The sequence below is a fragment of the Coregonus clupeaformis genome, unplaced genomic scaffold, assembly GCF_020615455.1.
Source record: "Coregonus clupeaformis isolate EN_2021a unplaced genomic scaffold, ASM2061545v1 scaf0246, whole genome shotgun sequence".
Taxonomy (NCBI): domain Eukaryota; kingdom Metazoa; phylum Chordata; class Actinopteri; order Salmoniformes; family Salmonidae; genus Coregonus; species Coregonus clupeaformis.
The window spans coordinates 43,414-187,592 of record NW_025533701.1 but is presented as its reverse complement, the minus strand read 5'-3'; the positions used below and the strand labels follow the sequence as shown (position 1 = coordinate 187,592).

The 144,179-nt window shown below is 44.1% G+C and overlaps 1 long non-coding RNA gene and 5 pseudogenes across 1 annotated transcript; 4 read left to right on the top strand and 2 right to left on the bottom strand.

The window, feature by feature from the left end:
* Window positions 1-14,109: 14,109 nt before the first annotated feature.
* LOC121556738 lies at window positions 14,110-22,882 on the bottom strand (annotated as a pseudogene).
* A 5,410-nt stretch (window positions 22,883-28,292) lies between these two features.
* Window positions 28,293-29,087, top strand: LOC123484257. The gene is made up of 3 exons (XR_006658461.1): window positions 28,293-28,333; window positions 28,684-28,746; window positions 29,072-29,087. It is a non-coding gene; the product is annotated as an uncharacterized LOC123484257 (long non-coding RNA).
* A 680-nt stretch (window positions 29,088-29,767) lies between these two features.
* On the top strand, window positions 29,768-47,449 carry LOC123484250 (annotated as a pseudogene).
* A 145-nt stretch (window positions 47,450-47,594) lies between these two features.
* On the bottom strand, window positions 47,595-51,811 carry LOC123484256 (annotated as a pseudogene).
* A 230-nt stretch (window positions 51,812-52,041) lies between these two features.
* LOC123481337 lies at window positions 52,042-104,840 on the top strand (annotated as a pseudogene).
* A 25,493-nt stretch (window positions 104,841-130,333) lies between these two features.
* Window positions 130,334-144,179, top strand: part of LOC123484253 — a 42,252-nt pseudogene continuing 28,406 nt past the window's right edge.

The following is a 144,179-nucleotide window of genomic DNA, read 5'->3' as shown; positions in this document are numbered from 1 at the left end:
CAATGAACTCCCTGAACTGCCCCGAACAAGCCAGTAGTCACCTACCTCTCTTACCTCAGGGTTTCCTCCCATTTCATCCCCAGAGGCCTGTCTTTGGAGCAACAGCAGCAGACTCGGGTAGCAGCCCGTAAAGGACAAGGCGCAATGGATATAACACACTCAGTCACTCCGTATATGGTAGAATGGATATTCTAACCAGTTACAGAGGAGGCACCAGCAACAGCAGCTCGCTAACCGGCTCCCAACAACATGAGAACCCAACACAGAGGCATTTACAGGAGAACCCTAACCAGGAGTTTGAACCATCACGAACTCTTTCCTGCCCCTCTAGAGCAGAGCACTCCGCTGCAGACAGAGAGGAGGCCATTGGGTTCCAGTCCGGCCCTTTCCCCTAGCCCAGGCATGTTGCAGAGGGGATGCAGAGGCGCCAGCAGTAACAGTATGGGATGCAGCAGCAGCAACAGCACGGAGGAACCCCTGTGGAGCTGACTCTACGGGCCCCCAGGGCTCCATGGCCCAGCTCCCCTGCCCGGTGGCAGCGAGCCTGGGGCCCCCAACGCTCCCATCGGGACAATGGAAGACTACACGCAGCGCAGCTTCAGAGAGGAGGAGCAGATCCCGGCTGCCCTAATCCCCAGATGGGCTGGATAGATCTGAACTCCCAGGGGCCGCAGGGCCAGATGCTGGAGCCCGAAACTCATCACGGAGGTTCCAGACGGGGGCAAAGCTTTGACGTAGATTCACTGGAGGGGCCTACACACAACAGCATTGCGGCAGCCCAGTGCTTCTCACCAAGTGCCTCCTGCCCAGCACAACACTGCCCCCAGAGTGGCAGCAGCAGGCCGACTCTAAAGACCTTCTCACATGCACCAACAACAGCGTTTGAAGCCACACCACACAACACATGCCCCGCAGCAGTGTAATCTTCCTCCTCAACAGCAGCAGCAAGGGGGAGAATTGTTTTCGAGCCCCATGCAGCCAGAGCACTTATCACGTGCGACCCAGATCTGAGGAAATACTTTCACCTAGCTTTTTTGCAGCCACCACACCGTCCACAAACATCACCAGCTGGCATCCGCTGTCCCATCCATCTCAGCACCAAGGACAGCAGTCGGTCACCCTGTTCGCAGACCCCAACCAGGGCAAGATGGATGGTCACTTGCGCTGCTGAACAAACTCCAAGCTGGAGAATACATCCAGGCTAGAAAAGGATCTAAAATCCCCTGGTGCGAGGCTACAGAGGTCAGGGTTAGTCAACCCCAGCCTGGGCACCCAGCAGCAGATCCAGTCTATGATGAGAAACAACCCTGGGTTCAAACCACGACCCCTCTCCAGGCCTTATCATGCACAGCGTGAATCCAGCAGGTGGTCATGGCGACACAGCAGCAAATACCATGGAGATGGAGATGGGAGCTGGAGATGAAGCAGCAACAACAACAGCAGCACTAACAACAACAGCAGAGGCAGTACACTTCAAGCCCCGGGCCCAAGCAATACTCCCACCAGCAGCAGCCCGCCGCATACCCACTTCCGACAACCACCCTCAACCACATGGACTTCCCAGTTACCCAGACCCCACAACCACCACCTCACTTACCACACAGTGCTTTAAACCAGCAGTTGTCTGCACTGTAACAGCAGATGTATCCTAAAATGGAGCAGAATCAGCAGGAGTCTTGCGCCCAGTCTCCAGAGGGGGAGGCCTCCACCGCTTTGGGACACAGGGGGAGCCCAGGGGGGACTTCGAGCACGCGGACTCATGGATGCATCATCCAGAGGCAGTCTGAGGAGGGATCTCTGGTCCCCCTCATCCACAGAGCCCTGTAGACTTCAAGCACGGCCTCCGGCCCATCAAGATGGAGAATGGGCATGCGGTTCGAACACCTACCACCCAGGGTGGACACCGCCGCCATTGATGCAGCATCAACAGCAGGGCCGGGAGATGGGTATGGTAATGGGGGGCATCCAGGTCAAGCAGGAGCATACCCACAGCCCCAGATGTCGTGCGGGCGGTGAGCTGGAGCCAGGCAGCTCCCAGCTGGAGCATCCTAGCCACCATGGAGCAGACTCTCAGACAGTATCAGCTTTCACCAGTCTTCGACAGAAGTCCCTCTCATCAGGTCGCCCAACGGTTGCAAGGGTGGAGCAGTCCTGGCGCTATGACGGTGCTCGACCCACGCGGACATGGACGGTGGGAGCTGGTTTGGGATGGAGGACATGGGGATGGGGCGTCCCACTGGCTCCAATGCGATGAAACACCCCACCTAGACTTCACCCCCAAGCAGGAACCCCCTGCTCCAGGGTTTTATAGAATTCCCCCATGAAACTCCTGGATACTCCCATTAAAAACCTATTGGATACTCCTATCGGGCCCAGTATATATCCCTTCCTCCACTGCGTGGTTGAGTCACATTTCATGTCTGTCTTTACACACAGATTATTTGTCCAGTTGATGTCTAAATTTGGGTATAGGGTTTGTCCCTTTCTTTGTTTTGAAACAGAGTCGATCAGTGAGAAGGACGCGTATTACACCCACCTGGGCTCCGCTCCAAATATCAAAAGCCATCGTGACATCATGAACAAGGTGGGTTGTTTTATCCTTCGTAATACAAAGGAAAAGGTTTTTCTACGCACAGTTACTGAATGTATAACTTTTCAATGTTTCAAACAAACATTTTAACGGTTGCTTTCTCTATGAAATAAAACATAAACAATTACTAACTTTTCAAGATTTCAAACAAACATTTTTAACTCAAGCTTTCTCAATCCACAGCCATTTGGTCTCACTGCCCTACAGATCACATGACCTCCATACTTAGAGTGACAGGTTCCTGATTCCACACCACTCACCAGAAATTAAACATGGTGCCATATAAATAATGGCATATAAATCATGGCATGGATCTTACACATGTATATTCCATTAGTATTTAACCTGGGAATACATGCGTCAAGTTTGTATTTGTTCCTTTCATTACATTTGTAATCCTCTGGCAACTCAGTGTGACTGTGGTCCTCACAGCTCAGTTGGTAGAGCATGGTGCCACAACGCCAGGTGTTGGGTTCGATTCCTGGACCCCTGTCGTAAAATGTATGTCACACATGAATGTTTGCTGCACTTTGGATAAAGCGCTGTATGGCCTTATATATCTAATGATTATATACATCTAGTTGCTGAGGGCTTTGAAGCCATTGTTTGGGCATATTGGCACTCCCAAGTAGCAGTCCTTGTAATGAATGGAATTCTTCAATGTCTCAGGATAAAATTACATGTATTTTTGTTGTTGTTGTAGGAGTAACATTAGTAATCTCAAAAAAATTATATTTCAAAAAAAATCATATATTTTATTTGTATGTTTAACTCACACATATTATAATTTAAAGGTATGCATTAAAGGTGTCTGTAATATAATAAATGTGGCAAAAACGAATGTAGATATTAATAGATGCATTTCTCACAAATATTTTTACAACGGTGGGGAGTGCCGATTTATATAGATCATTGCATATTCATATATGTTTACATTTACATTTATGTCATTTAGCAGACGCTCTTATCACATTTAATGTGGAGACGTTTCAATCAGGGCATTCTGTAACGTTGTACCTCTGAACAGACCCCAGATTTACACCCCACACTTAACACCACACGTTGTTCATAGCCTCATTTTATTGCCATACACTCTTATGTACTATATCATTGCATCTGCTGTAACTATATCATTCTTACATTTGAAGGTCTGGGCTAACTGGAAGTGCCATCAGGATTGAAAAGGGTGGTGTACACAGGCAAGGAGGGAAGATACGGGATGCCCCATAGCTAAATGGGTAAGTGTCAATGAAAATACAATATCTCAAATCTGTTTTTTTATTATTGTCACATACAACGGATAGGTGCAGGGAAATGTGTTGTTTTTTGGGTCAGCCATAGTAGTACAGCGCCTCTGGAGCAAATTAGGGTACTAAAATCTAAAGACTATATAAATACGAGAATTACTCTGAAGTGGGCCTGCTGTAATATGTACCTTCCATGCTTTGGTTATCACTGATCAACGAGTATTGGTTTAAGAATGAGTCATGGGTGGTGGTGGCATTTTATTACCTTCTTTCCCCATCATTAAGGGCACAGTGACAGATTTTTCACCTTAACGTATTCAACCAGCAACCTTTCGGTTGCTGGTCCAACGATCCTAACACCCAGGCACACCACCCGCCCAGTTGGGATAACCGGAAATTAGAATAGAGGATTGGTATACAGAGCAAAATTGACAATTGTGAAAATGTACAATATTGTAATTTTAAAGGGAAACGTTACTGTATCCGCTCAGTCTTAGATTATGAATCCACTCTGGGAAAAGAGGCACTTAATATCAATTAGATTTACCTGGATATACAGTGAATAAAATACATTGCAAGCATTGGTGTATGTTCCAGGTGATCGTCCGGCAGGTGGTTGCAACTCCTGGTTCTGGTGCGTGAGCGGGAGCGCCACAAGTGCGGCGTGCATGTGTGGTGATCATCCCTGATCTGGGGAAGGCATCCCCCACCACCATGCCTAGCTCTACATGGGCTCAGCGACACCCTGACAGAACACGAGCCCTCACCCAGCGACGATGTGCCATCAACGAGGAGTAAGGGCCTTTCTGTCCCTTGCCTCCAAAATCGTAATTTCTAATCATCCATAAAATGTGTTTAGACAGCTGAACCAAACGCATTTTCATGACACCACAAAGTGCAATAATCCAAGACATTACTGAGGGGAACTGCAACCATTGTGCCACTCATTTGCTATGTAAATACAATACACTGCAATATAATACACTCTATTAAATACCTCAGGGAATATATATAGATAGTTCAAAATGTACAACAAGTGCAAAATTAAGGTAGGCCTATCTGTGACCAACAGATGCATATCTGTATTCCCAGTGATATGAAATCCATAGTTTAAGGCCTAATTTATTGTTTCATTTTTATTTCCTTATATAACTGTAACTCTTAGAAATTATTTGCATGTTGCGTTTATATTTTTTGTTCAGTGTACAACAAGTTCAAATTAAATATAATACCTGAACTAGGCATAGTGAATTATTTAACAACACTGTTTAACTGACACCAGGCATACACACACAAGCTGGGCATTAGGTCAGATGATACGCCATAATATCAAAGGCCAGCTTCTCCCGGTCATGAGTACCAATGAACAGAACAGCTCATTCACCACTCCCACTCATTGTCTCTGAGAGGCTTTGCCCCACAAACCCTAAATTATCTGGGATGATTACCTGGTGGTGAATTATTGATAGTTGAAGGCTATTCAGCCCAACCCGTATAGAGGAAGCACCATGCCTGCATGTCATAGCGATGCTTGCTGATCTGGTCCTTCAGAATCATCCTACAGTCAGTCAGTTAGACATTCTAATGCTTTATCCCTCTGTGTCTGGCTGGGTCTCCATCTGTTTGTGCTGTCTTGCCAACTCCTATGGTCATTTGTTGGCATACAATACCACAGGAGTTGCCAAACGGCACAAACATATCTGGACCAACTATTTCCATGTCTCTTCAGCTAACCAATTAGGTTGTCCAAAGCACTGTGTACATGGCTACACTGTCAGGTAAACCCCTTTGTTCTCTTCAATGCACACAATGACTGCATTAACTATTCTACTGGCAGCAGCTGCCTCAACCCCACTCAAACAGGATGTGCGTGTCATCCGGCACTCTACAGGAGCGCATGTGTTATGGTGTAAGCGTGCTGTTTCAGCGTGATGTAATGTCATTCACAATGAAACAACTGCCTATAGTGTAATATAACACACCCTGCTAGCCAAAATCAACGTGTTATTTTCCTTTATTATTGTACACCGGCATCAGGCCCTTAGACGGACAGGCTTAACTGCAGGTTTCCGATGTTCTTTCCCCACTGCTAGAGCTGACTCATAAGTAAAAGGTATAAGTACGTTGCTTTGTGTGTTCAAAACCACCGTTTCCCACTGGGAAGGGATACCAAGCTCCTATATAATCTCAATTACCCATGCTTACGTATTTTTAATTTCAATTTACATTTGATTTAGATATTCGTAATAAACCTTTATTGGAATGGTAACCTACCACCTGGTATTTGGAAATGTATAAATTCACAGCAATGTGTTTAGTTAAATATTCTCTGCAAGGATTTAAACCAAAGCTTTGACAATAAATAGTAGCTGTTGATTTAGGGTTTTGACAAATTTACTTCTAGGAGGGAGCACTTGGTAAATCTAGCATGGAGTTTTATGAATAGCATTCAATGAGTTGTTCCTCTAGATACTTGTTGTTAAGGAGGGATGTGTGCGTGCAGGATATGCCAACTAACAATTTCGATTTTACGGGTTACGATTCATAAGGAAATCGCTCCATTGAAAAAATTGATTAGGCCTAATCTATGGATTTCACATGAGCAATGTTTTTAACCATGGGTGCAGGCCTGGAAGAATATAGACCCACCCACTAGGGAGTCGAGCCCAGCCAGACAGACCTTTCTGGGATCTTTTTATTTCAGCTCATGAAACATGGGATCAACACTTTACATGTTGCGTTTATATTTTTGTATAATAGCGTGGCAGGTAGCCTATTGGATTTAGAGCATTGGGCCAATAACTGCAAGGTCGCTAGATTTAATCCCCAAGTCGACAAGGAAAAAATCTGTTGATGTGCCTTGAGCCTTCAATTACCTGACAAATTGTGGCATATCAAAGACGCTGATTAAACAGCATGATCTTTACAGGTGCACCTCGTGCTGGGGACAATAAAGAGCCACTCTAGATGTACGTTTTGTCACACAACACAATACCACAGATGTCTCTGAAGTTTTAGGGCGCGTGCAATTGGCATGCTGACTGCAGAATGTCCACTGCAGCTGTTTGCTGAAAATTGAATGTTGACTTCTCTACCATAAGCTGCCTCTACGTCATTTAGAGAATTTGGCGAAATCGTCCAACCATGCCAGCCCAGGACCTCCACCTCCGGCTTCTTCCTGCATATCATCTGAGGGCCAGCCACCCGAACAGCTAATAAAACTTATTTCTTCAATAAAAGCCCTTTTGTAGAAAAACTCATTCCTGATTGGCTGGGCCTGGCTCCCAAGTGTGTGGGCCTTTGCCCTCCCAGGCCCACCCATGGCTGTACCCCCTGCCCAGTCTATGAAATCCATGGATCAGGGCCTAATGAATTTATTTAAATTACTATTTCTTTTTATAACTGTCACTCGGTAAAATCGTTTAAGAATTGCTGCATGTTGCTTTTATATTTTTGTTCTGTATAAATGATTATTATATAATGATTATTCCCTCTCATCCTTGCTGTTTAGGAGGTATGATGTGCATGCCAGGGGCTGGACCCAGACCTGTGGAGCTTCCTTCTCCTTTGACTGTTTCCTGACATTACTACATGGCTGCAAGTTTGCCAGAACAATCCCACGCCAAATTCAGGCTAACTGGGGATGACCGGAAGAGGTGAAACATACAGTACATACTGTATTCACTAAACATATGTATTTAGTGTTACTTCTAATTATGCGTTGCCTTCCATAAAAAAAAACCTACGCTGAAATAATGTGTTTTGCTTCTCTATCAGGAAAAAGGCTGGAGAACCTTCAGAATCTGGCAACCCTAATAGCCCCCACTACAAAACCCTGGCACCAGATGCCTATATCAAAACCAGTAAGGATTTCTGGGCATACACCTCCATTCAACACTGCAAACATTTACATTAATCAACATTAACAACTAACCTTTAAAAAAACCTAGCCATGATTTCATTTAAAAAAGAGCCTATAAATGAAATGATTTATTAAGCTTGAGACAGTGATAAAAGTTGATTTAGTAACTAATTTTTATGCTCGTAACGATACACCATATGGGCATCCATGTCTTCTCTTTGCACTGAGGTCTGTTCAGTGGGCACACCTGTAGTTTGCAACCCCGCAGACCAAATTCTGTTTCCATTGACAAATTCAGCCATACCTCCTCCATTTTTCAAAACATTTTCTACTAAACACAACCCTGGTATTTCTGTGACATACTGGTACTTACCTAATCCAGATTCCTTCGCCAGATAAACAACTCTTATCTCACTAGTGCTGTACTCGGCCAATACGCCCACCTGTCTGCAGACAGTGACTAACCCCATATTGTTCGTCCACAGGTGAACATGAGCCTATCTGGGAAAGAAGGCACCTTTCTCGTCCCGCCTTATTTCCCCTCCAGAGACCTCCCACAACATGCAGAGGCAGCACTGTAGTAACCAATACCTAATCATGCATTAATGCCAATACATTATTGTATCATGTTGCTGGGAAAAAAAGTTTAAAAAAATAAATACTGCAATAAACAGAAGATGCCTCTCTTCCCAGTGACATTCAAATATTTAAAAAAATTAACACTAGTCAAAATAATTGTCGAAAGCAAACGACACTCAAGCTTGTCCCCCAGGTGTCACGTTCTAACCAGGGAGGACAACCAGCCAGATCGGGAAAATTCCAGAGGAAAGAGCACTCCCGTGCTGCCCCTCTACAGGCCTCGTCAACAGGCGAATTTGGCCGCGAAGAGGGGCAGCAGGGAAGGTCCAAGGCAGGGCGCCATCCAGGTGCTCAACGCCTTCCCGCCCGCCAGTCCGCCATGCTCTCCAGCCAGCCAAGTCCTCATCGGCATGGGATTACTTCCGCAAACAGACGCGTGGGGCACACGCCGTTGAGGGCGGAAAAGCCCTACAGGCCAAGCCGAAATCTAGTAGCACTTATGAGGAACATAGCTCAGAGCACTCCCTGGGACAGGTGGGTGGAGTTACACAGTGTAGTAGGGTCCAACACAAGACGCTGATGTAGGAGGACTGATATATTTTAAATAGAGGACACAGACTATACTGTTGTTCTCCTCCAGGCACTCTCTAGCGTTCCCTCAGCCTCTAATAGATGGGATCTTTATGATCGATCAACTGCCATCCTAGGCATCATCTTGTGTAATGACTAGTGATATCATTACAAGTCAGTCTACAGTATTTATTTTCATTTTATTGCTTCCAGGCCCTGTGTTTTGGACAATCATGTCACATACCTGATATTAACCTTTTATTTAAAGCTTTTTCATCAAACTGTCCCTTTTTCTTTTTATGTCAGATTCCAGCACCCTCCTCAGACAATTGCTTGCATTTTCAGTATAATTCTAATTTCTGGAAAATCTTAAAATAAATAAAGGTACAATTTAGGTTCATGTGACATGATCTCCCAAAACAGTGGCCCCTAGTTATACTGCCTGTTTCACAGATTGTTTCCATCGCTCTCTTCTCCCAGGTCCAAATCCAGGCGCCATGCCCCCCATCCACCACTGGTCAGCCGGTCACCTCTTGGGGCCCACCTCCAGCAACAGAACACACCTTCACTCACTGGCTCCTCCCATCCAGCCAGCCCCTACCCCTTCCCCAACCATCGGCCCCTTTCCAAGCACTTCCAAGCCAGTACTTCTTTCCCCCCAGCCACCACCTCCACAATCCACTCCCCTTTGCACGTACCCACCTCTTACACATGAATGGTCAATCCCTCTTCCCCCCGGTAGCCCCTACCTGGGTTACCAATGTATGCACCCACTACCACCCTTACTACCCTCGCCCAAACACCTGGACATGTACCGGCAGCAGAGCGGCGCTTTACCCCGACATGCAGCAACGGTATGACGCGCACCAACGCTATGGGGTCAGCTACCCTCCACGGTATGGCAGCCCGGTTTACAGATCAATGGTTACAGCAACTGTATAGCAGCATGAGGCCCGCCCACACCCCCCCTATCCCCTTATTGCGCTCATACCTGGATGCCCTCTCTCAGGTCGCCCCTCAACCCACCACCCGCGGGGCTGGACTATGCAACAGCAGTGAGCAAAAGGCAAATCCAGTTTGGTGGGTACCCCAACCCCTACCTCTCCCCGGGCGCCCAAATGTTCCCCCGCGCTCCCCAACCTTCACATTATGCAAGTCAACCGAGATGGGTCTCCAAACCACGTCCATGACACCCGCGCAGCAAGGTTTCCAGGCTCCTACCTGCAACCCCGGTTCCCCCATGATCAGCAGAGGTTGTTTCTCCACCGCACCCTGTGGTCCTACCCGAGCACAGCTTCCTGGATCCAGGAGATCGCCCGTGCCATCCCATAATGCATCCCCACCACCCACTAAACCGCCAACCTCTCGCATCTCTTTTCAACTTGGCGGCCGGCCTGGCGCTATGGAGGCCAATGGCCAGGCGGGAGGGGGGGGGACGCCTCGAGAGGAACGGGGCCGAGGCGTCGGTGGCGCCCAGCACTAAGAGGGCGAAGAGGGGCCACCCACGGGGCTGTATCGGAGCAGCAAGGGGAGCCTCCTTACAAGCGCGCTTCATCCAGACCCTCATGGAGAGGTCCATGTCGCGCACCACCAACACCTCGTCACACTCCCCTTTACCAAGGTCTCAGGCCGTACAGCCACTTCATCTAGACAAGAGACATTCATACTATACTGTAGGGTTCACCCATGAAATAACACTGAGTGAAAACTCCGGTACTATTCTGATGGTGCTATCTCCAAAAAAACCTCAAGCACCACTAGCCTCACAACACCGCATCCTCTCTCTCCCGAATGGCAAGCGCACAGCGTTGGTGGAGAAAGGAAACTTCGATCAATTGGAAGTCGTACCACGTTATACAGTACATCCCAGGTCTGTCACCTCTTGAAAGATCCAACTTTACTAAGTTGATTGATTACCCCCTCTACTAAGGAAATATTTATTATTTGGTTACTTTTACTAGATACACACCCAACATTTTCTAAGATTGCTTTGCAGTCCAATCCATCAACTTCTATATTCACTGAAACAAAGTTTCATTTAGGTACTTTCTCTTTCCTAATTACAACTTCTTTTATTAATATAATCTTACATTTAAAAAAAACACTGAACTTTGTGGATACACCACAATATTCTAAAGTCTTGTCTTTATTATACGGTGTTGTTCAAATGCCTTCATGTTTAAACCAAATCAGTTCTTATAGATGTTTTTTCCAGATGTGTGAAAAAGGATAAACTGAAAATACTGTACAGACAAAATATCATCAGCAAAATGGTTCCTAAAAAATCAGTGTTTCTAAAAATTCTTTTGATATTGAAGGTGAAATATTGATAAGATCTTCCAGATCAGATGATTGGTCAAAAACTCTACATTACAACAAACTATTATTTTCTAGACATGATATTACACACTTGATCTAATTACTGTAGCCTATCTTAACAAATATCATCAAATTGAATTTATACACTTTTTACTTTCTGGGTGCTTCTCTCAGTTTCACAATTGTTATGTCCTTCTATTTTAAATCAGCCATTCTAAAAAAGGTGCATTTTAATAATATTTCAAAGATCTTTTTTTTAAAATGTGATTCTCACTTCTCTCAAGGGTTATTTACTTTGTTTCAGCATCTGTTTCAAGTTCTTGACCACAGGTTCTCAACACCTGAATTATATTATTTGTTGTCATCACTGTTGTGTTTTGTAAACATGCTCCCTTACCTTCCTTTGGTTACACAAACGGGTTAGCTCAATGTCAGTATCATGGTTTCAAGAGGCAGCTGGCTTGCTGTGAGGTCACTTAAATAACCTTTAATGTAGTTGTATGATAAAAGAAAAAAAGATGAGATTTTACATAAATTAATTATTCTCTTTTTTTGTAATTTTACGCTTTACATTTTAGTGTTGTAAAAAAAGTTATATTTCTTTGGGTTTGAACTGATTTTTATTACATATGGTGCTACTCAACTCTATACAACATATAATTAAACCTGAGGCGTTAAAAGAGCCAATGAATGACCTACAGTTAAAATACCTACTTGCCATATACCTCAAGAACTAGTTTGGCAATACTATAAGGGCATGATGCAAGGCATTTTTCTCCTTCCTTTATTTTATCCACTTTTCAAAAAAGTTAACTACAATATCAACTTCAAAGCCCACCACCAAGGCTGAGTTCCATTTCTTACTGCTTTCTTCATATCCTATTACTTAATTCTTTATTCAAAAATCAATTTCTTTTCTTATGTCCATACATTGCTTATGATTCATCTAAGTTTTCCTCTCATTCTCTTTTAATCAATAATTACTTGTATGTATGTATGTATGTATGTATTTTTTATTATTATATATATATATATACACATACCCCCCATACACACCCCACAACACACCCTCCCACACACACACACACACACAACTAAAAAACTAACTTTATCAGCAAAAGTGAAATACATCTCATTTTTTTTTGTACTTATGCACTTTAGCTAGTAGATTAGTATATACTTTTGAAATAAATTTAACATTAATATGCACTGAGTTGACTAAAGGGAAAAGTATGGCATTGACAAAGGAGCGACAAACGTTCACTTTTACTGAAGGTAATAAGTAGTTATGATGCTAGATTAGGATATCACATGTTTGTTGTATAGTTTAAAAGTAAATTATTTATACCACTAAACAAATTATATTCCATTATCTCTCTCCCATTCATCCCATTAGATTTTAATATGATACTACGATCCACGTTATTTCTATACACCCCCCACTAACATTAATCTATTTTTTTCCACTTACTTTCTTTCTTCTGAAAAAAAATTATAAAAACAAATTTTATTTAAATAAAAATTAATTATTTATTTTTAAAATAATCTCCACATTGTACATACCATGTTTGTTTCGGAAATACATTGTTATTTTTAATACAACCTACTATTGTAATATTTAAGGTGTGGTTTCTTAATTTTGTCATTACCCGCGGCCCATGTTTCCCATCAACCCAATCTTCTAGTCTTTTCCAGGTTCACAGGATCCACACTCCTGTCAAACAAAAAGCAATGTTTACAGCTATAAAAAGGTTCCTGTTAAGCTAATCCTTTATTCGTTTTTGTATTGCAGTTTTTGTAAAAAATAAATAATATAAATTAAAAATGTTGAATTTCAGTGTCCAACCCAGCGACATAGCGGTTGTGGGTGTCTGAGGACATGTTGTAGCCATACGTTGAAAAGCTTCAGAGTGTTGGAGTGTGATTCAACATCTTGGTTACTTTTTAAACTACTCACCTTTTAGAATTCACACTCTTATGTTAAGCTAGCAGTTTAATGTACACGTTGATATTTTGCAGTTAACACTAAAAAAAAAAGGTTTAAAAATTTTGTTATTTTCTGCCTGTCTTTATTTTACTCTCCCTTGTTCCCCTTTAAGTTTGGTATGCTAAAAAATTGGAATTAAATGTTATAATGCTGTAAGTATTGTAATGTACTGAATATTTATTAAAGCTTTATTTATGATATCATTCCTGATATTGCTAGATTTGTGTTTTTAATAAATTTATATTTATTTAACACATTTTAATTCACATCAGGTTATTTGAATTTGAGTGATTCTTTTTGTCTGCATGTTTGTTTGGAAGTTATGTCAATCGAGGCCAATCATCTTCCTGATTTTTTTCAAAAGAAGGTGGATCCACCATTAAAATTTTTTTTTACAAAATTTAGTTTTCGAATTAAAATATAATATCAAAGAATGTGTTTCTTATTTCAATAGCATACACCCATTACTGAAATGCATTTTGGCACTTTTAAATAAAATACAACCAGGACTGTCTGTACAAAACGTCAGTCTCAAACATAATGCAATAAAAACAATTAGTACTTCATTTGAATATTGACAAAAGATATCTTTAGCTTTTCACATCCAGGACTTCAGTCCAAATCATGCAAAAAATCCACTTGTCCACTTAACAGATGATCGTATATCATTGTACATTAAAAAGGGAATTTGTAAATTACACACATATAATATAATATCTATTTCTTATCAATTCAATGGCTAAAATGGGTCTCATTGTCAAGCAAGAGTCAGTCACTTGATACATACTTCTGGAGATACAGGAAGTCCTCACCACCAGCAGACCTAACAAAGCACGGGATATGATGTCCTCAAGACTATCAATCCTGAGAATATTCACTTACAACATAACCCAAACACACAAAGCTTAGTTATAGTTACAACACACACCAGAGCTGAATTGATGTTCTCACCGATCTACACATTGCAGGCGTCCTCGCCACTGCATTTGAAAAGGGCTCTCGGAGGCGGAGGCGTTTTTACTGTTGTCAGAGAAGAAATTGGTCGTTATCTATCAATGCAGAAAAACCAACAACATTATAACGCCCAGGCTTATTGCAATTTCATATGGGCTGCTGGAGGGCTATTAGCTGACCGACCACATGAGCAGTGATTGTATGTGCATACTAGGATTAACAACCCCACACAAACTGAGTCTCCCCCCACTGAGCTAACACACACACACACACCCTGGAGTTCTAACACACACACACACACACCCTGGGGGTCTAACACACACCCTGGAGGTCACTTACACACACACACACACACACACCTAGTCCCCAACACACACACACCCTAACAACAACACTGGAGGTCTACACACACCTGACCCCCCACATGAGGTCTAACACACACCCCCCCACACATGTAATACACCCCCTGACTCCCCCCCACCCTGGGTCTACCCCCACAACTACACCCCCCCTGGAGACTAACCACACACACACACACACCTGGAGGTACACACACACACACAAATGGAGCTTCTACCCCCACACACACACACATGAGTCACACACTACACCCACACCCTGGAGGGCTACACACACTACACACACACCACCCTGGAGGTCTAACACACACACACACACACACCAACAACACACACACACACCCTGGAGGTCGCTTCAACACACACACACCCTGGAGAGGCTAACACACCCCACACACACACCTGGAGGGCTACACACCCCCTGGAGGCTAACACACACCACACACCTGGAGGTCTAACACACACACACCAAAACCTGGAGGACTCTCCACACACACACCCTGGAGGGCTAACACACACACACCCTGGAGGAGCTAACACACACACACACACACACACACCCTGGAGGAGCTACACACCCCCACCCTGAGGGCTACACCCCCACACACCTGTGTCTACCCCCCCCCCCCCCACCTAACACAACACACACACACCCTGGAGTTAATACCCACCCTGGAGGAGCTACACACACACACACACACACACCTGAATATACACACACACACACCCTGGACCAACTCGCCACACACACACACTAGGCTAAACTAACACCCCCCCACACACACCCCACACACACACCTGGACTACACACACACACCCTGGAGGCAAACAAACACACACACACACCCCCCCACCTGGAAGCCCAACACACACCCCTGGAGGCTTACCACCCTTCACCCCCTGAGCTACACACACCCCACACACCCACACACACACTGGTATAGCACACACCCTGGAGTGCTATACACACACACACACACACACCCTGGAGGGCTAACCACACACCTGAGGTTAACACACACCCTGGAGTATACACACACTGGAGGGCTAACCCCCCCTGGAGGTCTATAACACACACCCTGGAGGTATAACCACACCCCTGGAGGTAACACACACCCCCTGGAAGTACTAACACACACCCTGGAGGTATAACACGCACACTGGAGGGCTAACCACACACCCTGGAGTAACATAACACACCCTGGAGGTATAACACACCCCCTGGAGTACTAACACACACCCTGGAGGTATAACACACACACACTGGGGGGCTACCACACCCCCTGGAGGCCTAACACACACGCGCTCCTCACCAATCTATCTGGCCACCATTAGTCTGCTTCTGCACCAGTGCCCTCCAGTGCTCGTGGAGTGGACCCCACGACCTCCACAGCAAAGTCCCTAAAGAGGAGGGAATGGAGGCAGACAAAGGACAATAAGAAAGAAGTGAACCCTCGATCCCTGGGGAAGGGAACACACCATCCGAGTCCCTCCTATTAAAGTAACTACCATGGCATTGGACTGGAACACATTCAGGAAAACATGTGCGATATATATGCCCAGCTATTATGCTTTAATATACCAATAGTATGTGGCCTTAATGGAGAAACTCTATGTACCTTGTCTTTGAACTGTCCATTGAACGCAAACTGGTTTTCTGGGCTTGCCGTCCGAACCTTGTATTTTCTAAACCGAATCGACCGGGTGGCCTCAAATGACCGGGTCTGCTCTTGCGGACATCTTCGATACCTGAGGAGAAAAACAAGAGAGCACATTCTGATTTTGGGAACATATACTGGGCTTGTGTGGCTCAGTTGGTAGAGCATGGTGCTTGCAACATCAGGGTTGTGGGTTCGATTCCTACGGACCAGTATAGAAAACATTTATGAAAATGTATGCACTCACTACCGTAAGTCACTCTAGATAAGAGCATCTGCTAAATTACTAAAATGTAAATGTAAAATATTGAGGATCAAACTACACTATGTTAATGGGTACTGTGCTACCGATATTGTGTCCAAGGCTGCGTTTACCAAGCATGCCCAATTCTGAACTTTTTTCACTAATTGGTCTTTTGGCCAATCACTCCAATCTTTTCACACTCAGATCATTTTCGGGTCTGATTGTCAAAAGACCAATTCGTGACGTAAAAAGATCAGAATTTAGGAACCTGTGTAAAACGCAGCCTAATATGTGTATGACGTGTGTTGAAAATGTCTACTGCTACAGTGACATTTTGAAGTACTGTAAGTTTCTAAGACTGACTGTTGAGGCTGGGGGCCTCTGGGTCATCAGCGTTGATGGCTATCCAGCTTCAGTCCGTCTCTCCCTCGTCGATCTGCGGCCAGGACCCCTGGGGCACTTTCACCTGGAGTCTCACCTGACCTGGGGAACACACCTGCAGGACACAGGTAAGCAGACAGACAACTCCTCAGGTAAAAGTACATTATACATGACATGTTATACAGATAAGTTATATGATATATTATCAATCGTTCTATGAGTTACTTTATATACATATTATAATATGTCTAGACATATTGTTTGTAAATTAACCTTCATACATATAAGTAATATTATTCTTGGATATTATTTAGAAGCTAAAGTCTAGACAGTCTCACCATCGTGCCGATTTCGCAGACGTCTATGGGGATGCCACGTTGTCTCCGCACGCACTTGAGTCCTTGTCCATGTGGTTCGGTCTTCCCATGTCTGTTCTCAACAAAGAAGAGACAGCAGTAACAACATTATCCCTGTCAACACTTTGTTTGTATACCGTCATTTCAAACATTGTGGAGATGAACTGTCAAATTTCTGGCCGACCACATGCATTTTTTCAGCCAGTGGGGAGTGCAGCAGACAATAATAAGTTATGGGCAAATCAATGATGTCTGCGTGGCAGTCTGCTTAATGCGCTTGTATATGAAACACTCAGGGCCACACTCTGTGGATTTCACTAACAAGACCCATTTTAATGAATGCGTGAAGTGTTTTCCATGTATCCGCCTGTATTAGTCATTCACTTTGGCCAAATCAATACTACCGGAGGATGAAAGAAGAAATGCATTACTGGCAGCTGAGTTTCGCACCGAGATTATGTTCTAGTGTTTTCCAGCTGAAAGACTAGCGAATAGGGTTAATAATGGGATAGAGGTCCATTTAGAATCTCTCCAGTTGTTGTGTTACATTCAACTCTGTAAGAAAACAGAGGATGGTGAAATCCATAACGAAACAGAAAGATGATCAACTCCGTAACAATATAACTCCATAACGAAACAGAAAGATGATCAACTCGTAACAATACAACTCAGTAACGAAACAGAAAGATGATCAACTCCGTAACAATATAATTCCCGTCAACGAAACAGAAAGATGATCAAACCCCGTAACAATATAATCCCCGTAACGAAACAGAAAGATGATCAACTCCGTAACAATATAATCCCGTAACTTAAACAGAAGGGATGATCAACTCCGTAACAATATAAATGCAACAGCAGGATGATCAACTCCAGTAACATAACAGAGGTGACAGAGGTCTCACCTGTGGGAGCGCCCCGTAGTTCCAGATGTCCAACCTTTATAAGGAAAACACGTTAGCCACATATCGGAGTTTGCCCTTCTTCACATCCTGCTTTGATCGGGTTCAGTGGTTCCTTGGTTGCAATCTAAAAGAAAGATGCATAATTAACTACAGATGACAGTCTAAACTTGGGTCAGCAGTTTACTATCTTAAGAGAGACAGTGACATTAGAAGGGCATCCATTTTCAACTCCTCATCAAATAAATAGTATCCATAAACCCAGTTTGCACTCTCAATCACCTCTATTATTCCTTCAACTCAAACCACTGCTGGGAGACTGAGATGACCTTTAAATCAACTTTTCAGAGTTCTCTCTCCCTCTCCCTCTCCCTCTCCCTCCCTGAAGTGCTTAAATATCATTAACAAGTTGCCTGGTGCAAGGACATCTATTATATATTAAGGGAAGAAGATATTTATAGGACCTTTCCACTTTGACAGATTCTAATTATTCATCTATTGTCTGGCTGTTTCTAGTCAAAGACCAGCGTGCTAACACGTCAAAAAGCTCTCAACGATGTTTGGATCAGTCAAAATAGAGCTTTGAGGGACTACAAACCACTTAGGACAAAGTCGAACCACCTTTCTTTATGTCGGTGGTTGTCTCAAAGCTTTTATATGGACACACCATAGTGTTAGATTAATACTTAACTGACAGGTTCCCAAAACAATACTTGCCTCATTTTGGCATTGGACCATCGAAGGTACCTCCACAACCATGTTATACAGAACCTGTAAAATAAAATATGAACTATATCGAAAGATAATATAATCAAGGTGTTCAGCATTAATTAAAAAGAGAGATTCAATTGTTTTCTCTGTAGTAAAAATGTCGCATGGGAAAATACCTCATTCTCATTCTTCTTCAGTTTTTTAGAATGGCACATCATTTTCCTTGCGTAAGACACATATTGTATTAATACATAAAATACCATTTGGTAGACCTACACAATATCTGACATCATCATGTCACGAGGTTTCAGACACTCATAGTAGACTGTCAGAAAAATACCCAGCAAGTGAGCTCTACAAAATCCCTAGACATTTGCATGTCACCTGACTATTGACCAACCCGCTGAGAAGTATGCATAACCCTTTACATGTTCAATAAACATATTTCCATGTCAGATAAAATCATGCTTTTTCAAAGATTTTCCATCTAAGCCAGGGTGTTCAAACTCATTCCCTGGAGGCAGTGTCTCCGGGTTTTAGTTTCCTTTCAGTTAAGACCTAGCCAACCAGGTGAGGGGAGTTCCTTACCTAATCAGTGACCTTAATTCATCAATCAATGACAAGTGAGGAGCGAAAACCCGCAGAACACTCGGCCCTCCGTGGAATGAGTTTGACACGTGGTCTTAGCACTTCAATGACAATGTATGTGGCTTCTGTTCCAAATGCCTGCCTAAAAGGTTCCATACTCACACCCATTATCATTTCCACATGCAAAAAGGAAATATGGAAACATTGACTCGTTCCTTGCGTCACATAGACCGGTTTCATACAAAGCTACAACAACCAAGTAAGAATAGATCCAGATTGAACAAAATGTTTACCTGATCTCCATTGGCCCGAGAAGTGGAATATCATCGAAAGGGAGAGATGTATTTCCCGTCAGAGGTTTCTAGAACAAAACGAAACACATGCAAAGTAAATTGACTGATGTACTGTATTAGTAATGTATAAATTCTCCAAAATGTTCTGTAACTGTTGGTATACCGCAAGTGCTTGATGCAACATTTATATTGTTACTAGGTGCCAGTGGCGGTCGGGTGCCATTTAAGATGATTTTTTATTTTTTAATGGGCCTTATTTCTATTACAGCATATTGGATGACTGTCATTCATATTCCATTCACCCAGCTCAATGTAACATCAATAGGTTTAGGCTATACATGATTCTCCGATTTTTCCCTGTACCCATCATGAGGTTGCTAAGCATCCGAGATAATTTTGAGTAATCAAGGTGACAGACCGTGACACATTCAATACCGCCTTGAACACTCTTGCCTGCATCTAGCTGATCTAAGAGAAATCTTCAGTTCAACAGTTGCAAACGAGAGTTTCTATTGGACAATTTCAGGTGTTTATCCCAATTTCATTTGTTTACGTTGTAAGAAACGTTTTTCAACAGAATTGGCGTAAATGAATACACCCCTGATCAGATGGCGAACAGTTCACTTTCATAGCACCCACATAAAAATAGCACTGATCACTTTGCTGTTTATATATAATTCCTTCTCGCAACTATCTATGCACTCTCCCACCTTTTCCCTTCGCTTGTGGACTTCATTCAGTGCACAACACATCAGTGGTCTGTGACCAGGCAAATTAAATCTTTCCAAGCCAAACCTTCATATCAAGTGACCGCTCACACACAGCCTACATCCTTGTCATGTCACTCGTCAACATCGCTACTAGAACTAATGTGTTTAGTAAACCTGCTAGCTACAATCATACAGCACAGTGTACAGTCAGAAAGCAGTTACACCGGTGGGCCCGTGGCAATAAATTAATCAAACCAAAAGCCTACCTTGACTTGAAGACTTCTTGTGTTGGCTAGCCATAGCCAGCTAGCTAACATAGCATCCCTCTCTGTTTGAGCTGGGTGTTTGGGAGTAGGCTAAACTAGCTAGCTGCATTCTCTAGGTAAAGTTAACGTTTCTTTTTTTTATAAATACAACCAAATATAAGCTAAGCTCACTCCCTCTCCTCTCTGTTCAAAACTGTTCTACTATTGTCTTTCTTGCTGAGTCAACTTCTCACCACGTGTTATGCACTGCAGTGCTAGCTAGCTGTAGCTTACGCTTTCAGTACTAGATTCATTCTCTGATATTTTGATTGGGTGGACAACATGTCAGTTCATGCTGCAACAGCTCTGATAGGTTGGAAGACGTCCTCTGGAAGTTGTCATAATTACTGTGTAAGTCTATGGAAGGGGTGAGAACCATGAGCCTCCCCTAGGTTTTGTATTGAAGTCAATGTACCAAGAGGACGGAAGCTAGCTGTCCTCCGGCTACACCATGGTGTTAACCTACAGAGTGCTGCAGAGGCTACTGTAGACCTCCATTGCAAAACTGTGTTTTTTTAATCTATTATTTGGTGACATCTGAATATATTTAGTATAGTTTAATCTGGGGAAGGATAACTTTTTTAATGTTTCACTATTTTTTTTGGTCCTCCCCTTCCTCCTCTGAGGAGCCTCCACTGGTAGGTACAGAAAATGGAAGGCCCTAACATAGAAAAATTGAGCATTTGAGTCACAAGCAATAGTGTTCCACTTTAGCGCTTAAAAAGGGTAACTCCACCCCTTTTTCAACCACATTTTCATTATCTCCAGCACAATGCCAGTGTCAACATGTGAAAACTGAGCATTTCGTTGTAGAAAATAATATAAAGTTAAAGTTCTACCCGATGACCTGATCAAAATTACCAACATTTTCAAACACTATGAGATTCTCGCTGACATAAGGGGAGCAAAATATCCTCTATTGGAAAAATCACTTTTTTTACTTTTAAATCCTACCCTGTGATGTCACAGAGAAGCATATTTATTTAGGACCTTATCTTTTTAAGCAGCAGATCATAGAAAACACGCTTTAAGTAACCCTAATTCTGGCACATATCAAAACACAGGTTAACCCCAAACCATTGACCTGGATTTGGGCAATGTTTTCTAACACAAACAAAATGCATAGGTGCCATTAAATCACAATCTATTAGGTTAAATCCCTCGGTGCAAAGGGCATTGATCTGGAAATTTGCCTGACTTGCCCCAATTCTCTCATCATCCAGATATAACAATAATCTAACATTTTAAACAAATAGGTGTGACCAGACTCTCCCTCTCTAAGTGTCATTTCCTTATCATCCCATAGTACAGGGGAGGAAGGAGTTCACACTAAAAAAGACAATGATGCCCTACCCCTCAATGGTTTTAACTGTCAGAGGGATTGACACTGACCTATATGGACCGAGAAGTCCACAAAGCAGATTTAAAAACTGAAGACCCCATCAATGTCTTCTGCAAACAATGAAAACATTCGAATGGGGACCGGTCTTTAAACCTGCCATTGTTAATGTTCACACTGGAGCACAGATTAACAGCCCATATATACCCATAGAAAGATTACAACAATAATAGTATTTCATACTCGACTTAATTATTATGTATCAGTCCTGTCCTTGTAATATGGTAGCCTACCAACCAGATTGTATGAAAGTGAAAACGGATGACTTTGTGGCGACTTGTAACAAGTCTTCACCAATGACAGAAAGAGAAGCGAAAGAACACGTGACAGGGGGTTAAAGGGAACGGCAACATTGTAGCCACCAAAAACACGGTCCTTTCAAAAAAATTCAAGAACTCTGTAAATTGAAAGTCGTTGCAACTAACAATAGTTAAAATGTAGCGTTTTTAATCCAACACAACATGTTAGACCTATTACTATGGACGTTTTTTCAGTCAAAACACGGGTCACACTTGAAATGTGTCGAATGCAACATGCCACGCGGCCATAATTGGAAGTTACCAAACCTGCTGTGAAAGATGTACCCTTTAGCTAATAAGCGAACCATTTCACCTAACTAACGCCCACGTTTTGGTAATCGGTGAAAGAGTGAGCTACCGTGTCTTGCATGGTGGAAGGCTGGTCAACTTACTAAAATATATCCTGTAGTCAGAGGAGTTCGGTCGTCCTCGCTCTTCGGTTTGATAATGCATTGTTTTGATCAGATAGGGAGGTAATTGCTTGTGTGACAAGCTCGCTTTTTAAAGGCAGTATGCGAACCAAGAAATGCCGATGTGTACCGTAGCGAAGAGCGCAGAAGCAAACGCATTATAGCGGCTTATTTTCATTTTAAGGTCCTGCTTCCGGTTGAGTATTTCCCCACGTCTGTGCTGCGTTGCTCTTGAATGTGTTCCTCCACCTTATCTTTACCGCCCCCTATCTGCAGCCAAGGTCATTCCTCAGGGGAAGGAGAACGTGGAAAACGCAAGGAGACCTTTGCCAAAATAAAATGGCTGACATCCATCAATGGGAGAATGTAGACTTGTCTTTTGTCAGTGTTAATGACTGTGTTGATCGACGTGGCTCTGTCTGTTGATGTTTGAATCACATTTGTGTTTGTAGTAGTGAACACAATGCAGCCAAGACAACCCCTGTTCAATAAAACATTGTAAAGTTAAAGACATGGCCACTAACTGGACCCAAATACTCTATCAATCACTTTCTCATCCTCAAATTATATGTGCAGCCATTGACAAACAATTGATGATTGGTGGTATTATCTTATTTCTCTTTGAGTACAAAGATCTCTCTTTAAAAAAAAAATAGGGACTATTTACGACACACTACTTAACCATTTGTGACCCTGAGAGGTGCTGAACTCTGACCTTGAGGGACTTCTTGAGGTCGACGTCAGAGTAGATGGTGATCTCCCTCAGCACGTCGCTCACTAAGTTGTCCCTGCGTACGTGAGCACCAGGAAGGGGTTCCGCGCCAGGAGGGGTTCCAGCGTCAGCAGCATGAAAACATTATGCAGGTTGGCCCCGTTCACCGCCATCTTGGAAAAGGTCACAGACAGGGGATATCGATTAAAAAAAGTATGTCCACCCACCCTCCAGTGTAGGAGAGGTGGGAAATCATTTGTAATTTTATATTACATAAAGTGTTGAAAAAAACATAAAAGTACAGTAAAAATACAATTACAGGCATGGGCTCTATTCATTATGCCGATTCTGTTGCAAAACAATTAGTCTGTTGCAAAACATTTAGTTTTTTCATAATTAGGCTACTAATTACACATTATAAACTGGGTGGTTCGAGCCCTGAATGCTGATTCAGCTGAAAGTCGTGGTACATCAGACCGTATACCACGTGTATGACAAACATTTATTTTTACTGTTCTAATTGCGTTTGTAACCAGTTCACAATAGCAATAAGGCACTCGGGGGGTTTGTGGGATATGGCCAATATACCACGGCTAAGGGACTGTATCCAGGCACTCTGCGTTGCATCGTGTGTAACAACAGCCTTAGGGTGGTATATTGGCCATATACCACACCCCCTCGTGCCTTGTTGCTTAAATAACACATTCATACCATTTCATTTCACAATGGTAATTTCTTAGGGCTATATTTTCGGCTAATGTCAGGTGTTCCTTAAAGCTGTGACACTGACAACTCTAGTCCTTCAAATCCCCAGCGTCCAATCTTCTAGCTGTCTAATCTGCCTACTAGTTTCTGAACCTCCTTCAAGCGACGGGGCCCTCCTTATGGTCACCATAGTAACAGCCCTATCTGGCTTTGTAGCCCCCCTAGCTTTTGTGTTTCTCATCTCTAGCACATCCTGAATGGTGTAATGCTTCTGGAAGCTAGTAATTAAGCTGGCGAAGCCAAGAGACCAAAGTCCTTATCTGCTGTTTTGTGCCCAGCTAGCGCTCTTCGATAAACAAACACCCACACCAGCCATTTCAGCGTTTCTCCCTCCCCTCAGTCTTCTTTTATTGTCATATTTATTGCCTCGCAGGTTGTTCAAACAAAGATGCACACATCAATGCTATAAACACAAGCGGGTGGTAGGCTAAGCTGCACCCGTCCTAGGTTTGAAATCTCAAAGTGTATCCATGTTCATAAATAGGCTATTGACATTTTTTGCAGGTTTTAAAGCTTATTTCCTGCAATTCTACACATTTTGTCATGAGGTGCAGAGAACATTTTGCAGTATTAAAGCTAATTTTCTTGCAATTCTATACTGAGTGACTCAAACATTACAACAAAATCTATGGGATAAAAAAACCTTGCTAAAACATGTTAGCTGACATGGGCTAGTTGATCATTTTACATTTCTGACAAGTTATAAACAGCTCTCTAAGGTATGCAATGACTGACATGACAAGCGGATTCTACTAGTGCATTCTACTATTAACATTTTCAAGAGTAAGTTGGAAGCCGGACTGAGTTCCACATTTTTAAAAATGTTATAAGTCTTTAGGCTCAAAGGGATATTCAATGTCTGCTTTTTTATTTTGACCAATCTACCAGTGTCCCTTCTCTACGAGGCATTGGAAAACCTCCCTGGTCTTTTGGTTGAATCTGTGTTTGAAGTTCACTGCTCGACTGAGGGACCTTACAGATAATTGAGGTAGTCATTCAAAAAATCACACTATTATTGCACACAGAGTGAGTCCATGCAACTTATTATGTGACTTGTTAAGCACATTTTTACTCCTGAACGTATTTAGGCTTGCCATAACAAAGGGGTTGAATACTTATTGACTCAAGACATTTCAGCTTTTAATTTGTAATTAATTTATACAAAATTCTACAAACACAATTCCACTTTGACATTATGGGTTATTGTTTATAGGCCAGTGACAAAAAAGTCTACATTTAATCAATTTTAATTTCAGGCTATAACACAACAAAATGTTGAAAAAGTCAAGGTGTTAATACTTTCTGAAGGCACTGTACTTTAATCACAACAAACACAGATTCATTGATTGACTTTGACCCATATAGAGGTCTTCAGTAACCTGTTGGAGGAGTCACATGAGACATAGATGCGGTAAAGAGGTCATTGGAACGCAGACAGCGGGGGATAGAAGAAGGACGCTGGATTGGCGCACCTTCAACAAATGTGATCTAACAAAGTGGATATTCGTCAAATGACTCATGATTGATGTATTGGAACAAGTCCACAATGTGGTTACTAAAGACTGATTTTGATATATTTGGCTGTTTTCACTGCATAACATTTCAGACTGATCTAATAGACTAGATGTAACATAGTAAATGTAAATCCGGGACACTCAAATTAGTATGATACAGTATGTTACATTTGTCTGGTTACATAAGATAGAAGGTTACATAAGGCAAAAGCTAAAGGAAAGTGGTTGGTCGGGGTGCATAGGTGGCCGTATAATACAAATGTCTAGCAACCCAAAGGTTGCATGTTCGAATCTCATCACGGACAACTTTAGCTAATTAGCAACTACTTACTACTTTTTAGCTACTTTGCAACTACTTAGCATGTTAGCATAACCCTTCCCCTTAACCCTAACCCTTTTAGCTAACCCTTCCCCTAACCTTAACCTTAACTCCTAATCCCTAGAGCTAGCTATTGTTAGGGCTAGCCACCCTAGCTAACGTACGTTTTTGCAAATTCATAACTCCCCGAGTGGCGCAGTGGTCTAAGGTACTGCATCGCAGTGCTAGCTGTGCCACTAGAGATCCTGGTTCGAATCCAGGCTCTGTCGTAGCCGGCCGCGACCGAGCGACCCATGGGGCGACGCACAATTGGCCCAGCGTTGTGTAGGGGAGGGAATGGCCGGCAGGGATGTAGCTCAGTTGGTAGAGCATGGCGTTTGCAATGCCAGGGTTGTGGGTTCGATTCCCACGGGGGGCCAGTATTTAAAATATGCACTCACTAACTGTAAGTCACTCTGGATAAGAGTGTCTACTAAAATGTAAAAAAACATTTTGTAACATATTGTACAAATTACAATTTGTAACATACCATATGAAACGTAACATTTCATGCTAAATGGAGTGTCTCGGATTTACGTACAGAATAATACAAAATACTCTGAGACCACGTTGAACATTTAGAAGTAGTCCCTTTCTCAGGTTTAGAAGAAGTGACTGCTAAATGCTAACTCCTGTTCGTATAAGCTGGTAGCATAGCTAGCATAGAGAAATTGGTGGTGGTAGTCAAAGCCATTTTTAACTGTAATGCAGTTGATTGTGACGATGACATGAACATGTATTGGGGTTGACATCCATACAAGCATTATACTCTGATTTTTACCTCAATATAGTGTGAAATACACATAAACAATAGCCTAAATGTAGGCTAATTTTGCTGGGGGGCAATGAGGAGATGTGGGAATCTTTCCCCCACGGCATCTTTCCCCCACGCGTTTCCATTGCATTTCCATTGTTCTGGTCGAGTTCCATTGACCTCTTTACTGCATCTATTGTGTGTTTTATCTTGAGTTTGTTCGTATATGGACGTGATTCACTTTTCTTGACAATCCCTTTCTCTCATGTGTGAAGTCATTGTAGCCAGTCTCTCTTTGAGCAGCATAGCAGCCCCATGCCAAGCCGGAACCTCAGTCCACACCCATGGTTACCTAACTTCCACAAGCTCCCTCAGGGCATATGAACTTCAGCAGACTGAACAGGCTTGGCACACAAGGGGAAATAATTATTCTGGAATAAATAAAAAAATCAGGATGACGTCATTCAACCTGATGTGTAATGTTTACTATGTTTATTTTAATACTCTGAGTCCATGTTACTTTATTGTATGTCACTTTGTTGATCTTGATAAATAAATCAAAGTCATGATTATTTACTCTTAACATTGTTTTGTAAAAGCTGCATTTATACTTTTTGGGGGATATAGACGTATGAGGCAAATGTAATTCAGAGGTACAAACAGTCTCTACGCTGTCTCTAAATTGTAAAGAAGATGGAGTTGGAGTTGAGTATCAATGGAGTCGATAAGACTTTTTAGAGGGAGAAACACAGTCTAATGGAGGACTAACGGGTGTCCTACATCACACTACACGGTGAGGTGGAAACACAATATGAGCCTTTATTGCCTTGCTTCAGTGGGGAGGGAAATGATGCCTCCATTCATTGTCTTCTCACTATGGAATGCACTTTCTGTCTAGAAATCATTGTAGTAGTTTATTGTTGTATGTGATATACCTGTTGAACCAGATCTGGCTGAAGTATGAAAGAGAATGCATTGTTGGGTTGTTGCATTGTTGCGTTGTGGTATTTTTGAGTTCGCAAGAAAGGCATTTCACTGTACTTGTGCATGTGACATTAAAACTTGAAACTTAAAACTAATGTATGGCAGTTTTATCAGCAGAGTGAGAACCTTGTGTATTATTGTGTTCCTGTGATCATATCATTTTGTAGGTTAAAATAACATTTGTTTTTCAGTTTGGCTCATTCATTTACTAGACATAGTGTATAGAGTAAATTATGTTTAAACTACACTATTATGCCCCTCTCTCTTTCTCTCGGGGCAGTCAGTGCTTCATGACTGTTGCTTTCAATGTTTTCTGTAGCTTGTCTTAACTACATAAGCTGACGTATCGGCTAGCCCAGCCGATTAGGGAATGGTCAACACAGGTCCAATGCTGTACGCAGGTGAGTATACAGACTTTAAAACCCTCCTCCTTCCTCACTGTGCACTTTGACCTGTTGTTTTGTACTCTCCTTTTAATCCCTATTTGCTTCGCTGTAGTTTAGAAGAGCGTTGACCTATAAAGGTAAGCAAGTCACTTTTTTCAACCACCTTTTCACGTTAATATACAGTATGGTTAGGACCAGGTTTCTTTGTGACCTCACCAGGAAAAACTCTGGGCCCTAGTTATAGCTTGTAGCCCTCCTGGACCCACTTTAAGGGCGGTATCTTCAAAATGTCTCTATTATGAAGAATATACTGTATATTGGTGAACATTTTATTGTCTTTATAAGTGGATTCTGTGCATTCTGTTTTATCCTTCATACTTATCTGCCTAAAGTGCAGCATCTGTTGCAATGAATCACTTAATGGACATTTGAATAGATTTCTTTTCACAGCAACCCACTTGTTGAATTCATGCATCTAATTTTACAGTTGGTGGAAAATAACGATCTCATGAACATGGATGAGGGATTCCTTGAGATCTCAGCAATAAAGGTCATCTATTGGTTATATATTTGATGTATTTTTGTTGTATGTGTGTTCTGAATGGTAAACACCTTTAGATATAGACCCCAGGTTCTTCAAATGGAAGAAAAACAATAACCATCATTTACATTACAAATAAAATGTACAAACGCTGTCTCATTGTCTTGCCGCATACTGTAGCCGATGTAATATCTATAGTTTTCCATGCAGTGTTTTGCTTTGCATGTTGTCCCTCGAAACCCTTCTCTTTAGTAAAACCAAAATAATACATTTGTTAGTGGTGATAGTCCCACTATCCTCCACTCCCTCCCTTCTCATCCCTCTATCTCTCTAGATACAGGTGTTCCCGGGAGGTTGCAATGCACAGCAGTGGAGGGTGCAGGGCCATGAAGTACAGCAGTGGAGGGGCATGACCACAGAGCTCTCCTGTGACAGGTATGGCAGGGCAGTAGCCTGGGAGGGGGAGGGGCCACAGAGCTCTCCTGTGACAGGTGCGTCAGGGCAGGAGCCTGTGAGGGGGAGGGGCCACAGAGCTCTCCTGTGACAGGTATGGCATTGCAGGAACCTGGGAGGGAGGGAGGCCACATAGCTCTCCCTGTGACAGGTGCGGCAGGGCAGGAGCCTGTGAGGGGGAGGGCCACAGAGCTCTCCTGTGACAGGTACGTCAGGGCAGGAGCCTGGGAGAGGGAGGGGCCACAGTACCTGTTTGGCGTTGGCAGTAGTGCACTACAGTACACCTGTTGCACTTCTCAGGCTCTCTCTTTCTCCCTCCCTCTCTCCCTCTCTCTTTCTCCCTGGCTGGACAGAGAGCACCGGGGGAGAAGAAGAAGAGGGCCTCTTGGTCGCCATGGATCCCAACAAGGAGGCCAACAACGGCAGTGAGAAAGAGAAGGAGAAGGAAAAAGACAAAGTCATCAAGAGGAGAACCAGGCCTAACTTTCTCGCGGTACATGCCCTTGGAGAGGAGGAAGACGGACACCATCGTGGTGGCCAACGATGACACTGCCGCCGACATTAAAGGGGACATCAATCTGGGGACCTGGTGCGGAGGAGTCAGTCGGACAAGACAGAGTACAGTGCCAAACTTAAAGGTAATTGGATCCCCTGAGGTCATAACTATGGCAACTAGTAACTCTACAGGTTAGCTATATCTCAAAGCTTCCTGTTGGCTTGAACGATAGTAAGTTCTGCTCCTGTTCTTTGTAAAAGAAAAAGTGACACTTTACTTGGATCAGCATGTCTGTTGACTTTCAACAGGGAAGCATTTATAGACGTTCAGCAAATCAACGGTAGTGTGTCATAGATTCCAGAGGAACACGTGTGACTCGAGGGTGAAAGCCAGATAGACGAAGGGCACTGTAGCTATGGATGTTTCTGCCCAGCACCTGTTGTGTTGTTATGTGACAGAGGGAGCACCAAGCTATTCCCGCAGGGATGAGGTCACATATGCAAACCGTGCTCCAACCGAGCCACAGCAGCCTGACAGCCCAGAGGAGGGGCTATAGGTACAGGCCTGGTATTAAACAAGATAAGGAAACCTATTATGAGTGAACTACAATGGGGCTTCTATCACTGATTGAAGCATTTAATTATTAAACCAGTGTGTGGTCTCTGAGACTTTAAAGGGGAAATGTGAACATACAGAAATATGAACACGTGTCATCACCAGTGTTACTACTGTGCTACTATAGCCTAAACTATGTCTAGGTGGCTGTCACGACATGGTCAGCCTTCACATTCACTAAAGTCAAATTCGTATACAATTATCATAACAGTTTTTATTTTAACACAATCTGGGTTCAAAAATTGAACAAAAGTATTGTTACTGGTCATCATAATAAAGGCTATATGGAGACACCTGACCTGCAAACCAATATTTAATTTCAGAATTGGTTAAAAATTAGGTTAAGGTCAGGGTTACGGTCAGGGTTGGTCAGGTTAAGGTCAGGGTACGAGTTATAAGGTAGCGTGTCCTTTTAGCCTCTCCCACTTTCCCCAGACAGTCAGCCTGTCTCATCAGCAGTTCAGGAAAACTCACCTCATCTGTCCTTCCTCCACTGCATTACATTAGATGTTGTCACGCACTTGGAATGTAGACCTTCAGGCGCAGGTTTACATTTATTGGGATGAATCTTGTCCTGGAGGCAGGACTGCAAAATTGACTATATAATGTAAAAATTCATGACATTTAAAAAAACTCTAATTTAAGGTTAGGGTTAAGCATAAGGTTAGCAGTGTGGTTAGGGTTAGATTTAAAATAAGATTTTATGACTTTGTGGCTGTGCCAGCTAGTGACCACCCTGCAGAGCTGCTTCCAGTATGAGTCATCCCAATAAATGCCAACCAGCCAAGTAGTCACTGGCAGCCTTACAGAAAATAAGAGGTTAACTATGTAGAGATTCTTGTGCCACTAGTTCTGTAAGTTTCCTCTACAAGGGAACAATGGACACCCACACTTCTGCTAATGTCAATTAGGGGCATTAGTTTAGACAGTTAAACAATGCCGTCAATCTCCCATCTAACCAATCAAAAGAGCCATTTAAACTCTTTTTGTATTATAATGACATGCTGAATAGGACACACTTGCCCTATCAGCACACCTACTGTTGACCTGAAACACTGAGACACCCTATTCCCTATATAGTACTACTTTTGACCAGGGCCCATGGGGATCTGGTCAAATGTAGTGAATAGGTGTGGATGTGGGACACTCCTTGTCCTGTCAGCACGTCCTCTGTTTACCTGAAACACAGGCACTCATTGCCTATCATCACTTTCTATTTTCTTGACTTGTGCCCAAGGACCAGCGTCACAACTCAGTTGTCAAACAGCTGATTGTTTTCAGTAAACTGATTGCCACCGCCACCGCCCACTTTAAAGGATTTCTCCCTCATGCTAAACGAGCTGCCTTGAGTATAAGTGTACAGGGACATTGCAAATATTGACATAATGATGGCTTCACCATCTAAATGGAGAAGTGTGTGAGTTGTTCCTGTACACTGAGTTCTAGTCTAGCAGTCTGTCTGCTGTGAAACAGGTTGAACAAGCCTGGCCTCAAGGTCCATAGCAACCAGAAGTTATGGTCAGTCACAAAGCGTTACCACCCTGATATGACATTGCACACTGGCTAGTGTCATACAGTAATTCACCTCCTCAGTTTATAGTGAGTTATTGAAATCTGTGAACAGTCATCCACAACCTAAACATTCATAAGACAAACTGGTCAATTGGTATGCATGACTTGTGCCTGTGTCTTTGTGTGTGTGTGTGTGTGCGTGTTGTGTGTGCGTGCGTACCTGTGTGTGTGTGTGTGTGTGTGAATTGCCTCAACAATGGCCTTTTGTGTCTTGTTATTGGATCAGATAGTGTGTCCGTACTACGGGGGACACAGAGCCCCTATCAACCAAGCTACTGTCCTCAGGCCAAGCTCTCACCCATGGGCCATTAGGAGGGAATAGGAGGCACCAGCTACTTACACCACAATACACTACACTACAGTACAGTACACCACAATACACTACAGTACACTACACTACAGAACAGTACACTACAGTACAGTACACTACAGTACAGTACAGTACAGTACACTACAGAACAGTACACTACAGTACACTACACTACAGAACAGTACACTACAGTACAGTACACCACAATACACTACAGTACACTACACTACACTACAGTACAGTACACTACAATACACTACAGTACAGTACAGTACACTACAATACACTACAGTACAGTACACTACAGTACAGTACAGTACAGTACACTACACTACACTATAGTACAGTACACCACAGTACAGTACAGTACATTACAGTACAGTACAGTAAACTACACTACAGTACACCACAGTACACTACAGTACAGTACAGTACATTTACATTTACATTTACATTTTAGTCATTTAGCAGACGCTCTTATCCAGAGCGACGTACAGTTAGTGTACAGTTACTATATTTATATTGGCCCCCTTCCCACAACCCTCTTAGCTTCCCCCGCTCCTCCCCTACCCGCAATGGACAGTACACTACAATACACTACAGTACACTACACTACACTACACTACACTACACTACAGTACAGTACAGTACAGTACACTACAGTGCAGTACAGTACACTACAGTACACTACACTACAGTACACTACACTAGAGTACAGTACAGTAGGACAGTACTGTGATGACTGGAGCCAAACACCACTCAGTGTGGTATCCTATACAACCCCCAGCTAACCCCAAAGCCAGTCGTTTAATAACTGCTTCAGCCGTTAGCGTTGGCCCTCGTCCTTCCTAAGAGGCACCACCTCTATTCCCCTAATGTACTTGAACTCAGTCCTTTCCTCAATGGCATTCTCAATCCTATTGTATTCTGCAGGGTGGTGACCGGGGGTTCTAACGTTCGTTTTTCCTCGTGGCGTCGTGATCCGTCAGGGTCCTTGTTTTCCAAGGCCTTCCGTACGTTAGATCGTTTTCAATGGCCAAGCCTAGTGAAAGGGCTGGCGTATCCGCTTTCATGGGAACTCCTGCGCCTGCAACCAAACCAGTATAATACAGCAGCATAATGGGGGCCAATGGGAGGACTTAGACCATTACATTATGGCTCTATCAAACACTGACCTGTGATATGACTATATGGTGATAGAAGTGCTTCATTTAACAATATGCTGGTCCTCTTTTGTGGAGCTGTTTTTATTTCAATAACTCAGGTTTTACCCAGGCAGGGAGCTTGGCTAGAAGGTCACAGGGTCTTACCCAGGCAGGGAGCTTGGCTAGAAGGTCACAGGTTTTACCCAGGCAGGGAGCTTGGCTAGAAGGTCACAGGTTTTACCCAGGCAGGGAGCTTGGCTAGAAGGTCACAGGTTTTACCCAGGCAGGGAGCTTGGCTAGAAGGTCGCAGGTTTTACCCAGGCAGGGAGCTTGGCTAGAAGGTCACAGGTTTTACCCAGGCAGGGAGCTTGGCTAGAAGGTCGCAGGTTTTACCCAGGCAGGGAGCTTGGCTAGAAGGTCGCAGGTTTTACCCAGGCAGGGAGCTTGGCTAGAAGGTACTCAGCCCTGCTGCTGAATCTGCACTTTATGCCAGTTTTCTCACGCGTAGAGGTTTTCACTTGCAGCATAGTCTCTTGAATAGCCATTATACTGTATGTCAGATGTTATGTTGTAATGCGACACACGTTTCATTCACATTTATTTAAATTTGAACGCTTTATTTTAATGAATTAACATGGTTCACTTTTACGTGATGTCAAGCCATTTTAATTGCTACAACAATATAGTAATTGACCACTATTATTTTAGGGAGAATTGTAAAGTTTTAAATTTTTGACAAGGGGACTGAAATGTGCAGGCCATTGAAACCTGATAGCCAGGAGGGGGTGAAGGTGTCCATTTAGCTTTTGCAGCTTTAGAGGGCTTGACATGTTATTATTTTCTCCTACCCTTCACCATCATGTCCTCATTCCACCTCTCTGTGAAAAATGGTCAAATAACTCTCCAAAGTCAAAGCTTTTGAATGTTACGTTTTTAATACCTCATGTATACAAGTGAATGCCAGGGGCGTGTTGACATGAATGCACTGGTAGGAGTGTGAGACTGAGAGGTGGGGAAGAGGGGGAAGGGGTGGGTTGTGAGGTGATAGGACGGGCGGTGGGTGTGGAATGTGTATGCATTATGCATGTATGAGTGTGGTGTGGTGTGGTGTGGTGTGTGAGTGTTTGTGCGTCAGATTTTTGTTGACTGTCTTGATGTGTGCTGGGGGTGGGGTTGAGGTTGGGTTGTGTAGCGGGATGGCGTGTGTGTGTGTGTGTGTGTGTGTGTGTGTGTGTGTGTGTGTGTGTGTGTGTGTGTGTGTGTGTTGTGTATGTGTATGTATGTGTCAGGTGCATCCCCAGCTGGAGCAGATGGAATGCCTGCACGCATTTAGTTCAGTAACCTGACACAGCACTCTCTTCCTCCTTCCACTCTCTTTCTCTTTCTCTCTCTCTCTCTCTCTCTCTCTCTCTCTCTCTCTCTCCCTCTCTTCTCTCCATCTCTCTTCTCTCTCTTCCCCCCACACCCTCTCTCGCTCTTCCTCTCTCTCTCTCTCGCCCCTCTTTTCTCTTCCCTCTTCACTCTCTCAATCTCTCTCCCGGAGAGGGAAGTGATGTGTTGAGGTCGATTAGGCGGCAGACGCGGAAAGCAAACATCTCCCTTCCCTGAACACACACTTCCCTCCTCGTCACACACACACACACACACACACAGTCTCTCTCCTCACCCGCCATGCAAAGCACCGCCAGCTAGGGACTGACTAGGGGGAGTAGGGCAATAATAAAAAGAGGGAAAAAAGAAAGGATGAGAAAAGAGGAGAGGAACCTGACAGGCATGCTAATGGGGGCTGGTTGGCGCTCAGTCAAAACAATTAGATCAGCGTGAAACACTGGCAGAGGGTTGGGAGGGATGAAGTCAGGTGACGGTGTTGGGAGAGATGTATGTTTTCTCACGCGTGCATGCGTCGCATACCGTACCCATGTATTTAAATACAACTTCATGCAGAGGGCTCTTGTACACGTGTGCTCTCTCTTTACTTTGCCAGTGAATGCATGAATAGATCATTTGATATGGCCCCTTTTTAAACAGATCTCACATTTTAATTGATGTGTAGAAATATGATGTGTAGTTAACACGTTAATTGTGTCAATGATCATGTCATATCTCACCATGTTATTGTGTTATGTCATATTTATATATTATCTGTTCAGACAGAGACTATCCAATAGGCACACATTGGTTGAATAAACGTTGTTTCCCGTTGAACCAACATGGAATAGACATTGAATTGACATCTATGCCCACTGGGTATATTCTACATAGAAGAAAACCTTGCCATCCAACACACATCCTAAAGCGTATCCCTGTCCCCTTCTTAAGAGAAAATGGCTCCCCTGTCCTCCCTGTCGTCGATCCTGGCCTCCCCGGCCCTCGAGCCTGAGGAGGTCCGCCTGAGGAAAATGAGCCGCAGGTCAAAGGTCATCCAGGAGCTGGTGCAAACAGAGAGGGACTTCCTCACCGACCTGGAGCTCTGCATCAGAGAGGTGGTCAAGCCCCCTCAGAGACAGACAGGTAATGAGGAAGTAGACAGAGTACTCAGTGGGTGATATCATCTGCTTACAGAGATACAGAGGGGTGGTTACCTTGTGCTACCTTGCTTGGTAGTGAATGTTGTATTGTTCATTATTCAGGCAGTGTTAGTCTAATAAGTTATTTTCAAAAGATGATGCATGGTGGTTGAACTGCACACATCCCACTTCTGACACCAGTGTAGCGAATATCAGGGTGTGCTCTTCCCAGGCTAGCCACTGCCCCAATAGGGATATCTACACTTGGGGGAGATCATGCCAGGCTAACATAGGCTATATGGTTGTAACAGAACATTGAAGTATACATATGATTGGCTATGTGTCTAAAAGGTATCTCTCTCTGTGTGTCTCCAGGTGGTGGACGTGGATCGTCTGTTTACTAACATGGAGACAGTGTGTGAGGTGTCGGCCGCGCTGCTCCACCGGCTGCAGGAGGCCACAGCTGAGCCCGACCCTGAAGCACTAGTCATAGGTAGGTGACCTCACATTGACCTCTGACCTCTGTTTAACCTCAGTCACCTGAGTCTTGTTCATTAGGGAAACTTATGTAAGAAAATGGATTAAAACAGGGTTGGGACTACCTGGATTTACCTGGTCCAATAAGAAATTTTCATTTTCATTTTCCTTTGCAAAACTTTTAAAAACGTTTTCCACTGCGTGACCTAATGGACATGACCCATATCTTGACCATACTGTCATTATAATATGCCACATGTCTAAATAAGCCACTCAGGTTGACTGATTTAATACTGGTTAATTAAAATGTATCACGTTTTGTTTTCCCACCATAGGGGAAGTGTTCATTCAGGCCAAAGCAGCGCTGGAGGACGTCTATAAAATCTACTGCTATCACCACGACGACGCTAACTCTTTACTCAAGTCCTATGAGAAAGAGGAAGGAATAAAGCAACATTTCATCACCTGTGTGTTATCACTGAAGTGAGTCGCTGCTAGATACTTCCCCCTCATTCATCAACTAAGCATTTCCTCCCAAAGAGGCATTTATACTGCTGGCAATAATAACTTTTATTAAAGCAATGACTTTGTGTCTCGTTGCAGGCAGATATACGACCAAGAGTAAGTATACCAGATTTTTTATCATCGTTCCTGTAACAATATTTTGGAATAATTTACACTATAATATAAAAATGTACATCCTATCCATATTGATTTTCAGTGGTTTAAATGAGTATTAAGTATAACATTGTTATTAAATGTATAATGTAATTGACAGACTAATTATGTGTAACTAGCTGTATCATAATAATATTAATCATAATAATAATATATGCCATTTAGCAGATGCTTTTATCGAAAGCGACTTAGTCATGGGTGCATACATTTAATGAATGGGTGGCCCCCGGGAATCGACAATCCTGACGTTGCAAGCGCCATGCTCTAACATGTTAACTGTACTAGCATGTGTTAATAACTGTGTAATAATGTGTAACCCAAACTAACCTGCTGGGATTATTGATATTTTCTGCGGCAATCTCTGCAGGAAACCGCGGAATTCCGCTGAAAGCTTTTTTTGCCTCTAGTGTAGTAACATTACTATTAACATCATGCTTTGTGGCGGTCTTCAGGGGTAAACCCAACCTGCTGGACATGGGTTCTCTGCTCATCAAACCGGTCCAGCGGGTCATGAAGTACCCTCTGCTGCTGGGGAGCTATGGCAGGCCACGCCCAGCGACCACCCTGACAACAGGCCCCTCCAGGAGGCCCTGACCGCCGCCAAGATCATCAACGTCAACATCAACGAGTTCAAGAGGAGGAAGGACATCGGTACAGCTCTAAATATGCTATAGTCTGAGATGAAGAAATGTGTGACGTACATATCACCTGCACACGTTCTAAATACACTGTCTGAGAAATGTGCAGAACTGACATAAATCTCTACTCCACGTGATATGGTGGTGGTTCAATGTAATTGATACATCAAACATTTTAAAGAACACAGAAAATTGTGGTTAAGATTGGAAGCAATTAAAGTATTATACTGTATGGCAGTTATTACCATGCTATACATCTCATTACTAAATGTCATGACCCCTTTAGTGCTTCAACCATAGAGATCCTATTAAATTATATTGAACATTACCGGAGCGCCAAGATACTCTGTTTATTATTTCTGCATAGTCACTTTAACTCTAACTTGTTCTTGTCCTTAACCTATGACTCTCTGTCATACTGTAGTGATGAAGTACAAGAGGACAGAGGAGGATGGGGGGACACTGATGGGTAAACTGAACAAGTTCAGCATCCACTCTATCAGGAAGAAGTCTGACAGGCTCACAGGACACCTCAAGATCCTCACCGGTGTGGAGCCACAGGTAACTAACTACCTGCTACACCTCTCCCACTCTACACTAAGTCATATAATATGAATGTGAGTAAATACAATGTGTCAATGACATAACCACAACTTGGGAACATTTGTGTAATAATTATTTTTGTCCTGAGGTTATCAATAGAATAACCTGCCTTTATTAAAAAGTCAAACTAGTCTAAGGAGCTGGAAAGGTCAATATTATCTGAACCACTGAGTAAGCCAAGTGAGTGGTTAAATGGTAACTCCTTCCCTCTCCCTCTCCCCCTCTCTCTCTCTCTCTCTCTCTCTCTCTCTCCTCTTCTCTCTCTCTCTCTCTCTCTCTTCTCTCTCCCCTCTCTCTCTCTCTCTCTCCCTCTCTCTCTCTGTCTCTCTCTCTCTCTCTCTCTCTCTCTCTCTCTCTCTCTCTCTCTCTCTCTCTCTCTCTCTCTCTCTCTCTCTCTCTCTCTCTCTCTCTCTCTCTCTCTCTCTCTCCCCCTCTCTCTCTCTCTCTCTCTCTCTCTCTCTGTCTCTCTCTCTGTCACTCTGTCTCTCTCCCTCCCTCTTCTCTAGGTGAGAGATGAGATATTTGACAAGGAGGAGAAGCTGTTCAGGAGTCTGGAGAAAGCAGTGAGACAACTAGTCAAGAACGTTCACTGTTACCTGATACACATACAGGTAATATTGTACCAGCCATTGATTGATTGATGGATGGATGGATGGATGGATGGATGGATGGATGGATGGATGAATTGATTGATGGATGGATGGATGGATGGATGGATGGATGGATGGATGGATGGATGGATGGATGGATGGATGGATGGATGGATGGATGGATGGATGGATGAATTGATGGATGGATGGATGGATGGATGAATTGATGGATGGATGGATAAATTGATGGATTGATGGATTGTTGGATGGATGGATGGATGGATGAATTGATGGATGGATGGATGGATGGATGAATTGATGGATGGATGGATAAATTGATGGATTGATGGATTGTTGGATGGATGGATGGATGGATGGATGGATGGATGGATGGATGGATGAATTGATGGATGGATGGATGAATTGATGGATGAATTGATGGATGGATGGATAAATTGATGGATTGATGGATTGTTGGATGGATGGATGGATGGATGGATGGATTGAAAATGTCCTAATATTCAGAACAAATAAGGTGGTGTAGACAATCTCAATGTTCCAGTGAATAATATTTAAATACGGGAGTAATACCCATGGAAAGCAATAGCGACTGTGTCTTTTACACGTTGTGTAGGAGATGGTAGGTGTCGCGGTCCAGAATGCTGCAGACCTGGAGGACATCATGAAGGATCCAGACAAAATAGACACCAACGGTACTCAGCACCTGAAGAACGGCAATGACCCATACAAGCACTTTGTAAGTTTGACTCTACACTTGGGATACCCCATTCTCACAGTAAATACAAACTATTTCCTGTTGAGGAGCTGTGAATGTTATTTTTGACAACGTAACTATTTTTTCCTTTCTTCCATCTTCCGTCTTCCATCTCTCTCAGGCCGCCGGCTCTTCTCCTCTCTTCTCTCTCCTGCTTGTCAGCCTGTCTATCCTTTTTTCTGTGGACGCTGTTCACTTGTGGGGCCTGCTTGCCCTAGCTGTGCCCTCCTGCGCTTACACGGCTCCCTCTCTCTCTCCACTCCTCCGTCAGAGTGAGTGAGTGATCTGTCAGTCAACCTTTCGGCTTCCACTACTGCCTGGTGACACATTTAATCTCTCCCTCTATCCCTATAAAGCTGCACTCTCTTCACCCTCCTCTGTCTCTCCCCCTCTCTCTCTTCTGCCATCTGCCCTCCTTTCTGTGGGGATAGATCTGTTGCTCATTCCTGAGATAACGAGCCTTTTGAATAGAGTTCTTTGTGTTGCTTGGTGCTCTCAGTGAAGGATGAGGAGCCACTCGAGGCCCCACAGAGACTATAATGAGCGCTAATAGCTAACAGCGCTAACAGCGCTAAAAGCTCAGCACAGCTCACACAGTAACTAGCCTCTGAAACTGCAACGCACCTGCCCTCTGGGTGGAGAAAAAGGGGGCTCTTTTGTATCAACGAGTTTCATTACGATGCCTTTTGTTACTATTCGAAATAGACACATCATTATTTGAAATGGGCAAGGCAAGACGTTTTCAGAGGAGATTATAAAAACTAAAGTGCAGATGGCAGAACTATTTGTGTCAGACCAATTTGTAGGCCATTTTGTGCCTCATTTGATTGATTCCTACAGCCACAACCATATATAATGAGACAAGAGTGTCTATTTTGTAATCTATGCTAAAATAAATGCCCTACAGTATGTCGATTCCCTGTATGTTTGTGTGATCTCACACCAAAAAAGCAGGTTGACGTTTATTGTCATGAATCTTGCCCTGGAGGCAGAACTGAGCCATTTCCGCTAGATGGGCCAGCTGCAAAGTCAAAATTGGCTATATCATAAAAATGTATGAAAAAAAATAAATAGCTTTTTGGTCTTAATTTAAGGTTAGGGTTAGGCATTATGGTTAGCAGTGTGGTTAAGGTTAGGGTTAAGGTTAGGTTTCAAATCAGATTTTATGTCTTTGTGGATGTGTCAGCTAGTGACCATACTGCAGAGCTGTCTCCAGGGCAAGATTAATGTAATGAATTGAAAAACCCTCATTCTCCATCACTGCTTCCCTATATGACCCCTCCAGAAAGAGAGGATGACGCATCTGGTCCTGGCACCCCTCGCCTCCCTCCAAGGCATGTTTGCTGCCCCGCAGAAACTCATCCAGAAACGCTACGACAAACTACTGGACTATTGCAGCCGCCTGGGCGCTCTCCCTCCTCCTCCTCCTCCTCCTCCTCCTCCACGTCTTCAGCCTCTGCCTCTTCCTCCTCTCCATCGCCTGTATCAGAGGACCAGGTGAGGTCAACAAGGCTTCGGTTTGTCGCGATCATGTTACCTAGCAACAATTCCGTTATACGATTTGAATGAACATTCCTAAATGTTATATTGAAGCTTCAAATAGCTCATTTTGAAGGGATTATAGCATTTTAACGACAGTATTAAAACAGAAAATTATTTTGCTATTGAGAGTTTAGTTTAGTGGTCTTTCAGCATTATAGCTGTTCTCATTAAAAACTGAAATATGTTGCTGTCCCAATAAATAAAACATAAATGTTGAATAAATAAGACAATTTCAGAATGCTATAAATGTCTTTGCTAAAAGAAAAATCTGTTACTACAGGGCCAGGTGGCGGCGCGGCGGGACTACGTAGCCCTCAATGCTCAGCTGGTGGAGGAGCTGCAGAGATTCAACATGGCCGCCCATACTATCTTGTCCAACTGTGTCCTCTGCCTGGTGACTCTGCTCAAAGGCCTGATGGACACGGCCTGCCTACCACGCACCCTCCATACAGCAACTACCGGTGAGGAAGGGAGGGGGAAGGGAGGGTGGAAGGGAGATGGAGGGAGGGAGAGAGAGTGGGACAGCAGAGGTGTATCTGGGTGATAGGGGGTTCATGTGGAGATTTGTTTGGTGAAATAGAGGGCTTACTTTATTTGAACAGCAAGATATTTTGTAGTGTGAAAGGGAAAGGGTTTGTGGTGGACATAGTGTGTTGTGAGTTGACGCTAAATACCATACATTGAAGTATGATAAAAGTTTTATTTGAAACTTGTGTTGTCTGTTTGTCAAGGCTCCTTTGTCCAACATCAGTGAAGTCCAAAGCAGCATCATGGATGAGCTCAACAACCTGACTGTCGTCAAGGACAACGCACAGACTCTAATAGAACGCAAAGTCAGCTTCGAGAAACGAAGAAAATTTTAGCTGTAAGTTTGGGAAGAAAAAAATACACGGTTGAAAGCTGGAAGGACTTGCCTCAATGTATCCCCCATTGTTACTACAGTATGTGATAAGCTAAGGTAATTAAACGCTAGCCTGGTCCCAGATCTGTTTATGCTATATAGCCAAACTCTTATTGTCGTTGTCATGCCAATGACCATAAGAGTTGGTAAGACAGCACAAACACATCTGGGAGCATCCTCACTGAGCCAGCTATCTGTAGGAATGCCAGTAGACCCCAGCATTACCCCACAGCCCCACCACCTATTCCAGGATGGGCTCCCGTAGGTTTTTAATTGAACCAATTAAAAGTCAATTAAAGAACAATGTTGGGGATATTATCGGAGCCAACAGACTCTGCCGAGCTCTCTGGGTTGTGATTAAATGGAGCGCTTGGCAACCCCAGCGCTACTCCAGGTATTACTCCCCAAAGACAAGACACTGTGTGTGTGTGTGTGTCTGATCAGCGCAAGACTCCTTTGGATCGGTTTCGAACCACCTTCCCTTCTTGAGACCCATCCCCATCCCCACCAACCCAAGGGGGCTCGTTAGCGATCATTCCCCCACTCCCCCTTTGGGACACTGATGACTCGGATCATATCACCCTAACTCCCTTCTCCCCCACTCCCCCTCCACAGGTCCCAGAGATCCAGCGTCAGACAGAGGGCAACAGGGCCAGGCTGCTGGAGGAGTATCCAGCTGACAGGCTGTACCAGCTGAAGAGGAACTGTAACGGGTGTCAGGAGCAGGATGTCAGCCTGCTGGAGGGGGAGCTGGTGGGCCTGCTGAAGGACACAGACCCCCTGGGGAGCCGGGGCCGCTGGCTGGTTGACACTGGCAGTAAGTTCATTGTCATAGGTTGGATTATGTGACGTGGCACTGTTGGATCTTCCTGTCTCATGTTGCAATAGGGGCTTAGTTATTGGATGTGTACCATTTTTTGTTAGGGCCGGACGATACCAGTATCGCGATACTCGTTAGTGTTGTGGCAAGGAAACAAAACACAAAGCGGATTTAACTTCTTAAGGAAAACCCACCCTAATGTTGGAAACAAACATCATAATGTTGTCATCAACGGTCACATTTATTTATTTTACATACAGCAGGTTTTAAAGAACCAAAGAGCTTGATCTGCTTCCTGTTTTCATTTTTGCCATGAAACTAATATAGTGATACTGGTATCATCACAGCCCTAATGTTTTCTCTGTATGAGAACATTTTATTTGCACATTTCTATAAACTAGCGGTGATAGACCTCCCAAATAGAGGATGTTTCATCCACTACTTCAACCGTTAAGGTCTATGTCATGTAGACATAATGCTCTGTTTATGTCCGTTGTACAGGTGTGTCTTGTGCAAAATGGCTACTGTAGTACACCATCCTACAGGTCTGATCTACATGACCTAACTCTAGACAAACATCCCCCCTCACTACTGTGGAACTAAACTCCTAGCTCTTCTGTCCTGTGGTGTGTTTTGTAGATACCGTAGATACACATCTCACTTCCTGGTTACTAACCTACCACAGCTGACAAGTCAGCCAGCCTGGTGGGGAAATTCCCAGAGGCCTCTGACTGTGATGTCACAGTGATACCTAGAACAAACTAACCTCACCGACACGCTCTGTGTCTCTCTCTCTCTCTAGAGAGTTGCTGCCTCACAACAAGGCCAACTCAAAAGAGTTTGTTACCATGTATTTTCCGCGCCGCGCGTCGTCTAGCGCTGAGTGCCTGCCAGTTGTTTGCGGCGAGCCGCCTTTCGCTGTAAGCAGAGTTACTTAGAGTACAAAGCCTCTCCCTGGGGGCATTGAGAAACACAGGCTGAGGAGGAGAAAGAAGATGCCTGCCGCGCTTCTCTGTACTGCAGAATAACAAGGCTCAAATCAGCCAAGTTTTTGCGAGGAGTTGTAGAAAGGTTTGCGTGTGTGTGCATGTTGAAACTACTTCACATATTTATTTCATCCACTGGGACTACTAGTCTTCATAAGAAGCTGTTTATTATATGGTCGATATTAATGCCGCCAACGCAGTAAACAAAATTACCATTTCCCATTGCAACAATACTCCTGGTTTAAAGAAACCTTACTTTTATAGGCAGTTTATAGACCGTGCAATCAGACAATTCATTCTTTCATCCCCTTATTCGTTGACAGTGACACCGATCTCCCTGTGACTTACCCACAGTACAGCCAGTCTCACAAAGAACCCTATTCACATCCAACCCAACCACCTGTGCATTTGTTGAGCCTCCCTGCACCTAGCTCTCTCACAGACTTATTTTTCGTCTCTTATCTTTAACTCTGCATTGTTGGAAAAGGACCCGTAGTAAGCATTTCACTGTTGGTCTACACCCGTTGTCTACGAAGCATGTGACAAATACAATTTGATTTGATTTGAATAGTAGCCTATATTATTTTATTTCAAATACTTTATCTGAATCAATGGAATAGTCCCTAAAGTGAAAACAACGCCCATCTGGCAGTCCAGGCAGGCTGAAGCCCACACTAATCACAGCACCTGGAAGCACCTACTATTTGAACCCAGATATGTCTGACAGACACAAACATCCCTCTGTTCTCCTTCTCTCCCAGGTACCCAGGGCTACGTCTACTCATCCTTCCTGAAGCAGTACAACCCCAACAGGGATCAGGGTCGACCAGGTCAGGGTACAGGGACCACAGAGCCCCAGCAGTCCATCGTGGTGCTGGACGAGGACTTCGACAACCTCAGCCTGTTTGTGTCGGGCAGCGGGAGGAACAACAGCATACGGCCGAAGCAGCATACGGAGCATGGGCAGCATACCTAACTTCAGCCTCTACAACACCTCCAGTACCTCGCTTGACAGCTGCTCCACCCCATCCAGCCTACAGGGGGACACAGAGCCAGACGTCCGCCAGGATGTGGACACAGAGACAGACGACCAGCAGGTGGGGTAATGCTGGGTTAAAGAAGGGTCGATTTGAACCCTTATGGTCCCTGCTCTCTATAAAGGCTCTGGTCAAAAGGAGTGCACTATGCTAGCACAGGGTTCTTCAATTCCGGTCCTGGAGGGCCAAAACACCTCTGTTTTTCATCCTCTCCTTCTAATCAGGGGCTAATTCAGACCTGGGACAAGTGTTTCGGCCCTCCAGGACCGGGAATTGAAGAACCCTGATGTAGCATAATCTTCTAATTCTGAATGCTGATTGGTTAAAACAGCATTCTAGCAGGTGTCTATTTCACAAGTTATCACCGGCAAAATCTATGACGTTAAAATGCCTATTTACTCTGTTCCATCTGACTGCGCAATCCACTGTCTCATCAGCCCAGCCAGGCAATTTATAAACTTCTATAATATGTGTCTACGTGACAGGTGCATTATGAAATGGAAGGACTGATCCTTGTTCAGTTGTCAGGGCTCACAGTAAGCAGAGGGCTTAGGTGTGCTTTTCAGTAGGCTTTACATTATGTCAACTATCTCAATAGAATGAATGGCAAACTCCATTCGCTGAACAACACCTCAAAATGGACTATTTGATATACAGGCTACATTGTAATTTACAAACAATAAATATCACATTGAAAGCAAAGCACAGGAAATACATAGATGACAAGCTAATCTAATAATCTACAAAAAGGAATTGACTAAGCAAGCAATGTATCTTTACTAGCTTATAGAAATGCCTGTAAAGGCCTCCTCAGAGCCATGGTATGACATATGGCGTGGTTATTGCATGGAGAGCAGTAAAAAGTGAAGTGTGCTGGTTTATAGTGCAGATGATTCGAAAACCCACTCTGTTAGGCCTGGTGGAAGCCTTGGGGCGGTGTGTGTGTGTGTGTGTGTTTGTGTGTGTCTGTCTCTGATAGGTTTAGGGTCACACTTCCATCTCCCATAGAGATTATATGGAGTGAATAACATCTATACGACACCAGCGCTGTAACTCAACATTAGCCCCTTTAGCAGCCGTATGGGTCAGGATCTGTTCTTACTATGTATTGGTTTGCTGCGACCTGGGAGGACGCTTTTTGACCTCCATCAGAATATGAGGCGGTTAATAGAGATTGTAAATGGATATTGGTGATGGTGGGTTTGGGACTACAGTGAGTTGTGATGGGATCGGTTTCTTCTTTTGTATGGATTAACAGTGCCACCGATTGGTGAATTATGGAAATACCACACTGAATTCAGTCGAGACTGTACAGCACATTTTTCCACTGGAATACGCTTTGCAATCGCAATTAACCAATACCTTGATACGTTGTGGATTTTAAAGTTTCAACAGATTGCATTGCAAATTAATTTGAGTAAATAACTGTATGTCGGGGCACTTTGAAAAACTTTTGCCACACTTTTAGTTTGGGGTCTGATTCTGAGGAACATGAACCCAACATTTTCTCCACTACACTACACCACACTACTTACTGTATCACCGGAGGCTGGTGGCACCTTAATTGAGGAGAACAGGCTCATTCTAATGACTGGAGCGGAATTAGTGGAATGGTAACAAATACATCAAAGACATGGTTTCCAGGTGTTTGATGCCATTCCATTTGCTCCGTATACTGTATGTATGGTACAATAACTGCTCTATCTTGAATGTTCTGTCTGTTTCTCCAGTTTTATGCGGTGTACGCATTCAAGGCGCGCTGTGACCAGGAGCTGACCTTGCAGGAGTACCAGCACGTGAGGATCCTCAAGTTCAGCGACCTGGGAGGCAACAAGGACTGGTGGTTGGCCGAGGCCAATGGACAGAAGGGCTACGTCCCAGCCAACTACCTCAGCAAAATGTCATACGCATAAAGGAATAGATTGGGATTAAGAAGGCCCAATCCCAAATGGACTCCTAGCCCCTACAGGAAGGTTTCCCAGACACAGATTAAAGCCTAGTCTTGGACTAAAACACAATTTTAATGGAGACTCCCAAGGACTAGGCCAAATCTCTGTTCAGGAAACCGGCCCTATGCCCTTGTGGAGATTTGAGAGGATTTTATAGGTGTACCGTAGCAACATGGTGAAAATTCCGCCTAGCATATCAGGGTAAGGTAGATTTATTACCATCTCCTCTCAAATCTCCACAGGCGTAGGGTCGATTTGGGATAGGGCTTAAATGTAACTGTCTGTGTCTATAAAAAATTTTTATATTGACCAGAAAATGTAATTATCAAAAGATCATGGTTGTTAAGATTATTGCATATTTGCAATTGAGAAAGCCACATTATGCACTAATAATGAAGCTATCATTGTGCTGAGCACTTAGTATTGCCACCTGCAGTGTTGATGAATTTATATTGTGAATGTGTGTTGTCCCAATGAAAATAATGATTTATTCTAATATCTAATATATGTCAAGCAAATATATTTTGAGATCATGCATTTTAGAGTTATACAGTTCCTCCATGTAATGTGTATATTTTATATGACTTATCAGTGATGAATAAAGAGTCTTTATCAGTGGTGCACGATCCTGTTCATCTGATGACCGCTGGCTGATGATCTCATGTCGCTTTTCAGACTTTCGTGATTTCAGGAGTCTCCTCACAAAAACAAGACAATTCTACTATGTCATAAAAATAATACATTTAATTAAGTTTTGGCCCCCCCAAAAAAAAATAATAATGTTAATTTAAATTTCTGTGATGTGGCGGAGTTTGGACAGAACGTAGAGGCATATTGTAGCCACTAACAACATCTCCAGCAGCATTTCATACATCATAATGAAATTCAAGTATTCAATTGGATTCGGTTATATCCACGTTACAGTTAATACAATGCTCTGGCACGCCCTCCCATTCATAACTTACACCTCAAACATCTTACTTACACACACTTCTCTTTCCTTCTTCCTCCTTCCCTCACTACTCCTCTCATTCCATTCATTTCTTCAGCTTCTTCTGCGCCGCTTTTTTCTTCACCATCTGCAGGCGTTTCATGGCGTTGAGCTGAGACTCCTGGGACGTGGGCGCCTTGCCACCCGCTGGCGCTTCAGCCGCCGCCGCCTTCGACCCGTTACCGTTCCCATTCCCTCCTCCGTTGCCCCCAGACCCTCCGCCGTTCCCTCCCAGGCTGGGCTGAGACCCACTGGGGAGGACCCAGGACTTGTCCCCCTCCCCTGGTTCTCCCCACTGGAGGACCGGTTCAGGGTCTGCTTCCCCAGGGCCAGAGGTGGAGGAGGCTTCACCGAACCGTTTCCACCATCAGCGTTATTTCCATTCCCTCCTCCGGTCGCCATCTTGGAGCCGCCCAGTCCTCCGCCCCGACTTAGAGGCTGGTCAGCCCGGAGAGTCCGGCAGGTTTCTGGCCAGCGGGGGTAGATGTGGAGGAGGTCTTGCTACTTCCGATTGGCCCTGAGGAGCCAGGTTTGGTGCTGGCGCCGGGGCCAGCGGAGGTCTTGGCCCCGAATGCAGCCCACCCTGTGAGGTCGCTGCCCGACTGCAAGGAGGAGCCGGTACTAGAGGGGTTGGCAGATACTGCTGCAGAAGCCTAGGAGGAGAGAAAGAAACAAGCGTTAGAGATGCAATACTCAAGCACTTCCAAATGATTCTGATCCTTTCCCCCTAGGATAATGTCCAGGTATTACACACATGGTCTGTTTGCATGACAAAATATATACATTTTGTCTTTCGATTCAACCTAAATGTCCTCCATCTTTGAAAAGGCTATTGCACTGTATGCCATGTAATGTTGTATATTGTCTGGGAATTACATGATCAGGTTGCATTAGACAAGGTATATCTTATTGAAATATGTAATTTAACCTAAATATGACTTGTATTTCAAATATGCAGCTCTGAATTCTTAATGCTTACCTTCACCTCAGTTCGTTTGAAGGCCTGAAAGGTGCTGGATGTGTCGGGTTTGACCTTGAGTTCCGGTTTCTTCACCAGAGGGTCCTTCACCACGGGGGCTGCTGACACCACGGCTGGGGCCGGCTTCTGTGAAGGCTTCTGGGTCTTCTGGGCCTGGCAGGAACAACAACAACAGCATAAGAACCCATTCAATTGGGGTCATTTTGGGAGTTCAGAACGTTCAGATAGAAATGTATTGTGTAGAAAAATATATGATTGTCCGTCAGTAAGGAATCGTGTCAGCTCTGTTCATTACATTTCTATCTGCAACGTTCAGAAGGTTTCAACTCACTGAATACACCCCTTGTTATAAGTATTGGTCACATGGTTTACGTCCCAAATGGCACCATATTCCCTATGTAGTGCACTACTTCTGGCCAGGGCACATAGGGATCTGGACAAAAGTAGTGCACTATGTAGGGAACAGGGTGCCATTTCAGACTCAGCCAGGATGACTTGGTCATTATCCATCTCTTACCATGCGTTTCATCTGCCGGGTGCAGCGGGCGCAGTACCAAACCAGGCGCGGTCGTTGGCGTCTTTGTCCGTCACCTGGGGCTTGTGGCAGTCCTGGTGGTAGAGGTTATGGCACTCCTGGCACTCCACCAGCTGGTTGCCCGACGTCACCGTCATCTGCCTGAGGTCATCAAAATGAGACTAATTGATTGATTTTATTTGTCAGTAAAAAAATATACATATACTGTACATTACACACAGTACATACAGTCATTCATCACTGAAAGAGTTACAGGTAGTGTTCATTAGGCACCAAACGAAGAAAAAAAGGACAAACAGGAAGAGACTAACTGGACTTTTTTGTTTTCAATTGCGAAATGATTGAATGTTTTGCGTGCCTAATGAACACAACCCAGGTGACATTCAAAAAGGTCCACACGTACCTGCAAACCACACAGGCCAGCCCCATCTCCATGGCGAAGTCGTCAGCGTTGGTCTCCGCGTCGAAGTTGGAGAAGTCAGGCAGGGGAATGTCTTTGAAGGGCTGGACTGTGACGGGGACGGCGGTTCTCATGCTGCTTGGGCTCCAGGCGAGGGCTTCTTAGACGGTTCAGGTCCTTCACCTGGCTCTACCCTCACCTGGAAGACAACGGGAAGGTGCTGTAAGGGTTAATAAAGGTGTTATGAAGGTTTATAAAGTTGTTGTGTAGGTGGTATGACAGTTTAAAGTTCTATGTCAACCTCAACAAATAATAGGGATTTCATATTAAAATGTTGACGTATGATCTCTAAGTGACGGTTTTACATTCCATGTCATCTCGAAAAAACTGAAGATATGTCACACTGAACAAATGTCTCCAATTATGTATCCAATGTATAACATTATGTATGTACAATGGATAATTGTGTATGCATGTTTGGTTCTAGATTGTCTCAACAAAAGGAATGGAATTACTGGAATATGGATATGGAACGTCTCAAAATCCAATGTAATAACATTATGAATGACAAACGATTACACATCGTTTTTGTTGTTGTGTTTTCCATGATTTGCAGTATTGGTTTGGTTCTGGAACAAACTAGCCTAGATCATGAATGAATCCCTTTCCTCTACTCAGCCACAGCATCCATTCCATTTCCTACCTTTTCTGAAGGCCTCTTCTCCACCTCCTTCTTGCTCTTCTCTGAGCTGCTGGACTTGCTGCTGCTGCTGGATGAGGAGGAGGAGGAGCTGGAGGAGGACTTGTAGTCCTGTTTATTTATGCTCATCTTGGACACTGTCACCTTCGTCCCCTCCACCTCCTGTAGATGGACACAACATGGAAACACAAGGCTTCAGAGCTACTTCTCCAGGAAACAAATGTTGGGAGTGACTGAAAGAACTAGAGAGAAGCGGCAGCCTATAGTAGAAGAAGGGATGGCTGAAAGGACAATGAGTGACACGGGTAAAGCACAGGTGCCTAGATAAGGTTTCATATGTTACACCTCAATTATGTACGTCTATGGATTTCCTTTGGATTACTGACAAAAGCCCATTTGATGACATCATTAGAATATAATAGCACCAGCCTGTAAAATGATGACAACATCATGTTCTGAAGAGAGGTGAATGAATGCCATATAATATTATAATGATATATGCCATTTAGCAGACCCTTTTATCCTAAGCCACTTAGTCATGTGTTTTGTACGTATGGGTGGTCCCGGGAATCGACTCTACTATCCTGCTGTTGCAAGCACCATGCTCTACCAACTAAGCTACAGTAGTCCATACCTTCAGTGATGAGCGGTAGCGAATCACTCCCTTTGCCAGATAGAGACTCGTCCAGCAGAGCTCTGAGTTTATCCACAGAGTCTTTGCTTTTTGAGTGCAGGTATCCCAGTCCCTTTAGGAAGACAGGGTCCAACTCCAGACTCACTGATGCAGCCATGATCACACTGAGCTGTAGATATAAAGAATATGTGGATATGTAGAATATGGCTTACACTTTGACTATAGGCCCTCCCTGTTTTTAGCCTCATCCAGTTGATAAATACTAGCTAATTGGTCATCTGACAGCTAGTAAGTAACGTTAGTGATATTGGTGGCTGGCAAAGCTAGAAAATACAGAAAACATAACTAACTAGTTACTATTGACACAAAGGTCAACTGCTTCTACACTAACTTGCATGAACGTAATGTTAGGTAAGAAATACTGACTTGTAAGTGACTGTCAGCTTCTGAAGCTGTCCAGTTGGCTATCTAGCTTTATCAAGTAACTAACGTTAGCCTTGGTTGGGAAACCTGCTAGCTAGCTAAAGTAGCTAGCTAGCTAGTAAGCTAGCAAAGGTTAGTTGAGATTCATCATGTTTGATTACCTTACCTTACTCTCAAATATCTTTAACGTGTATTTCACACACTCATGTGGTTATTATGACACGTAAATATTTACAGTAACTTGACAAGTGGCATTTGAGCTACTGTAGCTGAAACAGCTTTATTTCCTTCTAGCGGCATTCTTGTCCACCCACTAAATACTCCGAAGAAACAAGCAAGCTAATTTGTTCCACGGACCTCGACAATTACCCGTAGCATATTTGGATTATCAAAACTATTCAAAATACGCCACTATAACTATATAGTGTATACATTATTTTATAATACAATGTTTACATTTAATTGTGGTATGTATTTACCACTGATCGGTCGGTCTGTATTGAGTGTTACCGTGGAAACTTACTTGAGGAAGTGACGTTCTTACCATACAACGTGGTTTTCAAATTTGCACAGTGAGCTTCACATGAACTGTAAGTAGCTAATTTCAATGTATCATTGTTTGCTTGGTAGTCAGACACTAAACAGAAACGAGGCATGGGCTAACTGTCTATATAGAGCACTAGCTAAATGCATACCTAATTAGACAGCTACTAGCTAGCTAACAGTCAGTAGCTAAGTCAACGTTCGAAATGCAAGCATGAGGCTGTCTTAGCTAGCTACTTTAGTCTAGCAGACTATACTCTACTTCACGATATAGCTATACATCTTGAGATGTACATATCGTGAAGTTGAGTTTAGTCAACTAACTTTGGTCAGAGTTTGTTGCCAGTTGCCACAATACCACTTGTCGTGTTTACAGGTTTGATCGACACCTATATTCAACCTATTCAGTACCTCCTGTAACAATGACGCAGACAGACCCACATCAGGAGCAGCAACCAGAGTGCCTCTACCTGGAGTTATCCTCCCAAAACGAGCAGCCCTCTGTTCCCCTACACACTTCCATCTCGCTCTTCCTCCTGTCCTACTGCCAGTGCACATCATTCAAAGTCTTCCTCGTCTCTGCCAAGCCTGGCACTCACAGCTCACAATCCTGGAAGTCACGGTTTGTCATTGTCTACAACGCAAAGCATATTGACAGTCATGACAGGCCAAGGTGTTGGGGAAAACTTTACTGAGTATGTTTCAGTCAACAACAGTACACACTATAGTGAAGGTGAATACATGTCAACATAAATATGTGTAACAACAATTTTGCTTTGACAGGTACCAGAGTCTTTAGCTGTCTCGATGGTCCATGTCGAGGACTTGCCTGTGTTGGTGAGGGGCTGCCGTCTCCCCGCGGTACTGGATGAGACTGGGAGGTACTGCAGGGCCGGGCTGGCTGTGGTGCTCAGGCATATTATAGATAGGACCTGTGAGGCAGACCCCAGTAGGAAGGATGCAGCATCACTTCTAGGGTTCAAGAAGACCTGTCTGAAGGCCTGCGCTGAGGTAAGGGGCAACACTAAATTATTATCATATGCATGCAGTGCCATTTAGCAAAACTATGAATGATTCTGTTTTAGTGTATGTATGACAGGGTGTTTATTTTTTATTTTTGGTATAGTTATATTCTCATACTTCCATAGGAGCTTTCCCATTGGAAAACCAAGTGAATCTTATATTCTCCCAAAGTGATTTTTTTATGAGCTAGTGAATAAGATGGGATAAACTTGTCCGCTGTTTGTCTTGGACACACAGTACTGCTGTATAAAAATAAAACTCTACACCATTGACAAAAATATTAGTCATAATGAATGCCTGTTCCTCCTCTCTCCTTATAGGTGAGCCAGTGGACCAGGCTGTGTGAGCTCAGTATCCCTCGGCCGTGGAGGCCCACCTCCGGCAGCCCACCAACCCATCCCTGCACCTCCCCTCTGCCCTCCTCAACCTTGAAAAGACACTAGGCGAGCCCGTCAAGGTGCACAACGATGACAAGATCCGCCGGCAGAAGCTCCAGCAGCAGAAGAAAAAGAACCAGAAGAAAACCTCTCAGGACCTCCAGGAGGACCAAGGGACAGACGTCACCCAGCCCCAGGATTCGCAGTCCGCCGACGGGCTAGAACTCCGAGCAGCCCTGGCCAAGCTGTCCGTGCATAGTGGTGCAGTTCCGTCCACGACCACTAGGAGAGCTCTGACATCAGGAAAGTGAAGACCACAGAGCTGCCTCCGCTGGAGCATGTGTTTGCTGAGGGGCTGTACTTCACTCTGACTGATGTGGTGTTGCTGCCGTGTATCCATCAATACCTGGTAAGGAAGGCCCTAGGAGATTATATGTTAGTTATACACTACCAGTCAAAAGTTTGGACACACCTACTCATTCAAGGATTTTTCTTTATTTTTACAATTTTTTACATTGTAGAATAATAGTGAAGACATCACAACTATGAAATAACATATATGGAATCATGTAGTAACCAAATAAGTGTTAAACAAGTCAAAATATATTTTATATTTGAGATTTTTCAAAAAGCCACCCGTTGCCTTGATGAGAGCTTTGCACACTCTTGGCATTCTCTCAACCAGCTTCATGAGGTAGTCACCTGGAATGCATTTCAATTAACAGGTGTGCCTTCTTAAAAAGTGAATTTGTGGAATTTCTTTCCTTCTTAATGCGTTTGAGACAATCAGTTGTGTTGTGACAAGGTAGGGGGGTGGGGGTATACAGAAGATAGCCCTATTTGGTAAAAGACCAAGTCCATATTATGGCAAGAACAGTTCAAATAAGCAAAGAGAAATGACAGTCCATCATTACTTTAAGACATGAAGGTCAGTCAATACGGAACATTTCAATAAAGTCGCAAAAACCATCAAGCACTATGATGAAACTGGTTCTCATGATGACCACCACAGGAATGGAAGACCCAGAGTTACCTCTGCTGCTGAGGATAAGTTAATTAGTTACCAGCCTCAGAAATTGCAGCCCAAATAAATGCTTCACGGAGTTCAAGTCACAGACACATCTCAACATCAACTGTTCATAGGGGACTATGTGAATCAGGCCGTCATGGTCGAATTGCTGCAAAGAAACCACTAGTAAAGGACACCAATAAGAAGAGACCTGCTTGGGCCAAGAAACACGAGCAATGGACATTAGACCGGTGGAAATTTGTCCTTTGGTCTGGAGTCCAACTTGAGATTTTTGGTTCAAACCGCTGTGTCTTTGTGAAACACGGTGTGGGTGAACGGATTATCTCCGCATGTGTAGTTCCCACCGTAAAGCATGGAGGAGGAGATGTTATGGTGTGGGGGTGCTTTGCTGGTGACACAGTCAGTGATGTATTTAGAATTCAAGGCACACTTAACCAGCATGGCTACTACAGCATTCTGCAGCGATACGCCATCCCATCTGATTTGGGCTTAGTGGGACTATCATTTGTTTTTCAACAAAACAATGACCCAACACAACTCCAGGCTGTGTAAGGGCTATTTGACCAAGAAGGAGAGTGATGGAGTGCTGAATCAGATGACCTGGCCTCCACAATCCCCCGACCTTAACCCAATTGAGATGGTTTGGGATGAGTTGGACTGCAGAGTGAAGGAAAAGCAGCCAACAAGTGCTCAGCATATGTGGGAACTCCTTCAAGACTGTTGGAAAAGCATTCCAGGTGAACCTGGTTGAGAGAATGCCAAGAGTGGGCAAAGCTGTCATAGGGTGGCTATTTGAAGAATCTCAAATATATAATATATTTTGATTTGTTTAACACTTTTTGGTTACTACATGATTCCATATGTGTTATTTCATATTTTGATGTCTTCACTATTATTCTACAATGTAGAAAATAGTACAAATAAAGAAAAACCCTTGAATGAGTAGGTGTGTCCGAACCTTTGACTGGTACTGTATATTTGAAGGAAGTTATAGTCCAGAACTCTTAGCCTGAGTCCTAGATCAGTTTGTGCTGTCTTTCCAACTTCATTGCTGTCACTGGCAAGACAGCACAAACAGATCTGGGACTCGGGCTACAGAATTCTTGCTTTAGGCTACAGAATTCTTGCATTATGCACTTGATTTATATTCCATGGACCGAGCCTCCTTTCTGCTGGTCGCTAAATAAATTATGTAAACTACCAGCACTTCTCTTGCAATTGTGTTTCTGCAATCTTTCTGCAACTTCCATTTCCCAGGCCTGTCTAGTCTCCATGCTAGTTTTAGACAAGTGGTAGCTCTGAGTGTGTGGCACATTTTATTTTAACAGTAGCATATTACCCTATTGTCCCGTCATCACCTGCTGCCTCATTTGGGTATTTACACACGTTGCCATGGCAACCACATTATGAAGGCCTTTGAAATGATGCATGACGCCCTGCTACATTGAATGTCTCGTCAGGTGGTACCTGTACACCCAGAGAGGCTTTATACAGTGGAAACCAGGCAGAACAGTGCCTTCCTAAGACTGTCTCTTGGCACTGTGTGTGTGTTTGGCACAGTCTCCATTTTCAAAGGTGGTCCACCTGGCTATGGGTGATAACACCACAATGACAAATGGGTCCATTTTAAATGTAGTTGGTTGAAATGCATTTCAATGAACCTGCTTTGGGATCATGTGTGGTTCGACGTGCTGATTTTGAAATAATGTAATTGTCACTGAGACAGATCGGAAATTAGGCTGTGATAAATTAGGCTGCGAGAGTGGTGTTGAAAGGATGAGATTTGCTGCCGATCACTTATTGTAGTTTATCATCAAGTTAGTTTGTAAAAGAAAGTTATTTTCATTTGGAAAGTAGATGCAGCTTCATATCTGCACCAGTGATTTATAACCCATCTGCCCTCGCTGAATTCTCCTGGGAACTATTTACTTATCGATTTCTCATATTTAGTTTAGTGTTGTTTTGGTGGTTTGGGGGTTTATGAGGTATTAGTTATCGATCTATTATGCCTCGGAGCCAAGCGGTCGACAGGGTCTCTCTCCTCTTCTCTTCCCTCTCTCCTCCTGTTCTCATAGCTGTAGCCTGGGATTGGAATGAAGTGAAGTTCTCACAATGAGGCTCTTAGGGGTCAGCTGAGCTCCAGTGGTTTCCAGTTTCACACTCAGCCTAGCATGTCTCCTCTCCTCTGCCACACCGCCACCGCTGTCTATCCACAGATCCACAGGACAGAGAGCCAGAGAAAAGACCCATGGCTTTATCTACTGTCACCTCTTTCTCTTTCTACGCTCTGTCTGTTTCTCTCTCTCTCTCTCTCTCTCTCGGAAACACATACACACACGTTATGTTCTTCTATCCTCGTGGGAACCTAAAATTAATTTCCATTCAAAATCCTATTTTCCCTAAACCTAACCCTTACCATAACACTAACCCCTAACCACTAGCCCCTTACCCTAATTCTAACCCTAACCTTAATTGTAACCCTAAACCCTAAGCTTAAAATAGCCCTTGTCCTCATGGGCACGTGGGAAATGTCCCCAAGAGGAACTTTTAGGGATTTTAGGTCCCCCACAAGGATAAAATAACTAACCCCCCCCCACACACACCTCTATACAGCTGTCCATCTCTCTCTCTCGCTCTCTCTCCCCTCCCCCCAACCTGGCCTTTCTCAGTGCCTGTCTTTCTATCTCCCTCCCTCTCCCTCCATCTCCAGAGAGGTGATGAGTGGAGGGATCAGCCTGGTGGAACCTGGGCTCTTGGTTCAGTGGAGATGACACTTCTGATGAATCACTTAACTGACTCAGGCCCCTGTCTTCCCTTCCTCCTCCTCCTCCTATACCACAGAGCTCCCTCCAGAGCCACAACGCCAGCGCGCTGTCCCAGCTGCCTCTCCTGCTGCGCTGGTACCTCCAGGTCCAGGAAGTCCCCGGGGTCCCCAGGGCAGCCCAGGCCTGTGGGATGGCCCTCTCCACCCCCAAGGCCCCCACCACCGGCCCCCCAACCACAGCTGAGGCACAACAGCCCAGCCAAGCGAATCAGGAAAGCCTGGGGACGATCAAGGAGGTGCACTTCGTTGGAGGTCCCAGGCCCACAATGACTAAACTCAAAGTAATTGAATATTTTTTAATCAGTCTCCCCCTCCCTCTGTCTGTCTCTCTCTCTCTACCTCTCAACTCTTCCCTCATTCATTCCCACTGTCTCTTTTGGGAAGATTAGATGAGGAGGCACATTGAACGTTTCAGTAAAGCTGTCACATGCTCTCTAGCAGCAGCGCCTTTCTCTCTCTTGAATGCCTCTAGGCACTTCACATGCGCACACACAACTGTCCCTTTATAGCACTCACTCTTCCTACTGTGTCCCTGAGCTGCAACGATAAAGGATTTATGCATTCCAATTGGTTGTGAAATTAGCCTGCTTCCTATAATTTAACGCTTTCTCACAGATAATTGCGTCCTTGCTGTTGCGTTCTTACTTTAACGCTTTGAACACACCAACTGTGTCATTGCGCAAAATAGTATGCAGCATCGTCTAGTTATGTGCGCAACAAAAGGTCAACATTCACCTTCTGCTACCATTTCTGTCAACCCGTTTACGCATATGTTCGATAAATCCAACGTATGCACCACACAGAAAGGCAAACGCAACGTTCCATTGGAAATGAATGTACTTCTGGTGTACCAAAATGCAAAGCCCTGTCGGTGTATTCGAAGCGTAAAGGCTGGTTTGCAGTTGGTTTATCGCTGTGACATCATTAACATTCTATTTTCGTCCCAACATCAAACTTGTCATTATGAAAAACTATAAATACAAAACGACAGCCTCTGCATGACATCAGCAGCTATATTTGAACACCAATAAACCCATCCGTTTAAAAATAATTCAGTAAATGTCAACATAGCAAGTCAGGCAACTCAAAGCTACTTTCTAAACAATAGTTTGGTTCGTTGTTGGCTAAATTGCTAGCTGGCTAGCCAGTTCAAATAACGACCAGAGTATAGCTGACGACGTCTGAACTTTAGCTACTTTTTTATTCATTGTTACAGGAAAACCCACCACAACAACGACCTCTGTAGCTCAATTGGTAGAGCATGGCGCTTGTAACGCCAGGGTAGTGGGTTCGATCTCCGGGACCACCCATACGTAAAAATGTATGCACACATGACTGTAAGTCGCTTTAGATAAAAGCGTCTGCTAAATGGCATATTATTATATTATTATTTACAAGGTAAAATAGTTTACGGTTGTGAGTGTGACGAAATAAAAGTAGGTCATTCTGTCGGATAATTTTAGAAGTCCTGCACCGTCTAGTCACAGATGGATTTGGATTTGTTGATGTAGCAGCTCAGTAACCACGACAACGGACGTTGTGACAGTCGCGAGATACATGAATTACAGAATTTATTTGCTGGTTTTCTTTTTTTTAATCTATACGTTCTAAATATTCATAGGTCTTTTTGAATTTTAAATCATGCTTATAAAAATTATAGACTTTAAATGTAATACTTTCCCTAGCATTCCTCGTGAATTGAATTGATTATAATATGGAGAACAGTTTAGGATAAGCAATTATTTTATCCTTTTTCAAACAGTATATATTATAGTGTTGAGAGAACCACAGGTAATCAAATTGAAGTCGAATATTTCACCCCATAAGCCACTTTCATATTTGCCACCACTTTATAGAGTGCACATCTTTCACTTTTCCCCCAGAGTTTGATTTGAATAAAAACAATACAGTAGTACACACCCGCTAGCATAATTACTCCACACTCTCAATATAGCCTACAGCCTTTCAGGATGTAATTGCTAGCGCTGTTAGCACGGTTAGCGCTGGACTCCAAATGACTGCCTGGAACACGTTATTGAGTAGTGGTTTCAACGGGACATAAACAGACACAGCTGTCAAGGCAGGAAACTGATTCCTCAGCTGGCTCAAACCTTCCTAACCCTGAACACCCTCACTGTTCTCTGGCACGGCTGGTCCCAAGTATAAATCAGAGATTTCCTGCTGGCCACACAGATATGATATCCAACAACGGCAGGAAGTGCATCAGCCAATCGTAAATGTTGATAACAAGTTGCCCTCTTAGAATGTGATATTCAACCCTGGTCGACTATGGAGTAGACACAGGTGCACACAGTTGGAACACTCACTGACATACGAGCACAGAGATATGAGCACCGACATACGAACACACACACACACACACACACACATATAAATACTGCCGTCCCTCGCCTGCCCAGACGGATTGCGATGCTGGTTGGCTTTGTGTGTGTACATGTGTTTGTGTGGTCGTCACCGGCAGGACTGGAGTGCAGCTGTTGTACGGTCTGGGTCTTGGTGGAGCCAAGGGGCCTGTGTGTGTGTATAGAGGCCAGCCCAGGGCACAGGGAGAGGCCTTGGTGGAGCCAAGGTGCCTGTGTGTGTGTGTATAGAGGCCAGCCCAGGGCACAGGGAGAGGCCTTGGTGGAGCCAAGGTGCCTGTGTGTGTGTGTATAGAGGCCAGCCCAGGGCACAGAGAGAGGCCTGGGTGGAGCCAAGGTGCCTGTGTGTGTATAGAGGCCAGTCCAGGGCACAGAGAGAGGCCTGGGTGGAGCCAAGGGGCCTGTGTGTGTATAGAGGCCAGCCCAGGGCACAGAGAGAGGCCTGGGTGGAGCCAAGGGGGCCTGTGTGTGTATAGAGGCCAGCCCAGGGCACAGAGAGAGGCCTGGGGTGGAGCCAAGGGGCCTGTGTGTGTATAGAGGCCAGCCCAGGGTACAGAGAGAGACCTGGGTGGAGCCAAGGGGCCTGTGTGTGTATAGAGGCCAGCCCAGGCACAGAGAGAGACCTACAAGAGAGGGAGAATGAGACAGAGGGCTAGGCTCCAACAGTGTGACATGCTATCCCTCACTGCAGCTTACCAAAGCCAGCACTACATCTCATCTGTCCACCACACCAACAATCTAAATCCAATTTTATTTTCCACATTACAGTGAAATGCTTACTTACAAGCCCCTTGAAAACATAATAGCACAGTTGGTTAGGGGGCTGTAAAACGGCAGCCTTCTCCTCCAGCGCCATTATCCAGGTATGTCTATAAGTTCCCTCCTACTGTGAAGCTGAATATATAATTTTATACAGAGCTGGCTCACCTTATCTTCCTATTTCTCTCACTCACTCACACACACACACACACACACACACACACACACACACACCCCCCCCTGTAGTGAGGGAGAAGATTGACACACACAGTGATGTCTGTCAGTCATAAAGCCTGTTTCCCCCAGCTCTCTGTGTGCCTGCCAGTCTTCCAAAGGCCTCTTGCCAGGTGCACTGAGAAATACGAGTGACAGGTTCCAAATGTATCTCTTCAGTATGTACCTACTGTCTCCTACGCTAGAGTGCACAAGCTTGGAACTGGTTCAAGAGGCCATTTTCTTTTTGTTACCCAACAACAACGACACAGAACGGCAGCCTTTTCAAGGTCACGTTTATAGTTTAAAATGTTCCCTCTGATTGACTGCCAAGGAAGGTTAGGTCAAAGCTTTTGATTCCAATGAAGAATGTCCTTGGTGATCTAATATGCAGTTTTAGAAAAACAACTGCCCTTTTATGCCTGGAGAAAGAGAGCAGTGTTTTGTACTAATGAAAGATAAAAGGTAATTCTTAATAATGCTACTTCTTCTAATATCTTGCAAGCTTTTGATGAGGAATGTTCTTGGTGAAGTAAGCTTTTATAACACTTTTATCCAGTATCCAAAAGGACAGTGTGCAAAGATGCAATGTTTGTCCCTATCCACTGCTCATTACCTGTAATATGTAGCTCTTCAATGGTCTTACAGGAGACTCCTACTTCCCTCTGAGAACACCTGCATCCCCCTATGAGCCAGGTAACCAGGCCAACCAACCAGACTGTGTGTGTTCTCTACAGGAGAGAACGAGAGAGAACAAAGGATTGAAAAGAAGAAGCAGTCTTGTCCTCAGGTGGTTCTTCAGAGTGGAAACAGCGGTCAGGGTGGAGGAGCGGTCCCTACTCTCTGTAAACCGCTTCATTACTGCTTGTTGAGACCGGAAAGACCTTGGAGGCTCTGAGAGAGAAGTTTCTATGGTAACCTTGATGGTGTGTGTGTGTGTGTCCGCGTGTGTGTGTTCCCGCAGGAGAGTGGTATCGAGGCCGTCTTCTCCCCTCATCCTCGCCCCTCCTGGACCCTCCCTGGGACAGTTTACCGGGAGGCCGTCAACCCCACTGAAGGTACTACCTCCATCCCTCTCTCCTCTCCTCCCTCCATCCTCTCCATCCCTCTCCTTTCTTCCCTCTCTCCTTTCATGTCTCCCTTCGTTCATCCATCTCTCCTTCCCTCCCTTCATCCAATCACCCTTACTGAGCCAGAAAGCCATATCAAACACCATTGATATGTGCGGGAGCATCCCGGTACGCGCTGCATAAATGTTTGCATAAAATATCACTACTACTTTGGCTTGGTGAGTTTCATCGACGAGTTGCCCCCGTTCAAACCAAAACACACACAATCAGTTGATCTGTCTGTGACCGGCCGAGCCTTTCGAGACGTAATGCGTTCTCCAAGGAGCGCACCCTAATGAATTCTAAAGCGGTACCTTGCTGTGATGTATTCTCCCAGTGTGGTTGGGGCTAAGTGAGAAACAGGCCTGTCACCGGGACACACTCCTCGGACCGTAGAGCCGTCGTCGGGAACACAGTTGCCGTGGCAGCCGTGTCTGACGGACGGGCGGTGGAAGCAGTGTTGATTGCAGTCCCAGGTGTCGCGAGTCGAGCAGAGAAATGAGTCTCTCTCCTTGGAGGGGGCGAGCGAGCACTTTCCTTATTAGTGTGTTATTATACCATGAGAAGGCCTAATAAATGAGACGTGTGTGTGTGTGTGTGTGTGTGTGTGTGTGTGCGTCTTTATGAGGATGATAGATGCTAGTGTTATTCCAGCGCAGCGTGAAGGAGTTCCATTTAGGGCTGACCCCAATTAGTCGACTGGTCGATTGTTTGATCATTAGGCTGATAGTCGACCAACATTGTTTTATTTGAGCTGTGACAAATATATATATTTGTGCCCATCTCAGTGAACTAATCCATTGCGGAGGCCTAGACTAAAAGCCAATTTATGCTTGATTCGAAAATGTGGTAGGGGCTCCATAAGGAGGGTGTGACGCAATTGCGGCGCCTCAAGAGGCATGCAGAGGCCAAATCGAGCTCTGTACCGCATCTCCATGCACCTCCCATTTAGTGTATATCAATTCCCCATTACATATATCACCAGTTGTACGTTTACCGTTAATTCCTATAATTTCTCATCTACAATGTTTGTTACTTTGGTTACGGTCTTTATTTTAATGCATTCAATATTATTATTCCAGTCTTCCTGTTCTCATTGTCGGAGTGGACACATTGTTTGCCGAGTGCACAACCTATGCTACACTTGTGAGAAACAAGTTTTGGTTTATTTAATTACATTGATGAGTTCTGTCAATTTAGTAATTGTCTTTTGTTTGGAGCACTCCTGTCAATGTTGAGTAGGGACGCACACGCATCGAAGTAGGACTATAGGCTACCTGGCCTGCGCGCAAATGTATGCATGTAAATGTGCCCATTTGGGGATCTGATAGTATTTCTGATTGGCTTAACGCACCACCACTAATGACCTGTGGAGCTTTATTTTTTACATCCATTGAGAATTACAATAGTTCCTCAATGTATTTGAAAAATCTTTCCAGCTCTCTCCCTTTCGATAACCACTCAACGTGAAAGGGAAAAATGTCATGCTCTGATCCAGTGGAACGTCGTAAAATAGGTTTCTTATCAGTGCGTGACTTGGACTGAAATAGGTTCCGGTACTCATTTTGGGTGCTGGTACTGTTTTATATTTAGGTGCAGGAGCTCCACAATACTTTTGAGCTAATATTCTATAAGAGGAACAGGAGCTCAAGCAGTAGAAACATTTGAGGTGCCGATACTCAGCTCTGGTGAGCTCCTGCCCAAGTCAAGCGCTGCTTCTTATCCCCTTGCGCAAATAGCCTACAGCTGTGTCTGTCCCGCGCTCGCTGGCGCAGGAAACTCTGAGGGCCCAGAATATTTTTATACAATGTTGCAAGTTCGCTAGTGCAAGCTTTGGGCCGGACCCAGTTAATAGTTGATACAATGTTTCAAGTTCGTTACAGACAGGCCACATGTAGCCAATGTGGTTTATAGGATATTTATTTTTAATCAGGATATTTTCCACCTGCAGGCTGCAATGTTTTTATTTGTTGGCTTTATGCAGGCTATTTTTACATAATTGGCAATGGCAATAGAAGTAACTTTTTTAGGTTTGTATCATTTTTCATTTAGATTTGGATAGAATTTTGGTTAACCACATGACAATGATTTTGAGATATTAAGACGTTATTATAAATGAAATGAAACTGTTTCACGAAAAGGTGCATATGAAAACCATGACTGGCACACAGATCGGTAGAAATGGTTAGATAAATTGGCATTCCACATGAGAAAGGTTGCGACTCCTCTGTAGCCTATTACCGGCAACTTCAGGAGAGTACTGGCAGAATCTGCGAAAGCCAGCAGGAGCGGGAGGAGAATAGTTGGATCAGGTAAAGTTTTTTTTCTTCTGGTCATCTAGATCACTGGCGCCCTCTTGAGGCATCAAACCGTAATCTTAAGCATCAGACAAGCTCAATGCACATAGTAGATTTTATTAAAACACATAAGGTGTGTCCAGTGGCGATTTTAGCATGTAAATCTTTTTTTTTTAGATGCAATGCCACAACACTAAACAATACATTAATTGCACTATAACGGTGTCCACAAACTGTTAGGGCCTACATAAAGCTGTCCCAACAGCAGAGCTTTCTTTCAGCACCATGTAGTGAATCTTACCACTGCTACACCTGACTATCACGGAGTTCTGTCGGGCAGCGAAAAACATAGCTGAAATGGCTGACTTGCTTAAACAGATGTAGTAGAGCATGGTGCTTGCAACGCCAGGGTTGTGGGTTCGTTTCCCACGGGGTCCGGTATGAAACTAACCGTCTCGCTCTGGATAAGAGCGAGCTAAATGACTAAAATGTAAATGCAAAAATGATTCTACTGACAATTGAGATGTAAAAACTGGCATAATGGGACGACGGCGGATAAGAGGCAATCCAATTTGGATTAAGACATTAATGAGCGAGCTAGGACGGACGTAGTCAATATAACAATTTGTTCAGCACTTTTTAAATGTACATCGTAGGAATTCAGAACAGGGCCGGTTCTTACAGTATTCTCCTGTGCACCAAGTCAGAACTGTAGGATAATTAAAGGGGGCATATAAGCAGACAATAAAATATCTTACAATATTCAATGATTACATTTCTCTAAAACAGGCTATAGGCTACATGTGCACCACCAAGTCAGCTGGTAGAGCACGCCGCTTTGTAACGCCGAGGTAGTGGGTTCGATCCCCGGACCACCCATACACAAAAAAATAATGTATGCACGTATGACTGTAAGTCGCTTTGGATAAAAGCGTCTTCAAATGGCATATTATAATATATATTATATAAATTATGAGGGGGGAAAGTTACCAAATGATTAGGGTGAGGCACATGACTAACAGCTTACTTACACTTAGTATTACATTCTTAGTTACAGTATACATATCTCCCTGGCATATTAAGCCATTTTTGGACTCACCTTGTTGTGCTATGCTCACTTGAACAGGAAGGTGGCGCGGTCCTTTTGTGGGCTGTAGAAAGAAGTCCGAAATCCCGACTTGGAATTCATAGTTGGATGACCGTTCAAAATTATTTTCCATATTTTCCCAGTCGGAGCTAGTTTTATCCGAGTTCCCAGTTGTCTTGAACTCACTGAAGTCTGAGATTTCCCAGTACCGAGTTTCCAGTTGTTTTGAACGCAGCAGGAGTCATGTTGGATTGACAGCATGGCCAATGTATTCAAACTTTTCGGCCCTGGCGTTACCCCCTTTCGTGATATCCAATTGGTAGTCACGATCTTGTCTCATCGGTGCAACTCCACCAATGGACCTCGTGAATCGCACTGCTTCTGACACACTGCCGCTTAACCCAGAAGCCAGCCGCTCCAATGTGTCGGAGGAAACACTGTAGAAATGACGACCAAAGACCGCTTGCAGTTGCCCGGCCCGCACAAGGAGTCGCTAGAGCACAATGAGACAAGGACATCCCAGCCAGCCAAACCCTCCCAACCCGGACGAAAGCAAAAAAGAGACCATGTTTATGCAGCTTTATTAACTTTTTTTTTTTACATTGTTTTCAAACTGATATGTGACACGTATTAATGCCAAAATAACATGCAAAACAGGCAACAACAACTTATTTAGCTAAACAGGTCAGTTCTGCCCTGAATGACGCGCGTCGCTACTGGATATGTCTATATAAGGAGAAATACACATTAAAACATTTCTAGCAATCGATTGGTTGAAAGAACAAACGATTTTCGGTTCGACTAAGATTATTTTTAGTCTCTGTCAGCCCTAGTTCCATTACTTGTGTGTGTGCACATTCATGTGTGTGACGCTTAAGGCTCATCAACGTGCATTAAAGCAGCTGGAGTACATCGAGGTTGCATTATAGAGGAATGTATGTACAGATAGCGAGATCACACACACACACACCAGTGGGTTCAGTTCAGTGAGTTCAACAGTGGGTAATAGAGTGAGGAAATGCATCCCACCTTACACTGAACTCATTCAGTGTCCTTTACAAGGAAGGGAGGCACAGAAGCAACTTCAAACTATTGAGATGCCCCCAAACTGTTTCTGTGATAAAATGGGAGGATTGTTCTCTCAGCTTGTTCCTGTGCTTTCTGTCTAACATAATTTTTGGATTTCAAACAAGGATTTATGTGGGAGTGAATGTACATGTCGTTTTGGTCACTGTTGTCTGTTATAAGAATTGTCCTTCCTTTTTTCATTCAGTTCATTGTGTCTGTGTGGTTCCGGCCAGTGGGTGGATACGGGAGGTATTCCAACACTCGTCCTCCGGTATCTCTCCAATGAATTCAGCTGACAAAACATGTTCTCATTCAGAAGTAGTTTAACACAGAAACTTGAAATCAACTGGCTCTGGATGATTTCCCATGAGTTATGTCCTCCAACCTTGCATGTGCAGACATTGGCAATATTCCACTTGTCCCTTTCCTTTCTAGTCATTTATTCTTATCACACCGACATACTGTCTCTTTATATACACTCCAGTCCAGACATTTGCTAAACTGACACTCAAGCACTCTCCTCCTCTCTCTCTCTCTCTCTCTCTCTCTCTTCTCTCTTATATTTATATATATATAGTGCATGATGCTCCTATACACTGCTAAACAGAGCTAAGTAGTGTGGGCAGTGTGACTGTTCTGAGTGGGTGAATCATAGAGAAACTTGATGTTGTTGGTACTCTAGTTGATGAACAGAGTCTCTAAAGAGATCAGTGTACTGCTGCTGCTGGCTTAGTGTAGGTAGGTAGAATTGCCCTCTGTCTTCCTGAGTCAGGGTAATTAGTTAGAGTGGAGACAAGAGACAGACAATTTCTCATGGACCTGTAGTGACTGGGCCTTTAACATCTTTCAGCACCTCACCTCCACACACACACACACACACACACACACACACTTCCCCTTCCACACACCCACGCTGTACAAGGAGAAACCAGGAAAATGAGCAGGGAGGTGCCATCACTGCAGCCATGCATGGAGGAACAGAGGAGGTGCCATCACTGCAGCAGGAGGAACAGAGGAGGCGCAGGGGAGAGAGGGGGAGAGATACAGTGGGGGAAAAAAATTGTGCAAGTTCTCCCACTTAAAAAGATGAGAGAGGCCTGTAATTTTCATCATAGGTACACGTCAACTATGACAGACAAATTGAGAGAAAAAAATCCAGAAAATCACATTGTAGGATTTTTTTATGAATTTATTTGCAAATTATGGTGGAAAATAAGTATTTGGTCACCTACAAACAAGCAAGATTTCTGGCTCTCACAGACCTGTAATAACTTCTTTAAGAGGGCTGCTCTGTCCTCCACTCGTTACCTGTATTAATGGCACCTGTTTGAACTTGTTATCAGTATAAAAAGACACCTGTCCACAACCTCAAACAGTCACACTCCAAACTCCACTATGTCCAAGACCAAAGAGCTGTCAAAGGACACCAGAAACAAAATTGTAGACCTGCACCAGGCTGGGAAGACTGAATCTGCAATAGGTAAGCAGCTTGGTTTGAAGAAATCAACTGTGGGAGCAATTATTAGGAAATGGAAGACATACAAGACCACTGTAATCTCCCCTCGATCTGGGGCTCCATGAAGATCTCACCCGTGGGGTCAAAATTCACAAGAACGGTGAGCAAAAATCCCACCACACGGGGGGACCTAGTGAATGACCTGCAGAGAGCTGGGACCAAAGTAACTAAGCCTACCATCAGTAACACACTACGCCGCCAGGGACTCAAATCCTGCAGTGCCAGACGTGTGCCCCCTGCTTAAGCCAGTACATGTCCAGGCCCGTCTGAAGTTTGCTAGAGTGCATTTGGATGATCCAGAAGAGAATTGGGAGAATGTCATATGGTCAGATGAAACCAAATAGAACTTTTTGGTAAAAACTCAACTCGTCGTGTTTGAGGACAAAGAATGCTGAGTTGCATCCAAAGAATACCATACCTACTGTGAAGCATGGGGGGTGGAAACATCGTGCTTTGGGAGGCTGTTTTTCCCTGCAAAGGGACCAGGACGACTGATCCGTGTAAAGGAAAGAATGAATGGGGGCCATGTATCGTGAGATTTTGAGTGAAAACCTCCTTCCATCAGCAAGGGCATTGAAGATGAAACGGGGTCTTTCAGCATGACAATGATCCCAAACACACCGCCGGGCAACGAAGGGTGGCCTCGTAAGAAGCATTTCAAGGTCCTGGAGTGGCTTAGCCAGTCTCCAGATCTCAACCCCATAGAAAATCTTTGGAGGGAGTTGAAAGTCGTGTTGCCCAGCGACAGCCCCAAAACATCACCTCTAGAGGAGATCTGCATGGAGCAAAAATACCAGCAACAGTGTGTGAAAACCTTGTGAAGACTTACAGAAAACGTTTGACCTGTGTCATAGCTAACAAAGGGTATATAACAAAGTATTGAGAAACTTTTGTTATTGACCACATACTTATTTTCCACCATAATTTTCTAATAAATTCATTAAAATCCTACAATGTGATTTTTCTGGATTTTTTTTCCCTCATTTGTCTGTCATAGTTGACGTGTACCTATGATGAAAATTACAGGCCTCTCATCTTTAAGTGGGAGAACTTGCAACAATTGGTGGCTGACTAAATACTTTTTTTCCTCCACTGTAGATGGAGGAACAGAGGAGGAGGCAGGGGACATATAGATGGAGGGGAGAGAGGAAGGGAGGCAGGGGAGAGAGGGGGGAGAGATAGATGGAGAGAGGAGGAGGCAAGGGAGAGGGGGAGAATAGATGGAGGAGAGGAGGAGGAGGCAGGGGGAGAGGGGGAGATGGATGGAGGGAGAGAGGAAGTGAGGCGAGGGGGGAGAGATAGATGGAGGGAGAGAGGGAAGGGAGGCAGGGGAGAGGGGGAGAGATAGATGGAGGGAGAGAGGAGGGAGGTAGGGGGGAGAGGGGGAGAGGCAGGGGTTTGAGATGGATGGAGGGAGAGGAATGGAGGCTGGAGGGAGAGAGGAGGGGAGACAGGGGGAGAGAGATGGAGGAAGAGAGGCAGGGGGGAGAGGGGGAGAAGATGGAGGCAGGGGGAGAGAGATGGAGGGAAGGGGGAGATATGGAGGAAGAGAGGCAGGGGGAGAGGGGGGAGAGATAGATGGAGGGAGAGAGGAAGGAGGCAGGGGAGATAGATGGAAAGAGAGAGGAGGGAGGCAGGGGGAGAGAGATGGAGGAAGGAGGCAGGGGGGAGAGATAGATGGAGGGAGAGAGGAGGAGGCAGGGGAGAGATGGATGGAGAGAGGAAGGGAGGCAGGGAGAGAGGGAGAGGAGGAGGCAGGGGAGAGGGGGAGAGATAGAGAAGGGAGGCATGGGGGAGAGATGGAGGGAGAGAGGAAGGGAGGCGGGGAGAGATAGATGGAGGGGAGAGAGGAGGGGAGAGATGGAGGGAGGCATGGGAGAGGGGGAGAGGAGGAGAGAGGGGGGAGAGATGGATGGAGGGGGAGAGGAGGAGGCAGGGGAGAGGGGGAGAGATGCAGGGAGAGGAGTGGGGGGAGAGATTGATGGAGGGAGAGGGGAAGGGAGGCAGGGGGGAGAGGGGGAGAGATAGATGGAGGGAGAGAGGAAGGGAGGCAGGGGGAAAGAGGGGGAGGGAGAGAGGAGGAGGCAGGGGAGAGAGATGGGGGGAGAGATGGATGGAGGGAGAGAGGAAGGGAGGCAGGGGGGAGAGATGACGGGAGGTGGGGGGAGAGATAGATGGAGGGAGAGAGGAGGAGGCAGGGGAGAGGGAGGGAGAGAGTGGATGGAGGAAGGGAGGCAGGGGAGAGAGGGGGGAGAGGAGGAGGCAGGGAGAGAGATGGATAGAGGAAGAGGCGGGGGAGAGGAGGAGGCGAGGGGGAGATGAGGAGGCAGGGGAGAGAGATGGATGGAGGGAGAGAGAGAGGAAGGGAGGCAGGGGAGAGAGGAGGAGAGGGGGAGAGATGGATGGAGGGAGAGAGGAAGGGAGGCAGGTGGGAGAGGGGGAGCGAATGGAGGGAGAGAGGAAGGGAGGCAGGGGGGAGAGAGGAGGAGGCAGGGGAGAGGGGGGAGAGATGGATGGAGGGAGAGAGGAAGGGAGGGAGGCAGGGAAGAGAGAGAGGAGGCAGGGAGAGGGTGGATGGAGGGAGAGAGGCAGGGGGAGAGGGGGAGAGGAGGAGGCAGGGGAGAGGGGGAGAGATGGATGGAGGGAGAGGGGGGAGGCAGGGGTAGAGGGGGAGGGAGGCAGAGAGATGGATGGAGAGAGGAAGGGAGGCAGGGGGGAGAGATGGAGGGAGAGAGGAAGGGAGGCAGGGGGAGAGATGGAGGAGAGAGGAAGGAGGCAGGGGAGATAGATGGAGGGAGAGCGGAAGGGAGGCAGAGGGGAGATAGATAGATGGAGGGAGAGAGGGAGGCAGGGGGAAGAGATAGATGGAGGGAGAGAGGAAGGAGGCAGGGGGGAGAGATAGATGGAGGGAGAGATAGGGAGGCATGGGAGAGATAGATAGATGAAGGGAGGCAGGGGGGAGAGGGGGAGATAGATGAGGGAGAGGAAGGGCAGGGGGGAGAGATAGATGGAGGGAGGGAGGCAGGGGGAGAGATGGATAGATGAAGGCAGGAGGGGGGAGGGGAAGAGATAGATGGAGGGAGAGAGGAAGGTAGGCAGGGGGGAGAGATAGATGGAGGGAGGAGGCAGGGGGAGAGATGGATAGAGGGAGAGAGGAAGGAGACACATAGCTGTCATACCTATAACATTATTCTCATTAGGTGCTCTAGTCTTGTTTTGGTACAAGGAGATTAACGAACAGAGTTTCCATTACTGGGATCATTGTTGCCAAGGTGTTGTCGGGTGGGGGTGTTGGCTTAGTGAAGGTGTAAGCGGAGGTGAAGTACCGATGTTAAATGTGGTGGCGGTTCCCTGACAACAGCATGAACGTGTTTGCTATTTGAAATTGACATGGTGACCTCGGGTGACTTGTTTAAATGACATTTTTTGTATAATTGTAAAAAAGAGACGTGTATGGTATAGAACATTTTATGCATTTTATAGAATATTATAGAGATCATTTATGTGTCTCCCTGATATTTTAATTAGAATTGTGCACCAATATTGTATTTTAAAAGCCTGTTATATTAAAATGCCTTAATATAGACCCATGGAAAATCCAATCAATCTGGATTTGTTTATATGAATGAAGACTTTCTAAAGAGCTAAAATTCAGCATTTTGACATGTCCCTCTGTGACCTCTCTGTGCCTTCTAGGAAGATTTGAACCCACTTAACCCCATAACATCTCCATGTTTTTACCATCATTGTAAAGGGTAGTTATTTTGAGTTGCTTTGACAGTCATTTCTGAAGAGTGTTATTGTCCCCCCACAGCTGCATCAGTTGTTGGGGATCACATGTTTACTGTTGCCTTGTTTGTTTCATGTGATATAAAAAATTTGAAACAAAAACTGTCCCCCATTTTAAGGTAAATTTGTTACGTGAACTGAACTCCTTTTTAAATACAACTATTCCCCGTTACTTTATTTGGCACCTAATGGGCACATAATATAGGAATTTAATATAATTTAACCTCTTGACATGGGAAAACATGTTTTTATAATGAATTTTAACATGTGCTCTTTATGACAGAATGTTAAAATGAGGTGTGACACTACCCAAAGGGACTTATGTGGAACGCCCCCTCATCGTAGCACTCGAGCTGATCGGACTGTTTTTTAGCACATAGGTTATATATAAACAGGCCTAAGTCTCCCCAACAGCTGTACCTGAGATGGGACAGTATTTGAAACATTTTGGTGGAATATTGAGTCGTCCCAGCAAAATCGCCTTCCACCTCACATAGAAAAAACATCCTTTGTTTTGCATTTGGCTCCTATCCCCTGTAGCTCAGTTGGTAGAGGCGGTGGCGCTGCAACGCCAGGGCTGTGGGTTGTTTCCCACGGGGGCAGTATAAAATGTTTACACTCACTAACTGTAAGTCGCTTGGATAAGAGCCGCCGCAAATGACTAAAATGTAAATTTGAGCGACAGAACAGTAGACTTGACCTAGCCACGCTTTTCTCATCCAGTCCAATACATGCTGAGAGAATATGTGGAAGACCCGATGAGTAATTTCACATCTGGGATGCACACCGATACGCTTGTGGATATAACTACAAGCTAGTCATACAGTATGGCTATTAGGACCTCTAAGTTATGCGTGTTTGCTGTAAGAGACATCAAAGCGATAGACCGGACAGAACTGAACCTTGATTGCTGCTGCAGTTGGATGTTGTTATGGATATTCCAAGGCAATATCAATATCATATTTATTCTGTTTTGATCATAAAACTTATATAATATAAACAGGTAGGATGGTTAGTGCTGTCTAGGTAGTCACATAGGGAATTCTCTGAATGGAAGACTGTCTGACAGTTGATATAGAATGGTTAACACGCCTTCTTTAAAGTCCATATTTAGAATGGGGCTGAGAGATGCTGTCAATTTGAAGGAGATGTTAGTCAGCAACCACCAAAACACTATTTGTAGATGATGTCCTTCTGTTAAGGTAAGATAACATACAATGTTATCGCTTGTTTTTTACACAGACATTAAAACTTGTCCAAGAGCTCTCTTGGTGTTCAAAGTCTGAGCCAATCTTTTGCTATGGGTAGACACACACACACACACACACACACACACACACTTCTGCCCATTATGCCGGGCTCAGCCAGGCTGAGAGAGTAGAGAAGTCTGTCCGACACTGTCAGAGAGCTGTCCGCCTGAGGGCCCTGGGGTGAAGCCCGTTTCTGGGAGACGTGTTGTTGGGAATGTGTGGAATGACTCCCCTGTCAGAAGGTGTGTGGGCTTGCACGCATGTAACCGTGGGTGTGGATTGTTCATTCTACCGTGTATGGTGAGTTTGTGTGGTGTGTCATTGGTGCGTGTGTGGTGGCACTAATTAATATTTCTGTCTGTCTTTGGGTGTGTGGCGGATGGGATGTGGGGAGTTCTTTATGGATGGGAGTGGCAAGTGGTACGGAGAGAAGGGGAGGGTAGAGGAGGAACGCCGGCAGAAAATGTGTCGAAAGGTGCTCATCCCCAGAGCGCCTCTGCCAAAACCAGGGTCAGGGGTAAATGGGAAAAGGTCCATTTTCTTACCCATATTCAATTAATTAAACTAATTTTTAACCCTTTAACTTGGCATATTTAAAGATCCCAATACAATACAACTAGGCCCCAGCAGCAACAGGCTTCAAGGCTTATTCCGCCCAATTAGGGGGATAATTGGCACTTTATTTCTGTGATTGGAGTTCGAACACAACCGGTTCCCTTTGAGGGGGATTTCCAACTCGAATTTCACTGTTTGCTGAAACCGCTTGAGGTTTGACATGCCGCATTTGAATGCAGCACTACGGGTTGTGTGCTTTTGGAATCATCGTCCCGCGAATGTGTCATATATCATAGACTATTCATCCTCTTTCCGACCCCAGTTTTGCTTTTGCTCAATAATCACCGCTTTTCGCAGCATGGAGGGGAAAACCGCCTGGAGTCTCCCCTAAGCTTTCGGAGGCTTTAGAGCTACTGCTTTCTGCCACTAGCCTAGACTGGGATGATTAATTAATTACTTGCTGAGAATATGAACTATGGGGTAGATAACAAAGCCACTTCCAGAAAGGGCCAGCTGGAAATATTGCACCCTAGAGTGGTTTTTGCCTAATGTCTTTAAAGGGATTATAGGAACGGAATCTGTAAGAGAGCGAAATGTTGAAAGAAAACTATTTCACAAAATAGTCAGCAACCTAAAAGTGGTTACAGGTTATAGTGTATCATTCCTTTTGGTGGATTTATATAAATGTCACCTGTAAGCTAAAGCATCATAAGCCTTATATGCTATAAGCAATGTTAATTGTAGATCACTTGAAAGAAACTACAGTTTGTCTCTCATAGACTGCGGTACACTCTGCTCATTACAGAAGGTCCCAGAAGGGTCCCTCTTCTCTTACCAAGACCTCTCTCCTCTCTCTCCCCACGCCAACACCTCTCTCTTCACGCCATGAACTCTCTCTCCTCACGCAGCCAACACCTTTTTCTCCTCTCTCTCCTCACCGGCCAAGACCTCTCTCTCTCTCTCTCCTCACGCCAAGACCTCTCTCTACGCCATGAACTCTCCTCCTTATGCCAACACCTCTCTCTCTCTCTCTCTCCTCACGCCAAGCACCTCTTTCTAATCGCCAAGACCCCTCTCTCCTCACGCCAAGACCTCTCTCTCACGCCATGAACTCCCTCTCCTCGCGCCACTACTCCTCTTCTTTTCTCTCCTCACGCCAAGACTATCCTCTCTCCCCACGCCAACACCTCTCTCTCCTCTCTCTCCTCACGCCAAGACCTCTCTCTCTTCTCTCTCCTCACACCAAGACCTCTCTCTCCCCACACACGCCATGAACTCTCTCTCCTCATGCCAACACCTCTCTCTTCCCTCTCTCTCCTCACGCCAAGACCTCTCTCTCCCCTCTCCCCTCCGCCAAGACCTCTCTCTCTCTCTCTCTTCTCCCCACGCCAACACCTTTCTCTCCTCTCTCTCCTCACGCCAAGACCCTCTCTCTCTCTCTCCTCACGCCAACCAAGACCTCTCTCTCCACGCCATGAACCCTCTCTCTCACGCCTACCACCTCTTTCTCTTCTCTCTCTCACGCCAAGACCTCTACCATCTCTCTCCTCACGCCAAGACCCCTCTCTCCTGGTGCCAAGGCCTCGCCCCTCACACCATGACCTCTCTCTCCCACGCCAAGACCTCTCCTATCCTCACACCCATGACCTCTCTCTCCCTCACACCATGACCTCTCTCTCCTTCTACACCATGACCTTTCTCTCCTCACACCATGACCTCTCTCTCCCCCACGCCAAGACCTCTCTCTCCTCACGCCAAGACCTTCTCCTCATGCCAAGGCCTCCCTCATTCCCCCTACACCACACCTTGACTCTTTCTCTCCTCATGTCAAGCACCCCTCTCCCTCACGCTACCAAGACCTCTCTCTCCTCTCTTCAGACCTGCCACTTGTTCTGACCATGACAAAAGCCCTCTTTTAATGTGTGGACCACCACAGCGACTCACTTTTGAATGCCAGAGGCCATATGCTATAAAAGCAATGCAATGTAGATCCATTCTTTTAAAAGAAAATCTATGTCCCTCTCAGATTTTAAAAGGATCGTTTATAATTGTGTGTGTCAGAATGTGTGAATAAATGTGGTCATTCTGCTCATATACAGAAGGTCACACAGAAGGGTCCTCTCTCTCCTCATACCAAGACCTCTCTCTCCCTCATACCAAGACCCCTCTCCCTCCTCTCTCTCCCTGATACCAAGACCTCTCTCTCCTCATACACAAGAACTCTCTCTCCTCTTTCTCCCTCATACCACAGACCACTCTTCTCCTCATACAAGACCCTCTCCTCCTCATACCAAGACCTTTCTCTCTCTTTCTCCCTCATACCAAGACCTCTCTCTCCCCATACCAAGACCTCTCTCTTTTTCTCTCCTCATACCAAGACCACTCTGAAAACCTCCTCCCATGCACCAAGACCTTCTCTCTCCTACCAAGACCTCTCTCCTCTCTCTCCTCATACCAAGACCTCTCTTTCTCCTCACACCAAGACCTCTCTCTCCTCTCTCCTCATACTCAAGACCTCTCTCTCCCTCTCCCCTCCTACCAAGACCTCTCTCTCCTCATACCAAGACCTCTCTCCTCTCTCTCTCCCCACTACCAGGACCTTTCTCTCTCTTACACCAAGACCCCTCTCCCCTTTTTTTAAGACCTGTCACTTGTTCTCACCATGACAATCAACCTCCTATTTGAACGGGTGTGCCAGTGGTACCACCACAGTGACTCAACTTCCTTTTGAAATGCAGTAGGCGAGACCATGGTGGCCCAGCCCATAACTATATCTCTTTTGTGGTCGCCTCCGGCTCGCCTTCACCAGCAACTCCTAGCTCACGTAACCATTGATTTGCCTGATTGAGAATTCTGCCAAGGTGTGTCTGGACATCCGCTGCGACTTCTTTGGAGTGAGTGTCCCAGAGGCATTAACCCAACAGAGAGCACTTTTTATCTCTTTCTTTCCTTCCGTCTGTCTGTTATGGTTTCAAAGCAGACAATTCTTTTCTCCACCCAACAGAGGATTCTAATGAACATAAGGGAGGCTTTGAGTCTGTTTGTATGAAGTTTGGAGCCCATTGGACAAATGTCCAAGATGACATCAATAGCATTTTGTACAGTAGTAGTATGTGAAACAGTGACAATCACTAAAAAGTTCTCTTATTTAAAGGGAAAAATACACCAATATCTATCTTTTTGGTATTTATTTCAAATGAATTATGCATTTTGCATCATCATGATGATGTGGGCTGGTGACACTTTGCTTCTTGAAACTCCAGTGTCTTGAAAACTTGACTGCTGGACATGCAAAAACATTTCGGGACTGTATCAACAGTGGACTAAATGAAAAGAAATACAGGTGAGATTGTGCCTGTCTGTGATAAAAAACATTAAAAGTTTTGAGTGAAAAGTAAATCATTTCATTTGCTCACACATACTTTCAAGGATCCACTTTCCGCCCGCTACATGTGTAAGCGGGCACTCGAGGCCCACTGAGTCTGGAGGAGCCCAGCGAGATTATCCCATTATCCTCTAGACCACGATAGAAAAAAAACAATTTGGAGCGAAAACTCGCTGAGCTCCCTGCAAAACCTATTGGCAAAGCAGCTACGCCCTGAAAAACAACATAATTTCGCATTCAAAATGCATTATTAAGACTTTACAAAAATACTTTTTCCCTGCTGTCCCTAGTTCTCTGATTATATGTTATGGAATACAATTGACACTTGTCTGAACTCATTCTTGCACCCTACAGCCACCAGACAATAAAAGCATCAAGATGTGGTTTGCAATCCATGCACATAGCTTTTTAGGGATGGATAGTGTGAGATATGGCTAATTACGCCCTTTTTTGCTACCCAGAACTTCAAAGATACAATTTATATGTCTGCGAAAGTATGAAGCTTTAAGCTGGTCATTGCTACCTAGGTAAGCTAGCAAAATGACTAGAATACTGGAATAGGGCTAGCTTCAACTTCTCTCAAACTGCACGCAGACGATAAAATGTTGATCTATCTCACCTGTGAGATGTGTTGGAAATAAATGCAACAAGTCAGCGGACATTATTAACCAAGGCCCATGCCAGGTGGTTGTCATGATTCCACTCAGTGGAATCCGCAATGCAAGCTTGAGTTGGCCGGAGACGTCTGTGTAGAGGCCTATTGCCAAACAAAAGAGTACTATTTCAGCTCGCTTTCGCCTGTTTTAGGTAAAAGCAGATTCACTCAAGAAATGCTAGTTGTTGAAGACTTTATTCCTAGGTAACTGTAGCAAGAGGTTACCTTAATTTTGTTAGCTTAGCAGTATTTATGTCACGAAAGACCAGCGGGAGGTGTTTGTGAGAGTTCAGCAGGTTCACAGTATGGCAGACTGCAGCAAGAAAGCAGGTGTGTGTGTGTGTGTGTGTGTGTGTGTTGTGTGTGTGTGTGTGTGGGAGAGCGAGAGAGAAGAGAGCGAGGGGGGCGTGTTTTCTGTCCCTTGTAATCTCTCTCTCTCCTTCTCTCCTCTCTCTTTACCCCTTTCTCACTTCCTTTTCTCCACCTCTCTGCTCTCTCTCTCTCTCTCTCTACCTTTCTCCTCTCTCTCTCTCTCTCTCTCTCTCTACCCCCTCTCTCACTTTCTTACTCTGTCTCTCTCTCATTCCCTTCTCTCTAGCAGCCCACATACGTTGCTCTGACACACTGCACCAACCACGGTATGCCCTTTTCCGCCTTTTCTCGACATGCTGTGCTTGCTCTCACCTTCTAACTGGTGTTAGCAGTGTCGAAGCCAGTTCTCTCACTCCCTTCCTCTCTCCCATCTGTCACCCCTCCACAAACTGGTGTCGCTTCTAGCATTCCTCACACAATTAAGCCAGGTAAACTAATAGTAAGAGCAGGAATCGCGATAGATGGGCAAGAAGAACAATGCAGCAGGTGATGATGTGCTGGATGTGTTGGGTTCAAACGTGGTGTTACTAAATGCTCTATGGGTGATAGCTTTGTGGTTAGATGTGTTTTAATGGTTGAGGGGTTGTACCATACTAGGCAGTAAAGAGGTTAGAACAATGGGCTGTGTGTGAATATTCATGTTGAGAGGTAAGTGTGTGTGTTATATTCAGACCTTCAGTTCCCCTTGATGAGTTTGCCTCCCAACTTCCTTCAAGCCCCACACTGCTGTCCCGACGAGAGCACCGATAGGGGTGTAAAAGTTGTCACAAGGTGTGTGTGTGTGTGTGAACGGATACCTGTTGGATTGGTCTAGGAGTGTGAAAACAGGCCCACGCCTGCATGCAGCTCAGTGGATCTGGAAAACAAACAGATGTCAGTTCTCCATGGAGCCCGATTTTGATCTCAATAACAGCAATATGCGTGAAATGAGGGCATTCATGTTTGGATAGAACATTCTCTAACTAAGGAACTTCATTTTTTTAGAATTGGCTTGTTTTTCTGTTCCACTGGGAATTCATGTTGGCGGCCACTTTATTTCCAACAGGGACCAATGGAGAAAGATGGCAACTCATTTATGGATGGAAGAGGTGCAAGGTTCCGAGTAATGAGCATCTTAATGTTCTCCTTTTAGTGCTGGCGCACATTGCACTAGAATACTGATTCATCCAAATCCCCTTTATAGTTATCTAAGGGCACCGGGTGTAGCATTTGTGACTGATCCGCCATTATCCCCTGCCTAAAAACAAATTATATCCAAACGCGGTAGACATTTGGAAAACTATGTTCCGAATAAGGAAATCGGCCGATATCCAGATGCAAAGTGGCTCATTCCCGATAATAAAATGTGGGTAAGCTGCAGATGGTGCTACAGCGACTAATGATTTCAGGGAGAGAGAGAGGGAGAGAGAAACTATAGAAGAGACCTGTCCCCCCCTAGACTTCAGGGACAGAGGGGAGAGATGGAGAGAGCCAGGCAGGATGAAGAGAATAGAGAACGGGGCAACTTTTTTCTTCCTAAACCCCTTTGACCGGGCAACCATGTTTCTCCTGATGGGTGGTTAATGACCACGGAGGCGGTGGTGCAGACTCCCTTTATCTCTCCCCAGGCAGAGGGCCTCTGGGATTCGCAGCAGCCTGCCGCGGCCTTTCCTGCCTGAGAGCCAGCCAGCAGAGGGAGGGGAGGCCAGGCTCTGGAGCCCAGCAGCCTTTCTGATCCTGGGGTTAGCGCTTAGCTCAATGGGGCCAGGCACAGCCCATCGGCTCCTTCGGGAATTTCCCAAGGTTACTGGCCAGAAAGACAATGACATGGTCTCTATGAAGAATGCAGCGTTGCCAAGAAGCCACTTTACCTCGCTGACTGACAGCCAGGGCGGTGAAGAACAGAGCCAAAGAGGGATAAAGGATGAATGTACCCTAAAACAAACCTACACAGGCGCTCTGTAGTGAAGCTGACGTCTCTTCCCAGGCTTGGGTGGGCACGATGGGATGAAGGGTTTTGTTTATCTATCGAAAGTGTATTTGAGCAGGGACAATGTACTAACAAAAACAGGCCTGAGTGAACTTGGAGGAAATCGTGCATATACTAGGTTTAGCTAGCAGCTACTCGCCTGCAGTTTTGGAAAGGCTACCATTGGCTGTTAGTGAGAGTGTTGTTTGGGAACAGATGGGATGGAACCCATTATTTCTTTATTATTTTGACGTGCCCTTATCTCAGGAGCATATCTTCTTCTGACAACCCGCGACTTAAATCCAGAGTATCTTGTTATCCCTTTAATCTTTCTCATGTAAGAAGTGATATCAATCCATTTTTTAAAAGTGCAATCAAGTTTTTCCATATTTTAATTTGTATATGACAGATTTAGACTCTTCTTTCTGATCAGCAAGACATTTGTGATACCCAAAATATTGTTTTGCCACCCTACAAAGTCTGGGACACAGAGGATTTGTTTTCCCACATTTGTGTCATGTGTAGATTGTAAAATGTTTATTTTGCTGAACAGTGCCATGTTGCTAAAGCTGAATTAAACCTGCATGGTTTTTGATAACAGCTGTTGAGAGATGCGTAGAGTGAGAAGTTATTTCTCTGGTCTTTTAATTTATTTACCTTTTTTGTTTTCTTGTCACCACTTTCTCATCCTACTCACTGAGGGAAGGTTTCACTGACTAAAGCATATGTGCATAAAAGCAAACATTTTCAGATGACAACTTGTCAACGTGTTAGCTTATTGCCGAGCAGGAATGATTGTATTTTCTCTGATTGGCCCTATCCATGTTTATGAGCTAAATGTGTGGGTCCTGAATCCAGCACAACAGTCAACAGGTTTACACTAACTCTCATAAAGTAACTTACGTTGGTTATTTTATTGCTTGGCGTTGAGCTGTTTCCACGTGCCTCAGAAGCTCTGGCGCACTTTGGTCTGTGGTTGGCTTCCTATAGTGGGCTTCCAATTCTACAGCATGGTCATGCACTGAATCACCGCAACACCATTATGGTGTCCCAGACTAGGGGTTTCTGGGAATTTATGTCTGTGATTCTGGTTGAAACATCTCACTTTCCCAGAGGAAAGTGAGATTGATTGCTGTGCTAAGGTCCGAGGGTTTGTGACTGTCCATAGTCAGATTTCCACATCTACAATAGTACTGGACTGAATCACCACTGACCACCTATGTGTGTCCCCTATAGTGAATAGTGCTTTAAGAATGTCTGTGATTCTGTTAAAACATCACACTTTCCCAGAGGAGTGCTGTGAGAAATGTATTCCTCACCGCTTATAGATTGCCACAACACACCCTCTGAGATTGACCAAGTTAGTGGTTCTTTTTCTTCTTCTTGGCTCATAGATTCTCCTAATGACGACCATATGGTTGTAAGTGAGCGTCTGCGCTCCCTGTAGATAGCGCTTTTACTGTGCCAACACAACTTATTTATTTATTTAACCTTTATTTCCACGTAGTCATGCATGGAGACTCAAGGTCTCTTTCTCAGATGAGTCCTGGATACACATCAAAAACATATCAACAATACACAATCAATATACAATCAATATTCACTGCTAAGCAAGCCATTTCAAATCTCCTAAATTGGTGAGGAGTAGAGAGGGAAGAGTTTTGTGGGGAATGCCAAGGTAATAATGGGTAGCTGCTAAACTAGATATTGTGTAAGGCGTCCATTAAAAAGAAACATGGGGGCGCCTGCCAGGGACTTGTCATTGCGTAACGGGTTATGTTAAGAAGGTGTCTTTAAAAAACAGTGCAACTCTCTTTATCAAGTCCTAATCTGTCTCTCTCTCAGCTACGGTTATTGTTTCGAGAATGGCTATTGGAGGCAGCAAGCTCCAAGCAGCTTCTGCTGCACATCGCCATCCAAGCTAAACAAACAAGGAAAACATGCTTGGCTGAAGCTGCTTCCGAAATGTAGGGGGGAATCTCGACATTACAATGAATGGAGATAATTGGTGTGTAATTTAAGTTCGGGACACGTGATTTAGGCCTACAATTTGTTGACTTATACTGGTGTGGGTACAGGGTGTTATGGAAAATGTTTTGTCATACAGCGTGTAGGCTAAAGCAGAAATCAAGCATGCAGTGACTATTCTGTCAGCGATGAAGCTGTGCTCAAGCTTGTTTTCCACACAATTCAGAGAACTCAGACTGTTACGCTTTTCTGAAGTCACACAAGCTTCCTCCAGCAGGCTTTTGTATTAGGTTGCACTGTAAATTGGAAATAACTGACATTGCGATATTTTGTTCCCAAGTGATATATATTGCGTATATGAAAAATACAGGATGTATGTATGATCTTTGGGGAAAATGCAGTTTGCAAACAGCGACTTTTTCAGGTGGTGGAAGTCCTCGAACTCATAAAGTGCGGTCAGACTTATGTAGGGCTCAGAAACCGGGCTGGGACCACAAGTCCGTTGTTGCTGTTATAATATTCCTACTTGTGACAGGCTCTGTTTCAACTTGTGCCTTGCACTTCTCGCACAACTTGGGATGGCACCCTGAGAAAAATAGCTGCGTGATGCAATACCGCTGTAACAGGATCATTATTTTTAAAAACCCTCTTTGGTAACCGCGTTAATGGCACCATGTCTTTGGCGGCGTGAAATGTTATTGAATCTGTGATTTCTTTCTGCCGCTTGGAACCGGCTCCGTATGGTGTAATACTGTGTAAAAGGCATCCGAAAAGATTTTTTGCTTTGGAGGGTATTGAGATGCTTTTGTACTTGTCATACGAAGATTTGTGGTGCCGCCTTTAAATGATCGAACAAATTGGTCGTGGTTGCCTCGTGGGTTGTGGTAACAATTGCAAGGCACTCTCGACAAAGTACCTGTTTTTGGTCAACATCATCTGTCTGTAGCTGAAATATTTCCATATAATTGACGTATGCATTTCTTTTTGCAACCAAATTCTCACTTTCGGCTTTTGCCTGTTCTCGCTCATCATTTCGCCACGCGCAAAGCAGAGCCTGCACGTCAACCACGGGCAGCAACCAACTCCGTGTTTAAAATAACAATAATAAACTGTGTATCCAATAAACTCCACACATCTGAGTAAATTATGTTATATCAGACAGATATAATGCTAGTTTAACATTTAAAAAATATATATATTGTAGACTGATATATGTTTACTTTCACTAAATTGCACGTTGCTAATATGTGACTATTGCGATGCATACATCGTAATGTCGTATGCGTTTAAAACGATATATTGCGCAGCCCTACTTTTGTGGCTTTGTGAGGTTTTTTTCTCCGCTTCTTTTCAAGGGAGGCTCTTGCTTGTTTCCAGCTCTCGAATGTTAATAGATGTAAAGTAATTCTATTCTGTAACTTCAAGATTTTGAGTACATGGGCATGCTACACCGTATAGTAGATACACACCTGTTGCACAAATACATTGGTCGAGTTACTATAAGCTAGGAATGGCTTGGCTATTTCACCTTTGACTTGTTTGAATGGATTATTCCCCCTTTCTCAGGGTTTTCTCAAAGCAATTAACATGACAAATTCGCAATGGTCTTCTCACAAACACTCTGAAAATCCACCCTGATATTTCGTCTGGACCGAGGCCAAAATTGGCCAATGCACTTCTAGGAGTGGCAAGTCTGAGGTGCGTGTTAATGGTTGGCATTACTGCATGCTGCTCCTGTTCGTTTTTATAAGTAGCTGTTATTTCCATCACTGTGTTTGATCAATGAGGTTTTTTGCAAGGCGATGGAAACTCCAACTTAATGGCTATGTAACATGTGTGCTACACAGGCAGGGAAATCAATGCGATTCTTCAGCCTCTATATTGGACGAAACGGGTCTCACTTTACCCCCCGTGTAGGTATTGGGCGAAATCCAGATTTTCATATCGTAATACAATCCTTCTCTCATCCTGGGATTTACGTGACTACCAGCATAACACACAAGGGGGCGCTAAAATCGCAAGAAAAGTCCATTAGGCCTCTCTTACACAGAATGCTAACAACATTTGCACAAACTAATAGTGAAATCACAAAGATGCTGTTAGCCAAATGCTAACGAGCTTAAAAACAAGCAAAAACAAACACAACTAATTGCAAAGACAGGCAAATCTAAGCATAGCTAGTAGCTACCAAATGTTGTTTTGAGTTGAGTGAGGACATTTACAATGCGTAAAGTGAACGAGAAATTGTGCAAATGAACAAAGTTGTGATCAAGGTGTGTACATGGAGAAGAATGGAGGAGGAGAAAAACTTCGCTAGTAGGAAGCACAGAGAAGAAATGGGAGACTGCACAGGATAACTCCTCCAGAGCTCTTTGACTTCTGGCAGAAAGCCGTTATAAGATATCTGATGGCAAACATTTAGTAGTGAATTGCATACACGCATAAACCACCCCTTATGCGGCGCACAACAGAGACTCGGGGTGATAGATATAACGCAGTGGACTCACCACCTCCTGCTTTCTCCGGTCTACACACAACAAACACAGTGACTGGCCCAACTGTTCTGTGGAACTACGTTAAGCTTCATAATGTAAAAATAATGTGATGGGTGAAATGAAGAACACAATCTGCTTTATCTCAGTAATGTATTGCACAAGCTACTAGCAGGCGATAACACTTAAAGTAGCTACGAAATATTGAAATCTATTGAAAAAACTTTAAATAACTAGTTTTTATTTTGGGAAACATCCTGTGGTTTTTCCAAACACCCGCTATATATACTGGTATACCGCCCAAACCTACCCCTGTGAGCTTTTCCGCTTTTTTTGCCTCAGTTCATGTTGGCGTAGTAACTCTTTGTTTGATTACCTGGACCTAAGTGGCTGTGTAGGTGTGAAAAATATGTTCTAGGGTATAAATGAGCGTAAACGCTTTTTTAAACTACTCTCTCTCTAAAGCCTGAAATATCACTTTTTAGGCCTAGTTGATAGAACAACTCTTTACAGCATTAAAGTGTAATTTTACTCAGTGGATATAATGTGTGGCTTCCTGTCCAACACTGGACTTGACCATGAGGCTAGTGTTGAAAATTTATGTATAAAGGAATATAGCCTACATTGACGATTTGATAGTGCTTATGATATGAATAGGCTACCTAGGAAGGTGAATAATATAGCCTATATGCATTGCTGGCCTCCTTGGGATGATTTATGTGTGGCGTGTACTTATCATGTCAGCTCAAGGGTCTGTGTTCAACACTGTTTTGTCTTTTGAAAATCCAGCATCTTCCTCTTCTTCTGACGGGGCAGCCGTGGGAGCACTCATCCAGATCCCTGTCATCGAAACACAGAGCCCCGTACTGAGGCTGCCCACTGTTTACATTCTGATTAATCTGATAGGGCCCTTACCAGAGTTCCGCCAGATTTGATAGGCCCGCGCAGCAGCGCTGCAGCGCATCAGAAAAGGAAGAAATAAAGGCTCTGTGCTAGAAAAAGCCAGCAGGGATTTTTGCTCTCTGTCAGTGGTGTGTCAGCCCAGAGGCAGGCCCCATAGATCCCCAGGCTCGCCTGACTAGCTAACCCCAGCAGGCTGGCTCTAGGCCCCGACCCGACCGGGAAAGGTGACACCCCCGGCATCCATCCGGGGCCAAGAATCCCCTAGACGTCACCCTGGCTGTCCTTCGGCTGCCTGCCCAGTTGCCATTATCACCCAAAGAACAGATAACTGGCAAGATTATCGCTCTCAAACTACAACACAGACACCACCAGCAACTCTGTTACTGCTCAGCTAGTCAGGCCCACATAGCAGAACCCAGTGTAAGGTTAAACAACAAGGGAAGTCATTCAGAAAGAAAACAGCCACAGTCTCCAAGCTCAGAATTACCAAACGGGTATACTAGCTTAACCCACTATGTGAGCAGAATGAATCTAGAGGGGCAAGTCAAGTCAATGGGGAGGAAGATAGAGGAATTACTTAGTTTCCTAAGCGAGCAACAACAATAATAATAAAAAAAAGAGTGGTGGATCTCTGTGGGTGGCCACTGCCTCTGGTGGGTGGCCACACAAAAAACACACACACACGCTCCGCCCCCCGCCGCCTCCCCAACGTACGTGGACCGACCGTGACCAGCCCCCCCTCTCGTTGGATGACCTCCATCTTGCTCTGCTCAGAGGAGACAGGTTTCGCTTAGGAAGTCATGCTGCGGTGGCTTCTGGGTTGGCTGCCCTTGTCCTCGTTGTCTCCTCCACAGTTGCTTTGGCTGCACGACATGCTCTGGCTCAACAGATGGGCTCTCACGCTATAGTGGCCAGCTCCTGAAAGCAATGGACTTTTGACTTATGCTAGTTTTATCATCTGTCTCCTGTCTGTCACTCTGTTTTACAACGGTAGCAGTTGCTTTTTGTTTTTTTTCTTCCTAAGGGCCTACTCTACCTAAATGCCTGTTCGTGAGTCTAAATGATAAAACGCCTGTTCACCGTAAGATTGAGTTTCGCCGCCACTGCAGTAGTCCTTCTTAAGTCTGTTTTTCTTTTCGCTGTCTTTGTTTCGCCATAAGATGGATGATAAACATAGAGATGAAGACGGTGGTGTATTGTGGTATGTGGCCCACCTGTCACACAGGTGTCGTGGCTTTGGCTTGTTTTGAGCTCCTCGCCTGATGACAGTCGTATGCTGTTGGATGATATACTTCACTGTTGTTACTGACTGGTTTATAATATTGGCTCTGAATTTTAAACTAAATTGGAATGTAGCTATGGGGAGGGAGTGTGGGGGAGTGCATGAAATCAGTATGTAGATTGTCCTCCTTTCACTCCACAATCCCTTCTGAATTACATGAGAAGATGGTTGTAATCTAGCGGTTGTTTTCAAGATCCACCATATTAGGGCTTTCTACCCAACCACCTTGTGGAGATTTGCAATAAAGTTAGTACTGTGTATAGACAGGGAATCCAGAACTGCGGGTATTTTACAGTCCAGACATACAGTATTTCACTTTGGAGGCGCCCTCAACCTAATAACCTGTACCAACCTGGCAACCCCAACTCAACCTGGCAACCCCAACCCAACCCGCAACCCCAACCCAAACTGGCAACGCCAACCCAATCTGGCAACCCACACCTAATCTTATTGGGCAACACAGTCTGACGCGATAGCCCTCGGACGGCCACCCTTTGGTTGCCCTCATTCAGATTAAGCAGCATGAATCATCATAGGTATGCAGCATGCTGGTATCTGAGTCAACAAGCTGGCATACATTCCTATTGTCTGCTAGGGGGCTTTATATGCATGGGGAAATCCCTAAACATGTACTGGCTGACTAAAACCCATACTTCCACAGTATTAGCAGAGCTTTCCACGCAAGGCAGTAGCAGTAATTAGTATTGCATATATTTAGTGTCAATGCGATGTTAATCTCTGACCAGGCTATGAGTAAAATCCTTTGCAACAAAACAGGTCGTAGAACAGGAGAGGCCTACTATTACAGCTGATTTATACTAGTATTATTTATCATCTCAATCGAAGGGTTTAATGGGAGATGCGGAGCAGGGCCACCTCTTTAAAACAGCCATTTCTGTATTTATGAGCTTTCGACTTTGAAAATGAGTTTATGTGGAGGCTTTAGGTCAACTGCGTGTCCAAATCCTGCCTAGCCTTCAGAGCAGACGCAGGAGGCCCGATGCTCTGAGGTGTGCCAAAAACAAAACAGAGTGAAATGTCAAGCTTTAATTTCAGAGATGATGGGATGAGAGAGGGGGGGAGTTGGAGGAGTGTGTGGGATGGGTTTGGCCTATGGGAAAGGAGACAGCCTGGCTGGGTGCACTACAGTCTGGTCCACATGTGCACTAACCTGCGACCTAAGCCGTCTGCTGGGAAAACGGGCAAAACAACAACGCCAAGTGATCGCAGACACTTAAACCAGAGCACCAGGAATATTTTATTCTATTTTAGCTTAGAAGCAATAATTAATTGAAATAATGGCTGAAGACCGATAGGCTATATCAGACAAAGAGTGAGTGAATTAACTGATAAGGAATTCTTTTTTGGATGCACAACTACAAGAGAAAATAGTGCATTGTAACTACAGGTGTATAAGCCTAATATTTTATCACTTGTTAGTCTGAAGTAGTAAGCCAAGCAACTACAATTAGTGGGAGCATCCGTGGTTTAGTGGATATTACATCCGAAACCTAAAATATAAACTCCCAATTAAAAATTCTCAGTGGGCGTGAATGGGATGCAGTGACCATGTTGTTACAACTGTCTTTTATAAAGTTAATTATACACCCTCTCTCGCAGTCAACTCCAGCCCAGAATGTTTCGTGTGTGCTCACGCGATGCCCACAAAGCCCCTGGTCAACAAAGGGGACAAAGGAAACCAGGAAAAACGCCTGAGGTCCTGGAGAGCTATAAATAGGGCTGGCACACGCCTTCCTGGTGTGTGTGTCTTCCTTGAGTCGTGTCCACCTCAAAAGCATAAGAAAGACGATTTCGACACCCACCATCTCAGATTATTCTGAAATTGTTTCTGACTAGCATTCCTGAAACATTATTTAAGTTGAAAGATAAATCAAATTGTCTTATCTGTTTCAACTACAGAAACCATTTGAGAGCAATCTGAGATGGTGTGGGTGTTATGTTGTGAAATGAAATGGAACGACCCCCTTCCCTTCACCTTCCCAACGCCTGTTCTAAAACAAACTAAGGAGGATCCTTCCTCTACCATACCGTGCCCTGCTACCCTGCCCTTGTTGTCGAAATCTCCATCCGGAGCACTGGGAATGTGTGTCCGTGTTCCATATCGGAAGTCTCCCTCCGCGTAACAGAGTGCATAATCCCCTGTGGGTAGGAACTGAGCTGGTGATGACGGAGGGCTCACACACCACACACACACACACACACACACACACACACATCACACACACACACACACACAGTCCCTGGGAGACATGCCATTGGTATAACACAGAGTACATGCTGCTGGAGAGATAGCACTTGGACATCATGCTGTTATGATATCGCAACTTTCCAGCACTGATAGACAGAATAGTGTAGGATTGACAGACACTCTGTCCTCAGCCAATCACTTCGGGCTACCAGGTGCAACGCAAGTGCAACCTAACTGAGGCACTGGTAGTGAGAGTTTAATGAATAAAGTGATAGGATTAGTGCTTCTTTTCAAGCTTGGGATTTGAAATGTATGGCCTTATAGGTTTTTAATTAACACTTGATTGGGGAGATTAATGGGTAAGTTTATAGGAGCTGTTAGAAATTTCCCTCCTGTGAATGACGTGTGTGTTTCTGTCTGTTGTGTGTATGTGTGTGTGAATGATCTCGTGATACATACTGACATGTGGAGAAACCAGCCAAGCAGAACACTGTAATAGATTAGCCTGTGTGGTTACCTCTCTCAACTAGGAGTTGGACTTTGCTGGGTTCCTCAAGACCCCTATCTAATTGAGCAGTAAGTAAGGCAAAAACACACTCGCAACTTTAATAAGCTAAAACTACAGTGTATAAAACTATGTTATAACTTATGTTATTATACACTCACTGCTATTTCCTTTGATATTTGTGAACCCACTTGTAAAGTTTTTCCATTTCTATCAACTCATTCTATTGGTGTGAGAACAGCTGGCTGTGTGGAAATTGCTGAGTGTTGCGGAAGGGAAATTGCTGGGTGTACAAATTACGGCTATTGAGCCAGGGGCCGAGTGGGGTCACTCAGCTCCTTTGCTGCAGATGAGAGCCGGATAAAAGAAGGATAAGAGACCCGAGGTCCAGCTCTCTGTCTGCTCTGGACAATAGCCTCCCTGAGCTTCAGTCTAGTTAAGCCCCCTCATCAAGGCTTACAAGTGCTTACAGTGGAGTGGTTGTTGGTGAGCCATGAAAGGACTCCTCTCCCCACCATCCCACTCATCCGTCCCACAGGCCCCCTTACCCGAATAGTGGCGATATAAATGTCTTGTGAGAGTTGGACGTGATTCCGCAGTTTACATGACAGAGAGGCAAGTCTCTTCTATAGTGGGCTTTCCATCTGAATATGTAGTGCTGAATCCTCCTGAACTGGCCCCAGAGCCACACGCTCTGTTGTTCTACTCTGTACTCGGCCTCTCACCAAACACTGCAGTCGTCCCTATGTTCAGCCATATTGTTGGGCTTGGGCCCCTCGTGTATCTCATGCACTCACTCCCTGCCTTCATCTCATTTCAGCATTGGACCACTGCCACAGCCCCCAGGTTTATCATTCGAGCCAGCTCGCTTTGAGTCAGCCGCTTGGACGTGGCATCCCACCGCGCAAGCAATTGTCACCAAGACCCCGAAGCGTGCCTCCAATCCGACGGCATAAAAGCGCTTCAATAGCAGGCCTCTACAGGAGGCTGGAAGTATTTAGGAGAGAACAGACGTGGATCTGAATAACCCATTCGAAATGAGCTGTCAACACACACTTGTAATACACACCCATTGTTTTTGACGTGCTTTTCCCTTTGCTTTTTTCATTCTCTTTCTTTTTGTACTTTGGGAGCTGATTTGACTAGAGCAGTGTGGAGGTACCTAACAATGGGGAGGGCTGGGCAGAAGTTCCCGGTTTGTATTAGCGTGACTAGAATATTGGTCTACCCTGCTACGCTACACAATTTCCTCTCTTCTGCACGCCACCCCTGTGATCATGTGATATCAATTCTGTCAGGAGGCTACAGAAAGGAGCTGAGGAGCGAAGGAAGAGCACCACTAACGTGTTTCTGATATTCCAGCCGAGCGGTTATCAGCATGACACCGGGTCAAACGAAACACTCAACAATACCAGGATTTAGGGCCAGAACACCGGCAAACGCACGCCACGCATGGCTCACCGCCGTCGCCAACGACAGACAGGAGTGGGAGGGAGGGAGGGGGAGGCAAAATGTGCATTGAGTTAACTGTCGCACACCTGAGCGGCTGCATACTGCCAAAGGGCTTGCTTCCCCTTGCTGGAGCAGAATCCACTCCATTTTGGCTCTGTCAGTTGTTTTGTTTTTTGTTTTGTTTCACCCTGTTGAATGGTGTGTTTGCACTCTCGAGTTGGTAGAAATGTGTGGTTGGTGAGGGATGATGATGATGAGAGTGGTTTTTAGCTGATTACAGCATGGTACTGTATCATCATAGATCTGTAGCCTCAGTAAAACACAGTGTGACAGAATGTTCTGCACTTCAAGACAGGGACACATGAAATAGGAACGTCTGTCTGGCACTTCTTGTATTTATATGGGAAAAAGAGAGCATCTTTTAAGTTATAAAAGCTTTTTTATAAAGCTGTTCCTTCCTGAAACGAAAAGACAGAAAGGATTAAAGAAATAAAAGCAATTCAAACGTGTTGAAGTGAGAAAAGTGTTAGCACCTGAATTGACTGTGTACTGTGATTAGATCATGTTGATTCATCTTCCAGTCAAACATTGATACTTCTTGGTATTGTACAGATATGTTTGATATTTGTTAGCTCATACCTATTCTCCATCCAATACCTTTTTATTTCACCTTTATATAAGACTTACATAATTAGTGAAGCCAACGGCAGGTTCGGGGTTCGATTACTAGCCTACCAATATAAAAGCATCTGATGAATGGGCTATATTATTATTCTGGTTAAGAAAATAGCACAACATTCCTTTTTGCATTGAATTTCCCAGCTCTGTCTGCAGGGAATGTCTGACGCCCCGAGGAAAATCGGCAGCAGCTGAACAACCTTGTCGCCATGGCATGACGGAGCTTTTGCCCGGCCGGGGACACAGTGGTGGATTTCTGCAGCGGAGGGGCACAGTACGTCCCGTCAGTCCTTCGCGTCCATCTCTCTATCTCCTTCCACCCTCCTCTGTCCATCCGCTAACCACTCCCCTATCTGTCTGTCCTCATTAGACTGTCTGTTGTGAAATCAGGATAAGGTAGCCATATTCTTCTCTTATCTTCTTCGTCTTTTTGGAAAACCAGTTCCAAACCAGACAGACAGGAGAGAGAGAGAAGGAGGAGTGAGTGGTCTATCGTGGAAGGGAATGCACACTTCACAGCAGTAGCATTTGACTGTGGCTAATAATGGATCAATATTGGAGTAGACAGAGCGGTAGGCCACCACTGATCACAGCCCCTCTGATGTGCTCGCTCGGCTTTGAAGCTGTTTTTTCCTCCGTATATATTTATGCTCTTGTCTTTTTCCGTGTTGTGTTTTTCCAGGGCCACGTCGGGATCGTTCTGGCTCACATGCTGCCCGACTGCCAGGTGGGGTTGAAAGTTGAAGCTCAGTGCTTCTCCACACAACTGTCTTGTCTACCAAGTTGAAGCTAGCTACGCATTAGGTGGCTTGACATAATTCGATACTGAGTTACACATCGGGTGTTGTGTTTTTCCAGAGAATTTTGAAATTGAGCATGTTGTATCGCATTCCTCTCTTTGCAAATAACAGGCTTAGTATTTCATTAATTTAATTATTTTACACTGTAGAATTGTATTTCTTTCAAATAATTCTTAGACTTTTAGCCTATAGCTGTCTAGTAAGCTATTCATAACCTAGGAGGTAGAGTCAACTAAGAGCAATGTTAGATTAGCTATGTGTATGGCGTAATAATATATAAATAATAATATCTCCATTTAGCAGAGACGCTTTTATCCAGAAGTGAATTACAGTCACGCGTGCATAGGAATGTTTTACGTGTGGGCCGTCCCCGGGAATCAAACCCACTTTTTTTTGGGGCGATTGCAAGAGTAATGCTCAACCAACTGAGCAACAGAGGACCAGAGTTGATTCGGTAAAAGTAAGAGGTAATCTTGTGTGGTTAACTGTAGGTGATCCTGATAGAGAACAAGGAGGAGTCTCTGGTTAGGGGAAGGTGAGGAGTGCTGAACTGGGCCTGACCAACATAGGCTCATCCAGGCAAGCAACCTGGACTACTTCACTGGACCCTTCCACATGGGGGGTAGTATAGATGAATACTATATTATAGCTTATTTTTTATATAATGTAATGTAATGTAATATGGTCATTTACAGATGCTTTGTCAAAAAGGAACTTACAGGACTGTTGACATTGACAGTTAACTGCAAGTACATGCAGTTTATGTGGCCTATAAGGAAATCCAACCCACAACAAGGTGTTGCCAGAACCATGCTAGTCTAACCCGCTGAGACAGTCATATTCACTCTACAGACATGAATATAGAAAACTAATTCCATCTCTTTTACTTGCCGTGCTTATCTGTACACCATGAGAGCTACTACTGTCAAAGAGAGCTAACAAACGGTTTGATTTCACCAGTACTTCTAGATGGTTCATCTTCTCAAGTTGTCAATGTGACACTTGAGGGAAGACTCAGTTTACAAGAAAGGAATCGTCCTGATAGACTTGCTGCTCTCAAAGTGTCTTATCTACGTTGTCACAGAGTAGAACAGCATGCAGGATTCCTTTTTGTTCAGTTATGGATTTAGAATGATTTCCCAGAACTGGAACTTATTTTGGATAAGTTTGTCATATAAGTATGTTTGAATGTTTGAGAAGAATCAAAGATTACATTTCTTTAGGGAAAACTTTTGACAGTTTATTTATAACTTCTGCTCTCCAGTTGCACCCCCCAACTGATTATAACAGGGACCTTGCTCCTTTCCCTCTCTGAGCATTGTGGGTAATCAAAAAGCCTCCTCCTCCTCCTCCTCCTCCAATACTTTGAAAAGAAAACACATTTTCCTTTTAATTGCTTACTTTGCAGAGCACTGAAGTGGGCGAAAACAAACACCCTGCCAAAAGATGTAGAGCAATATATTCTATTCAGGCAGAGGTTAGAAGGAATAACCGTTTGAAGAGTAAGTGTTTATTATGAAGGCAAAACGTTTTCAACTCCCCAGCTATTTGCAGCGTTTATTACGTTGACCTCTCATTTTGACCACAGAATCATCTGACTCCGCTTAGTTGACTCATTTGCATCTGTATCAGCTTAGCGTGAGACAACTGTGGTGAACAGAGCCACAAAAACACACACAGGTCTCACTTTGGCCGTGCTAGATAATTGTTGTTTATTTCACTCAGGAGCCGCTCTCGTAGTAAGGTTATAAGTTACTTCACTAGCGTCTCCTCTCCTCTCCTCCACACAGAGTCTGTGGGGCCAGATGAGATGAGACCTAGCCACACAGTGTGTGTGTGTGTGTGTGTGTGTGTGCGTCTCGCAGTGTATTCGATTCCTCTCTCTCCTGACAGAATGGAATAAACGCCCCACGTTCATCAGTGGCTCTCTAACGACCTGAACCCATAATTAGTCCCCAGAAATTAAAAGAGTTGTCGTTAATTAACAGTATCGTCACGTCTATTTTGATCTGCTTGTGTTGGTTGTTGGCTACAGAACAGGTGCTTGTTTGATTTAGGAATTCATTAGCTTGGTTAAACCAGTCTGGATGGTAACTTCACCATTGTGGTCACTTCACTTATCATGGTGAGTGAGGAGTTCAGTCGGGTTAACCAGGCTAAAGGAAGTCATCTCCACACAAATGAACTGTAAAAAGCCTGTGGATGTGTACTAAACCTAGATGCCAAGTGTTGGTGTTAACTAATATATTTATTTGATAGAAACAATGAAAACATTCACGTTTAACTATCAATGTCAGATAATAATAATAATAAATAATTGATTGGACTTAATGGACAACTAAATATCTATTATATTATATTATATTACAGTATATCATGCATCCGTCTCTAAAATATGTCAAACATAATGTTCAAATCTAAATGTAAAACATGCTAGGTTATGCCCATCCTCTCCTGTTCAGACAGAGTGAGTCATCATAGCTGAATTCAGACTAGAATCTGGACTTTACTTCCGGCTTGCTGCTCCTCCCTGCTTCCCCAGCATGAGGTCCAGCAGGTGTATGGTAGTCCACCAGTCCCTCCCTAAAATAGGTCAAACATGATGTTAAAGGTAGACTCAGTGATATGACGTAGATGCAGAAAGAAACAGCGTAGTGGGTCAATTTCCACAACAACTAAGAGCGTTGAAGTGCCGAAGCTCAACTTCTCCACTGTTTTGGTCCCTGGCTACCACTCTGTGACAGCGTGAAGCAAACCTGTGCACAGATACTGTGTGAGAGCGAAGTCTTGCATCTCGCTTTCGTCCCAGATATCTGCGGTGCTACTATTTTAACAAAAAACATGTAAAACGTATACTATGTCCATCTATTGTCCCAGGTACGTTATGTTACGATGTGTTCAGACAGAGTGAGTCACCGTAGTGAGTTTCAGACTAGACATTGTGCTAAAAGCTTCCTCCACCCCTACTCCCATCTCTCTGTCTATGGACAATAGAAGGTATATTTATACCTGCTGTTATGAGCTAGTGCCTGACTACTGTTGCAGACCAGCCACTTCATGGAGACCCGTTCCACTTGGCCAAAAAACAAACACAACAGCAATTCGCACTCTCCACAGTACTGTGGGGTTGGGGATTGTGTTTGGGGTATCTACTGTAGTCAGGGAATGTTTTTCTGCACGCGCACACACAACACACACACAACCACCACACACACACACTTTTTTATAGTCCACTCCCTCACCCCCAGGTGTCCGTGGTGTGAATGCCGACGTATTATTTAGTGCAGCCAGTTAGTGCCCACTCCCTCACCCCCCAGGTGCAGCCTATCATGCTGAATAATGGCAGTATGTGGCACATACATGGCTCCATTTCTAGCCCTGGGATGGTCATTTACTCAGGCTAATTAGGTTGTTCCCTATTCTTAGCTATGGAGGCTTGCTCTCATGTTGGAAGAACAATCGCGTGTGCCAGGCCAGGTGTGTATCAGCTTGGTGTCAGAGAAGTTTATCCCCCATAGATCTCCTCCTCAGAATATCCACAGTGCTATCTCTCCTCTCTCTTAGTATTAGAGTGATGGCTGAGGCCTACCCCTCTCCTTGGGGAGAGCTAGGTCCTCTGAGGAACAGAGAGTAGTCGAGCGTAACATCTGAATACTGCGAGAAGATCTGAGTCTTCAGTGTGGTCCCTTTATCTTTCTCTCTCTCTCTCTCTCTCTTCTCTTTTCTCTCTCTCTCTCACTCACTCACTCACTCACTCTCTCTTCTCTTTTATCTCTCTCTTTTCTCTCTCTCCTCTTTTCTCTCTCTCTCCTCTTTTCTCTCTCTCTCCTCTCTCTCTCTCTTCTCTTTTCTCTCTCTCTCTCTTCCTCTCTCTATCGCAGTATATCTTTCTCTTTCACCCTTCATTCTCTCTCCTCTTTCACTCTCTCTGCTTTCTCCCGCCTCTCTCGCTACTCACCCCCCACCTCTCTCTCTCTCTCTCTCTCTCTCTCTCTTCCCACTCACTCTCCCTCCTAGCCCTCCTCCAACCAGCAGGGGTAGATGAGCTTTAGGGTCTGAGTAGACTAGAACAGGGAGTCAAAGTAAAGCTGCTCTGTGCGGTAGGTAGGTAGGTAGGTAGGTAGGTAGGTAGGTTGTCTCTCCTCATTACTGAGCAGAGCCTCCCATATTGCACTATAGAGTGTTAAAAAGTGAATACGGGAGAAAAATGTAAATTCAGTACCAGAGGGTAATAATCACCGTGCACACGCCGGATGTGATGTATTGACCGTGGTTAGCCGTGAAGTGTTTTTCATGCTGAGACTGTGTGTCTCTGTGTGTGTGTGGGACCAGGTGTATTGCCGTGGTAGCCGTGAAAGTGTTTTTCATGCTGAGACTGTGCGTCTCTGTGTGTGTGTGGACAGGGTGTATTGCCGTGGTTAGCCGTGAAGTGTTTTTTTCATGCTAAGACTGTGTGTCTCTGTGTGTGTGTGTGTGTTGGACCAGGGGTGTATTAGCCATGAATAAAGAGTTTCAGAGCTCACATCTTCAGCCCACCGCCTGTTCTTATTCATTACTTGATGTAAAAGTTGTACTTGTGCAAAGGTGAGAGGGGGAAAACCATTATGGACCAGAATCTTCAATAAGATCACTCCCACCTTCCCCCAAAAGACAGGTGAGACTAATAAAGAGTGCTTTTTCTGAACACTCCTCAATCCTTTATCGGTTTGCGACTAATCCATAATTTATACCGGCCTCCACAGAAGCCTCTGTTTAATGGACAGGCTCTCCAAATCTGGACAGTCCTTTCTTTAGTCTAGTTTTGCAATTGTTCTTTAGTCTTGTTTTATCACGTGGTCTGTCTGTGTTTTTCCTTTATAACGATTCCTCTTTATTGGGAACCGACATAATAGAACACAACGTAGTACACTGTGTTTCAAGAACAAAGAATACATTTTTGAATTTTTAATGTGAGCCCTCCTCTGGCAAAACCAGCTATAACAACATTCCTTTGGTCTGTAGTTGGCAGGAAGGACCTCCATCTTTATCATTCATTACCACACATTATTACTATACTTCCAAGATGGCCGCGATTTATAAAAAGACAAAGGAGGCCTCGGAATCAAATACTCAATATGTGGCTAGTACCTTCTATTGTAATCTTTTTTTCTTTTCGCCTGTCTGCTCGTGCTGAAGTTGCATGGTGGTCTTGGTAATTGCTGTTGTCTAGCCCATTCTACTTCTGATATCCTTTCCTATACTGACCTCCTCAATAAACCATTTCATGGATTTGCCTTCACTGGTGTGTTTAATGAGATGCTGGTTTGTTGTTGGAATGGGAACCTGAACGCGTATGCCCCCTTTGTGACAAAAGACAAAAGAACCCTAGCAAAGAGTTGCATCGAACATTTCCAGCACTCTGTTCCTATAAGGACCTGTCTTCTGGTTCCCCTCCGTGACTGGAATGATGCCTCCAGATAGTCATGCCAAAGACGGGCCAACCAGCGCCAAGGGTACTACATGGCTCCAGTGGTCTGGGGGTGGTGGGGAGAGGTGCTCCGCCTATATTGGAGGCCAAACAACAGTCGGATTAAGGTTCCTTAAATCTCTAGGCTGCAGTATAGTTTCTCAGAGCCCGTCCAACTCTCTCCTTGGAAATGCCTGGGCTGAGCTATTCGTAAAGCCTTCTGCCGCAACCACAGAATCAGAGAGGAGTGTATACAAAATTGGCCTGCGGTTTTATAGTTTTACAGAAATGTCATAATCTACAGAGAAGAGCCAAGCTCTCATATGGATGTGAAGGAGCAGGTGGTATGGCATTTGGGACTGTGGATGGGATTACAGTAATCAGCCTAGCCATGAAGTGCATTTGATGTGGACTTCAAAGTAACTTTAGGGACGTTCATCCCAAAGGAATGGTAGCTCTTTAGCAGGGGATTTGCTAGGATTCTCATCTTAAATCTTGGGAAGAGGCTGTCTCACATCGTTGAACAGAATCCGTTGGACATGGACTTATCTCCTAACATTGTTGCTTTGTGGATCTTTTGAAGTTCTCCCAACACCTCATTTTGGATCTTCCATTCGAAGCTGATGACGTTAGCTAGCTAGTGTTTCTGAACTGAGCCCCAGTGCTAGAGTGCTGATTGAGAATAAGCCAGTAGTAATAGTTTGCTGATAAGTACTACCCCAGAGCCATACATATGGGGTGACAGGTAGCTTAGTGGGTAAGAGCGTTGTAAGCAGCAACGCGAAGGTCGCTGGTTCTACATCCCCGAGGCGACTAGGTGAAAAAAATCTGTTCGATGTGCCCTTAAACAGGCACTTAACCTAGATTGCTACTGGTAAGTCGCTCTGGATAAGAGCGTCTGCTTAAATGACTAAAATGTAAATGTAATACTGTTTAGAGAGTTAGGACAACTTTTAGAATGTGATATTTTTGTTCCAATTCCCTAGACATTCAGTTAGTTACATAACATTGTTTAAATATTCCCCATGTAATGTTAATTTTGGGAGCTAACATGACTGCAAGCATAAGAATGTTGAAGTGGTCATGTAAATGCATCATAATGCAGAAACATCGGCCCAACTTTCTAAATGCATGGCTCTGGTCCAACTTACTCCCCAACAAAATGTGGTTCCAGGTGCTGTAGTCCAGCTACCATAGATGTTTGATATTTTTGATGGAAATGTCTTAGCTCTCAGTCGAAGAGCATCAGAATTATCAACATCTACTACTCCAGTGCGTTTTACCAAACATCCTCCTTGAGTACCCCAAACCATGCCACTTATCTGATGTATTTCAGACAGTACTACACCACCGGAATCAATTTGTCAACTGATCCAACAAACACTGTACTCATGGATAGCGACCTAAAGTAGATCCAGTATGCACAGTGGGTCCCCAGGACCAGGATATTAGGAAACAGTGCTGCTACAGTAGATTCCCAGAGTCCCCTCTCTCTGTCTCTCCCTCTCTCTCCTCCCTCTCCCCTCTCTCCCTCCCCCTCTCTCCCTCTCTCCCTCTCTCTCTCTCTCCCTCTCTCCCTGTCTCTCCCTCCCTCTCACCCAGCAACCTCTAACTCCACTCCTCTGGTAATGTCTGTTGAGATGCAGAGCGTCAGCACGGTTTACCTGCTCAATGGAAATCCTTCCTCCGTGCCTCCACTGTTCTAACCACTCAAAGTTTGTTTCCCCTCCACACGTTCAGCATCAAGAGGCTTCTTTAACTAGGTTAATCAACGTAGTTTATTTCAAACGGTTCCAGTTTATTTCCTATTGACTCAGGGTTTGGTTTGCTATCCGAGATGTTTTCCAATGAGGTGCGATTCGTATCGTGATGATGTAATGTGATGGATGCAGAGAAAGAGGGTGTTCTGATGGGTCATTTTTTAAAAATATGTGTGCAAATGTGTGTGTGTCTCGCACGCGCCTGTGAATGTGTGTGCCTGTGTTTTAATGTGTGTGTGTGTGTGTGTGTCTGCGGTGTGGCCCTCCATCGTGTGGCGTGGCGACAGACATGGTGGTGGAGCAGTGTGTCCAGGCGGAAGCGGCCTTCGTGGTCAGCCCCTGCTGCTACGGGGCTTTGTCCAGAACATCACAGAAGTTCACCTTCCCCAGGAGGTCTGTCTTTCTGTCTGTCTGTCTGCTCTGTCTGTCTCATGTTGCGGCGCCTGTCTTTCTGCCTCGCCTGCCCTGTCTCTCTGTCTCTCTGTCTGCCTATCTCGTCTCTCTTGTCACCGTTGTCACTGTCTGTCACTTTCTGTCTGCCTGTCACTGTCTGCCTGTCACGGTCTGTCTGTCTGTCTGTCTGTCACTGCCTGTCTGTCTGTCACTGTCCTGTCTGCCTGTCACTGTTTGTCCTGTCTGCCTGTCACTGTCTGTCTGTCTGTCTGTCTGTCTGTCTGTCTGTGTCTGTCACTGTCTGTCTGCCTGTCACTGTTTGTCACTGTCTGTCTGTCACTGTCTGTCTGTCTGTCTGTCTGTCACTGTCTGTATCTTGATGTCTCCTTACGGTCTTCTTCTCTTTCTTTATTGACTGTATCTCCCACCATTTCTGCCTCTCTCTCTTTGGTCTTGTACCTCTCTGCCTCCTTCTCTACTCTGCATTGGTCTCTAGGTGTTCTCTTCCCCACAGCATGTCTAGGGACTTCTGTGTCACCCTGCTCTCTCATTCAGTCTCAGTCCATTCAATCAGATCTTTCAGTACAGGGCTGCTGTCACAAAATGACAGAGTAAAAACCTACCCCATAACCAAATAAGTTGGCTAAGACGAATCACTGCTCACTCCGAAAAGTACTTTTGCTCATTTCATTCTGGGGCCCCAAACAACTAATCCACGAATTTGATGTCTTGATATTTTCCTGGGCTGAGGTAAGATCCGAAGAGTCGGAATTGTGCTTGAGAGCGCAAGAACAGGAGAAAAATGTGGGCCTCGTTTTTTTGTGCTGTTGTTCCTGTTGCCATGACAGCACTCTGTTGACTGACTGGTGTGTGGACGTGGCAGGTATGAGAACTAGGAGGAAGGATCGTGACATGTTGACAACACAAAGGCCTCAACGAACCACAAAACATGGTCTTCTAAAGAGAGAATGTACTGAAGGGTTGTGGGTATAGCTAAAGGCTATTACTAGATATGAGGTGGGGCCCAAAGCTAACCCTGTAGCAGTGTCAGTATTCATGTTACTCCACACTACACCACAGCCTTGACTAGTTCATCCCTCAGTGGTCTGACTGCCCGTGACATGACCTTTGACGTCTTCAGTGCCATGGTGATTACTTAAGTTAGCTTTGCAAGCTCTTTCTCACTTCTCTTTAACACCACAAACAAACTGCCAGTTTCCCAGAACATTGGATAAAGACTTTTGCTCAAAATGAGCATTGTTAGGTTTTTTGTCATGTATCGGTTTATCTGCAAGAAGATAGTTCTGTTTGTATCATGACTTATCAAGACAAGAAGATGGATACTTGACCTTCAGTATGTGAATATCAGTGTATACAATGCAATACAAATAGTTTTCCCACAGAAAAGCATAATGTGCAGATTTACTGAAATGTTTTCACATTTAATTGTCTTTTCTCGACATTATTCCAAAAATATCTCACTTCTTTCTTACATTCTCTCATTTTGCAGCAAAAAGTTTCTGGAGACACTGATTAAGGTAGGTTTAATTAATTTAAAATGAGTGTTAGATTCCCCACTGAATGTATTGTTTGTTTGGATGTATTTGATCATTCGCAGCGAATATTGAACTAAGTCTGATTTAATTAAAGTCTTATTTATTTATGGTAATTGCCGGAACAGTGTTCTCCTACACAGGCTACAACAGTTTTGACCCCTCAGTTATAAAGCATCATCATTTACAGTCGTGCTAAAGGAAGCGTTCTCTACGAATTACAAGAGTTGAAATACAAAAACACATGCATTGTTTAATTTCAAGTGAGTCCGGGGTCATTTTTTCTCTTTGACTCTGAGAGTGAGAGAGAGAAAGAGAGAGAGAGAGGAGAGAGGGAGAGAGAGAGAGAGACAGAAATAGCTCTCCTGTTGATTTATCCTGGTAACTAAAGCCAGCTTTTCCAGAGAATCCGCATTGTACAGCCTCCCACCACTTCTACCAAGGCTCTCTTCCAATAATTTTATTCAACGTTTATAGCGCTATTCATTGCATAAAGAAAGCAACAGCAACAAAAAAACGTGCACTTTCAAACAACATTAATCATGAGTAGATCGACGGTCGAAGAGACTGAATGTTGAGAAAGTTCACTAAAACTTGATTGAGGTCAGCGGAGGTTCAAATACTATTCCAAATCTTTACATTTTAGTGTCACTTAGCAGACGTATCTTGTCCTGGGAGCCACACAGGAGGACAAATGCATCCTTACTTCACTCCGTTCCTTGGAGTCATCAATTTTGGGTAGGTGAACGCAAGGCTCTATGTCAGATCAGTGATTACTTAAAGGAAGGCAGAATGCATTTTCAAAGAGTATGTCGAGAGGGCACAAGTCTTATCACTTGACACTGACAGTGCCACTGAACTGGGAGGAGTTGATGACATCATAATCTCTTAATGATGTGGCCTCAAATCACTCACTACTCCTAATCAGCTGAGGCCTCTATAGGCCTCGCCATGACAACTGGAACATGACGGTTGATGGGTCCGACTTAAGCTACCTACCTAGTATATTTTGTAATGGTCTATTCTCTGACTACTACTAGTATATTTTGGTAATGGTCTATTCTCTGACTACTACTAGTATATTTTGGTAATGGTCTATTCTCTGACTACTCTACTAGTATATTTTGGTAATGGATTCTATTCTCTGACTACTACTAGTATGGTTTTTGGGTAATGGTCTATTCTCTGACTACTACTAGTATATTTTGGTAATGGTCTATTCTCGACTACTACTAGTATATTTTGGTAGTGGTCTATTCTCTGACTACTACTAGTATATTTTGGTAATGGTCTATTCTCTGACTACTACTAGTATATTTTGGTAATGGTCTATTCTCTGCAATAAATGTCTTAACAGATTTGTATTAACAGATTAAAGAAAAAAAATACTGCTTGTGTATTTTGCACTGAATTTAGGTAATTGGTGGTGGAAAGTCTGTTATGTGCCATCTATCTCTGTGTTTTTTCTAGTTTGATAGAAACTTTGACAAAGAACTTGGCCACATAGTTGATTGTAATGGCAGTCTGGAAATATGCCACACAAACACTTTGCACCATGTAGACAAGAGAAAATCAATATTCCGATTTAAGCAACTGTGATTCATTTTCCAACTTAACTCCATACAAATTCTACTCTCTCCTCTATGAACCTCCCTCTGTGGCTGAATCATCGCGAGTATGATTTTAACGATTCTGTTCTCTCTTTCTTACTTGTAGCAATTCCTTTAGTGTTGCTCCTCGTCTTAGTGGAGAGGCTGTTTACTGAGACTATGTTATTTCCACTCTAAAACCCTGATGAAGGCTGGGGGCAATGGGAAATGAAGAACAATGTTGATCAACTTCCATTGTCCTCAGAGTCACTGAATTTCCTCTTCACCTCTCCACAACAGCCACTGACCGAACAGAAACCAATATTGCATTTCACTGCTACTGTAACACAGTAGAACCAACCAATCACAGTGCACTCTTCCCCCTGAGCTAGTTGAACAGACTGACAGCGAGCTCCATGACAGATGGCTGTAATAGAACGCTTTAATGATGTGAGTGTTGTACATAGGTGCTAGTCATAGTGGTTGAACCTGGCTGGGACGGTACTCTCCTGATCCTTCCACAGTGACGAATGGAATCAGTTAGAGCTAGAGGTTAACTAGGGTCCTCCTGGGGTTGGTGTTTTTACCGTGGGGTTGTAGGATAGAGCAAGGGGGTGTAGAAGATGACTAGTGGTGAAAAAGAAAGACATGAGAAGATAGCTACTGTCCCCTGGGTTTTGGTGTTTTTACCTTCTCTGGGGAAGAATAGAGGAAGTTTTAACAGCAGGAAGGAGACTCATCCTCCCAGAGGTCAGAGATGTGACTCTAATGATGTACAATATGGCTTCATACAGAGACTTTCAGGGAAAGCCTGGAATGAACATTCTGCTGCTGGGGTTGGTTGAAGTCTGTGTAAATAAAACATTTAATAAATATGCCATTTAGCAGACGCTTCTTTAATCAAAGCAATTTACGTCATACTGTGCATCCATTAGTGATTAGTTAGCTGATGAGTTTTTTAGCTGTAGCTGTGTGGTTTGAGTTAAGTCTTTCTCTTTCTTCCTCCATTTAGGAGCACATGATCCTCTGCCGTGACCAGACGGCGGTCCAGCTGCCTCCAGAACGACGCAATAGGTAACACACACACACATTGTGAAATGACCACCTTTTAACACAAACCAGATCCCTACAAGTGGCCAATGTCATTTTTTCCCATAAATGCTGAAGGCAAAGTCAAAGGGGAATGATTGTATCCAGCATGATTGAATGCAGGACTTCTAATGGTCTAATCATAACCTCACTGATTGGTGGACGTTGATCATCTTTCTCCATCAAACTGATACCCCTTCAGTACCTGGGTCAATATTTTCAGGTCTCAGAGTAGGGCTTGCTGATCTACAGGATCAGGCCCCCCTGTCCATAGGATCTTTATTAATCGCATGATTTTAAAGGCGAAAAAACTTACTCCCATACCAGCACATTCAATACTGTGGAATAATGCACCCTGTTGTCGGTTTTCACTTTGAACCGCCCTTGAAATTCGTTCCATACCTGACACTTCCTGTCATAGAAGATTCCCCTCAACGGGGCGCTGCTGCCGCCATGACACCCCCTCAACCTCTCCTCAACTCGCACTTACCGTCTTTGATCTTATTGCCTATTCCCTGGAGCCTGTCAGATCTGAGCGTCTCAAATCGTCTGAGACTCTGAGTGCTGTAGAGACACTCAAACACTGATTGACTTCTACAGTACAGAAGAGGCCATAAGTGTTGTATCCACAAAGGATGCAGCACTCACTTTGTATATCCATATTAATATGGAATGCAAATTCTAAGAATGATTAGAAGCAAAGCTAATGTTATACGGTGAGACAGGGGAACATTCTATCAGTTGTATTTATTTAGGTTATGCAATTCACCTCTTAGCTGCCAGTTGTGTGGAATATAAATAAACGTGATTATTAGTTGCATCAGTGACATCATCACTGTGCTCTTTGACCCCTCTCCTCCAGGTAAACAGTGCATGGGCCTGGTGGATCTGGACACCTCCTGGGCAGCAGAACTCACATGGGTACTCTGTCAGGGTGATGACCATGGAGCCAGACAGCTGCTCCCCCAAGAACAACATGCTGGTGGGTGTTGCTGGAGGCGGGGCTGGAGGGAGGGGGCTGGGAGTGACAACTACGCCACACAGTAAACCAGGGACATGTTCAGTTGGCACCAAAGGAAGGTCGAAAAACAAAGGGACTACCTGGACTTGAAGCAATAAGAAGAAAGATTTCCTTGTTGTTGCTAAATGTTTCTACGGTTTACCCTAATGAACAAGCGACCCAGGGTTGTGTTCAGTCGGGAGAAAACGTGTTGAAACCAAGTGAATCGGGAGGGGAGGGACTTGTCCAAAAAGAAGAAACATAGAGTAGGACTCAACTATATAGTCAGTGCCAAACTGAGAATACAGTAGTAAGGGGGGGAAAAAAGCACTCAGTCGCTGGACCAAGATACTAAGTCAAATCAATCATTTCGGAGGAGTTGAGGATTTGTCTTGAGATCAGAGAAGAATGAACTCGCCTTGGTTGAATTGATGATTGATGATATTTGGATCCTACAATCAAGAGAAAGCCCTTTAGACCCTTCTCCCTAATGATGACCTGGGGCAGGTGTCCTGTTTAGTTCCATCTTGGAATTATTTTATTGGAATTGGAACTAAACAGTATGTCTTTATTTTATCCTAAAATGAGTTTTAATGAGCTGAGGCAATTATGTGGATATTGAATTGATACACACTGGAACTTGAGTACATTCCAAAAGTCTTGGAAAATGTTTATTTGTCTTTTTTTTTTACCATTTACTTTGCTCTATTATTTAGCCATATCAGAGCTAACTCGATGTGAAGAAGGTGTCTTAACTCTTAAAACCTACAATTTCTTCAATTTTTCAAAATTGTGTGGCGGCCATTCTTGTCTGCTCAAACAGGATTCACATTAAGCAAATTAATGTTCCTACCCCAAACGGGAAAATAAATGGATCATGTTTCCACATGCTGTTTTTTGCCCTAATCGTATGAATAGCGATTCTTTAATAGCGCTCAGCGGTCTCCTGTCTCTCCTCTCCTAACCCATAATCAGTAATCAGGTATTACAAGAAGAAAAACAAAAGAAAACCTGCTCAAAAAATATATCTGCCCTGCTTAGTTTTTAAATGATTCATTCTAATCTGGAGGCCGGTCCATGTGAGACATTCAATGCTTTTTCTATTTCTATTCCAGTGTTTATATAAAGGTTCCGAATTTTATCAAACCGAATTTTATCAAAGCAAGCGGAACTCTCAAATGGGGCTCATGCAGCATTTACCATGATTCCTCAAGGATTGTTTTGCCTTGTGCTGAGTGCCAGTGAAAAAGGCCGTATTTTTGCATATCCTAATACATCGATAGCATCTATGAATATTTTATGAAGGCTTGGCTGTTGGAAAGGTCAGTGTGCTCGATGGAGTACACTGTGTTGCTTCTAGAAACTAGTAGAGGGAGAGACCACAAAAATACACACTACCTCAAAAACCATTATTTGTAATGATATATTATATATACACTCCCCCTAAAGCTGTTTAGGTCTCGCAGTTGGTAGTTTGATATGTGATGTCCATGCCAGAGGAGGCTGGTGGGAGGAGCTGTAGAAGGGCGGGGCTCATTGTAATGACTGGAATGGAATTAATGGAACGAGTCAAACATGTGGTTTCCAGATGTTTGATAACGGTCAATTTATTCCATTCCAGCCATTACAATGAGTCCGTCTTCCTATAACCTCATCCCACCATCCTCTGGTCCTTGCACCCTCATTCGTTGCTACCTGGGCCGAGGCCTTATCACCGATGGCGATACATTACAGAATTCCTTGGAAGGGGCTTGAGATGAGAACATGGAAGGACTAGAATGGAATCTCACTCAGCCTCATTGTTCCACTAAGGGTTCTGACACTTCCAAGGCTTCCAATCTTCAGCTCATCTGAATTCGCAAGCAGAGCCAATCTATCCCGGGGTGAATGGCTAGAGACACTGCTCTCATCCAGGGGATGGGATTATTTCAAAGGGAACGGCTCCTTCCCCAACTGCTTCCCGACCTTCAGGCCTGCGCTCTGCCCAAGTGTGCATGACAGAAATGCATATAGGCAGCAAGAGAGAGTAGGGGGAATGGCCCAGCTAGCGTGCATTAGGGAGGGATATTGAAGTGCCGAGCAGGTAGAGGCAACCGGCCATACACTACTATGCTCATAGGGGAATGGAGAGTGTTGGCTGATGGCTGTGCGTACGTGCGTGTGTTTGCTCAGAGAGAGTGGTTTGGCTGGTGTGTGTGTGTGTGTGTGTGTGTGTGTTTGTGTGTATAAAGGTAACAGCGAAGCCTGAGCTTATTTCGCAGTTAATGAGCCTGCAGGGTGGATTTTGTTCCCGTTTCCAATCTATTTGTTTGTGGCCCCCTCTCTCTGCTTGGTGCAGGAGGGATGTAGATTTATCATCATATATCAATGTGTTCTAATACAGCAGAGGTCCTGCCACCCTGGGGTTCCGTTCAGGATCATCAAAGTCCTGTAGGCGTTTCAAAACATTCCACCACTGTTCACCATAACTGGCAAGGTTGAGTAATTGGTTGCAAAACGCTCTGTTTAGATTAGAAGTTAGAACTAAACTGTGTTGTAGCTGTTTGTTTTATTAACCACTGATTCTTTTAATTAAAATGATTCACCCGCATGCGAAGCCGTTAGTTTCGATTTATAAACGTTCCTATTTCATTGCACCCCTACGTTGTTTATGTTGAGAGGGTAACAGTTTAGGCCAAGTATTTGGTCTGTTGATATGAATTCCCCCTATGACAAATACCAGGTCTTTATTTACGATGTCCTTGATTATATTATTTGGCCCTGCTGGGGCAGGCGACAGAGACCGCAGAAGAGACAGGCACTGATATACAAGCTCCCCTTAAAATGGGCATGAAAGTAGTTACAATCAACCTTGACCATTTCATACAGCTGCAGTTATTTTTAGAGGCTTTTATCTTAGAGGATGAAACTCAAAAGTAACAGAGTCCATATATTTTATTCTATGGAATGGAGGCCAGCACCAGTAATTAACCTATCTATGTGGGAGTGTTGATTTTTTTTAATACAATCAAAAACATTCTGCAATTTTAGTGATTGCTTAATTAAAAGGAACCAACTGGGTTTAATGTAACCAGACTACACCGTACTAGTTTTTTTGTGGAGTTTATTCAAGGAGGCCTAGTGCCTCAATTTCTTCCTGTATGCTCGAGCAAGGCAGAATATTCATGACCAACTCAGGGACAGGGTCAGTAGAGGGGTGAATTCTACCATGTATCAAAATAGCTACAAATAAGTTCTGAGGTAGTCTTGGAGACCGTGATACGTGTTAGTGATCTCATGCTGAATGTAGCTGCACCCTTTCTACTATCAGTACGAGGTTATTTTTCGTTGTAACATTGAATTTATTGATATGCCTTCTGAAAAACAGATGCTACTAGTACTACTAGTACTACTACTGCATCACAACTCAGAAGACAAGACAACTCTTCGAATGAGAAACCGACGGATGAGTGTTCTCTCAAAGAACGGCAGCAGAACTGATTTAAAAGCCAAACCACTCCCTCAACTGAACAGCGAAATGCAGAGGGAAGCACACTTTGCGGACATATAAAAATAACTTGTCACAAGTGAATGTGGAGAGAGTGGAGGACTGGTAATCATTGTGGAGATAGCAAGCAGAGTGCATCATGTCTATATATTGCATACACCTGTCAAAACCTCTCAGAGCTCCAAAAGATATGGTCTATACCCTGAAACTACACTCTGGACCTCCAAGCCTGTTCCACTGCATTTTTCATTGTTCCCCTCTAATCAGGGACTGATTTAGACCTGGGACACCAGGTGGGTGCAATTAAATATCAGTTAGAACAGAAAACCAGCAGGATCCAGACATTGTTGGAGAGAGAGTTGAGTTCCTTGGTCTAGACTCTAGTGGTTGTTTTGAAATTGGGCCATAATATCCATTAATTGGATCCTATGGTTGAACCATCCACACAGACTCTCTGGGTTTGAATTGACATGAACAGCCAGACACATTCAACCATTTGCTTTGGTTACATGTTCAATAATGTTTCAGTGAATAACAGATCAAGTTATTACAACAGCTGACGGTACTTTCTATCTGGGTCATAATCAAGAGATGTTCTGTAATGATATTGTAGCACACGGCAGGGCATGGAAGCAACCCAGGTCGCTGGCGTGAAAGGGAGACACCCTACGCATGTGCCAATAGGTTTAACCCACTTTGTGGGAATTGCTTAACGTGTCTCATAAAGTGAAGATTACAATGCCCCCTCCAAATGGGAAGGCACGTCCATTGCCGAAATACTCAGCCACTCACAAGCCGGGGTGTGTTCTGATGGCCTCACGGCCGCCATCCCACTTCTGACACCAATGTCCCAAATGGTGGGGCAGGGAAGCCAATAAGGTTAACCCACTTGGTGGGAATGGTAACATGGCTCATATAGAGAGCGATCACTACAATATTGATATTGGACGTCGGGGAAGGGAACCTGAGTCGCTGGTGTGAAAAGGCAAACACCTACGCATTGCACCAATAGGGATAATCAACTTTGTGGGAATTGTAATGTGGCTCATTTAGCAAGGATCACGACAATATTGATAATGGACCAAATGATGGGCTGTCAAATAGAATTGCTTGGTAAAACATGTTCCCTCAGAACTCTTCTCTAAATAATTAAATAACTTAAAACAGCTGCCTAGGCTATAATTAAACTAACAAGCAACTCATGATGATATGAAAAACAGTGGAGAAACATCTCTGTGACTACAAATTACGTAGTGGGATGCATAGACTTCGTTTAAACAGGCAGCCCAATTCTGATCTTTGCCCAATTATTGTCAAAAGCTCTAATCTAGATACAAAATGTACCATGGTACAACAATTGTACTTTCATTAATACCATGGTATAGATCTAAATCATGGAAATGTACCATGGTTTTATCCTTGAAGTATGATGGTGCCGACATGGTATTGCATCATTCATACAATGGCTCATGGAAAATACCATGGATTTAACCTGGATGATACATTCTACCATGGTAACGCACAACCAGATAGTACCATTGTATTTTTTTCATTGTACTACCATGGTAACCTTTGTGCGCTGATTGGTCAATAGATAAAGAAATCCTCCTAGAAACATACTGCAGATTGGTGGAAAAAGATGCATATGTATGCGATTCTATGGACATGATTAACACCATTAAGACAATGGACAATATTGATCGGGGAGATGGTTATGGCTTGCAAACATCCCCCACCAGAGAGGCCTAGAAGCCATGGCACACTATCTTAGTCAACGACCCACTGGGACACTCCCCTAGCACTAACTGTATTGTTGAACTTGCTGAGATTGTTCTGACTAAGAACTTTTTCATGTTTGAAAATGACATGTTCATTCAACAGAAGGGAACTGCCATGGGTAGTAAAATGCCACCGAATTATGCCAATCTGTATGTGGGTTGTTTGAGAAGAATTCGATTTTCAGCCCCAACAGTCCATTCTTGCGCCATATCAAGCTCTTGACGCCTTTCTTTTGATGACACATTCTTTCTATTCAGGGCACCAGAGGAACTTCATAAATTCCACTCCATCAATACAAGCAGTGAGCATCTGAAATTCACACTCACATTTGATGCGCATGTAACAAGTTTTCTGGACATTTTGATAAAGAGGGAGGGGCTGGCTTTAGCACGGACCTATACAGGAAGCCGATGGACAGGAATGTTACTGAGAAGAGAATTGCCTTAAAATTGGACTTAATGCCTAAACTTAACCTTAAACACTTTGAAAGTTCAGGTTTGGAACAACTTGAAATTGTATGTTTGAGAAACATGGATGAACGTCTAATTCGACGTGAGACTGTGAGAGCTTGTAGCAGGATTCACCCTTTGTCCACCATGTCTCCTAAAGGTCTGCAACGGGTTGGATATCAGACCATTTCTGACATTAATATGTTTCGTTGATTGGTCTTACCATCCAGGTCTTCACTTCGTCATTTTGTACATAAACTCAGCAAAAAGGACCCTGTCTTTCAAAGATAATTTGTAAAAATCCAAATAACTTCACAGATCTTCATTATAAAGGGTTTAAACACTGTTTCCCATGCTTGTTCAATGAACCATAAACAATTAATGAACATGCACCTGTGGAACGATCGTTAAGACACTAACAGCTTACAGACGGTAGGCAATTAAGGTCACAGTTATGGAAACTTAGGACACTAAAGAGGCCTTTCTACTGACTCTGAAAAACACCAAAAGAAATATGTCCAGGGTCCCTGCTCATCTGCGTGAATGTGCCTTAGGCATGATGCAAGGAGGCATGAGGACTGCACATGTGGGGGCAATAAATTGCAATGTCTGTACTGTGAGATGCCTAAGACAGCGCTACAGGGAGACAGGACGGACAGCTGATCGTCCTCACAGTGGCAGACCACGTGTAACAACACCTGCACAGGATCGGTACATCCGAACATCACAACTGCGGGACAGGTACAAGATGGCAATAACAACTGCACGAGTTACACCAGGGACGCACAATCCCTCCATCAGTGCTCAGACTGTCCGCAATAGGCTGAGAGAGGCTGGACTGAGGGCATGTAGGCCTGTTGTAAGGCAGGTCCTCACCAGACATCACCGGCAACAATGTTGCCTGTGGGCACACACCCACCGCCGCTGGACCAGACAGGACTGGCAAAAAGTCGCGGTTTTGTCTCACCAGGGGGTGATGGTCGGATTTGCGTTATCGTCGAAGGAATGAGCGTTACACCGAGGCCTGTACTCTGGAGCGGGATCGATTTGGAGGTGGAGGGTCCATCATGGTCTGGGCGGTGTGTCACAGCATCATCAGACTGAGCTTGTTGTCATTGCAGGCAATCTCAACGCTGTGCGTACAGGAAGTAATCCTCCTCCTCATGTGGTACCCTTCCTGCAGGCTCATCCTGACATGACCCTCCAGCATGACAATCCCACCAGCCATACTACTCGTTCTGTCCGTGATTTACTGCAAGACAGGAATGTCAGTGTTCTGCCATGGCCAGGGAAGAGCCCGGATCTCAATCCCATTGAGCACGTCTGGGACCTGTTGGATTGGAGGGTGAGGGCTAGGGCCATTCCCCCCAGAACTTGCAAGTGCCTTGGTGGAAGAGGGGGTTAACATCTCACAGCAAGAACTGGCAAATCTGGTGCAGTCCATGAGGAGGAAATGCACTGCAGTACTTAATGCAGCTGGTGGCCAACACAGATACTGACTGTTACTTTTGATTTTGACACCCCCCCTTTGTTCAGGGACACATTATTCAATTTCTGTTAGTCAGCATGTCTGTGGAACTTGTTCAGTTTATGTCTCAGTTGTTGAATCTTGTTATGTTCATAGAAATATTTACACATGTTAAGTTTGCTGAAAATAAACGCAGTTGACAGTGAGAGGATGGTTATTTTTTGCTGAGTTTATGTACAGAGCATTCGAAAGTATTCTGACCCATTGACTTTTTTCCACATTTTGTTACATTAAGTCTTATTCAAAAATTGATTAAAGAAAAAAAATCCTAATCAATCCACACAATACCCCATAATGACGAAGCAAAAACTGGTTTTTAGAATTTATTGCAAATGTATTCAAAATAAAAAACTGAAATACCTTATTTACATAAGTATTCAGACCCTTTGCTATGAGACCGAAATTCAGCTCAGGTGCATCCTGTTTCCATTGATCATCCTGGAGATGTTTCCTACAACTTGATTGGAGTCCACCGGTGGTAAATTCAATTGATTGGACATGATTTGGAAAGGCAAACACCTGTCTATATAGGTCCCACCCGTTGACAGTGCATGTCAGAGCCAAAACCAAGCCATGAGGTTGAAGGAATTGTCTGTAGAGCTCCGAGACAGGATTGTGTTGAGGCACAGATCTGGGGAAGGTAACAAAACAATTATGCAGCATTGAATGTCCCCTAGAACACAGTGGCCTCCATCATTCTTAAATGGAAGAAGTTTGGAACCACCAAGACTCTTCCCTAAGAGCTGGCCGCCCGGCCAAACTGAGCAAACGGTAGAGAAGGGCCTTGGTCAGGGAGGTGACCAAGAACCCGATGGTCACTCTGACAGAGCCCCAGAGTTCCTCTGTGGAGATGGGGAGAAACTTCCAGAAGGACAACCTTCTCTGTAGTACTCCACCAATCAGGCCTTTATGGTAGAGTGGCCAGACGGCAGCCACTCCTCAGTAAAAGGCACGTGACAGCACGCTTTGGAGTTTGCCAAAAGGCATCTAAAGGACTCAGACCATGAGAAACAAGATTATCTGGTCTGATGAAACCAAGATTGAACTCTTTGGCCTGAATGCCAAGCGTCACGTCTGGAGAAAACCTGGCACCATCCTACGTGTGAAGCATGGTGGTGGCTGCATCATACTGTGGGGATGTTTTCAGTGGCAGTGAATGGGAGACTTGTCAGGACCGAGGAAAAGATTAACGGAGCAAAGCACAGAGAGATCCTTGATGAAAACCTGCTCCAGAGCACTCAGGACCTCAAACTGGGACGAAGGTTCACCTTCCAACAGGGACAATGTCCCTAGCACACAGCCAAGACAACGCAGGAGTGGCTTCGGGACAAGTCTCTGAATGTCTGAGTGGGTCCAGCCAGAGCCCGGACTTGAACCCGATCGAACATCTCTAGAGAGACCAGAAAATAGCTGTGCAGCGACGCTCCCCATCCAACCTGACAGAGCTTGAGAGGATCTGCAGAGAAGAATGGGAGAAACTCCCCAAATACAGGTGTCAGCTTGAAGCGTCATACCCAAGAAGATTCGAGGCTGTAATCGCTGCCAAAGGTTATTCAACAAAGTACTGAGTAAAGGGTCTGAATACTTATGTAAATGTAATATTTATGTTTTTTAGTTTAATACATTTTTTCAAAGATTTCTGAAAACCTGTTTTTCCTTTGCCATTATGGGGTGTTGTGTATAGATTGATGAGGGGGGAAACGATTTAATCAATTTTAGAAAAAGGCTGTAACGTAACAAAATGTGGAAAAGTCAATGGGTCTGAATAATTTCAGAATGCACTGTATATATTAGATTTTCTATCTCATTAATACCTCATTATTAGAGGTATTAAAGTAGTTTTTGAAATAGGTCACTGTAATTGCATCTACGGCCACCGTGTGTCCTGTGTATAATGGTCATATTAGTGGGTCCAATTTTTCCAACATAATATTTTTTTACTGTTGCCTAGACTCTTAGAAAAAAAAGGTTCTGGATAGAACCAAAAAGGGTTCTATGCTTGCTTCATATATGGCACCCTAAAGGTTCTATATATACTGAACAAAAATATAAACGCAACATGTAAAGTGTTGGTCCCATGTTTCATGAGCTGAAATAAAAGTTCCCAGAAATGTTCCATACACACATAAAGCTTATTTCTCTCAAATGTTGTGCCCAACTTTGTTTACATCCCTGTTAGTGAGCATTTCTCCTTTGCCAAGATCCACCTGACAGGTGTGGCATATCAAGAGCTGATTAAACAGCATGATCATTACACAGGTGCACCTTGCGCTGGAGACAATAAAAGGCCACTCTTAAATGTTTTGTCACACAACACAATGCCACAGATGTCTCAAATTTTGAGGGAGCGTGCAATTGGAATGCTGACTTCAGGAATGTCCACCAGAGCTGTTGCCAGAGAATTTAATGTTAATTTCTCTACCATAAGCTGCCTCCAACGTTGTTTTAGAGAATTTGGCAGCACGTCCAACCGGCCTCACAACCGCAGGCCACGTGTAACCACACCAGCCAAGGACTTCCACATCCGCTTCTTCACCTGCGGGATCATCTGAGACCAGCCACCCGGACAGCTGATGAAATTGAGGAGTATTTCTGTCTGTAATAATGCCCTTTTGTGGGTAAAAACTTATTCTGATTGGCTGGGCCTGGCTGCCCAGTAGGCAGAAATTGGTTCCTAATAGAACCCTATATGGAACACAAGGGTTCTATGTGGGAAACAATTTTGTTTCAGTGAAGAAGAACCCCATGGGGTTCTGATCAAAATAGCAATATAACCCTTTTGGTTCTATCCAGAACCTTTTTTCTAAGAGTTTAGGTTTTAACTCTGCCCGATTTGTATGTATATAATCCTTTATGACCATACAGTTGAAGTCGGAAGTTTACATACATCTTAGCCAAATACATTTAAACTCAGTTTTTCACAATTCCTGACATTTATCCTAGTAAAGATTCCCTGTCTTAAGTCAGTTAGGATCACCACTTTATTTTTTAAATGTGAAATGTCAGAATAATAGTAGAGGGAATTATTTATTTCAGCTTTTTATTTCTTTCATCACATTCCCAGTGGGTCAGAAGTTTACATACACTCAATTAGTATTTGGTTGCATTGCCTTTAAATTGTTTAACTTGGGTCAAATGTTTCAGGTAGCCCTTCCAGAAGTTTCTCACAATAAATTGGGTGAATTTTGGCTCATTCCTCCTGACAGAGCTGGTGTAACTGGAGTCAGGTTTGTAGGCCTCCTTGCTCACACACGCTTTTTCAGTTCTGCCCACACATTTTCTATAGGATTGAGGTCAGGGCTTTGTGATGGCCACTCCAATACCTTGACTTTGTTGTCCTTAAGCCATTTTGCCACAACTTTGGAAGTATGCTTGGGGTCATTGTCCATTTGGAAGACCCATTTGCGACCAAGCTTTAACTTCCTGACTGATGTCTTGAGATGTTGCTTCAATATATCCACATAATTTTCCCTTCCTCATGATGCCATCTATTTTGTGAAGTGCACCAGTCCTTCCTGCAGCAAAGCACCCCACAGCATGATGCTGCCACCCCCCATGCTTCAGGGTTGGGATGGTGTTGTTCGGCTTGCAAGCGACCCCCTTTTTTCCTCCAAACATAACGATGGTCATTATGGCCAAACAGTTCTATTTTTTATTTAATCAGACCAGAGGACATTTCTCCAAAAAGTATGATCTTTGTCCCCATGTGCAGTTGCAAACCGTAGTCTGGCTTTTTTTATGGCGGTTTTGGGAGCAGTGGCTTCTTCCTTGCTGAGCGGCTTTTCAGGTTATGTCGATATAGGACTCGCTTTTACTGTGGATATAGATACTTTACCTGTTTCCTCCAGCATCTTCACAAGGTCCTTTGCTGTTGTTCTGGGATTGATTTGCACTTTTGGCACCAAAGTACGTTCATCTTTAGGAGACAGAACGCGTCTCCTTCCTGAGCAGTATGACGGCTGCGTGGTCCCATGGTGTTTATACTTGCGTACTATTGTTTGTACAGATAAATGTGGTACCTTCAGACGTTTGGAAATTGCTCCCAAGGATGAACCAGACTTGTGGAGGTCTACAATTTTTGGCTGATTTCTTTGGATTTCCCCATGATGTCAAGCAAAGCGGCACTGAGTTTGAAGGTAGGCCTTGAAATACATCCACAGGTACACCACCAACTGACTAAAAATGATGTCAATTAGCCTATCAGAAGCTTCTAAAGCCATGACATCATTTTCTGGAATTTTCCAAGCTGTTTAAAGGCACAATCAACTTAGTGTATGTAAACTTCTGACCCACTGGAATTGTGGATACAGTGAATTATAAGTGAAATAATCTGTCTGTAAACAATTGTTGGAAACATTACTTGTGTCATGAACAAACTAGTTTTAATGACTCCAACCTAAGTTTATGGAAACTTACGACTTCAACTGTATGTACCTCTGTGATTAATTATGATTGACTATGCGAAAAGTGAATTGAACTGTCTCTTTAAATATATTTATAATGTTGAGCCTGATATCTAGCCTTGGAGTTCTGTTCAGGGATGATATCACTGAAGGATGGATTTGCATTGATTTATTATGTGGTAGACCTTTTTAACGTTTATCCTCAAAAGCACAATCTGTGCATTTATGGGAAAATATGATACCTTTATGTTCCCCTAAAGTATGTTTTGTACTGTAAATTCTGTACAGGGTGTATAGGCAGTAGGCTAGAACTCCTTATTACTGGGTGGGCGATGCTACTGCGTGTCTCAGCAGGCTATGCAATTAATTAAGGCATTCAAAGTATTCACAGCCAGTGCATGAGTGCAACCTGTATCACACATGGAAAGGCTCCTCCCTTGTGAAAGAGATATTGATCTCAATGGGACTCCCAAATAATAATAAATAAATAAATGGACCGTCGTCAATTGGCTTTATTTTTATGTTTTATAAATGGATTTCCAGCCTACCTCTGCGTGAAGTGGCACAGCACTATACCACGACAAATGACTAACAGCAGTGTATTCACAACGGTCATGCAGATGAGCAGTGGCCGCTCCGACTGCCCTGATGCGTTTTCATTGGGTGCAGCTCAGTGAACTTGTGCGGAGAGATAGAGAGACCGTGAGAGAAGAAAGCTGCGGGGTCCATTTAACACCAGTAGAGTGCACCCCGCTCCACACGCGCTGGGTCACTTCGCGAGGAAGCAAGGGGGCTGGTTTCTCACACTGCCTTTGCTGCACCTCGGAAACATTTTAAAGGATCTGTTTCAAGGACAACAGCGAACCTCCTCTCATGCCAGTGCGTTTAACGTTGGTAGGGAACAAATCTGGTGTTTCGTTTCGTTCAAACGATTGCACATTGCGGTGTCTAGTCGGACGTTTTACTTGGATTTTAGGAGAGGAAGCGCGGTGTGCGCTCATTCCCCTAACCATGGAATTATGGATAAAGTTGATGGTGTTGTACGGATGCTGTTTAGGGGCAAGTGCTGAGAATGACGGCAGGTAAGAGCACACATCTACACATCTTGTTCAATAGGCTACAATGCATATTCTTTTGGTACAGTTTTTCCATTCGATCAATGATGTTGTTTTTAGAAGTGTTCAAATTGCGTTGGTGATTGTGGACTGTGGAGAAGGTGTTGCACTCAAACTCTGGAGCGAGTTTCTAAAGAGGTTAATATCACCACAGAGATGCTATTCAATTCCTAATTCTATGAACGCGACCTCCACATAGTGAAAATGTGAGTTTGCAATGCATAGACTGAAACGTATCTTATGTGCTGAAATTATTCGGGCTGTAGTCGCACTCGACGCACTGTGGAAGGAATAGACCTATACCAGTGTAATCCGTTGTTTTTTCTTCTTCTCATTTTCATTACAATTATTAACAGAATTGTTTATCTTGAATGAATGGTGTACTTTTATATATATATTTTTTAGATTTTTGTTTTTATAACAGTACTATTTGTAATGTTTTTGCTGTTGCTTTTTGTTTGGCATTCTTTTATGCGGATCTACTAGGTCTATGTTAGTACGTATGCCGAATACCACAGAGTTTCTTAACCATCTTTGGTAATACAAGTGTTGCGGTGTTTAGGCCTACATTTGTAAAACCCGAGTAGCCAGTACCCTACTTTCTTGGCAAAGTCAGTTGCTTGGATTTCCCTCTCAATGAGCTGATATCATGCTGACAGCACCTACCTTGCTTGGTGGTTCATGTCCAAACACGAATCCGGTGAAGTATTTGAAGAGGAGAAACGTGTCCAATCTAAAGAATGTTCCTGAGATTGAAATCTACATCTACCTTATCTGGTGCATCTGAAATGTTTTCTTTAAAATGAATGTTATAAAGCTCTTAATAAGCAGTAATAAAAACATCATTATATACTCATAAATTCAATTTTAGGTCATTGTATATAATTTGACTTAGATACTTTTTTCTACCTATATACACAGTAAGCCCTCAGGAATTCCAGATATGTATTCCTTCAGGATACCTTTTTCAAGCTTGTTTATTAATAAGGCAGGTTCACTTTCACTGGACTGGCTCCAATGCACTTGCCTTGCAGTATCTCATCATCATAAAGACTGTTTCCTTTGGGAGAGTGATACAGTAGACTGGCCACACAAGTGAGGAACTGAAGGCTAGGGTGCATCCTATATGGGATCCTATTCCCTGTGGAGTTCCCAATGGGCCATGGTTGAAAGTAGTGCACCATATAGGGAATAGGGTGGCATTTTGGATTGGATCCTCAATCTGAGTGCTGGTCCTATGGTGCATTGAAGACAACCTTTATTCTGTATCTCCATAGGAGGGAGTTTCAGGTCTCATACTATAATTGGATTGGACTCCACAAATAGCAATAGAGTGAGACAAATAGAGTTGGAGAGTATTTCTAAGACATTATATTACTCCAATAGTGAACGCAGTCAAGCATTTTAATTTGTTTTTTTCACCCCCATTTATCAGACAGACTGAGCCCTAAGAACAATCCATACCTCACTGATACCTTACACAAATAAGGTTTCAGAGTCAATAGAATATTTCTTAGAGATTGATAGGGCTGAACTTTCCTACCTCTCTATCATTAAACACGGGTTGGGGGCATGTGTGTGTGTAAGATGTGATAGTGTGTGTTTGTGGATGTTTACTCCAGGTTCTTGGTCACAGTGACTAATATTAGGTAATGTTAGTGTGTTGTGACAGGGCATCGGTCCCAGTCTGGTGAGTTGTGCTGATATTTCACCATGATGCCCTTCCCTGCCCAACCCATAATGATAATTTACATTAACCGAGCAGCATACGTAATTAGTGTCACCCGCTGATGGAGCGCGGCCTTGTCACGCGGGTCATTATTGGCCTATTTCCCGGTTATAAACCTGACCTGCTGACTTCAATCTAAATTAATTTGGAGAGGGTCCCGTGAGAACACTGTGGAGGAAAGTCATTTATTATCTGGACTAGCTGTTGGGAGGAGACGCTAATGGGCTAAGCTAGCACCTGAGGGGGGCGTCACCGCCACTGGCCAGCCACAGCAAGGTCGTTTTGTCCTAGTGGTAAATTGGCTCAAAAACAAGCCTGATTAATTACAGATCAACTATACCTGTAATTCCCTGTTGAGGGGTTTTCATTACTCATCAGCATTGTTGTCAGTAATGTTTAGTCCGAGGATGAAAAATGGCGCTAGGCTAATCTTCTTGTGATGTGGTCTATAAGTGATTATGTAGTGTAACCAGGAAGTGGCCTATCTGAGGTAAGGTCACAACACTTTCCCTAGATGAAAGACTATACAATCAGCTAAACTTTAAAGGACTAGTCAACTTTTTTTTAAAGCCACAATCCTGAGTTTGTGTGTCAGACCATTAATCAGACCATTGAACAGCTAGGATGAGATATCTTATCCTAGCAGGAAAAATACAGATTCCCTCTTTAAATAGCCACACTCATGGAGGCTATTGCCTCTATGATGATGTCACTACATTGCTTTGCTCCCAGACACAGCCAATACATTCCAATCCTCCTCTCTCCAAGCTACTGCTCCAAACCATGTCCTCACTCTCCTTCCAAACATCCTTAGTATATTGTAACAACATTAGACCTTCAAAAATAGACAGACCTTATTTTAGCCCCCAGGGTTGATGTTAATATACTTGAATAAGTCTATACAGAGAAAGCAAGCCACTTTCCTGGACATTGATAGAGGTAATTCAGCAGGACTAGTGAACAAGGCTACTTGTCAACCGGTGCTTATAGAAGTGTGTGGAACTAGTAGTTTTCAGAATAAAAGCGATCCACTTTCATGAACATTTGTGAAGCGATGCTCTCTTTAACATGAGTGTGCTACTTGTCCACAGGCATTTACAGTGGGGAAAAAAAGTATTTAGTCAGCCACCAATTGTGCAAGTTCTCCCACTTAAAAAGATGAGAGGGCCTGTAATTTTAATCATAGGTACACGTCAACTATGACGGACAAAATGAGAAAAAAAATCCAGAAAATCACATTGTAGGATTTTTAATGAATTTATTTGCAAATTATGGTGGAAAATAAGTATTTGATCAATAACAAAAGTGTTTTAGTACTTTGTTATATACCCTTTGTTGGCAATGACACAGGTCAAACGTTTTCTGTAAGTCTTCACAAGGTTTTCACACACTGTTGCTGGTATTTTGGCCCATTCCTCCATGCAGATCTCCTCTAGAGCAGTGATGTTTTGGGGGCTGTCACTGGGCAACACAGACTTTCAACTCCTCCAAAGATTTTCTATGGTGTTGAGATCTGAGACTGGCTAGTCCACCCAGGACCTTGAAATGCTTCTTACGAAGCCACTCCTTCGTTGCCCGGGCGGTGTGTTTGGGATCATTGTCATGCTGAAAGACCCAGCCACGTTTCATCTTCAATGCCCTTGCTGATGGAAGGAGGTTTTCACTCAAAATCTCACGATACATGGCCCCATTCATTCTTTCCTTTACACGGATCAGTCGTCCTAGTCCCTTTGCAGAAAAAACAGCCCCAAAGCATGATGTTTCCACCCCCATGCTTCACAGTAGGTATGGTGTTCTTTGGATGCAACTCAGCATTCTTTGTCCTCCAAACACGACGAGTTGAGTTTTTACCAAAAAGTTCTATTTTGGTTTCATCTGACCATATGACATTCTCCCAATCCTCTTCTGGATCATCCAAATGCACTCTAGCAAACTTCAGACGGGCCTGGACATGTACTGGCTTAAGCAGGGGGGACACGCCTGGCACTGCAGGATTTGAGTCCCTGGCGCATAGTGTGTTACTGATGGTAGGCTTTGTTACTTTGGTCCCAGCTCTCTGCAGGTCATTCACCAGGTCCCCCCGTGTGGTTCTGGGATTTTTGCTCACCGCTCTTGTGATCATTTTGACCCCACGGGGTGAGATCTTGAGTGGAGCCCCAGATCGAGGGAGATTATCAGTGGTCTTGTATGTCTTCCATTTCCTAATAATTGCTCCCACAGTTGATTTCTTCAAACCAAGCTGCTTACCTATTGCAGATTCAGTCTTCCCAGCCTGGTGCAGGTCTACAATTTTGTTTCTGGTGTCCTTTGACAGCTCTTTGGTCTTGGCCATAGTGGAGTTTGGAGTGTGACTGTTTGAGGTTGTGGACAGGTGTCTTTTATACTGATAACAAGTTAAAACAGGTGCCATTAATACAGGTAACGAGTGGAGGACAGAGGAGCCTCTAAAGAAGAAGTTACAGGTCTGTGAGAGCCAGAAATCTTGCTTGTTTGTAGGTGACCAAATACTTAAAATACTTATTTTCCACCATAATTTGCAAATAAATTCATTAAAAATCCTACAATGTGATTTTCTGGATTTTTTTTCTCAATTTGTCTGTCAGAGTAGACGTGGTACCATGATGAAAATTACAGGCCTCTCTCATCTTTTTAAGTGGGAGAACTTGCGCAATTGGTGGCTGACTAAATACTTTTTCCCCCACTGTAGATTAAATATGTATGCAAAGGTTGTGTGTGTGTGTGTGTGAGAGAGAGAGTGTGTCACTGTCAGGCAACATTGCCGCCATAGATGGATTATAATTATTACTCTCATCATCTGAGGGACACTGTCAAGACACTGATTATAATCATGCAATATAATGGTGTCTCTTAGTGCCACTTAAGGGCGGTGCTGCCATATGAGCAACATGTCATCCTATTCATTCTCAAACAGCAGAGATTGGCAGAGATTGGCCTATCATACACACACACTGGGCTAGATGATTGGCCTATCATACACACACACTGGGCTAGATGATTGGCCTATCATACACACACACTGGGCTAGATGATTGGCCTATCATACACACACACTGGGCTAGATGATGGACTAGCATGTTTCCTTTCCCCCAGCGGTCTGTTGTGAAGACCCTGTCTAATGGTTTGTGTTCCCGACAAGGCACCAAAGGAATGTCAATATGTGCTTCAGTTCCTCACAGCTTACCGCTTACCTCTGTAGCTCAATTGGTAGAGCACGGCGCTTGTAACGCCAGGGTAGTGGGTTCGATCCTCGGGACCACCCATACGTAAAAATTTATGCACACATGACTGTAAGTCACTTTGGATAAAAGCGCCAGCAAATGGCATATTATATTATTATAATTAAGGATTATTATTCATTATTCATACGCAGAAGGTCATACATATGTATGTCTTCATCCTTTTATCCATGTCTATCTGATCTGCCATCAACACAATTATGCTACAGCACATGGTGTTCAGAATGATTACAGTAATAACACAATATGAATTTTACATGAAGAATTTGATGTACATCACCCCAACGCTCCGTAGTGTATAACTGACCTAGTCATAATTCAGTTCTACTTTGATAAACCGTGTTATAACAGCACAGTTGTGTGCATGATTCCACCGTGGTTCCAACAGCCGAGGGCTACGCCAGTTTTATGACGGACGACGAGGAAGAGAAAAGAGATGGAGGGAGAGATGGTAGAGATGGGAGGGAGGGAGAGAAAGAGATGGAGGGAGAGAGTGGTAGAGATGGAGGGGGAGAGAGAGAGAGAGAGAGAGCAGCTTTCTTTCCTCTGTCTCTCGCTTTTGCTCTCTGTCTGTCTCTCTCTGTTTCTCTCTTTTGCTCTTGCTTCTTCGCTGTCTTCTCTTCTGTCAGTCTTCTGTTTTTTTTTTGTTCTGCTTTTCTCTCTCTCTTTTTTTCTCTTCCCTCTCGTGTCTCCCCCCCTCCCACCTCACCTCCAGTTCCACTGGCATGGCATCACACGCCCTTTGAGGTGCCGCTCAAAGTTCATTTGCATCATCACCCGCTCGCTGCGGTGCCGCCTCCCGCCGCCCACGGGTCGACTGCACTACCACTTTTTTTTGTGTTGCTAAAACGCTTCAGGCACCAATTATCATCCTCCCACTCAGTTGATGAGTCTACGTCCGCAATATCATATCACTTTTAGGCCCTATTAGTGGATCAAAATGTTCCTGAATAATAACAGCCAAGGAGTTATGTTTAAATTAGTAACTCCATGATGGACCAGCAAATCTTCCTCCTCGTTATTATGTGTGTTAATTAGCCTGCTCATCATGCTAATCATGCTGTAGCCATTTTAATGATGTTTTTCACCCCTTGATCCACGTTCAATATTGATATTTATTAGCGAGGCATGCTAATAGCCAATCGGCAGAGGGTTTATGTGTTTTCTGTGCAGGCTGTGTGGCAATGGGACTCTACCCTGTATCTGACCAGGTGCTCTGTGTGTGTGTGTGTGTGTGTGTGTGTGTGTGTGTGTGTGTGTGTGTGTGTGTGTGTGTGTGTGTGTGTGTGTGTGTGTGTGTGTGTGTGTGTGTGTGTGTGTGTGTGTGTGTGTGCGTGTGCGTGTGCGTGTGCGTGTGCGTGTGGTGTGCGTGTGCGTCGTGCGCGTGTGCGTGTGTGACCTGTGGATCCATCTGGTCAGTGGGCCTGCTGTGTGTGTGCGGTAACACTCGGCCCACAGTCCACAATCATGTTGCCAATCAATTCCTTCTCTTATCCTCTCCTCTCCTCTCCTCTCCTCTCCTCCTCTCTCCCCTCTCCCTCCTCCTCTCCCTCTCCTCTCTCTCTCCTCTCCTCTCCTCCTCTCCTCTCCTCTCCTTCCTCTCCTTCCTCTCCCCCTCTCCCCAACATTCCCAATGTGTTCTATCGGACTGTGTTCAGGGCTCCTGATTCCTCCCTCCCTCCCCTCCCTCTCTCTCTCGTTACAAAACGCTTAGATAGAAATGAATTGTCCAGAACAGATAGGATTTGTGTCATGTAGAATTTATAATTATACCAGCTCAATTCGCTCTATTTCTACTGTCTCTGATTCATTTAGCTAACGCCACAGAACACAGCCAAGCCCATTGCCAGGATGAAAACGCACTAGCCTCTTTTTTCTCTTTCCTATATCTGAAAGATGGCATTTCCATTCTCCACTTTCTTTAATTGCAAATGACGCTCTGACATTCTGCTTCTGATAATGTTTCATTTGGGCGCTGGAACACAGACAGTCCATGCTCATGACGCTTCTACGTTATTTGGTATTGGCGCCAGAGCAGGGGCTTGTTCAACTGTGACGCTCAGATAGAACTGTGCTGTGCAGAGCAGATATGACCGCCTGTCATGCCATCGTGTCAGCTCTATTCATTCTATTTCTACCTGCGATGTTCAGAACATTTCACATCACTGAATACACCCCAGTCTGAAGATGGGTGATCACATTATAAACGCTCACAATGATAACTCACCACAGTTTAATCCTACACACACACGCGCGCACGCACGCACACACACACGCACACACACAAAGTCTTGACACACACACACACACACACACCCCTTCACTCTGTGCTATGGGAGTCTTTGCCTGGCCCCACAAATTAAAGTGTCAGTGATCACTGATGTGGAGAGAAGCTTGTCATATTAGTTACATTGGATCCTGTTCTTCTGTAGTCTCACCCATAAGGCTTCAGCTCTGACATCACACCAACCAACATGGCTCCCCTGGGCAATAAATGCCAACATGCTGATTGGGAAATGTGTTTTGTTGATGACAATGGAAAATAAACGCCCTGTGTTTTTGTGCCAGCTCGCTTCACAGATAAGTTTGTTTGCCTTCCTTACACATTCGAGGGACATGGGAGTAGCTTAGCATTTGGAAAACAAGTAACATTTAATTATGTGCTGGGTAAAGAATGAACAAACACATATTCAGTCTGTTTCAGTCAGTGCCTTGGGCTTTGTTTTGAATGAGACTGCTCCGTTCTCTCTCTCTCTCTGGGCATGGTGAGTGGGCAAGAACCAACAGACCCCGCTGGTTTTAACTTCGCCATTTTAATTGGCTGTGAACTGATAGAGCTGTTTCCTGACAGGTGGCCTCGGCAGATGGCCTCATCCAACGGGCTGTGTCGCCACGGCGCCCGCATCGACTCCTGCTGGGGATGGACCCGGCGCTCCTGGGGTCACTGCCAACGGGAGTAGTGCCAACTCTACCGTGTCCGCTGCTGGGTTAGGGTTACCGGGGCAACCAGGGTTACCGACAGGGGCTGCCATGGGTTACCAGGGTGTAGTTGCTGGGCTCCAACCACAACTGGGGGGTAGAAAGAGGATTAAACACCAGTGTAGAAGACATATAGTAACTAAGGGCTCTGGAACACACTCTCCCAACGAGTACACGGCACACACACTCGTTCATAGGCACATACGTGGACATACACACACAAAGTGTGAAAGCAGGACATTCTTTGGGGAAATATTGATTCTTTCTGTACCGCGTTCTGGAAAACACACTGACATTTTCACTGCTGCTGTTGAGTTTTCTGTGTTGGGGGAAATATATTCTAGCCGAGAATAAGGCTCTAATGAGCAGATTCCCATTATAAGCCTGTAGCCATATAAACAGATAATTGTAAATGATTGCCGTGAATGTACAGTATATTTAGTAAATGTCATTTATATGTAAATGCAGGTGTGTAGGGAATCAATTTGGTGACATTTTGAGTAAACCCAGTCATGGATTCAGAGGATGCCCCTACTGTAAATATATATCGTTTTACTAGAATGAGCCTACTTTAGCCTCAATATACCTCGCTTTACTAGAATTAACAGTGCTACAGTATTACATTATACCACCATCTGACATTATATTGACCCTTAATAAAATATCTAGCCCTATGGTCAAATATTGACTCTTATGGAAACAGAGAAGCATTGGCTGCTGCCATACTGTGTAATTATATCCTGCAGAGATGTGTGAATGATATTAATAGGAGCGCTGAACGTGTCGAGCAGCCTGACAAATGGGAGATACACTGCATGGCTTGGTGCACAATGATGATACAGCTGTTGCTTCGGCTGCGGAAGTGTGATGGGTGACACAACGGGCTTACTTACGCACAACATGTAGAGAGATAGACTGAGAGAGAGAGAGACTGGGCTGCATGTTGGCTCCGCTCGTCAATCTACTAACCTAGAAGCCTTGGGGGTGGGGGTATAATGCTTCATGTCATAGTTATAATACTTCATATCACCTTCATAACCTTTCACCTCATGTATTTTGTTGAGCTGTTTTGTTGTTGTTGTTTTTTTTGCTAATCACTTGTCATGACTCATGCTATAATCATGCTAGATTTTTTTGGTGTTTGTTCATGTTGTATTTTTTTTAGACAAAAACTCAAATGGAACACTGCTGGTCCCTGTCCAAAGGTATTTACTTCACTTCAAGGTCTATTGTTTCCGTTTGGCACTGGGCCCTGTTATGGTAGCCTGGTCCCAGATCTGTTTGTGTTGTCCTACAATGACCAGAGAAGCTAGCAAGACAGTACATACTGACCTGGGACCAGGCTACTGTAATGGTGGCCCGCCTAGTGCCCTTTCCTTCTCCCCTAGGTGAGGGTGTTGAGCTCAGTAACCTTCACTTGGTTTAGGTTTGGCATCAGGCCCTCCTTTCAGACGCTCTGTTACAGCGGTCGACCTAGTGCCCTTTCCTTCTCCACTAGGTGAGCAGCGTTAGTGTTGGAGTTGAGTAACCTTAGTGCCTGTAGGTCCACTTATCGTGTCAGATGAACATTCTGCCTCAACGCCAGCTGACTCTCCTCTTTATCCCTCGCTCCTCATTTGAGGTGAAAAGAAAACAGAATATGGTAATTGCATTCTCACATATACCTAGCTTGAGAAAAACAAGTTATGGTAATGACATAGCTACTCAGACTGAGAGCCAGACCAAGACTGTGCTTGGAGGGACCTCAAGAGACGAGGCTCAAGACAAAGTAGCAGAATGGGAAGCATTTGCGGTTGCTATTATTTGCGACAGCCAAGGCCCCAACATGTCGCTAGGCTAGATAGCTAAGAGCTCTGCTGTTGTGTTGGCAGGAATCACTGTACTCACAAGTGTTGCTTCCTGGTCATTTTGGGCTTGGCTCAGGTCCTCCCAGCTGTCCATGTTGGATCAAACAGGAAGAGAAGTTAGCTCAGTTTCTAGAGTAGATAGAAAATGACATCATTGATCAGACAAAATATATTTTTTATTCTGTTTGGGTTTAGCGCCATCCTCTGCATTGATTGGAAATTAATTGACAGGTGAAAACAATATGGTGGAATCAAGCCAATCATAAGGCTGTCTTTCACCTGGTCAGTTATTTCAGATCAGTGCAATGAAGGAGAAGACAGGAGGCGAGGCGAGGAGTGGACAGAGTTACTAGACAATTGAGAAATAGATAAGATCTACAGTGACAAGGATTAGTGGAGGAAGCCTTGTTTACGCTTGATGTTTGATTGACATGTTAAAGTCCTTTGGGTGAGTAGATACCTTTGACAGGACCTTGTTTCTGTTCATTAAACAGCAGTGTGTTATCTGGCGGTGTTCTCTAACACTGTTTCAAAATACCCATCAGGGAGTCTCACACATTCCATGTCAAGTTCGAGAAAACGCCGACTTCACCTCGGAGAGTTGTCCCCCATCTCGGCAAAAAGCTACTTTTACCCACCAACTGTTTTTGAAGGAAACCATATCGCTTTTCCACCAGCCATCCGTCTCAGCCGTTGTGATAAATCAATGCCATAGGAGGAAAACCAGAGTGTTCGCTAACACCTTCAAATGCCCCCGACAGCGTACCACATGAGTCCAATCACTCGAGACCTCAATCAGAACTCCATCATGCCGCCACAGGCTGATTTAAACTTCGAGAGACGGAGGGAGGCCAGTCGTCATGGATTACAGATTACACCACTGCAGTTTTGGGGCCGCCCCGAGATTAGATTGGCGGTGCTATTGGGTTCTGGCTGTCTCCAGCCCTGCAAGAGTTCAATGATCGGTCTGGGTGACTGCTCACAAAGAATGGAGAACTGGAATGGGTCTGCCCAGAATTTAAAACTCCCTGTCCCCAGAACTGAGAGAGAGAGAGGAGAGATGGGAGAGGGAGTGAGTGGAAAGAGTCAGAGAGAGAGAGAGTGAGAGAAAGGGAAAGAGAGAGTGGAGAGAAAGAAAGAGGGAAAGAGAGAGAGAGAGAGAGAGAGAGGGACAGAGAGCGAGAACTGAGAGGGAGAGAGAGAAAGTGAGAGCAGACTTGGAGATTTATTATAGGCCAGCTCCATTGGTACTACACTGACATGTTATGTGATTGGGTGGTTTAAATCACAGGCGGCTTACTTTACTTTTAACCAAGTGCCACCAAAACAGAGATGCATTTACCTTGTTAAGCATCTGTAGTATATCTCCGATGATTGCATACACATCCGAATGTGCCTCAGGTTTAACTCACTGTCAGGATGAGAATAGATCACTGGCAAAGCTACAAGTTTCTCTTAGCCTCGCGTCCTAGTTGTTTAGTCATAACAAGCTCCTCGGATTAGACTCAAATTATGACAAAGAGCTGCAATGATTCAAACCAACACTAGACAAATTACACAGACGGACTGTGATTTAAAAAATAAATTATATAAAATATCTCAAAGTCTCAATTGCATCCTATTCCATCTCTCTCTCTCTCTCTCTCTCTCTCTCTCTCGTTTCTCTCTCTCTCGTTCTCTCTCTCTCTCTCTCTCTCTCTCTCTCTCTCTCTCTCTCTCTCTCTCTCTCTCTCCTCCTGTCCTCCTTTCTCTCTCTGTCGAACTGGAAAGTCCCAAATTAACTCTCTTACTGCTTTGATCCCAGATTTCGGAAAGAAATCCAAGAGGATTCCGATCTTCAGTGCAGTTGTCCCCGAGACTGTTTAGTCGGTTTCCCTCTCGAAGTACAAAGTAGCTTAGATTAGGAGAGGACTTTTAATTGGTAATGGAAGCCAATGAGTAAGTGACAAAATGAGTAAGCTGATACAGTTTAACCGATACACTGGTCGTGACCCTACACTCTGAGGGGGTCTCAGGGGGAGTTAGGATATGCAAAAAAACACTGATCCATTCAATAGAAACATAATCATGTAGTTTGATCTGTTAGTGATAATGAGGTAAAAGAGACAAGGAAGGGAAGGTCATAAAGAAATACATGGATTCTGAAAGGGAGAAATCAATAGATTGTGTTTCAATTCAAAGTAGACCGTCTGATCTTTGATAGGAAGGATCAAATACTTTGTCAAATATCAATCTGTTCATACCTAAGCACTTGTAGCAATTATTTGTCAGACACAGAAAAATATGCTGCGCCTCCTTCTAAATGTGGTGACGGTGGTGGTATTTTTATCCATCAAAGGAATGGAGGAGGAAATTGAATTGAACCACAGAATCTGCTGCCTGTCAGTGTGTTAGAAGCGTGGAAAACACCTTAGCTTTCTTCTCTCGGCTTGTGATGTGAACGCTCCACAAATATGCAATTAGCCAGCATGATGCCATGCATAATCTCTGCGACACGACGGCACTATTTGACCATAAATTTAACAAATTAAAGTATCTAAACTCCAATTTGTAAACGTATTTCAAACATAGCTATTAGCTACTAGCAACATTGCATGATGGGAAGCATTCCTTCTCTATGGGGCTCATCCTATCTTCCATTTAAGTTGAATTTTCACTTAGTTTCCCATTGACATCAACGCATTACTAGACTTAAGTGGAAGTTGGGATTCACACCTGGGCTTACATTTAAATTTGTAAGTATATTCAAGATGTAGCTACTAGCTACATTGCATGTTGCGAAGGGGAAGTGACATCCGACGCCCATTCTCTGTGGTTGTAACCATGCAATGTGTGAGACTCCTAGGTGTTTGCTATGCTGTGTGCATCATTTCAGGAATGCTCTACTCGTCAAAAAGCGACCTGAGCTCGGCTCTCCGGCTCTCTCATGCCATCTTTCTTTTCTCTCATTCAACCAAAACAAAACGCCTGCCGGAATGTTCTTTTCTTTGTGTTTGCACATTTGTTTTGCAGCAGGTGTCTTCGCTCTAACCCACAGAGTAGTCGGGAGAATAAGGTGTCCGCCACAAGGTTAGCTGCTCCACATATTTCTTTAAAATAATTATTGGCAAGATGTGGTCCTGAAGGCAGTGAGGCAAAAACATCGTCTGAATCCTGACTTCACTGACTTATTAATAGTCACCTCCCCCCTTCTCCCCCATCCTCCCCCCTCCCTCATCCTCTTGGCAAAGACATATCTCCTCCCCTTCTGGCTTGAGAACTCTGTGAACATTTTGCACTCTCTGGTGCCGCACCACCATTTGCATGCGTTCACACCAGCAGCATGACTGAGATGTTTGGCGTTCACATCAGCAGCATGACTGAGATGTTTGCCGTTCACACCAGCAGCATGACTAAATGTTTAGTTATTCATTTCCTGTCAGTTTGATATCCTTATAGAAACTATATACAGCTGTCTAGTTAGTACATGAAAACTTAATCAACCAAGAGCCTATGTAAAGTAATTGTGGTTCAATGTAGATTACTTCCCAATCTTCAAAATGGTACGCCTACATCAGGGATTATATATTGTTAGGATTATTATTTTTATTTTTTTGGGGGGGGGGATTTACTGTTGCACGTTAAAATAGTAGAATTCACAAGGTGCAATTACAAAATGTGGTTGTGCATCAGCAGTTTTCCTCTTGTTATGTCAGTCACTGACAGTCACTCAATTAGCCATGTCAGCTAAAGTATTTTAGATTGGTAAGTTAGTCTAGCGGCTAGCTATCTAAACTTAGTAATCATGGTCGAATTACCGGCCAGGGGGCCCCCATTGATTTTCTTATTCAGTCTCACTCAGATACTGTATCATATTAAAAATGGATGCAATTTCAATCCACCCTGTGGCAAAATGTGTAGAATTACAGGAAATTAGCTGTAAAATAGCTAATTTTCCTCTCTGCCCCATGGCAAAATGTGTAGAATTGCACGAAATGAACTCTGCTGTCAAGATGGGGAATGCTAAAATGTTTTTCTAGCAATGTGGTGGGGGGGGGCTACATGTACAGTACCAGTCAAAAGTTTGGACACACCACTGCGTTCCAGGGTTTTTCTTTATTTTTACTATTTTCTACATTGTAGAATAATAGTGAATACATCAAAACTATGAAATAACACATATGGAATCATGTAGTAATCAAAAAAGTGTTAAACAAATCAAAATATATTTTATATTTTTGATTCTTCAAATAGCCACCCTTTGCCTTGATAACAGCTTTGCACACTCTTGGCATTCTCTCAACCAGCTTCACCTGGAATGCTTTTCCAACAGTCTTGAAGGAGTTTCCACATATGCTGAGCACTTGTTGGCTGCTTTTCCTTCACTCTGTGGTCCAACTTATCCCAAACCATCTCAATTGGGTTGAGGTCGGGTGATTGTGGGAGGCCAGGTCATCTGATGCAGCACTCCATCACTCTCCTTATTGGTCAAATAGCCCTTACACAGCCTGGAGGTGTGTTGGGTCATAGTCCCACTAAGTCCAAACCAGATGGGATGGCGTATCGCTGCAGATTGATGTGGTAGCCATGCTGGTTAAGTGTGCCTTGAATTCTAAATAAATCACTGTCACCAGCAAAGCACCCCCACACCATCACACCTCCTCCTCCATGCTTAATGGTGGGAACCACAAATGTGGAGATCATCCGTTCACCTACTCTGCGTCTCACAAAGACACGGCGGTTAGAACCAACATTCTCAAATTTGGACTCATCAGACCAAAGGACAGATTACCACCGGTCTAATGTCCATTGCTTGTGTTTCTTGGTCCAAGCAAGTCTCTTCTTATTATTGGTGTCCTTTAGTAGTGGTTTCTTTGCAGCAATTTGACCATGAAGGCCTGATTCACACAGTCTCCTTTGAACAGTTGATGTTGAGATGTGTCTGTTACTTGAACTATGTGAAACATTTATTTGGGCTGCAATTTCTGAGGCTAGTAACTCTAATGAACTTATCCTCTGCAGCAGAGGTAACTCTGGGTCTTCCATTCCTGTGGCGGTCCTCATAAGAGCCAGTTTCATCATAGCGCTTGATGGTTTTTGCGACTGCACTTGAAGAAACGTTCAAAGTTCTTGAAATGTTCCGTATTGACTGACCTTCATGTCTTAAAGTAATGATGGACTGTCATTTATCTTTGCTTATTTGAGCTGTTCTTGCCATAATATGGACTTGGTATTTTACCAAATAGGGCTATCTTCTGTATACCACCCCTACCTTGTCACAACACAACTGATTTGCTCAAACGTATTAAGAAGGAAAGAAATTCCACAAATTAACTTTTAACAAGGCACAACTGTTAATTGAAATGCATTCCAGATGACTAACTCATGAAACTGGTTGAGAGAATGTCAAGAGTGTGCAAAGCTGTCATCAAGGCAAAGGGTGGCTACTTTGAAGAATCTCAAATATAAATATATTTTGATTCGTTTAACACTTTTTTGGTTACTACATGATTCCATATGTGTTATTTCATAGTTTTGTTGTCTTCACTACTATTCTACAATGTAGAAAATAGTAAAAATTTAGAAAAACCCTTGAATTAGTAGGTGTGTCCAAACTTTTGACTGGTACTGTATGTTGGTTTCTCTGTCATGGTCCGCCCAGGCCGCAGGCGTGGTCGAGGATAGCAGGGTTCGGTACACAAACCGGGTTCTCGGCAGGTCCAGGTCCAACAGCCAACAGGTTACACATGATTCCATATGTGTTATTTCATAGTTTTGATGTCTTCACCATTATTCTACAATGTAGAAAATAGTAAAAATAAAGAAAAACCCTGGAATGAGTAGGTGTATCCAAACTTTTGACTGGTACTGTATGTCAAGTGGTACAGTATAAAAATATCCAGCTTTTCTTCTACCCAAATACAACGATTTTGACAATATCATATACTGTATCTTAACATTTGAACTGTCTTTGCCAAACACTGTCAAGTTACAGTAGTTAGCGAAATTTAGCTGGGGCATACTTCCCTCATTCCAATGAAGACCGCAAACATCTGATAGGACCCGCAGAGACCAAAAGTAGACCAACATCCTCAGCATAGACATTAAAACCAGTAGATAGTGATAGCGCTGACGGCATCCACGTATTCCTATGGAAAACTCCCAATGGCGCATGAAGCCGGAAGTATATGAATTTGAAGCGTGCCATATTGCTGAAAGGGGCTGAATGGCACCAAGAAATCGCTAAGGATCATGGTGAAAGTGGCCGTAACTCAGCAAAGGATCGTGGTCGATGTAGTCGCTTTTAATCCTGCCTGAGAGAGTCAACTCAACCGAGCGTGAGCCTCCTTGTAGCCTGCCGGCCCGTGATTGGTCTGTGTCAGCACCTGGTCTTGTGTGATGACAAATGTAGTAGTCAGAATGGATCACTATTTAATTAAATATCTTGATTTGTTCGACCGTCAGAATTGAACTTGATCATAATAAACTAATATTAGAGGCCAAAACATCCGTACATTTTTTGGCTTTCTAGGGCAGACCAGGGCTTTTGGCACCACTAGGTTGCTACGCAGTAGTTGACCAGCAGAGCTCGTGACTTCACGCCCAGACCGACACTTGGGTCCTGATTCTTAGATGGGCCCTAGGGATGGATGGCCAGAGGAATGCCTGACGCAAACTGGTGTGAAGGGGTGTCATCGGTAGGTATTCGGGGAACGAGAAGCGCGTTGAAATGGGCCATGTGTTGCTCCTCTTACGGTTGCGGTGGCCATTTTTAGTTCCTCATGTCGTTTGATGTGGTCTAATGAACACAGGGTATTTCCCGGGGCCGCACCGCAGATTTAAAAATACCAACCTTTCTCTGAACCCAACAGCTTGGGATGGGTTACTTCTGAGCATGCTTGTCCTCATACCTCTGTGGAAAAAATGTAAAATAAAACCCTCACAGCTCGTGACAGTGACCGCGGTCGGGCTGTATTAATAAATGATTTCATCGACTTTAATCGGCCTGAATCGCTGACCAGATAAGGACTTGTACTTGACCTAACAAATGTCCCACGGACTAAGTTTTACACGCTTTCCCCGAGTCAGCTCCCCCGCCAAATTAACTCAACCCCTTTTTTTTGTTTTTAATCAGCGGCGTAACCTAGCGGTTTCACAGCTCACCGGCATCCTCGCGTTAACACCCTACCTCATACTGTGTATCCCAGGTTTGGAAAGTGGGCTAACGCTGTCTTTTTCTATTAGATTACACATTCTAATAAAGTAGAATGAGACTAGACGATGCTATCTCCTCCAGGTGAAGGATTCCCACTAATGCTTGTGAATTCAATATGAACAATGTTCCAAGCCGAAATATGAACACTATCCCTCTATCAACTCCAATGCCCCATGCTCAAAGGTTTAACCGCCGCAATGATACGCTTCATATAGCTACCTAATTCGATTTCAATTGACATTTTGTGAATGGGCATTTTGTGTAACCTATATACAGATGTAGGATCTTAATTTGAGGCAGTTTGCTACAGCAGGAAAGTTATCCTTCAGCAACAGGAAATGTGAATTATGATGTGGATTATGATGAACATACATTTTTTTGTAGGGGTTGATACATTTTCTATTAAGGAAAATCAAGTCTGAAATGTAAAAGGTGAAAACTGTCGATGTGCCCTTGAGCTAGGCCTAATTGCTCTTGTAAGTCGCTCTTGATAACACCGTCTGCAAATGACTAACATGTAAATGTAGATGTAAAGTGGAAATTACTAACTTTAGAATACTTTTTAAACCTTGAATACACTACAAGTTTACATTTCCTGCTGTGCAGGGAAATTCTCAGCAAAAAATAGTGATCAAATTAAGATCCTACATCTGTAGGGTGTACTTTCAGTGCCAAAATTAAACTCTTCATGCTTGCTTATATCTTTATAGTTAAGCAATGCTCATAGCCCTCTGTACAGTTCCATTGTCTATTGCCACTAAGCATCAGTCATGATATTGAGTCTCCATATCACTGTTTCCCACTGCACCTCTACATTGTACTTCACATTAATTTTTTTTACTTTATTTAACCAGGTAGGCCAGTTGAGAACAAGTTCTCATTTACAACTGCGACCTGGCCAAGATAAAGCAAAGCAGTGTGATAAAAACAACAACAACACAGAGTTACATATGGAATAAACAAAACGTACAGTCAATAACACAATAGAAAATCTATATACAGTGTGTGCAAATGTAGTATGTTATGGAGGTAAGGTAATAAATAGGCCATAGTGCAAAATAATTACAATTTAGTATTAACACTGGAGTGATAGATGTGCAGAAGATGATGTGCAAATAGAAATACTGGGGTGCAAATGAGCAAAATAAATAACAATATGGGGATGAGGTAGTTGGGTGGGCTAATTACAGATGGGCTGTGTATAGGTGCAGTGATCGGTAAGCTGCTCTGACAACTGATGCTTAAAGTTAGTGAGGGAGATAAGAGTCTCCAGCTTCAGAGATTTTTGCAGTTTGTTCCAGTCATTGGCAGCAGAGAACTGGAAGGAATGGCGGCCAAAGGAGGTGTTGGCTTTGGGGATGACCAGTGAGATATACCTGCTGGAGCGCATACTACGGCTGGGTGTTGCTATGGTGACCAATGAGCTAAGATAAGGCGGGGATTTGCCTAGCAGTGATTTATAGATGACCTGGAGCCACATAATGACGGTATCAGGCGCACAACAAACTTGTGACAAGATAAGTGAGCTCACCCAGACGTGTCCAATCATGATGCGCACACGCACACTCACCCCGCCGCCCGCCACAAACACATATAACCTCCCACCCCCGTCTCCAACTCCCACCGTAGGAATAATTAACGAGCCTGATTGGTCCCTATTATGACAGACTTAATGAAGCTTTTAATGGAAATTAGTACCAGTTGGCTGAGGCCCCTGTATATCAGCCACGGTTAGTATGCTGCAGTGAACACAGTGAGCAGCACAGTTAGACAGAACAGAAAGCAGAGCAGGGCAAGCCACCAGCTCTGTTTCTGCATCCCAAATGGCACCCTATTCCCTATGTAGTGCACTACTTTGGAAGGGGGTACAATAGAGCTCTGGTTAGAAGTAGTGCATTATGTAGGGAATAGGGTGGCATTTGGAACGCAGCCGTCTCCAACACCAGAACACACAGAGATACTGTAAAGCTTTACTATTCCCTCAAGTCTTAAAGCCTTCAGCTGCCCTAAACAACACTTCACACAATGGACAACCAGCAGGCAGAAAATATTCACTGTTTTATGTTGTTTCTACTGCCTGATACTGAACATAATGTTCAAGGCAAGCGTTTGCTTTTGTGTGCTTTAACGCCGTGCTAATAGTGAGGTATTAGGCTATTCGTGTCGTTTAGTTGTGTTGAGCCATTTTCCAAAATCAAGACTTCAGTGCTCTCACCAAGTTCAAGCTTATGGCTTGTACGGTTTGAAATGGATAAAAATCAACAAGGAAAAGGGGTTCTCCCTCCCAATGAGCCAGTGCTGTACAGTAATACCGTTTATAAGTTATATGAAAACATGGTTTCACATTAAAATGTTATCTCTGGACATTGTTGAACTACAATTCCCATCGCTCCTAATCCCAACAAGTATGACACACATTGTGCTTGCATTGTGCTACTTGGTAGATCAACAAATCAAATTAAATAAAATGTTATTTGTCACATGCGCCGAATACAACAGGTGTAGACCTTACAGTGAAATGCTTACTTACAAGCCCTTAACCAACAATGCATTTTTTTTAAAGTAAGTAAGAAAATATTTGCTAAATTATTTGATAAAAAATCTAATAAACTTAAGTAGATCAACAGTAATACACACCAAGGAACTGAACAAGTCAGACAGGATTAAACGCTTTCTCATATCTGATCTGAGACCAGGGCCTGTATTCATAAAGTGTCTGAGATTGCTGATCTACGATCAGTTTTGCCTTTTAGATCATAATGAATAAGATTGCATAGACACGGGGGCACCTGATCCTAGATCATCACTCCTACTCTGAGATGCTTTATGAAAACAGGCTCTGAGTGTGTGCCGGGAAATTGCTCTTCTCACTTGCCTCTTTCCTATCTATGGGAATCCTCCCCAAACAGCTCTGTGCCAGCACGGGTGTAAGCATGGAGACTGCGTCGGACCCAGCAAGTGCAAGTGTCACCCCGGCTTCACTGGGAAGACCTGCAACCAAGGTAAGACCAGTAACTGGGTTGACGTTGTGATCGTGACATTGTGACGCTTGACGACGTTGTGATTACACCCTACACTAAGATTGGATAGACCATTTGGTGTCTTCTGTGTGAAAATATACGGTTCCTTTCATACTCCGAGAGAGAGAGAGAGAGAGAGAGAGAGGGAGAGCGCCATAGTGAGTTAGTGGTCGTTCTAATCTGAGCCAGCATGCCTTTACTCAGTGCTTCAAGGGCCCCTTCATCCACCTCCATCCAGACCTGCTGACATTAACATTTTCCAAAGGAAACTAATGGAAGTCAAACTTCAACCAGCCCTGAGCGATGGCATGGTAATCATTGTTTATTGTCTACAATGCACATATACATAGCAACAGGAACAGGCGTATTAATGTTGCCGTTTTTATTCATTGATTCATAGCTGATGCAGGCTAGCCTCTCCATAGTAGTTAGATTCTATAATCACACAGGGGAGGGTGGTAGAAAAAAGGCCTGAATCAGCACAAATGGTAATGCCTGCTGTGTGCCGCCCACACACACACACACACACACACACACACACACACACACACACACACACACACACACACACACACACAGTGAGTGATGCCTGGAGTGCAACCTCCCTCTGCAGATAACATCTCAATTACTGTCCTGAGATAACTCAGAGAGCAGGCTGAAAATGCAGCGCAATGAGTAGCCTACTGAGAGTTACAATACAGTGAGAGAGTGTGCATGTGCCTCTGTCTGTCTCTGTCTCTGTCTGTGTGTGCCTTTGTGTGTTACTCGTGTGTGTGTGTGTGTGTGTGTGTGTGTATGTGTGTGTGTGTGTGCATGTGTGGGAAACAGAGATAAAGATCAAACTTGATTGAAAATATTGAATTGAATGACCCCCTCAGTCAGGGAGGGTTAGTTTCTGGTAAATCTGAGTGGCTTGAAACTACTTGTGGAATTCACGCCTTAAGACAGGAATAGGATAGCATGTAATTAAAAACAAGGAGAGAGAGAGAGAGAGAGGGGGGGGTTGAAATCCTTTCTGGAATGTAGAAATGAGTCATTCTACATGTCTCAGGCTAAGGTGGCTCAAGGCAGATTGGCTAGACGGCTAAACTTTGACGTAGTCGCTAGAAAATAAGCAAGCATGGGTCATGCTCATTAGTAACTAAAAGGAAGATAACAGACTCAAACTGGGAGGGACTACTTAGACAGGTCCAAAAAATCGTTTTCCGCTGCAAAATGTTTTAAAACGTTTCGTGCTCTAATGAACACCTCCCTGACTCAGATTTCGACGAGGATGGACGTTGTCTTTTACCAATAATAAAATTAGACTTGTCTGACAAACTATCATTTAAATAATGTCAAATGCTTAAGTGTGCATGGAACTCATTTGGCAATTAAGTGCCTTAGACAAGCACTGACTGAAGAGCTCATTAAAGGGGCAATCTGGGGATTTTTTTCAAGCGATCGATCATTTAGAGATAATGTATGTCTAATAGAGATAACCTTCAGGGGCATCATTCCAAGTTGGCTCACATCGTCAGTAGAAACAGAATTAATTATTCAAACCTATAGATTGGATTTTTTTTCTCCATTCAAAGTAGTGATTTGCTTTTAACCATTGATTTGCCATTCTAATGTCAGTCGTTGACACACTGTGAATATTAATTTTCCTTTTCGCCGATACTCGTTTGATCTATTTTATGTTTAATTCATGTTCGGTTAGACACCCACTTAGATGGTGACATGAACTGTAATGGTTTAAATAGTGATGTGGGGTTGTAAACACAGAAACATGTTTACAAGCAGTAGCTACAAACACACACACACACAGTACAGTGCAGTAAGGTGCATGCTCGGGGCTTGGCATTCCTCTTCCGCAGTAACTGAGTGGTGAGGACAGATGAATGACCCTCAAGGCACTGTGATTAACAACAGTGTTAAAACACCACAACACAGTAGCAGCAACAAGCGGGACCATAGAGGTGATCGTTGAGGAGAATTCTCTCTCTCTCTTACTTTAAAGTCTCTGTCTAGAATCTAGCTTGGTTAGGAACATAACATTGTGTTGCTATTGTTCCCTGTACCACTGTAATGGCAAGACCAATGTCTACCCATGATCTATTAGTATTAGAGAGCAATTATTCCAGCAACTTAGTGTTATGATTAAAGTTATAAATTGTACATTGCTATTAATTCAGTGTCATGGAACAAACGTCCCCTGCAATAACACCAAATGTTAACAGCATTTTGCTCTATCGCAATTAATGATCAAAATCACGTCCAGCTTGTTTTGAAATGTCAATGATTTTATTTTGAGGAACGCCGTGACTTTCTGTGTTAAAGGGGAATCTGCAGTTCAAACTACAGAAGTATCAATCGCAGATTGCCCCTTTAACAGAATAACATCTTGTCATGGTGGGGCCATGGTGTCGGGGCCAGATGGGTACTGATGCTGTATCACACCAAATCAAACTCATTACCAAGATAATCCAGTTAGCACTGAGACGGTGTGCTAGACACACACTCCCCCTCGCTCCGTCACTCCCCGCAGATCAAAATCCCTTTAATAAGATTATTATTTTCTACGGGAGGTTTCAATTAACCCCTTGTCTCTTGCTGTTTAGATGCTATTAAAAGGTCCTGTGAGGGAGCGAGCGCCATGTAACAGTTTCAAACATCAAAAGAAATATATCTGTAATCGAGTTGACAAGCCTCTTTATACAATTATGCGACCTCCTCTCTCCATTTATTTCGCTCTCTGTCTCTCTCTTTCTCTCTACATTTCTCTCTTTATTTATTTCTCTCTTTCCCTTTATTTTCTCCCCCTCCCTCCCCCTCTCACTACATCTCTCTCTCTCTCTCTCTCTCTCTCTCTCTCTCTCTCTCTCTCTCTCCTCTATCGCTCTCTCTCCGCCCTCATATACGTGTCAGCGAGCCAGCAGCGGTGGCATCTCTCCAAATATTATGCTTCACGTACCTCAAGCCGAGTACCGCTTGGCTTTCATGTCATCATAAGCGCTTTCTATTCTGAGAGCATTAGCTAATATAAGATTTGGAAGCAGCCTTGTACCTCCGGCACAAACATCTGTAGTTAGATGACGTTAAACACCCTGTTTAAAATCAACAGCTAGCTGTCTGTCTGTCTGTCTGTCTATCTATCTCTCTGTGTCTGTCTGTCTGTCTGTTTCTCTCTCTGGCTGTCTGTTTAGTTGGGGAGATATTTTTAAAGTTGAAAGTCAAACACTTCAGCTGCCACAGGATTACAAAGGATACTTTACATGTCATCATATAATTAGCCTTGTGTCACCCAGGCCTTTGCATTGCTCAATTACCATGTAGCATGTAGTCTGTCCCATTTCTCCTCCACCCAAGGTCACCTAATGGTCAGTATACAGAGAGACAGGCAGACAGGCAGGCAGGGAAGCAGAAAGACAGGCAAGTAACCAGGTAGGCAGAGAGACAGGCAGGCAGACAGACAGACAAAGTCAGACAGGAAGGAAGGAAGGAAGGAAGGAAGGAAGGAAGGAAGGAAGGAAGGAAGGAAGGAAGGAAGGAAGGAAGGAAGGAAGGAAGGAAGGAAGGAAGGAAGGAAGGAAGGAAGGAAGGAAGGAAGGCAGACAGACAGACAAGAGGCCCTGGACTGGACCAAGTTGGCAAGGAAGTAGTTAGACCAGGTATTACTGACTGGTTGAGTTAATCAAGCCAGTCACTACACTCTCAATAGCACACACACGCACACACACACACACTCAAATGCACACGCACACACGCACACACACACACACTTTGAACCCCAGATACAGCGCCGGAAGAAGATGGCTGCCGTTTTACAGCCCTCTAACCAATTGTACTATTATGTGTGTTTTTCCGCGTTATTTGTAATTTATTTTGTACATAATGTTTCTGCCATCGTCTCTTATAACCAAAGAGAGCTTCTGGATATCAGGACAGCGATTACTCACCTCGCGTTGACGAAGAACTTTTTCTTCAACGAGGCGTTCGCGAAGGATATTCTACAGACTCCCGACAAGGCCCAGATCCCCGTCATTCGCGTGAGGAAGAGACGGAGATATCGTGGACGCAGATCCGGGTGCCTTGTAAGGATCCGACGGCGAACGAGTAAACTGCCTCTCCCATCAATCCTATTAGCCAACGCTCGCTTTTGAGAATAAAATGGACGATTTAAGATTACGGTTATCCTACCAACGGGACATTAAAGACTGTAATATCTTATGTTTCACGGAGTCGTGGCTGAACGACAACAATGACAACATTCAGCTAGCAGGCTATACGCTACATCGGCAGGACAGAACGGCAGACTCGGGTAAGACGAGGGGTGGCGGTCTCTGTATATTTGTAAACAACAGCTGGTGCACAAAATCAAATACTAAGGAAGTCTCTAGGTTTTGCTCGCCTGAGGTAGAGTATCTCATGATAAGCTGTAGACCACACTATTTACCAAGAGAGTTTTCATCTATATTTTTCATAGCTGTCTATTTACCACCACAAACCAATGCTGGCATTAAGATTGCACTGAATGAGTTGTACAAGGCCATTAATCAACAGGAAAATGCTCATCCAGATGCAGCGCTCCTAGTAGCCGGGGACTTTAATGCAGGGAAACTTAAATCCGTTCTACCTCATTTCTACCAGCATGTTAAATGTGCAACCAGAGGGGAAAAACTCTAGACCACCTTTACTCCACACACAGAGACGCATACAAAGCTCTCCCTCGCCCTCCATTTGGCAAATCTGACCATAACTCTATCCTCCTGATTCCTGCTTATAAGCAAAAACTGAAGCAGGAAGCACCAGTGATTTGGCTAATAAAAAAGTGGTCAGATGACGCAGATGCTAAGCTACAGGACTGTTTTGCTAGCACAGACTGGAACATGTTCCGGGATTCTTCAGACAGCATTGAGGAGTACACCACATCAGTCACTGGCTTCATCAATAAGTGCATCGATGATGTTGTCCCCACAGTGACCGTACGTACATACCCCAACCAGAAGCCATGGATTACAGGAAACATCCGCACTGAGCTAAAGGGTAGAGCTGCCGCTTTCAAGGAACGGGACTCTAACCCGACGCTTATAAGAAATCCCGCTTATGACCTCCGACGAACCATCAAACAGGCAAAGAGTCAATACAGGTCTAAGATTGAATCATACTACACTGGCTCTGACGCTCGTCGGATGTGGCAGGGCTTGAAAACTATTACAGACTACAAAGGGAAGCACAGCCGCGAGCTGCCCAGTGACACAAGCCTACCAGACGAGCTAAACCACTTCTATGCTCGCTCGAGGCAAGCAACACTGAAGCATGCATGAGAGCACCAGCTGTTCCGGACGACTATGTGATCACGCTCTCCGTAGCCGATGTGAGAAGACTTTTAAGCAGGTCAACATTCACAAGGCCGCAGGGCCAGACGGATTACCAGGACGTGTACTCCGAGCATGTGCTGACCAACTGGCAAGTGTCTTCACTGACATTTTCAACATGTCCCTGACTGAGTCTGTAATACCAACATGTTTCAAGCAGACCACCATAGTCCCCGTACCCAAGAACTCTAAGATAACCTGCCTAAATGACTACCGACCCGTAGCACTGACGCTCTGTAGCCATGAAGTGCTTTGAAAGACTGGTCATGGCTCACATCAACAGCATAATCCCAGAAACCCTAGACCCACTCCAATTTGCATACCGCCCCAACAGATCCACAGATGATGCAATCTCATCGCACTCCACACTGCCCTTTCCCACCTGGACAAGAGGAACACCTACGTGAGAATGCTATTCATTGACTACAGCTCAGCATTCAACACCATAGTGCCCTCTAAGCTCATCACTAAGCTAAGGATCCTGGGACTAAACACCTCCCTCTGCAACTGGATCCTGGACTTCCTGACGGGCCGCCCCAGGTGGTAAGGGTAGGTAACAACACATCTGCCACACTGATCCTCAACACGGGGGCCCCTCAGGGTGCGTGCTCAGTCCCCTCCTGTACTCTCTGTTCACCCATGACTGCATGGCCAGGCACGACTCCAACACCATCATTAAGTTTGCCGACGACACAACAGTGGTAGGCCTGATCACCGACAACGATGAGACAGCCTATAGGGGAGGAGGTCAGAGATCTGGCCGTGTGGTGCCAGGACAACAACCTCTCCCTCAACGTGACCAAGACAAAGGAGATGATTGTGGACTACAGGAAAAAGAGGACTGAGCACGCCCCCATTCTCATCGACGGGCTGTAGTGGAACAGGTTGAGAGCTTCAAGTTCCTTGGTGTCCACATCACCAACGAACTATCATGGTCCAAACACACCAAGACAGTCGTGGAAGAGGGCACGACAAAGCCTATTCCCCCTCAGGAGACTAAAAAGATTTGGCATGGGTCCTCAGATCTCAAAAATTCTACAGCTGCACCATCGAGAGCATCCTGACTGGTTGCATCACCGCCTGGTATGGCAACTGCTTGGCCTCTGACCGCAAGGCACTACAGAGGGTAGTGCGTACGGCCCAGTACATCACTGGGGCAAAGCTCCCTGCCATCCAGGACCTCTATACCAGGCGGTGTCAGAGGAAGGCCCTCAAAATTGTCAAAGACTCCAGCCACC